We start from the raw sequence: 142,502 nt of genomic DNA on the forward strand, positions 1-142,502 counted from the left end.
GAACTGAATGAGGAACAAACTCAATTGAATTGGACACCATTCGATAACATAGAGAAGACTCCAGGTGGAGGAAAGACAGAAGAATCAGAGGATACCCGACGAGGGGCATAATTCAAACACTGAGAAAATGTTGGCTAGAAAGGACTTATACATGAACTATGCTGGACTCAATATATTGGTTGTAGTGCAATAATCTTGCTAGTATTATCCTGTAAAAAGTGTGACTTATAGATATGTATAGATATGTAAAGAGAAAAAGGTTAGTAAAGACAAACATAGGTCCCCTGCAGTCAGAATCAGGGGAAGTCATAACGGGAAACAAAGAAATGGCAGACCAATTGAACAAGTACTTTGATTCGGTATTCACGAAGGAGAAGACAAGCAACCTTCCAGATATAAAAGGGGTCAGAGGGTCTTGTAAGAGGGAGGAACTGAGGGAATCCTTATTATTCGGGAAATTGTGTTGGGGAAATTGATGGGATTGAAGGCCGATAAATCCCCAGGGCCTGATGGACTGCATCCCAGAGTACTTAAGGTGGTGGCCTTGGATATAGCGGATGCATTGACAGTCATTTTCCAACATTCCATAGACTCTGGATCAGTTCCTATGGAGTGGAGGGTAGCCAATGTAACCCCACTTTTTAAAAAAGGAGGGAGAGAGAAAACAGGGAATTATAGACCGGTCAGCCTGACATCGGTAGTGGGTAAAATGATGGAATCAATTATTAAGGATGTCATAGCAGCGCATTTGGAAAGAGGTGACATGATAGGCCCAAGTCAGCATGGATTTGTGAAAGGGAAATCATGCTTGACAAATCTTCTGGAATTTTTTGAGGATGTTTCCAGTAGAGTGGACAAGGGAGAACCAGTTGATGTGGTATATTTGGACTTTCAGAAGGCTTTCGACAAGGTCCCACACAAGAGATTAATGTGCAAAGTTAAAGCACATGGGATTGGGGGTAGTGTGCTGATATGGATTGAGAACTGGTTGGCAGACAGGAAGCAAAGAGTAGGAGTAAATGGGTACTTTTCAAAATGGCAGACAGTGACTAGTGGGGTACCGCAAGGTTCTGTGCTGGGGCCCCAGCTGTTTACATTGTACGTTAATGATTTGGACGAGGGGATTAAATGTAGTATCTCCAAATTTGCAGATGACACTAAGTTGGGTGGCAGTGTGAGCTGCGAGGAGGATGCTATGAGGCTGCAGAGTGACTTGGATAGGTTAAGTGAGTGGGCAAATGCATGGCAGATGAAGTATAATGTGGATAAATGTGAGGTTATCCACTTTGGTGGTAAAAACAGAGAGACAGACTATTATCTGAATGGTGACAGATTAGGAAAAGGCGAGGTGCAATGAGACCTGGATGTCATAGTACATCAGTCATTGAAGGTTGGCATGCAGGTACAGCAGGCGGTTAAGAAAGCAAATGGCATGTTGGCCTTCATAGCGAGGGGATTTGAGTACAGGGGCAGGGAGGTGTTGCTACAGTTGTACAGGGCCTTGGTGAGGCCACACCTGGAGTATTCTGTACAGTTTTGGTCTCCTAACTTGAGGAAGGACATTCTTGCTATTGAGGGAGTGCAGCGAAGGTTCACCAGACTGATTCCCGGGAAAGCGGGACTGACATATCAAGAAAGACTGGATCAACTGGGCTTGTATTCACTGGAGTTCAGAAGAATGAGAGGGGATTTCATGGAAACGTTTAAAATTCTGACGGGTTTAGACAGGTTAGATGCAGGAAGAATGTTCCCAATGTTGGGGAAGTCCAGAACCAGGGGTCACAGTCTAAGGATAAGGGGTAAGCCATTTAGGACCGAGATTGAGGAGAAACTTCTTCACCCAGAGAGTGGTGTACCTGTGGAATTCTCTACCACAGAGAGTTGTTGTGGCGAATTCACTAAATATATTCAAAAAGGAGTTAGATGTAGTCCTTACTACTAGGGGGATCAAGGGGTATGGCGAGAAAGCCAGAATTGGGTTCTGAAATTGCATGTTCAGCCATGAACTCATTGAATGGTGGTGCAGGCTCGAAGGGCCAAATGGCCTACTCCTGCACCTATTTTCTATGTTCCTATGTTTCTATGTTACGTAAGAGGCAGGCCCTAGCCCGTACTATAGTTCAAACATTGAATGAAGGGAAATTAGACAGTCTAGCAGAAAGGACTTATTTAATATAACCTTGATGGGAAAGCCAACAGGTGCATCCTGCAGCTCAGGAAGTAGCGCTACCCAAGCGAAAGGACAACCCTGGAGGCTCACCCATGAGGAATTAATGAAATAGCCTATCTTGGGTATGTAGCTAAGGGCTATTAGGGGGAATTGTAAGGGGTATAGAGTTGTCGCAGGCAAAGAGCAGACAGATTAAAAGGGCTTATCAGTATTAGGAGGGTCTGAGGAATCGGTGCAGTTCCTCTACCTTACGATATGGATTATTGCCTATTGTATGTAACACTTGCTTATGTCGGTAAAGAACACTTATAACGAATTAAGCCTGATGGTTAATTCATCTTTAACCTTCGTAACACACAACAAAGACAGTAGAGGTCAGCAGTTACAATACATAACATTTTGGCTGGACGTCTCTGAGGAAGAGGTAAGAAAGCTACTATTTTGGGAACAGAAATACTAAGGGACTGAGGCAAAGATCACATCACTGAACAACATGATTGATATTGCATGCACCACTCAGAGCCAGTCTGATAAGAGACGACAAATCAATGTAATTTCGCTGATAGCAGAAGACCTATTGATGATTTTGTAGGAGGGTAGACCCCGAAAAACTGTATCAATTTTACTTGAAACCTCTTACTTTGAAGCTTGCACGTTTGAACTTTCCCTTGCATTTTCTCAAAATACAGCCGGTTGAACTGAAGGTTTTGTTTGTTTGATTCCGTGGTCGTTATACGGAGGGCGAAGGTGAGGTCTCGAATTCCTATATCAGGTAGTTCACCTCGAGGAAGAGAAGTCTTCCTATTACCCCAACAAAAGCTAAATCAAAAGTGAAGTTAGGGGTTGTCAGCAAACAATGTGATCACGCAATGCTCAGTCCTGAAAGTTTCCGAAATGACAGTGAGTGGACAGCTTTTTTTAAAGCTACAATGTACTCACTGACACCCTCATCAATGAATTGTTCTCGTATTCCAAAACGATAACTTGAGCAATTTCCAGGGGCTCATGACTATAATGCTGTTATAACTTGGTTAGAATCTCCATCAGTGGCATGACCTTTGGCTTGACAGGAACAAGCACATTTTTCAGTATTTCATACATCTCAGGGCCTGCTTCAGTCAAGAAAATAGCTAATTTCCTTTCTAAAACCACCCAATTATGGTATTCATCATCGGGGACTATTCGCAGTGAAAAACCTGTCCAGCCACTCCACATAAGGACCAAAATTCTCTCAGTTATGATGGAACTCACCCAAGCACCCTATTATTCCCATAGGCGTGGTCATCTGGACTCTGACAATGTTGACAGTTCAGCCAAGTGTGCTTGTAATTTATTTGGATTTTTAGCTATTCTGCAAAACAAAGCACCTCTCAAAGTCTCTCTGTTGGTTGGCTGGATTATCCACCAACAAAGCTTTCAGCTCGGGAATCCGATTATCCTATCTTCGTTCGCCAATGAACCTATCATGTCACCTCTTTCCAAATGCGCTGCTATGACATCCTTAATAATTGATTCCATCATTTTACCCACTACTGATGTCAGGCTGACCAGTCTATAATTCCCTGTTTTCTCTCTCCCTCCTTTTTTAAAAAGTGGGGTTACATTGGCTACCCTCCACTCCACAGGAACTGATCCAGAGTCTATGGAATGTTGGAAAATGACTGTCAATGCATCCGCTATTTCCAAGGCCACTTCCTTAAGTACTCTGGGATGCAGTCCATCAGTCCTGGGGATTTATCGGCCTTCAATCCCACCAATTTCCCCAACACAATTTCCCGACTAATAAGGATTTCACTCAGTTCCTCCTTCTTACTAGACCCTCTGACCCCTTTTATATCCGGAAGGTTGTTTGTGTCCTCCTTAGTGAATACCGAACCAAAGTACTTGTTCAATTGGTCTGCCATTTCTTTGTTCCCAGTTATGACTTCCCCTGATTCTGACTGCAGGGGACCTACGTTTGTCTTTACTAACCTTTTTCTCTTTACATATCTTTAGAAGCTTTTGCAGTCCGTCTTAATGTTCCCTGCAAGCTTCTTCTCGTACTCTATTTTCCTTGCGCTAATCAAACCCTTTGTCCTCCTCTGCTGAGTTCTAAATCTCTCCCAGTCCCCGGGTTCGCTGCTATTTCTGACCAATTTGTATGCCACTTCCTTGGCTTTAATACTATCCCTGATTTCCCTTGATAGCCATGGTTGAGCCACCTTCCATTTTTTATTTTTACACTAGACATGGATGTACAATTGCTGTAGTTCATCCATGCGGTCTCTAAATGTCTGTCATTGCCCATCCACTGTCAACCACTTAAGTATCATTCGCCAATCTATCCTAGCCAATTCACGCTGCATTGCCGTACACGAGACTCTAAGTCAGAGTCGATACCAGGCCACCACACGTGGGATCTGGCTATTGCTTTCATCATTACTATACCCGGGTGTGTGCTGTGGAGATCCGAGATGAACGTCTCCCTGCCCTTTTTTGGTAACACTACGCGGTTACCCCACAACAGGCAGTCTGCCTGAATGGACAGCTCGTCCTTTCATCACTGGAACGGCTTGATTGGCTCTTGCATTTCAACGGGGATGCTGGCCCAGCTCCCATGCAGTACACAGCTTTTTTACTAGGAACAGCAGAGGATCTTGGCTGGTCCAAGTCCCAATCTGGCGAGCCATGACAGGTGATTTATAATTTTCAAACACTTCCATGAACATCAACAAGTCTGTGGGCTGTGCCACCATCAACAAGTTTGCAGGCTGTGCCATTTCCACCCCCGTGTTGGGCAATGGTAGCCGACTGAGAGCATCCGCACAGTTCTCAGTGCCTGGCCTGTGGCAGATTGTATAGTTATACGCTGATAGAGCGAGTGCCCACCTTTGTATGTGGGCTGCGGCATTAGTATTTATCCTCTTGTTCTCAGTGAACAGGGATATGAGGGGGTTGTGATCGGTTTACAGCTCAAATTTGAGGCCAAACAGGTACTGATGCATTTTCTTTACCCCGAACACACACGCTAATGCCTCTTTCTCAATCATGCTGTAGGCCCACTTGGCCTTAGATAAGCTCCTGGAAGCATAGGCGACAGGTTGCAACTTCCCCGCAACGTTAGCTTGTCGCCATACACACCCGACTCCGTACGACGACGCATCACATGCTAGCACAAGTCTTTTACATGGGTTATACAATACAAGCAGCTTGTTGGAGCATAAAATATTTCTTGCTTTCTCAAAAGCAATTACTTGGTTTGTTCCCCATACCCAGTTCTCACCTTTACGCAATAACACATGTAGGGGCTCTAAAAGGGTGCTTAACCCCGGTAGGAAGTTACCAAAATAGTTGAGGAGTACCAGGAACGACCGCAGCTCCGTGACGTTCTGTGGCCTGGGCGCATTCCTGATAGTCTCTGTCTTGGTGTCTGTGGGCTGAATGCCATCCGCCACGATCTTTCTCCCCAAAAACTCCACTTCTGTTGCCATGAAGACGCATTTCAACCTCTTCAGCCGCAGCCCTACGCGATCCAGTCGCTGGAGGACCTCCTCCAGGTTTTGTAGGTGCTCGGCGGTGTCCCGACCCGTGACCAATATGTCGTCCTGAAAAACCACCGTGTGTGGTACAGACTTGAGTAGGCTCTCCATGTTTCTCTGGAAGATCGCTGCAGCCGACCGAATTCCAAACGGGCATCTGTTATAGATGAACAGTCCCTTGTGCGTGTTGATGCAGGTGAGGCCCTTCAAAGACTCCTCCAGTTCCTGCGTCATGTAGGCCGAAGTCAGGTCGAGCTTGGTGAAAGTCTTTCCTCCTGCCAGCATCGCAAATAGGTCGTCTGTCTTAGGTAGTGGGTATTGGTCCTGTAGCGAGAAACGATTAATAGTTACTTTATAATCGCCGCAAATCCTGACTGTGCCATCACTTTTGAGTACTGGAACAATCGGGCTGGCGCACTTGCTGAATTCCACTGGGGAGATGATGCCCTCGCGTTGCAGCCTGTCCAGCTCGATTTCCACCCTCTCCCTCATCATGTGAGGTACCGCTCGCGCCTTGTGGTGAATGGATCGTGCCTCTGGGACCAAGTGGATCCTCACCCTCGCCCCGGAAAAGTTTCCAATGCCTGGCTCAAAAAGGAAGGAAATTTGTTAAGAACCTGGGTACATGAGGCCTGATCGACATGTGATAGCGCTTGGATGTCAGCCCAGTTCCAGCGGGTTTTGCCCAGCCAGCTCCTTCCAAGCAGTGTGGGGTCATTGCCCGGGACAATCCAGAGTGGCAGTTCATGCACTGGGCCCTCGTAGGTGACCTTGACCATGGCGCTGCCCAGGACAGTGATAAGCTCTTTGGTGTACGTTCTGAGTTTCGTGTGGAAGGGGCTCAGGGTTGGTCTGAGTGCCTTGTTGCACCACAGTCGCTCAAACATCTTTTTACTCATGATGAATTGGCTAGCACCAGTGCCCAGTTTCATGGCTACGGGTAAGCCATTCAATTTTACGTTTAGCATTATAGGTGGACATTTCAGCGAAAATGTGTGCATCCCGTGAACTTCAGCATCTGCCTCCTCTCTCTGAGGCTCAAAATTGCTTTTGTCCACCATGGACCGATCTTCCTCTGCCACGTGGTGGTTAGCAGGTTTTGCAGAGCTTGCAGCTCGTCTGCAAGCTCATTGGAGGTGCCTCATTGTTCCACAGCTCTTGCAAACATACCCTTTGAAGCGGCATGAATAGGCTGAATGGAAGCCTCCACAACACCAACAAGGTGTGAATTGCCTTGCATGCATCCTTTGTTGCGGACTCTCAGTCATCTGGGTCACCTGAGGCCTGCTGGCAGTTGCAGACTCGTGGTTTCTGCCCTGTATATTTCTGCTCGCAAACACAGTTCCAGTTAATTTATGAACATTGCTAGCACTTGTGTGTTGAGAGATTTGTTTGGTGTTATCACTGGTGGACATAAACGCCTGTGCTATCGCAATGGCCTTACTGAGGGTCGGTGTCTCTACAGTCAAAAGCTTTCGTAGGATGGTCTCGTGGCCAATGCCCAGCATAAAAAAAGTCTCTGAGCATTTGCTCCAGATAGCCATCAAACTCACATTGTCCTGCAAGCCGCCTTAGCTCGGCGACGTAGCTCACCACTTCCTGACCTTCAGATCGCTGGTACGAATAGAACCGATACCTTGCTATCAGCACGCTCTCCCTCGGGTTAGGATGCTCCAGAACCAGTGTGCACAGCTCCTCATACGACTTATCTGTGGGTTTCACCAGAGCCAGAAGATTCTTCATGAGGCTGTAGGTCGGTGCCCCACAAACTGTGAGGAGGAACGCTCTCCTTTTTGCAGTGCTTCCTTCTCCGTCCAGCTCGTTGACTACAAAGTACTGGTCTAACCTTTCTACATAGGCTTCCCAGTCCTCACCCTCTGAGAACTTCTCCGGAATGCCCACAGTTTGCTGCATCTTTGCGTTGGATTCGTGTACTCGTCGCCAATTGTTGTGTTCCTAACACAGATGAGACGGCACACAGGGAGGTTAAAGTAACAGTGACCTCAGTCTTTATTAAAAGGAGTTAGATATAGTCCTTACTATTGGGGAGGATCAAGGGGTATGGCAAGAAAGCAGGAATGGGGTACTGAAGTTGCATGTTCAGCCATGAACTCATTGAATGGTGGTGCAGGCTCGAAGGGCCAAATGGCCTACTCCTGCACCTATTTTCTATGTTTCTATGTTTCTATGTATGTGCTCAGTTGAGCAACGTGCCCAGAGAGGCACCACTAAGTTTGTGGTCCTGGCCCTCCAGACCATGGTCAAGGGTCCATGTTGACCATGCGGGCCCATTTCTTGGTAAAATGTTCCTGGTGGTGGAAGATGCTTTTCCAAAATGGATTGAATGTGAAATAATGTCGGGAAGCACCGCCACCGCCACCATTGAAAGCCTGAGGGCCATGTTTGCCACCCACGGCCTGCCTGACATACTGGTCAGTGACAACGGGCTATGTTTCACCAGTGCTGAATTTAAAGAATTCATGACCCGCAATGGGATCAAACATGTCACCTCGGCCCAGTTTAAACCAGCCTCCAATGGGCAGGCAGAGCGGGCAGTCCAAACCATCAAACAGAGCCTTAAACGAGTCACAGAAGGCTCACTCCGAACCTGCCTGTCCCGAGTACTGCTCAGCTACCGCACGAGATCCCACTCGCTCACAGGGGTGCCCCCGGCTGAGCTACTCAAGAAAAGGACACTTAAAACCAGACTCTCGCTGGTTCACCCCAACCTGCATGATCAGGTAGAGAGCAGGTGGCAGCAACAAAATGTAAACCATGGTCGCGCCACTGTGTCATGGGAAATGGATCTGAATGACACTGTGTATGTGCTAAATTATGGACATGGTCACAAGTGGATCGCGGGCACGGTGATAGCTAAAGAAGGGAATAGGGTGTTTGTAGTCAAACTAGACAATGGACAAATTTTCAAAAAGCACCTGGACCAAACGAGGCTGCGGTTCACAGACTGCCCTGAACAACCCACAGCAGACACCACCTTTTTCGAGCCCACAACACACACCCAAAGGATCAACGACACCACGCCAGACCAGGAAACCGAACCCATCACGCCCAACAGCCCAGCATGGCCAGGCTCACCCAGCAGCCCTGCAGGCCCAACAACACCCCAGCCCAGCGAGGGCACAGCCAACACACCAGAACAGACATTTGTACCGAGTCTGTCCACCAGGGAAAGAAAGGCTCCCGACCGCCTCACCTTGTAAATAGTTTTCATTTTGACTTTGGGGGGCAGTGATGTTGTGTACCTGTAAAGCATGCACTCCCATGTTCCGCCACCAGGGAGCGCATCCCCTTAAGTTCCAAGGGATCCCAGCATCCCTTGGGAGCACTGTATATAAGCCGGCCCCTAAGGCCTGTTACTCACTCTGGAGTGTCTTATTAAAGACTGAGGTCACTGTTACTTTAACCTCCCTGTGTGTAGTCTGATCTGTGTTCGGAACACAACAGGTATCACCTCACAGTTCTGGTATAATTCTTACAAATCTTTTTTGCGACGTCTTCAGTGGCTCTCTATCCTTTTTATAATCTGGCGACCAGAACTGTACACAGTACTCCAAGCATGGTCCAACCAAGGTTCGATACAAGTTTATCATAATGTCTCCACTTTTCAATTCTATCCCTCCAGAAATATAACTTCACGCTTGCATAGCTTTTCTGTAAGGCCTTATTAACCTGCATCACTACTTGAAGTGATTTGTGTGTTTGTACACGCAAATTACTTTGCTCCTCTACCCCATTTTGATTCTCATTTTCCAAGTAAAATCGCACTCCCCACGGGGGCATTCGAGGTGAGCACACACCCGTAGGGCCCCACAAGTTCTGGGTTGAGGTATGTGAAGCGTATGTGCCTAAACCCGGCACTTGCCATCTGTCAAAAATTCTCCTGAGAGATCGCACACATCACAAACTAACGGGAATCCGCCCAACTGCTACCCAGCGAATGTCCTTCAAATTCTTAAGTCAAACTTTGAAAGTGCAGAAAAATACATTTTAAAAAATAAGTTATGGATTTAAAATCGTAATAAATAAGGTAAGTTAGTTTGCAGTTGCAGCAGGTAATCAGGAAGGCGAATGGAATGTTGGCCTTCATTGCGAGAGGGATGGAGTACAAAAGCAGGGAGGTCCTGCTGCAACTGTACAGCGTATTGGTGAGGCCGCACCTGGAGTACTGCGTGCAGTTTTGGTCACCTAACTTAAGGAAGGATATACCAGCTTTGGAGGGGGTACAGAGACGATTCACTAGGCTGATTCCGGAGATGAGGGGGTTACCTTATGATGATAGATTGAGTAGACTGGGTCTTTACTCGTTGGAGTTCAGAAGGATGAGGGGTGATCTTATAGAAACATTTAAAATAAAGAAAGGGATAGAACAAGATAGAGGCAGAGAGGTTGTTTCCACTGGTCGGGGAGACGAGAACTAGGGGGCACAGCCTCAAAATACGGGGTAGCCAATTTAAAACCGAGTTGAGAAGGAATTTCTTCTTCCATAGGGTTGTGAATCTGTGGACTTCTCTGCCCAAGGAAGCAGTTGAGGCTAGCTCATTGAATGTATTCAAGTCACAGATCGATAGATTTTTAACCAATAAGGGAATTAAGGGTTATGGGGAGCGGGCGGGTAAGTGGAGCTGAGTTCACGGCCAGATCAGCCATGATCTTGTTGAATGGCGGAGCAGGCTCGAGGGGCTAGATGGCCTACTCCTGTTCCTAATTCTTATGTTCTTATGTTTATTTTTAGACCCTTTAAAATATGTAAATTAATTTTTCAAAACATTAAATTGTTGTTTTAAGTAATGAATTGAATTCAATTTTTACTCATTTGCAGTGTGATTTTTTTTGTTATTTTAAGTGTTTCTGTGTTTTTGGGGGTATTCCCGTTCATACTTATGGTGGTTCCATATATACGGAATCACTTTAAGTATGAATGGGGATCCCCCTACTCTGATAGGTTGGGCCGGCCCACATGCTCCCATTGATACATACGAAACCCATACCCTCCAGGGATACGTGCGCTCCTACGAAGACCTTCGCGTAGAGGCCCAGGACCGCAAGTCTCCGAACCTCCAGAACCACCAGCTAGTTCCGTAGAAATCTATGTGGTTGGAGGCCTCCGACTGTAATTTCTGGGCCACTGACAGATCGGAAAAGCAGGTTTTCAGCGCATGCACATTGTGTGCTGAAAACCGGCTTTTGCGATGCCTTCCTGGGTCCGTACACACTCAGTGCGGTCCTGGGGAGGCCGCGATTTCTAGACCAATATTGCAATTTCCAACCATGACGTCTTTCTATACTTATGTTGTTCAACGTTGGCACTCAAGCTTTGGTTATACACCACCACAATGTAACAGGTTTTTATTATGACATAAATTCTTGCATTATTTTCAGCATCATCAGCATGAAGCAGCTATTAAAGATAAGCTCTGATCCTTCCTACTTTCTGTTGTTGGGGAATTGACAGCAGTTGTTGAGGTTGTTGTTGTGGATGTGTTTGCAGCTGCTCCAGTGCTGCTCTCTGGAGTTGTTGGTACTGTTGTGCTTGTTGGTCCTGAAGTGGATGGAAAGACTGGTGTTGTGGTTGTTGAATGTAGAGGTGTAGATGATGTCTCAGCAGAAGTACTTGTAGTTGTGGAAGGAACAGTTGATGTAGCTGTGTAAACACAATGGAAATTCAGCCTTAGATTGTCCAACGAGACTCAATTTGTTTTATTTGTTCTATTTACATTACATTACGTGACAAATAATTGAATAGAATGTAGAGCACAGAAACCCAGCCTGTTCATCCTTTCCTGATCAGCATCAGCTCACAGCTCTCGTACCATCCTGTAGAGATAGGTCTTGATCCAGTGGCAAGGATTACCTAAGACGACTGGAAACCTGCTCTGCTGCATGGACCCAGTGCGCACACATATCGCAGTGTGGGCTGGCCCGTGCTGTCCCCAGGCCCCTGGCCCCAAACTCATGCCTCTCCTGGGCCCCGATCACATCCCTCTACAGTCTCTTACCACTCCTTCACCCGACCTCGCTAACCCTGCTGTACCTGCCCACGCACCAAGCATCGACCGGGACCTTGATGACGTCACTCTTCGCTGCCGATGCAGCTTGTGCAGCTCCCTGAGGTAGTATGCCTCCACGCTGCTCCCAGGCCGCTGCTCACCATAGTGTACACAGCAGTGTAATAATTATGTTGCTATACAAGTAATCTACAGGCCTGGATCAATAATCCACAAGAACACGACTTCAAATCCCCCCAAGGCAGTTTGAGAAGGTTAGTCAGGCAGATAGGGAATGGGTGACCATCAGGAAGAGCAGTGGAAGGAAGGTAGTGCAGGGGTCCCCTGTGGTCATCTCCCTCCAAAACAGATACGCCGTTTTGGATACTGTTTTGGGAGATGACTCAGCAGGGGACGGCAGCAGCAGCCAAGTTCATGGCACCATGGGTGGCTCTGCTGCATAGGAGGGCAGGAAAAAGAGTGGGAGAGCTATAGTGTAAGGGGATTCTATTGTAAGGCGAATAGATGGATGTTTCTGCAGCTGCAATCGAGACTCCAGGATGATATGTTGCCTCCCTGGTGCAAAGGTCAAAGATAACTCAGAGCGGATCTCAAAGGTATTAATCTCAGGATTGCTACCACTGCCACGTGCTAGTCAGAGTAGGAATCGCAGTATAGTTAAGATGAAGATATGGCCTGAGGAATGGTGTGTGAGGGAGAGATTCAAATTCCTGGGACATTGGAACCGGTTCTGGGGGAGGTGGGACCAATACAAACCGGACAGTCTGCACCTGGGCAGGACCGGAACCAATGTCCTAGGGTGAGTGTTTGCTAGTGCTGTTGGGGAGAGTTTGAACTGATATGGCAAGGGGATGGGAATCTATGCAGGGAGACAGATAGAAGTAAAATGGGGGCAAAGCAAAAGGTAGAAAGGAGATGAGGAAACGTGGAGGACAGAGAAATCAAAGGCAAAAATCAAAAAGGACCACATTACAACATAATTCTAAAAGGACAAAGAGTGTTAAAAAAACAAGCCTAAAGGCTCCGTGTCTCAATGCGTGGAGCATTCTGAATAAGGTGGATGAATTAACTGCGCAGATAGCTGTTAACGGATATGATGTATTGGGATTACGGAGACATGACTCCAGGGTGAGCAAGGCTGGGAACTCAACATCCAGGGGTATTCAATATTCAGGAAGGATGGACAGAAAGGAAAAGGAGGTGAGGCAGCGTTGTTGGTTAAAGAGGAGGTTAACGCAATAGTAAGGAAGGACATTAGCTTGGATGATGTGGAATCTGTATGGGGAGAGCTGCGGAAAACCAAAGGGCAGAAAACGCTAGTGGGAATTGTGTACAGACTACCCAACAGTGGTAGTGAGGTTGGGGATAGCATCAAACAGGAAATTAGGGATGTGTGCAATAAAGGTACAGCAGTTATCATAGGTGACTTTAATCTGCTTATAGAATGGACTAACCAAACTGGTAGCAATACGGTGAAGGAGGATTTCCTGGAGTGTATAAGGGATGGTTTTCTCGACCAATATGTCAAGGAACCAACTAGAAAGCAGGCCAACCAAGACTGGGTCTTGTGTAATAAGAGAGGATTAATTAGAAATCGTGTTGTGCGAGGCCCCTTGGGGAAGAGTGACGATAATACGGTAAAATTCTTCATTAAGATGGAGAGTGCCACAGTTAATTCAGAGACTAGGGTCCTGAACGTAAAGAAAGGTAACTTCGACGGTATGAGATGTGCATTGGCTCGGATATACTGCCGAATGATACTTAAAGGGTTGACGGTGGATAGGCAATGGCAGACATTAAAAGATCACATGGATGAACTTCAACAATTGTACATCCCTGTCTGGCATAAAAATAATACGGGGAAGGTGGCTCAACCGTGGCTAACAAGGGAAATTAGGGACAGTGTTAAATCCAAGGAAGGGTATTATAAATTGGCCAGAAAAAGCAGCAAACCTGAGGACTGGGAGAAATTTAGAATTCAGCAGAGGAGGACAAAGGGTTGAATTAGGAGGGGGAAAATAGAGTATGAGAGTAAGCTTGCTGCGAACATAAAAACTCACTGCAAAAGCTTCTATAGATATGTGAAGAGAAAACGATTAGTGAAGACAAATGTAGGTCCCTTTCAGTCACAATCAGGTGAACTTATAATGGGGAACAAGGAAATGGCAGATGAATTGAACGAATACTTTGGTTCTGTCTTCACTAAGAAAGACACAAATAACTTTCCGGAAATACTAGGGGACCGAGGGTCTAGCGAGAAGGAGGAACTGAAGGGAATCCTTATTTGTCAGGTAATTGTGTTGGGGAAATTGACGTGTTTGAAGGCCGATAAATCCCCAGAGGCTGATAGTCTGCATCCCAGAGTACTTAAGGAAGTGGCCCTACAAATAGTGGACGCATTGGTGATCATTTTCCCACATTCTATAGACTCTGGATCAGTTCCTATGGAGTGGAGGGTAGCTAATGTAACACCACTTTTTAAAAAAGGAGGGAGAGAGAAAACGGGTAATTATAGACCGGTTAGCCTGACATCGGTAGTGGGGAAAATGTTGGAATCAATTATTAAAGATGTAATAGCAACGCATTTGGAAAGCAGTGACAGGATCGGTCCAAGTCAGCATGGATTTATGAAAGGGAAAGGGAAATCATGCTTGACAAATCTTTTAGAATTTTTTGAGGATGTAATTAGTATAGTGGACAAGGGAGAATCAGTGGATGTGGTGTATTTGGACTTTCAAAAGGCTTTTGACAAGGTCCCACACAAGAGATTGATGTGCAAAATTAAAGAACATGGTTTTGGGAGTAATCTATTGACGTGGATAGAGAACTGGTTGTCAGACAGAAAGCAAAGAGTAGGAATAAATGGGTCCTTTTCAAAATGGCAGGCAGTGACTGGTGGTGTACCGGAAGGTTCAGTGCTGGGTCCCCAGCTTTTTACAATATACATTAATGATTTGGACAAAGGAATTGAATGTAATATCTCCATGTTTGTAGATGACACTAAGCTGGGTGGCGGTGTGAGCTGTGAGGAGGACGCTAAGAGGCTGCCGGGTGACTTGGACAGGTTAGGTGAGTAGGCAAATGCATGGCAGACGCAGTATAATGTGAGGTTATCCATTTTGGTGGCAAAAACAGGAAGACAGAATATTATCTGAATGGAGACAGATTAGGAAAAGGGGAGGTGCAATGAGACCTGGGTGTCATGGTACATCAGTCATTGAAAGTTGGCATGCAGGTACATCAGGCACTGAAAAAGGCAAATGGCATGTTAGCCTTCATAGCGAGAGGATTTGAATATAGGAGCAGGGAAGTCTGACTGCAATTGGACAGGGCCTTGGTGAGGCCACACCTTAAATATTGTGCACAGTTTTGGTCTAATCTGAGGAAGGACATTCTTGCTGTTGAGGGAGTACAGCGAAGGTTCACCAGACTGAAGATATGAAGAAAGACTGGATCGACTAGGCTTATATTCACTGGAATTTAGAAGAATGAGAGGGGATCTCATAGAAACCTATAAAATTCTGACGGGATTGGACAGGTTAAATGCAGGAAGAATGTTCCCAATTTTGGGGAAGTCCAGAACCAGGGGTCACAGTCTAAGGATAAGGAGTAAACCATTTAGGACCGAGAAGAGGAGAAACTTCTTCACCCAGAGAGTGGTGAACCTGTGGAATTCTTTACCACAGAAAGTTGTTGAGGCCAATTCGCTAAATATATTCAAAAAGGAGTTAGATGTAGTCCTTACTACTAGGGGGATCAAGGGGTATGGCGAGAAAGCAGGAATGGGGTACTGAAGTTGCATGTTCAGCCATGAACTCATTGAATGGCGGTGCAGGCTCGAAGGGCCGAATGGCCTACTCCTGCACCTATTTTCTATGTTTCTATGTATGTGCTCAGTTGAGCAACGTGCCCAGAGAGGCACCACTAAGTTTGTGGTCCTGGCCCTCAGACCATGGTCGAGGATCCATGTCGACTATGCGGGCCCATTTCTCGGTAAAATGATCCTGGTGGTGGTGGATGCTTTTTCAAAATGGATTGAATGTGAAATAAGGTCGGGAAGCACCGCCACCGCCACCATTGAAAGCCAGAGGGCCATGTTTGCCACCCACGGCATGTCTGACATACTGGTCAGTGACAATGGGCTATGTTTCACCATGCCGAATTTAAAGAATTCATGACCCGCAATGGGATCAAACATGTCACCTCGGCCCCATTTAAACCAGCCTCCCATGGGCAGGCAGACATTTGTACCAAGGCGGTCCACCAGGGAAAGAAAGGCTCCCGACCGCCTCACCTTGTAAATAGTTTTCACTTTGACTTTGAGGGGGAGTGATGTTGTGTATCTGTAAATCATGTACTCCCATGTTCTGCCACCAGGGAGCGCATCCCCAGAAGTCCCAAGGGATCCCAGCATCCCTTGGGAGCACTGTATATAAGCCGGCCCCTAACGCCTGTTACTCACTCTGGAGTGTTTTATTAAAGACTGAGGTCACTGTTACTTTAATCTCCCTGTGTGCAGTCTTATCTGTGTTAGGAACACAACAGGTATCACCTCACAGTTCCGGTATAAAGCTTACAAATCTTTTTTGCAATGTCTTCAGTGGCTCTCTATCCTGTTTATAATCTGGCGACCAGAACTGTACACAGCACTCCAAGCATGGTCCAACCAAGGTTCGATACAAGTTTACCATAATGTCTCCACTTTTCAATTCTATCCCTCTAGAAATATAACTTCACGCTTGCTTAGCTTTTCTTTAAGGCCTTATTAACCTGCATCACTACTTGAAGTGATTTGTGTATTTGTACACGCAAATTTCTTTGCTCCTCTACCCCATTTTAATTCTCATTTTCCAAGTAATGGGCCTAAAATCGCACTCCCCACGGGGGCATTCGAGGTGAGCACACACCCGTAGGGCCCCACAAGTTCTGGGTTGAGGTATGTGAAGCGTATGTGCCTAAACCCGGAACTTGCCATCTGTCAAAACTTCTCCTGAGAGATCGCACACATCACAAACTAACGGGAATCCGCCCAACTGCTACCCAGCGAATGTCCTTCAAATTCTTAAGTCAAACTTTGAAAGTGCAGAAAAATACATTTTAAAAAATAATTTATAGATTTAAAATCCTAATAAATAAGGTAAGTTTATTTTTAGACCCTTTAAAATGTGTAAATTAATTTTTCAAAACATTAAATTGTTTTAAGTAATGAATTGAATTCAATTTTTACTCATTTGCAGTATGTGATTTTTTTTGTTATTTTAAGTGTTTCTGTGTTTTTGGGGGTATTCCCATTCATACTTATGGTGGTTCCATATATACGGAATCACTTTAAGTATGAATGGGGATCCCCCTACTCTGATAGGTTGGGCCGGCCCACATGCTCCCATTGATACATACGAAACCCATACCCTCCAGGGATACGTGCGCTCCTACGAAGACCTTCGCGTAGAGACCCAGGACCGCAAGTCTCCGAACCTCCAGAACCACCAGCTAATTCCATAGAAATCTATGTGGTTGGAGGCAGTTGGGAAGAGGCGGGAGCAGTGTCGGAGCGGCCTATAAAGTCCCAGCGGGAGCTCGAGAAACAGCGGCAGTTAGGAAGAGGCGGGAGCAGTGTCAGAGCGGCCTATAAAGGCCCAGCAGGAGCTCTAGAAACAGCGGCATTTGGTGAGAGGCGGGAGCAGTGTCGGAGCGGCCTATAAAGGCCCAGCGGGAGCTCTAGAAACAGCGGCATTTGGTGAGAGGCGGGAGCAGTGTCGGAGCGGCCTATAAAGGCCCAGCAGGAGCTCGAGAAACAGCGGCAGTTGGGAAGAGGCGGGAGCAGTGTCGGAGCGGCCTATAAAGGTGGGGCTTGTACAGCTACAGCTGGAGAGAAGGCAAAAAAGAAGTAGAAAGGAATCAAAAGGTGACGTCACAGCCAATGGGGTAAGTGATTGGCTGGTGATTGGTGAGTAGCTTTTCTTTTTCTTTTTTATATCAGTAAGTAAACTGCAACATTGTTGTTACCAATTTAAGTGTATCTAAGGGATAAAGCATGGCAGGAGAGCTCGGTTACGTGTTATGCTCCTCCTGTACCATGTGGGAACTCAGGGACGACTCCAGTGTCCCTGACGACTACGTGTGTGAGAAGTGTATCGACCTCCAGCTCCTGACGGTCCGCGTTGCGGAGTTGGAGCTGAGGGTGGATTCACTCTGGAGCATCCACGATGCTGAGAATGACATAAGTGGCATGTGTAGCGAGTTGGTCTTACCACATGAGAAGGATCCACAGCCAGCTAGGGAATGGAAGACCAGCAGGAAGAGCAGTGCAAGGAAGGTAGTGCAGGGGTCCCCTGCGGTCATCCCCCTGCAAAACAGATACACTGCTTTGAGTACTATTGAGGGGGATGACTCATCAGGGGAGGGCAGCAGCAGCCAAGTTCATGGCACCGTGGCTGGCTCCGTTGTACAGAAGGGCAGGAAAAAGAGTGGGAGAGCGATAGTGATAGGGGATTCAATGATGAGGGGAATAGATAGGCGTTTCTGCGGCCGCAACCGAGACTCCAGGATGGTATGTTGCCTCCCTGGTGCAAGGGTCAAGGATGTCTCCGAGCGAGTGCAGAACATTCTGAAAAGGGAGGGTGAACAGCCAGTTGTCGTGGTGCACATTGGTACCAACGACATAGGTAAAAAAAGGGATGAGGTCCTACGAGATGAATTTAAGGAGCTAGGAGCTAAATTAAAAAGTAGGACCTCAAAAGACCTCGGGATTGCTACCAGTGCCACGTGCTAGTCAGAGTAGGAATCGCAGGATAGCACAGATGAATATGTGGCTTGAGCAGTGGTGCAGCAGGGAGGGATTCAAATTCGTGGGGCATTGGAACAGGTTCTGGGGAAGGTGGCACCAGTACAAACTGGATGGTCTGCACTTGGGCAGGACCGGAATCAATGTCCAAGGGGGAATGTTTGCTAGTGCTATTGGTGAGGAATTAAACTGGTATGGCAGGGGGATGGGAACCAATACAGGGAGATAGAGGGAAACAAAAAGGAGACAAAAACAAAAGACAGAAAAGAGATGAGTATAAGTGGAGGGCAGAGAAAACAAAGGCAAGAAACAAAAAGGGCCACTGAATATAAAAGGCTGCAGTAGGGGTCAAAACTAAAAATCATGGTTTAAAAACTAGGATGAAAACACTCTACCTAAACACACGCAGCATTCGAATAAATGTAGATGAGTTGACGGCACAAATCATTACAAATGGGTATGATTTGGTGGCCATTACAGAAACATGGTTGCAAGGTGGCCAAGACTGGGAATTAAACATACAGGGGTATCTGACGATTCAGAAAGATAGGCAAGAAGGGAAAGGAGGTGGGGTAGTTCTGTTAATAAAAGATGATATCAGGGCAGTTGTGATAGATGATATTGGCTCCAATGAACAAAATGTTGAATCATTATGGGTGGAGATTAGAGATAGTAAGTGGAAAAAGTCACTGGTCGGCGTAGTTTATAGGCCCCCAAATAATAACTTCACGGTGGGGCTGGAAATAATCAAGGGAATAATGGAGGCATGTGAAAAAGGAACAGCAGCAGTCATGGGGGATTTTAACCTACATATCGATTGGTCAAATCAAATCGCACGAGGTAGCCTGGAGGAGGAATTCATAGAATGCATACGGGATTGTTTCTTAGAACAGTATGTAACAGAACCTACAAGGGAGCAAGCCATCTTCGATCTGGTCCTGTGTAATGAGACAGGAATAATAAATGATTTCCTCGTAAAAGATCCTCTCGGAATGAGTGATTACAATATGGTTGAATTTGCAATACAGATTGAGGATGAGGAAGTTGTGTCAGAAACGAGCATACTATGCTTAAACAAAGGGGACTAAAGTGGGATGAGGGCAGAGTTGGCTGAAGTAGACTGGAAACAAGGACTAAACGGTGGGACAATTGAGGAACAGTGGAGGACTTTTAAGGAGCTCATTCAGAGTGCACAACAAAAATATATTCCAGTGAAAAAGAAGGGCGGTAAGAGAAGGGATAACCAGCCGTGGATAACCAAGGAAATAAAGGAAAGTATCAAATCAAAGACCAATGCATATAAGGTGGCCAAGGTTAGTGGGAAACGAGAGGATTGGGAAAATTTTAAGCAACATCAAAGAATGACTAAAAAAGCAATAAAGAAAGGGAAGATAGATTACGAAGGTAAACTTGCGCAAAACATAAAAACAGATAGTAAAAGCTTTAACCGATATATAAAACGGAAAAGAGTGACGAAAGTAAATGTTGGTCCCTTAGAAGATGAGAAGGGGGATTTAATAATGGGAAATGTGGAAATGGCTGAGACCTTAAACAATTATTTTGCTTCTGTCTTCACAGTGGAAGACACAAAAACCATGCCAAAATTTGCAGGCCACATGAATGTGGGAAGTTACAATCACTATCACTAGGGGGGGTAGTGCTGGACAGGCTAATGAGACTGAAGGTAGACAAGTCCCCTGGTCCTGATGAAATGCATCCCAGGGTAATAAAAGAGATGGCGGAAGTTATAGCAGATGCATTCGTTATAATCTACCAAAATTCTCTGGACTCTGGGGAGGTACCAGCGGATTGGAAAGCAGCTAATGTAACGCCTCTGTTTAAAAAAGGGGGCAGACAAAAGGCAGGTAACTAAAGGACGGTTAATTTAACATCTGTAGTGGGGAAAATGCTAGAAACTATCATTCAGGAAGAAATAGCGGGACATCTAGACAGGAATAGTGCAATCAAGCAGATGCAGCATGGATTCATGAAGGGGAAAGCATGTTTAACTAATTTACTGGAATTCTTTGAGGATATAACGAGGATGGTGGATAGAGGTGTACCGATGGATGTGGTGTATTTAGATTTCCAAAAGGCATTCGATAAGGTGCCAAACAAAAGGTTACTGCAGAAGATAAAGGTATGCGGAGTCAGAGGAAATGTATCAGCATGGATCGAGAATTGGCTGGCTAACAGAAAGCAGAGAGTCGGGATAAATGGGTCCTTTTCCGGTTGGAAATTAGTGGTGAGTGGTGTGCCACAGGGATCAGTGCTGCGACCACAACTGTTTACAATATACATAGATGACCTGGAAGAGGGGACAGAGTGTAGTGCAACAAAATTTGCAGATGATACAAAGATTAGTGGGAAAGCAGGTTGTGTAGAGGACACAGAGAGGCTGCAAGGAGATTTGGATAGGTTAAGCGAATGGGCTAAGGTTTGGCAGATGGAATACAATGTCGGAAAGTGTGAGGTCATCCACCTTGGGAAAAAAAAGAGTAAAAGGGAATATTATTTGAATGGGGAGAAATTACAACATGCTGTGGTGCAGAGGGACCTGGGGGTCCTTGTGCATGAAACTCTTTTGAGTTTACCTGCGAAAACATAAAACATGTATCCGTGCCACCCGACCTGGATGACACACACAAGACATTTACAAGGCCCTTTTTTTTTTTTGTGTTTTTTTTTTTTTGGGCACTAAAATCAAATTTTTCCTTGTGCATGAAACTCTTTTAGAGTCTACCTGCAAAACATAAACATTAAACTGTGCCACCCGACCTGGGTGACACACCAGACATTTACAAGGCCCTTTTTTCCTTTTTTTTTTGTTTTTTTTTTGTGTTTTTTGTTTTTTTTTTTTGTTTTTTTTTGGGCACTAAAATCACAATTTCTCCGGTGCCCCCTATAAAAGGGAAGGGGACACTAAAAGCACCGGCAATTAAAACAAATTAACTTTAAAACGTAAAATCAAATTAAAATTTGGTTGCCGGGCGTGATGATGCACTCCAGTCCCTCCGGTGCCCACCTCTCGCGGAAGGCCGCGAGCGTACCGGTGGACACCGCGTGCTCCATCTCCAAGGACACCCTGGACCGGATGTAAGAGCGGAAGAGTTCCTTGTGCATGAATCCCAAAATGTTAGTTTGCAGGTGCAGCAGGTAATCAGGAAGGCGAATGGAATGTTGGCCTTTGTTGCGAGAGGGATGGAGTATAAAAGCAGGGAGGTCCTGCTGCAACTGTATAGGGTATTGGTGAGGCCGCACCTGGAGTACTGCATGCAGTTTTGGTCACCTTACTTAAGGAAGGATATACTAGCTTTGGAAGGGGTACAGAGACAATTCACTAGGCTGATTCTGGAGATGAGGGGGTTATCTTATGACGATAGATTGAGTAGACTGGGTCTTTACTCGTTGGAGTTCAGAAGGATGAGGGGTGATCTTATAGAAATATTTAAAATCATGAAAGGGATAGACAAGATAGAGGCAGAGAGGTTGTTTCCACTGGTCGGGGAGACGAGAACTAGGGGGCATAGCCTCAAAATACGGGGGAGCCAATTTAAAACCGAGTTGAGAAGGAATTTCTTCTCCCAGAGGGTTGTGAATCTGTGGAATTCTCTGCCCAAGGAAGCAGTTGAGGCTAGCTCATTGAATGTATTCAAATCACAGATAGATAGATTTTTAATCAATAAGGGAATTAAGGGTTACGGGGAGCGGGCGGGTAAGTGGAGCTGAGTCCACGGCCAGATCAGCCATGATCTTGTTGAATGGCGGAGCAGGCTCGAGGGGCTAGATGGCCTACTCCTGTTCCTAATTCTTATGTTCTTATGTTTATTTTTAGACCCTTTAAAATATGTAAATTAATTTTTCCACACATTAAATTGTTGTTTTAAGTAATGAATTGAATTCAATTTTTACTCATTTGAAATATGTGATTTTTTTTGTTATTTTAAGTGTTTCTGTGTTTTTGGGGGTATTCCCGTTCATACTTATGGTGGTTCCATATATGCGGAATCACTTTAAGTATGAATGGGGATCCCCCTACTCTGATAGGTTGGGCCGGCCCACATGCTCCCATTGATACATACGAAACCCATACCCTCCAGGGATACGTGCGCTCCTACGAAGACCTTCGCGTAGAGACCCAGGACCGCAAGTCTCCGAACCTCCAGAACCACCAGCTAGTTCTGTAGAAATCTATGTGGTTGGAGGCCTCCGACTGTAATTTCTGGGCCACTGACAGATCGGAAAAACTGGTTTTCAGCACATGCACATTGTGTGCAGAAAACCGGCTTTTGTGATGCCTTCCTGGGTCCGTACACACTCAGTATGGACCTGGGGAGGCTGCGATTTCTAGACCAATATTGCAATTTCCAACCATGACGTCTTTCTATACTTATGTTGTTCAACGTTGGCACTCAAGCTGTGGTTATACACCACCACAATGTAACAGGTTTTTATTCTGACATAAATTCTTGCATTACTTTCAGCATCATCAGCATGAAGCAGCTATTAAAGATAAACTCTGATCCTTCCTACTTTCTGTTGTTGGGGAATTGACAGCAGTTGTTGAGGTTGTTGTTGTGGATGTGTTTGCAGCTGCTCCAGTGCTGCTCTCTGGAGTTGTTGGTACTGTTGTGCTTGTTGGTCCTGAAGTGGATGGAAAGACTGGTGTTGTGGTTGTTGATTGTAGAGGTGTAGATGATGTCTCAGCAGAAGTACTTGTAGTTGTGGAAGGAACAGTTGATGTAGCTGTGTAAACACAATGGAAATTCAGCCTTCGATTGTCCAACGAGACTCAATTTGTTTTATTTGTTCTATTTACATTACATTACGTGACAAATAATTGAATAGAATGTAGAGCACAGAAACCCAGCCTGTTCATCCTTTCCTGATCAGCATCAGCTCGCAGCTCTGGTACCATCCTGTAGATATTTTTTGCGACGTTTTTCCCCAGAGAGTGGTGAGAATGTGGAACTCGCTACCACAGGGAATGGTTGAAGCGAATAGTATGGATACATTTAAGGGACGGTTAGAGAAGCATATTAGGGAGAAGGGAACAGAGGGTTATGCTTATAAGGTTAGAAAGAAAGTCTTGCAATTATATTATTAAAGAAGCAGTAGCAGGTCATTTGGAAAAGCAAAATTCGGTCAGGCAGAGTCAGCATGGATTTATGAAGGGGAAGTCAAAGGAGCCAGCATCGGGAGAGCGGAGCGGACCAGGAGGATAAAGGGATGGTCAGTGACTGGGAGAGGTGGCACAGAGGAGACAGCATCGAGAGAGCGGAGCGGAACAGGAGGATAAAGGAACGGGCAGTGACTGGGAGAGGTGGCACAGAGAAGACAGCATCGAGAGAGCGGAGCGGAACAGGAGGATAAAGGGACGGGCAGTGACTGGGAGAGGTGGCACAGAGAAGACAGCATCGAGAGAGTGGAGCGGAACAGCAGGATAAAGGGACGGGCAGTGACTGGGAGAGGTGGCACAGAGGAGACAGCTGGTGCAGAGGCAGAAAGTAAACAAAGAAGTAAAAAGAAATCAAAGTGTGACGTCACAGCCAAACGGGTCAGTGATTGGCTGGTGGATTGGTGAGTATTTAATCTTTTTCTTTTTCTTTTTATTTCCTTATCAGTAGGTAACCTTTGACATTGTTGCCAAATTAAATTAATTTAAGAGTTAAGTCATGGCAGGAGAGCCCAGACCCGTTTCATGCTGCTCCTGTGCTATGAGGGAAGTCAGGGACGCTTTCAGTGTCCCTGACGACTATGTGTGCAGGAAGTGTGTCTGGCTGCAGCTCCTGACAGACCGCATTGCGACACTGGAACTGCGCATGGATTCACTCTGGAGCATCCGTGATGCTGGGTATGTTGTGAATAGCACGTTTATTGAGTTGGACACACCGCAGATAAAGATTATTCATCACATTCATCATCATCGGCGGTCCCTCAAAACGAGGATGACATGTCCACACCAAAAGGATAAGTTCCCAGGTGTTCCGATGATGAACCTAAAATTCCAGATCCTGAACTACATCTTGAAGGGTGGAAGATGCCAGTGCGTGGATTTTTTTTAATGTGTGGTGGCCGTTGCACTCCAGCCCCCACACGGGCTAGACAGAACTAGGTCTTGATCCAGTGGCAAGGATTACCCAAGACGACTGGAAACCTGCTCTGCTGCATGGACCCAGTGCGCACACATATCGCAGTGTGGGCTGGCCCGTGCTGTCCCCATGGCCCCTGGCCCCGAACTCATGCCTCTCCTGGGCCCCGATCACATCCCTCTACAGTCTCTTACCACTCCTTCACCCGACCTCGCTAACCCTGCTGTACCTGCCCACGCACCAAGCATCGACCGGGACCTTGATGACGTCACTCTTCGCTGCCGATGCAGCTTGTGCAGCTCCCTGAGGTAGTATGCCTCCACGCTGCTCCCAGGCCGCTGCTCACCATAGTGTACACAGCAGTGTAATGATTATGTTGCTATACAAGTAATCTACAGGCCTGGATCAATAATCCATAAGAACACGACTTCAAATCCCCCCAAGGCAGTTTGAGAAGGTTAGTCAGGCAGATAGGGAATGGGTGACCATCAGGAAGAGCAGTGGAAGGAAGGTAGTGCAGGGGTCCCCTGCGGTCATCTCCCTCCAAAACAGGTACAACGTTTTGGATACTGTTTTGGGAGATGACTCAGCAGGGGAGAGCAGCAGCAGCCAAGTTCATGGCACCCTCTGCTGCATAGGAGGGCAGGAAAAAGAGTGGGAGAGCTATAGTGGTAGGAGACTCTATTGTAAGGGGAATAGATAGGCGTTTCTGCAGCTGCAATCGAGACTCCAGGATGGTACGTTGCCTCCCTGGTGCAAGGGTCAAAGGTATCTCGGAGCGGCTGTAGGATCCCAAAGGTATTAATCTCAGGATTGCTACCAGTGCCACGTGCTAATCAGAGTAGAAAAAGCAGTATTGTTAAGATGAAGATGTGATCTGAGGAATGATGCAGAAGGGAGGGATTATAATTCCTGGGACATTGGAACCGGTTCTGCGGGAGGTGGGACCAGTACAAACTGGACAGTCTGCACCTGGGCAGGACCGGAACCAATGTCCTCGGGCGAGTGTTTGCTAGTGCTGTTGGGGAGAGTTTAAACTAATATGGCAGAGGGATGGGAATCTATGCAGGGAGACAGATGGAAGTAAAATGGGGGCAGAAGCAAAAGGTAGAAAGAAGATGAGGAAAGGTGGAGGGCAGAGAAATCAAAGGCAAAAATCAAAAAGGGCCACATTACAACATAATTCTAAAAGGACAAAGAGTGTTAAAAAAGCAAGCCTGAAGGCTCTGTGTCTCAATGCGTGGAGCATTCGTAAGAAGGTGGATGAATTAACTGCGCAGATAGCTGTTAATGGATATGATGTAATTGGGATTACGGAGACATGACTCCAGGGTGAGCAAGGCTGGGAACTCAACATCCAGGGGTATTCAATATTCAGGAAGGATGGACAGAAAGGAAAAGGAGGTGGGGCAGCGTTGTTGGTTAAAGAGGAGGTTAACGCAATAGTAAGGAAGGACATTAGCTTGGATGATGTGGAATCTGTATGGGTAGAGCTGCGGAACACCAAAGGGCAGAAAACGCTAGTGGGAGTTGTGTACAGACTACCCAACAGTGGTAGTGAGGTTGGGGATAGCATCAAACAGGAAATTAGGGATGTGTGCAATAAAGGTACAGCAGTTATCATGGGTGACTTTAATCTGCTTATAGAATGGGCTAACCAAACTGGGAGCAATACGGTGAAGGAGGATTTCCTGGAGTGTATAAGGGATGGTTTTCTAGACCTATATGTCAAGGAACCAACTAGAGAGCAGGCCAACCTAGACTGGGTCTTGTGTAATAAGAGAGGATTAATTAGAAATCGTGTTGTGCGAGGCCCCTTGGGGAAGAGTGACGATAATACGGTAAAATTCTTCATTAAGATGGAGAGTGACACAGTTAATTCAGAGACTAGGGTCCTGAACATAAAGAAAGGTAACTTCGATGGTATGAGATGTGAATTGGCTAGGATATACTGCTGAATGATACTTAAAGGGTTGATGGTGGATAGGCAATGCAGACATTAAAAGATCACATGGATGAACTTCAACAATTGTACATCCCTGTCTGGCATAAAAATAATACGGGGAAGGTGGCTCAACCGTGGCTAACAAGGGAAATTAGGGACAGTGTTAAATCCAAGGAAGGGTATTATAAACTGGCCAGAAAAAGCAGCAAACCTGAGGACTGGGAGAAATTTAGAGTTCAGCAGAGGAGGACAAAAGGTTTAATTAGTCGGGGGAAAATAGAGTATGAGAGTAAGCTTGCCGGGAACATAAAAGCTGACTGCAAAAGCTTCTATAGATATGTGAAGAGAAAACGATTAGTGAAGACAAATGTCGGTCCCTTTCAGTCAGAATCTGGTGAATTTATAATGGGGGAACAAGGAAACGGCAGATGAATTGAACAAATGCTTTGGTTCTGTCTTCACTAAGGAAGACACAAATAACCTTCCGGAAATACTAGGGGACCGAGGGTCCAGCGAGAAGGAGAAACTGAAAGAAATCCTTATTCGTCGGGGAATTGTGTCAGGGAAATTGATGGGATTTAAGGCCGATAAATCCCCAGGGCCTGATAGTCTGCATCCCAGAGTATTTGAGGGAGTGGCCCCTGAAATAGTGGATGCATTGGTGGTCATTTTCCAACAGTCTATAGACTCTGGATCAGTCCCTATGGATTGGAGGGTATCTAATGTGAACCCACTTTTTAAAAAAGGAGGGAGAGAGAAAACAGGGTATTATAGACCGGTTAGCCTGACATCAGTGGTTGGGAAAATGTTGGAATCAATAATTAAAGATGTATTAGCAACGCATTTGGAAAGCAGTGACAAGATCGGTCCAAGTCAGCATGGATTTATGAAAGGGAAAGGGAAATCATGCTTGATAAATCTTTTAGAATTTTTTGAGGATGTAATTAGAATAGTGGACAAGGGAGAACCAGTGGATGTGGTGTAGTTGGACTTTCAAAAGGTTTTTGACAACGTCCCACACAAGAGATTAGTGTGCAAAATTAAGGAACATGGCTTTGGGGGTAATGTATTGATGTGGATTGAGAACTGGTTGGCAGACAGGAAGCAAAGAGTAGGAATAAACGGGTCCTTTTCAAAATGGCAGGCAGTGACTAGTGGTGTACCGCAAGGTACAGTGCTGGGACCCCAGCTATTTACAATACACATTAATGATTTTGACGAAGGAATTGAATGTAATATCTCCACGTTTACAGATGACACTAAGCTGGGTGGCAGTGGGAGCTGTGAGGAGGATGCTGAGAGGCTGCAGGGTGACTTGGACAGGTTAGGTGAGTTGGCAAATGCATGGCTGATGCAGTATAATGTGGATAAATGTAAGGTTATCCACTTTGGTGGCAAAAACAGAAAGACAGAATATTATCTGAATGGTGACAGGTTAGGAAAAGGGAGGTGCAACGAGACCTGGGTGTCATGGTACATTAGTCATTGAAAGTTGGCATGCAAGTACATCAGGCGATGAAGAAGGCAAATGGCATGATAGCCTTCATAGCGAGAAGATTTGAGTATCGGAGTAGGGAAGTCTTTCTGCAGTTGTACAGGACCTTGTTGAGGCCACACCTTAAATATTGTGCACAGTTTTGGTCTAATCTGAGGAAGGACATTCTTGCTGTTGAGGGAGTGCAGCGAAGGTTCACCAGACTGAAGATATGAAGAGAGACTGGATCGACTAGGCTTATATTCACTGGAATTTAGAAGAATGAGAGGGGATCTCATAGAAACATATAAAATTCTGACGGGATTGGACAGGTTAAATGCAGGAAGAATATTCCCAATGTTGGGGAAGTCCAGAACCAGGGGTCACAGTCTAAGGATAAGGAGTAAACCATTTAGGACCGAGATGAGGAGAAACTTCTTCACCCAGAGAGTGGTGAACGTGTGAAATTCTTTACCACAGAAAGTTGTTGAGGCCAATTAGCTAAATATATTCAAAAGGGAGTTAGATGAAGTCCTTACTACTAGGAGGATCAAGGGGTATGGTGAGAAAGCAGGAATGGGGTACTGAAGTTGCATGTTCAGCCATGAACTCATTGAATGGCGGTGCAGGCTCGAAGGGCCGAATGGCCTATTCCTGCACCTATTTTCTATGTTTCTATGTATGTGCTCAGTTGAGCAACGTGCCCAGAGAGGCACCACTAAGTTTGTGGTCTTGGCCCTCCAGACCATGGTCGGGGATCCATGTCGACTATGCGGGCCCATTTCTCGGTAAAATGTTCCTGGTGAAGGTGGATGCTTTTTCAAAATGGATTGAATGTGAAATAATGTCGGGAAGCACCGCCACCACTGAAAGCCTGAGGGCCATGTTTGCCACCCACGGCCTGCCTGACATACTGGTCAGTGACAATGGGCTATGTTTCCCCAGTGCCGAATTTAAAGAATTCATGACCCGCAATGGGATCAAACATGTCACCTCGGCCCCATTTAAACCAGCCTCCAATGGGCAGGCAGAGCGGGCAGTACTAACAATCAAACAGAGCCTCAAATGAGTCACAGGAGGCTCACTCCAAACCCGCCTGTCCCGAGTACTGCTCAGCTACCGCACGTGACCCCACTCGCTCACAGGTGTGCCCCCGGCTGAGCTACTCATGAAAAGGATACTTAATACCAGACTCTCGCTGGTTCACCACAACCTGCATGATCAGGTAGAGAGCAGGTGGCAGCAACAAAATGTAAACGATGGTCGCGCCACTGTGTCATGGGAAATTGATCTGAATGACCCTGTGTATGTGCTAAACTATGGACATGGTGCCAAGTGGATCGCGGGCACGATGATAGCTAAAGAAGGGAATATGGTGTTTGTAGTCAAACTAGACAATGGACAAATTTGCAGAAAGCACCTGGACCAAACGAGGCTGCGGTTCACAGACTGCCCTGAACAACCCACAGCAGACACCATCTTTTTCGAACACACACCCAAAGGATCAACGACACCACCCCGGACCAGGAAATCGAACCCATCACGCCCAACAGCCCAGCAAGGCGAGGCTCACCCAGCAGCCCTGCAGAGCCAGCAACACCCCAGCCCAGCGAGGGCACAGCCAACACACCAGAACAGACATTTGTACCGAGGCTGTCCACCAGGGAAAGAAAGGCTCCCGACCGCCTCACCTTGTAAATAGTTTTCACTTTGACTTTGGCGGGGAGTGATGTTGTGTATCTGTAAAGCATGCACCCCATGTTCCGCCACCAGGGAGCGCATCCCCTGAAGTCCCAAGGGATCCCAGCATCCCTTGGGAGCACTGTATATAAGCCGGCCCCTAATGCCTGTTACTCACTCTGGAGTGTCTTATTAAAGACTGAGGTTACTGTTACTTTAATCTCCCTGTGTGCAGTCTGATCTGTGTTAGGAACACAACAGGTATCACCTCACAGTTCTGGTATCATTCTTACAAATCTTTATTGCGACGTCTTCAGTGGTTCTCTATCCTGTTTATAATCTGGCGACCAGAACTGTACACAGTACTCCAAGCATGGTCCAACCAAGGTTCGATACAAGTTTACCATAATGTCTCCACTTTTCAATTCTATCCCTCTAGAAATATAACTTCACGCTTGCTTAGCTTTTCTTTAAGGCCTTATTAACCTGCATCACTACTTGAAGTGATTTGTGTATTTGTACACGCAAATTACTTTGCTCCTCTACCCCATTTTAATTCTCATTTTCCAAGTAATGGGCCTAAAATCGCACTCCCCATGGGGGCATTCGAGGTGAGCACACACCCGTAGGGCCCCACAAGTTCTGGGTTTAGGTATGTGAAGCGTATGTGCCTAAACCCGGAACTTGCCATCTGTCAAAAATTTTGAGAGATTCGCACACATCACAAACTAACGGTAATCCGCCCAACTGCTACCCAGCGAGTGTCCTTCAAATTCTTAAGTCAAACTTTGAACGTGCAGAAAAATACATTTTAAAAATAATTTATAGATTTAAAATCGTAATAAATAAGGTAAGTTAGTTTGCAAGTGCAGCAGGTAATCAGGAAGGCGAATGGAATGTTGGCCTTCATTGCGAGAGGGATGGAGTGCAAAAGCAGGGAGGTCCTGCTGCAACTGTATAGGGTATTGGTAAGGCCGCACCTGGAGTACTGCGTGCAGTTTTGGTCACCTTACTTAAGGAAGGATACACTGGCTTTGGAGGGGATATAGAGACGATTCACTAGGCTGATTCCGGAGATGAGGGGGTTACCTTATGATGATAGATTGAGTAGACTGGGTCTTTACTCGTTGGAGTTCAGAAGGATGAGGGGTGATCTTATAGAAACATTTAAAATAAAGAAAGGGATAGACAAGATAGAGGCAGAGAGGTTGTTTCCACTGGTCGGGGAAACTAGAACTAGGGGGCACAGCCTCAAAATACGGGGGAGCCAATTTAAAACCGAGTTGAGAAGGAATTTCTTCTCCCAGAGGGTTGTGAATATTTGGAATTCTCTGCCCAAGGAAGCAGTTGAGGCTAGCTCATTGAATGTATTCAAGTCACAGATAGATAGATTTTTAACCAATAAGGGAATTAAGGGTTATGGGGAGCGGGCGGGTAAGTGGAGCTGAGTCCACGGCCAGATCAGCCATGATCTTGTTGAATGGCGGAGCAGGCTCGAGGGGCTAGATGGCCTACTCCTGTTCCTAATTCTTATGTTCTTATGTTTATTTGTGGACCCTTTAAAATATGTAAATTAATTTTTCAAAACATTAAATTGTTGTTTTAAGTAATGAATTGAATTCAATTTTTACTCATTTGAAATATGTGATTTTTTTTGTTATTTTAAGTGTTTCTGTGTTTTGATGAGTATTCCCATTCATACTTATGGTGGTTCCATATATACAGAATCACCTTAAGTATGAATGGGGATCCCCCTACTCTGATAGGTTTGGCCGGCCCACATGTTCCCATTGATACATACGAAACCCATACCCTCCAGGGATACGTGCGCTCCTACGAAGACCTTCGCGTAGAGACCCAGGACCGCAAGTCTCCGAACCTCCAGAACCACCAGCTAGTTCCGTAGAAATCTATGTGGTTGGAGGCCTCCGACTGTAATTTCTGGGCCACTGACAGATCGGAAAAGCAGGTTTTCAGCGCATGCACATTATGTGCTGAAAACCGGCTTTTGCGATGCCTTCCTGGGTCCGTGCACACTCAGTGCGGTCCTGGGGAGGCCACGATTTCTAGACCAATATTGCAATTTCCAACCATGACGTCTTTCTATACTTATGTTGTTCAACGTTGGCACTCAAGCTGTGGTTATACAGCACCACAATGTAACAGGTTTTTATTATGACATAAATTCTTGCATTACTTTCAGCATCATCAGCATGAAGCAGCTATTAAAGATAAGCTCTGATCCTTCCTACTTTCTGTTGTTGGGGAATTGACGGCAGTTGTTGAGGTTGTTGTTGTGGATGTGTTTGCAGCTGCTCCAGTGCTGCTCTCTGGAGTTGTTGGTACTGTTGTGCTTGTTGGTCCTGAAGTGGATGGAAAGACTGGTGTTGTGGTTGTTGATTGTAGAGGTGTAGATGATGTCTCAGCAGAAGTACTTGTAGTTGTGGAAGGAACAGTTGATGTAGCTGTGTAAACACAATGGAAATTCAGCCTTCGATTGTCCAACGAGACTCAATTTGTTTTATTTGTTCTATTTACATTACATAACGTGACAAATAATTGAATAGAATGTAGAGCACAGAAACCCAGCTTGTTCATCCTTTCCTGATCAGCATCAGCTCACAGCTCTGGTACCATCCTGTAGATATTTTTTATGACGTTTTTCCCCAGAGAGTGGTGAGAATGTGGAACTCGCTACCACAGGGAGTGGTTGAAGCGAATAGTATGGATACTTTTAAGGGATGGTTAGAGAAGCATATAAGGGAGAAGGGAACAGAAGGTTATGCTTATAAGGTTAGAAAGAAAGTCTTGCAATTATATTATTAAAGAAGCAGTAGCAGGACATTTGGAAAAGCAAAATTCGGTCAGGCAGAGTCAGCATGGATTTATGAAGGGGAAGTCAAAGGAGCCAGCATCGGAAGAGCGGAGCGGAACAGGAGGATAAAGGGATGGGCAGTGACTGGGAGAGGTGGTACAGAGGAGACAGCATCGAGAGAGCGGAGCGGAACAGGAGGATAAAGGAACGGGCAGTGACTGGGAGAGGTGGTACAGAGAAGACAGCATCGAGAGAGCGGAGCGGAACAGCAAGATAAAGGGACACGGCAGTGACTGGGAGAGGTGGCACAGAGGAGACAGCATCGAGAGAGCGGAGCGGAACAGGAGGATAAAGGAACGGGCAGTGACTGGGAGAGGTGGTACAGAGGAGACAGCATCGAGAGAGCGGAGCGGAACAGCAGGATAAAGGGACACGGCAGTGACTGGGAGAGGTGGCACAGAGGAGACAGCTGGTGCAGAGGCAGAAAGTAAACAAAGAAATAAAACGAAATCAAAGTGTGACATCACAGCCAAACGGGTCAGTGATTGGCTGGTGGATTGGTGAGTATTTAATCTTTTTCTTTTTCTTTTTATTTCCTTATCAGTAGGTAACCTTTGACATTGTTGCCAAATTAAATTAATTTAAGAGTTAAGTCATGGCAGGAGAGCCCAGACCCGTTTCATGCTGCTCCTGTGCTATGAGGGAAGTCAGGGACGCTTTCAGTGTGTGCAGGAAGTGTGTCCGGCTGCAGCTCCTGACAGACCGCATTGCGACACTGGAACTGCGCATGGATTCACTCTGGAGCATCCGTGATGCTGGGTATGTTGTGAATAGCACGTTTATTGAGTTGGACACACCGCAGATAAAGGTTATTCATCACATTCATCATCATCGGCGGTCCCTCAAAACGAGGATGACATGTCCACACCAAAAGGATAAGTTCCCAGGTGTTCCGATGATGAACCTAAAATTTCAGATCCTGAACTACATCTTGAAGGGTGGAAGATGCCAGTGCGTGGATTTTTTTTAATGTGTGGTGGCCGTTGCACTCCAGCCCCCACACGGGCTAGACAGAACTAGGTCTTGATCCAGTGGCAAGGATTACCCAAGACGACTGGAAACCTGCTCTGCTGCATGGACCCAGTGCGCACACATATCGCAGTGTGGGCTGGCCCGTGCTGCCCCATGACCCCTGGCCCCGAACTCATGCCTCTCCTGGGCCCCGATCACACCCCTCTACAGTCTCTTACCACTCCTTCACCCGATCTCGCTAACCCTGCTGTACCTGCCCACGCACCAAGCATCGACCGGGACCTTGATGACGTCACTCTTCGCTGCCGATGCAGCTTGTGCAGCTCCCTGAGGTAGTATGCCTCCACGCTGCTCCCAGGCCGCTGCTCGCCATAGTGTACACAGCAGTGTAATGATTATGTTGCTATACAAGTAATCTACAGGCCTGGATCAATAATCCACAAGAACACGACTTCAAATCCCGCCAAGGCAGTTTGAGAAGGTTAGTCAGGCAGATAGGGAATGGGTGACCATCAAGAAGAGCAGTGGAAGGAAGGTAGTGCAGGGGTCCCCTGCGGTCATCTCCCTCCAAAACAGGTACAACGTTTTGGATACTGTTTTGGGAGATGACTCAGCAGGGGAGAGCAGCAGCAGCCAAGTTCATGGCACCCTCTGCTGCATAGGAGGGCAGGAAAAAGAGTGGGAGAGCTATAGTGGTAGGAGACTCTATTGTAAGGGGAATAGATAGGTGTTTCTGCAGCTGCAATCGAGACTCCAGGATGGTACGTTGCCTCCCTGGTGCAAGGGTCAAAGGTATCTCGGAGCGGCTGTAGGATCCCAAAGGTATTAATCTCAGGATTGCTACCAGTGCCACGTGCTAGTCAGAGTAGAAAAAGCAGTATTGTTAAGATGAAGATGTGATCTGAGGAATGATGCAGAAGGGAGGGATTATAATTCCTGGGACATTGGAACCGGTTCTGCGGGAGGTGGGACCAGTACAAACTGGACAGTCTGCACCTGGGCAGGACCGGAACCAATGTCCTAGGGTGAGTGTTTGCTAGTGCTGTTGGGGAGAGTTTAAACTAATATGGCAAAGGGATGGGAATCTATGCAGGGAGACAGATGGAAGTAAAATGGGGGCAGAAGCAAAAGGTAGAAAGAAGATGAGGAAAGGTGGAGGGCAGAGAAATCAAAGGCAAAAATCAAAAAGGGCCACATTACAACATAATTCTAAAAGGACAAAGAGTGTTAAAAAAAGCAAGCCTGAAGGCTCTGTGTCTCAATGCGTGGAGCATTCTTAAGAAGGTGGATGAATTAACTGCGCAGATAGCTGTTAACGGATATGATGTAATTGGGATTACGGAGACATGACTCCAGGGTGAGCAAGGCTGGGAACTCAACATCCAGGGGTATTCAATATTCAGGAAGGATGGACAGAAAGGAAAAGGAGGTGGGGCAGCGTTGTTGGTTAAAGAGGAGGCTAACGCAATAGTAAGGAAGGACATTAGCTTGGATGATGTGGAATCTGTATGGGTAGAGCTGCAGAACACCAACGGGCAAAAAACGCTAGTGGGTGTTGTGTACAGACTACCCAACAGTGGTAGTGAGGTTGGGGATAGCATCAAACAGGAAATTAGGGATGTGTGCAATAAAGGTCCAGCAGTTATTATGGGTGACTTTAATCTGCTTATAGAATGGGCGAACCAAACTGGTAGCAATACGGTGAAGGAGGATTTCCTGGAGTGCATAAGGGATTGTTTTCGAGACCAATATGTCAAGGAAATGGCTGAGACCTTAAACAATTATTTTGCTTCGGTCTTCACAGTGGAAGACACAAAAACCATGCCAAAAATTGCTGGTCACGGGAATGTGGGAAGGGTGGACCTTGAAACAATCACTATCACAAGGGGGGTAGTGCTGGACAGGCTTATGGATCTCAAGATAGAGGAGTTCCCTGGTCCTGATGAAATGCATCCCAGGGTATTAAAAGAGATGGCGTAAGTTAGAGCAGATGCATTCGTTATAATCTACCAAAATTCTCTGGACTCTGGGGAGGTTCCAGCGGATTGGAAAGCAGCTAATGTAACGTCTCTGTTTAAAAAATGGGGCAGACAAAAGGCAGGTAACTATAGGCCGGCTAGATTAACATCTGTAGTGGGTAAAATGCTTGAAGCTATCATTAAGGAAGAAATAGCGGGACATCGGGATAAGAATAGTGCAATCAAGCAGACGCAGCATGGATTCATGAAGGGAAAATCATGTTTAACTAATTTACTGGAATTCTTTGAGGATATAACGAGCATGGTGGATACAGATATGCCGATGGAGTGGTCTATTTAGATTTCCAAAAGGCATTCGATAAGGTGCCACACAAAAGGTTGCTGCAGAAGATAAAAGTACGCGGAGTCAGAGGAAATGTATTAGCATGGATCGACAATTGGCTGGCTCACAGAAAGCAGAGAGTCGGGATAAATGGGTCCTTTTCGGATTGGAAATCGGTGGTTAGTGGTGTGCCACAGGGATCGGTGCTGGGACCACAACTGTTTACAATATACATAGATGACCTGGAAGAGGGGACAGAGTGTAGTGTAACAAAATTTGCAGCTGACACAAAGATTAGTGGGAAAGCGGGTTGTGTAGAGGGCACAGAGAGGCTGCAAAGAGATTTTGATAGGTTAAGCGAAAGGGCTAATGTTTGGCAGATGGAATAGAATGTCGGAAAATGTGAGATCATCCACCTTGGAAAAAAAAACAGTAAAAGGGAATATTATTTGAATGGGGAGAAATTACAACATGCTGAGATGCAGCGGGACCTGGGGGTCCTTGTGCACGAATCCCAAAAAGTTAGTTTGCAGGTGCAGCAGGTAATCAGGAAGGCGAATGGAATGTTGGCCTTCATTGCGAGAGGGATGGAGTACAAAAGCAGGGAGGTCCTGCTGCAACTGTACAGCGTATTGGTGAGGCCGCACCTGGAGTACTGCGTGCAGTTTTGGTCACCTTACTTAAGGAAGGATATACTAGCTTTGGAGGGGGTACAGAGACGATTCACTCGGCTGATTCTGGAGATGAGGGGGTTACCTTATGATGATAGATTGAGTAGACTAGGTCTTTACTCGTTGGAGTTCAGAAGAATGAGGGGTGATCTTACAGAAATATTTAAAATGATGAAAGGGATAGACAAGATAGAGGCAGAGAGGTTGTTTCCACTGGTCGGAGCGACTAGAACTAGGGGGCACAGCCTCAAAATACAGGGGAGCCAATTTAAAACCAAGTTGAGAAGGAATTTCTTCTCCCAGAGGATTGTGAATCTGTGGTATTCTCTGCCCAGGGAAGCAGTTGAGGCTAGCTCATTGATTGTATTCAAATCACTGATAGATAGATTTTTAACCAATAAGGGAATTAAGAGTTATGGGGAGCGGGCGGGTAAGTGGAGCAGAGTCCACGGCCAGATCAGCCATGATCTTGTTGAATGGCGGAGCAGGCTCGAGGGGCTAGATGGCCTACTCCTGTTCCTAATTCTTAAGTTCTTATGTTCTTATGGAACCAACTAGAGAGCAGGCCAACCTAGACTGGGTCTTGTGTAATAAGAGAGGATTAATTAGAAATCGTGTTGTGCGAAGCCCCTTGGGGAAGAGTGACCATAATATGGTAAAATTCTTCATTAAGATGGAGAGTGACATAATTAATTCAGAGACTAAGGTCCTGAATGGAAAGAAAGGTAACTCCGATGGTATGAGATGTGAATTGGCTCGGAAAGACTGGTGAATGATACTTAAAGGGTTGACGGTGGATAGGCAATGGCAGACATTAAAAGATCACATTCCTGTCTGGCATAATAATAAAACGGGGAAGGTGGCTCAACCGTGGCTAACAAAGGAAATTAGGGACAGTGTTAAATGCAAGGAAGGGTATTATAAATTGGCCAGAAAAAGCAGCAAACCTGAGGACTGGGAGAAATTTCGAATTCAGCAGAGGAGGACAAAGGGTTTAATTAGTAGGGGGAAAATAGAGTATGAAAGTAAGCTTGCCAGGAACATAAAAACTGGCTGCAAAAGCTTCCACAGATAGGTGATGAGAAAACAATTCGTGAAGACAAATGTAGGTCCCTTTCTGTCAGAATCAGGTGAATTTATAATGGGGATCAATTGAACAAAAACTTTGGTTCTGTCTTTACTAAGGAAGACACAAATAACCTTCCGGAAATACTAGGGGACCGAGGGTCTAGCGAGAAGGAGGAACTGAAGGAAATCCTTATTCATCAGGAAATTGTGTTAGGGAAATTGATGGGATTGAAGGCCGATAAATCCCCAGGGCCTGATAGTCTGCATCCCAGAGTACTTAAGGAAGTGGCCCCAGAAATAGTGGATGCATTGGTGGTCATTTTCCAACATTCTATAGACTCTGGATCAGTCCCTATAGATTAGAGGGTAGCTAATATAAACCCACTTTTTAAAAAAGGAGGGAGAGAGAAAACAGGGTATTATAGACCAGTTAGCCTGACATCGATAGTGGGGAAAATGTTGGAATCAATTATTGAAGGCGTAATCGCAACTCATTTGGAAAGCAGTGACAGGGTCGATCCAAGTCAGCATGGATTCATGCTTGACAAATCTTCTAGAATTTTTTGAGGATATAATTAGTGTCGTGGATGTGGTGTAGTTGGACTTTCAAAAGGCTTTTGACAAGGTCCCACACAAGAGATTGGTGTGCAAAATTAAATAACATGGTTTTGGGGGTAATGTATTGACGTGGATAGAGAACTGGTTGGCAGACAGGAAGCAAAGAGTAGGAATAAATGGGTCCTTTTCAAAATGGCAGGCAGTGACTAGTGGTGTACCGCAAGGTTCAGTGCTGGGACCCCAGCTATTTACAATATACATTCATGATTTGGGCAAAGGAATTGAATGTAATATCTCCAAGTTTGCAGATGACACTAAACTGGGTGGCAGTGGGAGCTGTGAGGAGGATGCTAAGAGGCTGCAGGGTGACTTGGACAGGTTAGGTGAGTGGGCAAATGCATGGCAGATGCAGTATAATGTGGATAAGTAGGAGGTTATCCACTTTGGTGGCAAAAACAGAAAGACAGAATATTATCTGAATGGTGACCGATTAGGAAAAGGGGAGGTGCAATGAGGCCTGGGTGTCATGGTACATCAATCATTGAAAGTTGGCATGCAAGTACATCAGGCGATGAAGAAGGCAAATGGCATGATAGCCTTCATAACGAGAGGATTTGAGTATAGGAGCAGGGAAGTCTTACTGCAGTTGTACAGGGTCTTGGTGAGGCCACACCTTAAATATTGTGTCCAGTTTTGGTCTAATCTGAGGAAGGACAGTCTTGCTGTTGAGGGAGTGCAGCGAAGGTTCACCAGACTGAAGATATGAAGAAAGACTGGATCGACTAGGCTTATATTCACTGGAATTTAGAAGAATGAGAGGGGATCTCATAGAAACATATAAAATGTTGACGGAATTGGACAGGTTCAATGCAGGAAGAATATTCCCAATGTTGGGGAAGTCCAGAACCAAGTGTCACAGTTTAAGGATAAGGAGTAAACCATTTACAACTGAGATGAGGAGAAACTTCTTCACTCAGAGAGTTCGGAACCTGTGGAATTCTGTTCCACAGAATGTTGTTAAGGCCAGTTCATTAGAGATATTCAAAAGGGAGTTAGATGTGGCCCTTACAGCTAAAGGGATCAAGGGGAATTGAGAGAAAGCGGGAATGGAGTTCTGAAGTTGCATGATCAGCCATGATCATATTGAATAGTGGTGCAGGCTCAAAGGGCCAAATGACCCACTCCTGCACCTACTTTCTATGTTTCTATGTAAGTCATGTTTGACAAATTTGCTAGTATTCTTTGAGGATGTAACGGACAGGGTGGATAAAGGGGAACCAGTGGATGTGGTGTATTTGGACTTCCAGAAGGCATTTGACAAGGTGCCACGTAAAAGGTTACTGCACGAGATAAAAGTTCACGAGGTTGGGGATAATACACTGGTTCATTCTCAGGTCGGCAATCAGAAACCAGTGGGGTGCCACAGGGTTCAGTGCTGGGACCCCAACTATTTACAATCTATATTAACGAATTGGAAAAAGGGACCGAGTGTAATGTAGCCAAGTTTGCCGACGATACAAAGATTAAAAAACTTACCGCTGTGGGGAGGATTTTTAAAGATAAAATATGTTTTCAAAACTTTATTTTTCTATGTTTTGTGTTTTTTAAAACATTTGCACCTGTAAAAGTAGGCTATGCGCCTGCTTTTTCAGGCACAAGATTTTGGAGGACATTTGTGTTATGTATGAATAAAAAGTCTGACTGGATACTGTGAGCTCAAAGTAAAGTGTGACCTTCATCTTTTATTGCAGATCTCCAGAGTGCCTCTCCAGCCTGTGATCCCTTTGGACTCCAGGGGCTGAGCCCTCTGGTGGCTACACAAGGTATATACAGGTTTACATCGATAACAACACTCTTCCCCCAAAGTCAACAGTGTAACAGTGTAATCTTTCCCTGATTGATCGTCTCGGTGCAAATGCTGGTTTTGGTAAGTCGCTTGTTGGGCCCTCGCTGGGCTGCTGTGCAGCTGGCCTTGCTGGGCTGCCTGGTGTGGTGAGTCCTGCTGGGCTGCTGCGGGTGATGGGTTTGTGGTCAACCGTGGTGTCGGTCACCACTGGTGTGTATGTTGGGGGGTCAAAGAAGGTAGGGTCCAAAGTGGGTTGCTCAGGATAGTCCGTGAATCTGAGTTTGATTTGGTCCAAGTGTTTCCGGTGGATAAGTCCATTTGAAAGTTTGACCCGAAACACACTGCTCCCCTCTTTGGCCACAATAGTGTCGGGAAGTCACTTGGGACCTTTGTCATAGTTCAAACACAAATACAGGATCATTGATTTCAATTTCACGTGACACATTTGTGCTATCATGATATGTACTTTGTTGAAGCCACCTGCTCTCTACCTGTTCATGTCGATCAGGGTGAACTAACGAGAGCCTTGTCTTACGTGTCCTTTTCATGAGTAGTTCAGCAGGTGGGATCCCATTGAATGAGTGGGGTCTCGTGCGGTAGCTGAGCAGGACTCGGGATAGGCGAGTCTGCAGTGAGCCTTCAGTTCCCCTTTTCAAGCCCTGCTTGATTACTTGAACTGCTCATTCTGCCTGACCATTAAGCCATGCTGGCTTAAACGGGGCAGATGTAACACGTTTGATCCCATTTCGGGTCATGAACTCTTTGAACTCGGCACTGGTGATACATGGCCCATTGTCGCTCACAAGGACATCAGGCAGTCCATGCATGGTAAACATGGCCCGCAGGCTTTCAGTGGTGGCAGCGGATGTGCTAGCTGACATTATCTCACATTCAATCTATTTGGAGTACGCACCGACAACCACAAGGAACATTTTACTGAAAAATGGGCCTGCATCGTCAACATGAACCCTGGACCACGGTTTGGAGGGCCACGACCATAAACTTAGTGGCGCCTCCCTGGATGCATTGCTTAACTGCGAGCATGTCTTACATTTGTGCACGCAGGACTCTAAGTCCGCATCGATACCGGGCCACCAGACGTGAGATCTGGCTATTGCTTTCATCATTACGATGCCTGGTTGAGTACTGTGGAGTTCACTGATGAAGGTGTCTCTGCCCTTCTTGGGGACCATCACCCGATTACCCCACAGAAGGCAGTCTGCCTGTATAGACATTTCAGCTTTGCGCCGCTGGAACGGCTTTATCTCTCCCTGCATTCCACTGGGACACTGAACCAGCTCCTGTGAAGGACACAGCTTTTTACTAGGGACAGTAAGGGGTCCTGGCTCATCCAGGTTCTAAGCTGTCAGGCTGTGACGGGTGATTGCTCACTCTCGAATGGTTCCATAACCATGACTAAATCTGCGGGCTGCGCCATTTCCACCCCCGATGTGGGCAATGGCAGCCTACTGAGAGCATCAGCACAGTTTTCTGTGCCTGGCCTATGGCGGATGGCGTAGTTGTATGCAGACAACGTGAGTGCCCATCTCTGGATGCGGGCCGATGCATTTGTATTTATTCCCTTACTTTTGGAGAAAAGGGATATCAGTGGCTTATGGTCAGTTTCCAATTCAAATTTGAGCCCAAACAGATATTGATGCATTTTCTTTACCCCACATGCTAACACTTCTTTTTCAACCATGCTGTAGACTCTCTCAGCCTTAGACAGACTTCTGGATGCATAAGCAACCGATTGCAATTTTCCAGATTCATTGGCTTGTTGCAATACACACCCGACACCATATGACGACACATCACATGCTAGTACCAAACGCTTACATGGATCATACAACACAAGCAATTTGTTTGAGCATAACAATTTTCTAGCTTTTACAAAGGCATTTTCTTGGCTTTTGCCCCAAACCCATTCGTCTCCTTTATGCAGTAAGGCATGCAGTGGTTCTAACAGTGTGCTGAGACCCGGTAAGAAGTTACCAGAGTAGTTCAGGAGTCCTAGAAACAACCGCAGCTCTGTCACGTTCTGTGGCCTTGGTGCGTTCTCGATTGCCTCCATCTTCGAATCGGTGGGTCTGATGCCGTCCGTCACGATTCTTCTCCCCAGGAACTCCACTTCAGGCGCCAGGAAAATGCACTTCGAGCGGTTTAACCTGAGCCCCACGCAGTTGAGTCAACTAAGAACCTCCTCAAGGTTCTGCAGATGCTCGACTGTGTTCCGACCTGTAACCAAGATGTCGTCCTGGTAGACCACTGTGCGCGGGACAGACTTTAGTAAGCTTTCTATGTTTCTCTGGAGTATCGCCGCAGCTGATCGAATTCCAAACGGCATTTGCTGTAGATGAAGAGACCTTTGTGCATGTTGATGCAGGTGAGGCCCTTCGATGATTCATCCAACTCCTGCGTCATGTAGGCCGAGGTCAAATCCAGCTTCGTGAACGTCTTCCCTCCCGCCAGCATAGCAAAAAGGTCGTCAGCCTTTGGTAGTGGGTATTTATCCTGCAAGGAGAAACGATTGATAGTTACTTTGTAATCACCACAGATTCTGACGGTGCCGTCTCCCTTGAGGACTGGGACAATCAGTCTGGCCCACTCGTTGAATTCGATCGGCGAAATTATGCCTTCTCGTTGCAGCCGGTCTAGCTCGATCTCTACGCTTTCTCTCATCATGTACAGTACTGCTCTCGCCTTGTGATGGATGGGTTGCACCCCGGAAGCTCCTTGGAACTTCCCGATGCCTGGTTCGAACAGCGAAGAGAACTTGTTTAAGACCTGGGCACACGAAGTGTCGTCAGCGGACAAGAGCACTCGGTCGTTGTCCCAGTTCCGTATCTTTCCCAGCCAGCTCCTGCCGAGCAGCGTGGGATCATCGCCCGGTACCACCCAGAGTGGTAGCTTGTGCACCGCTCCATTGTAGCAGATCTTTACAGTAGCACTGCCGATTTTGGGAATCAGGTCCTTTGTGTAAGTTCTCAGTTTCGTGTGAATGGGAGTCAAGACTGGCCTTGAGGCCTTGCTGCACCACAAGTTATCGAAAATCATCTTGCTCATAATGGACTGGCTCGCGCCCGTGTCCAGCTCCATTGACACTGGGAGTCCATTCAATTCAACCTTCAGCATTATCGGGGGACACTTTGTGGTAAATGTGTGCCCCCCATATGCTTCTGCCTCCTTGGTCTGAAGCTCTGGTTCGTCGTGATCCACCGTGGATCTGTCCTCCTCTGCAACATGGTGGTTTGCAGGTTTAACAGGGTTTGCAGCTCGGCAAACACATTGGAGGTGTCCCATTGTTCCTCAGCCCTTGAAAACATACCCTTTGAGGCAGCATGAATGGAAACAATGATCACCCCTGCAGCGCCAACAAGGTATTAATGGCCATGCATTCATCACCCTTGATGGTGGACTCTGAGACATCTGTGGACGTGTAGCTGCAGGTGTGTGGGGCTTGCCCTGTATGTTGCGATTCGAAAACAACATCACTTTGTTCATAGTGCTTGTAGCAGCACTCGTGTGCTGAGAGATTTGCTTAGTATTGTCACTGGTGGCAATGAACACCTGGGCTGTTGCTATGGCTTTACTCAAAGTTGGGGTCTCTACAGTCAAAAGTTTGCGAAATATCACTTCATGGCCAATGCCAAGTATGAAAAAGTCTCTGAGCATGTGCTCCAAATGTCCTTCAAATTCGCAATGTCCTGCAAGGCGTCTTAGCTCGGTGACATAACTCGCCACTTCCTGGCCTTCAGACCTTTTGTAGGTGTAGAACCGGTACCTCGCCATCAGAACACTTTCCTTCGGGTTCAAATACTCCCGGACCAGTGTGCACAAATCATCGTACGATTTCTCTGTGGGTTTTGCTGGAGCAAGCAAATTTTTCATGAGGCCATACGTTGGTGCCTGCAGGCAATGAGGAGAATCGCCCTTCGTTTGGCAGCGTTCACTTCTCCTTCCAGCTCGTTGGCCACAAAGTATTGGTCGAGTCGCTCCACGAAGGTTTCTCAATCATCTCCCTCCGAAAAGTTCTCCAGGATGCCCACTGTTCTCTGTATCATTGGGTGCGTCATCTGTATCTCGTCGCCAGTTGTTATGTATGAATAAAGAGTCTGACTGGATACTGTGAGCTCAAAGTAAAGTGTGACCTTAGTCTTTTATTGCAGGTCTCCAGAGTGCCTCTCCAGCCTGTGAGGCCTCCTTAAGTACCTGTGCTCCCACGGGATTGTGGGATTCCTTGGGACTCCAGGGGCTGAGCCCTCTGGTGGCTGCACAAGGTATATACAGGTTTACATATATAATAACTTGTATGTGTAAATATCGGAAATTTGCACTTACAAATGTTCTTGCTCCCGATCTTCGGATGATGTGTCAAGCCAGAAACTTGACAGATTGGAAAAGCCGGTTTTGAGCACATGCACATTGCGCGCCGAAAACTGGCTTTTCTGATGCTTTCCTGGATCCGTAGAGACTTCGTATGGGCTCGGGAACGTCGGAATTTCAGGGCCAACATGTTCTTTCCATGCAAAAGGAAAAGGTCATGCATAACCAATAATTGAAAACTGCAACTGGGAGAGGAACATCAATTCTGAAGAGCCTGTGCCCACACAAAAAGGAAGCTTTGCAGATAATAGACAGAGAGACAAGAGAGGTTATGGGATGGTTAGTTTGTAGGTAAATTTGCAAGAGAAGCTTGGTAAAGGGAGGGCAAGGCTCATGATACTGTCAGCTTCATGTGCTTTCTCAAAGTATTACAAATGCCCTTAAGTTCATTTGTTATTTCTTCAAGAGGTAATAGGGTGCTTAACTCAACGAGCTCTTCTGTGTTTTACATCATAAGGGCTCCCTGGGAGAAATAGGCCAGCCCACTCCATTGACTACCTGGGCAATTCTAAATATACAACTGCTGACACTTCCAGATCTACACCTGCTGACACATCTTCACCAATTCATTGTATCACACCAACCAGCTCAGAGACACAGACTCAGAAGGAAGTAGTTAGTGAGTCGGAAAGGTTTTTATTGCGTGACACACTGAGCACTTGCAAGCATGGGGACCTGGAAGTGCAAGAGTTGGACCCGGTGCCGAAATTCACCGTCTCCGAAGGGACGGCTACTGCGGGATTGGGCGACCGCAGTCAGGTGTTTTTCCCTCCCTGAGCCATATTCAGCTCGGGGGGATTTGATCGGTGCACATTTCTGCTAGAAACGGCCGGGTGAAACCGCAGTAAAGGAAGGTTTCCCGCGGTGACCTCAGCAGCATGCGGGCCGCTGAAAAGCAGCAAAGACAGCAAAATTCAGCGATGAAATGGTAGGATTTTCCTGGCAGTGCCCCCACTGGGTTTTCCAGTTGGTGCAGGAATGTGACACACCTGGAGTTTTGCCGCAATCGGGTCAGTTTGGTCGGGAAATATTTTACTATAAGTCTTTTTATTTCAGATTCCAGGATCCACAGTATTTTGCTTTTGAAATAGTTTTATTAATTATTTTTGCTCCATTAATCATCATCAACATCATAGGCACTCCCTCGAAACGAGGATGACTTGCTTCCACGCCAAGGGATGAGTTCACAGGTGTTTCAATGAAGGACCTAATATTGCAGGTTCTGAACCACATCCCGAAGGGTGGAAGATGCCTGTGGGTGGATATTTTTAACGTGTGGTGGCCGTTGCACACCAGCCATCACACGGGCTTGACAGAGCGAGGTCTTGGTCCAGTGGCAAGGATTACCCAGGACGACTGGAGACCTGCTCTGCTACACGAATGAGCCTACTGCGCGCACATATTGCAGTGTGGGCTGGGCCCGTGCTGCCCCTGGGCCCACCCCTCCCCTGGGTCCCAATCACATCCCTCTACAATCTCTCTCTGCTCCTTCACCCCGACCTCACCGCTCCTGCTGCACCTGCTCCAATCACTGACCTGGACCTTGATGACGTCACTCTTCGCTGCGTTGCCCTCCTGCACCAGCTCGCGCTGTACCTTGCCGTGGTACGCCCCCACGCTGTACCTGGCCGTCGATCGCCGCTCCTTTTATGGCCCCGACCTGCCGCTGATGGTCTCTCGCAGGTCGGGGCCTCCACGCTGCTCCATTAAACCTGCTGAGTGCTGCTCAGAGGTTTTCACAGACTTTTGTACAACTTTCAGGTCGGACTCTTTAGTGGAGTCCTGTGGGCTGCAGAGACTTGCTTGACAGGGTTCACCCTGAGGATGGGAGGAGTGTTGGGAGGGCGACACCTGGTACACTTGCTCAGAAGCAGGGCAGCACGCAGGAGAAAGTGTTGTCAGCATCATGCAGAGGGGCAGCGGGCAAGGGAGGCAGCAGCCATGATTCCTTCATTCTGCGCCAGACCAGTGCGCCCACCGTCTTCACCGGCCTGAATCAGGATTGTGGTTGGTTGCTTGGGGACAAGGGATAGCTCCTGTCCACTTGGCTGCTCACTCCACTGCGGAACCCCAGGACAGCGCCAGAGCATGCATACAGTGACCCTCATAGTGTCACCAGGTGCATCATCGAGCAGTACATAGGCATCCTTAAACAGAGGTTCCGGTGCCTGGAACTCTGTGGTGGCACCTTACAGTACTCTCCTCAACGGGTCTCCATAATCATCATGGTCTGCTGCATGCTGCACAACCTGGTCACCATGAGGAGACAGCCGCTGGTGGTCGAGCCAGCAGTGCCACCTGAGGAGGAGGAGGAGGAGGAGGAGGTGCAGGAGGAGAATCCCTGTCGCCCCAGAGCTAGGAAGCGTTGTCCCCATCGGAACCCTGGAAGTGAGGTGCAGCTGTGTCTCATAGCTGCTCGCTTCAGATAATCCCATCCACACATGACCCTTCAGGTCCCACTTTCAATGGCCATCGTAATGTGCCTTAACGCAGAATTGCCCACTCCCAGATGAAACACCTGGCCAGATATATGTAATACTATATCTAACTCTAGTCCCTGTGGCTGCATCATGGGTCCGGGAGGGCTGTTGTGGTTGTTGTCTGGGACCTACAGCTGTCCTTCTAAGATGCCCTGGAGCACCTCTGGGCCTGGAAGGGCTGGGTTAGACTGGTCAGCACCCTCCTGGCTCTCCTTGCACCTCTTACATCAGCCATCCTTCCGAACTCCTTCCAAACAATGGGCCTTGCTGCAAACCATGCAAACCCTGGCCTTGGCAACTGGCTCGTTAGAAACTCTTTCCTGCATGCTGAATTTCTCAGTGGTGATAACGTTCAAATTAAGAGAGCCACACCACTGAAAAATCCACTTTGGAAGGTTCATTAGCGCTGGAACCCATTTTTTCACTTTTGGAGCTGAATATGGGGTGGCCCAGCCAGGGAAAAACTTTGGCGCTAATGGCCACAAAAAGGTGGGAGGAGCACCAGCTTTCCAGCGGTACTGAATTTCGGGCCCGGAGAGCCAATTCCTCCATGGTGGGTGGAGAATGGTTGCCTTCAACTCAGGAAACTGGGAACCCAGTTTTCAAAAGCACCGATTAACAAGCAACATTTTCATGTGCAGCGAGTGTAAACAGTTTCCATGCGTGTGGTTAAAATGATGAAGAAGTGGCAAGAGTCCAATACACACATCTCCAACACCTTACACAAAGTTTCACCCCGGAGAGAATGGCAATCCAGGAGATTTCTGCAGCAACAAGGCACCAGGACGGTGTAGTAAGGACAGTGAGGGCTTCTGGGGCAGCAGCTACCACTAGATGGCTGGAGAGTCGTTCTCAACACTACACTTGTACAGGGTTGTCATGACCTGGTTGCGACTATTCATTCTGTAATGATACCAGCCAGTATTACCGATGAGCAGATACTCTGCACCAATCAGCCTTTGAAGCCATTGTGGATTTCCCGCCAGGTGAAAACAGCAGGAAAAGGATCCGGGCCAGAAGAGGCCCAAAGAGGTTATTTTATTCCCATTTTTACTTTACCTGTGGGGCCAGGAGGAGCCGGAGTGACTGGGAACATCCAGATGAGGCCCTGAATTAAAATCATCCAGGCAATTATGCAGCCGAGGTCAGGAGGGTTTCGTACTCGACTTTCCCCCTCTCTATCTGCCCAATTTCTGCTCCCCCTAAATTCCGGGCTATGCTGCTTTGAATTAAGTAAAATATATATCAGAGATGGAATGGAATGAGTAAAAGAAGCTTTCTGAGGAGAAATTACTTTCGACCCATTTTCGAGCCTGAAATGGGAGGCGTGCAGAACCAGGAAACCCGAAGCTAACCTAAAATTAGGTCTTTTGAATATTTATTTTTTTTATTTATTGATTCACGGGATTTGGGCATGGTGGCAAGGCCAGCATTTATTGCCAATGAGAGGGTGATGGTGAGCCTGCTTCTTGAACCGCTGCAGTCCGTGTGGTGAAGGTGCTCCCACAGTGCTGTTAGGGAGGGGGTTCTAAGATTTTGACCCAGAGACAATGAAGGAAAGGTGACATGGTTCCAAGTCAGGATGGTGTATGACCAATGTCAGGTGAGACATCTTTGAGGAAGACTTTGGGTGCAGGGCATTAGTCCCCGAAATTGACCACCATTGTACCCATTTTACACCAATCCTATTTCTACATTTCTGTCTCATAACAAAGTGAATTATTATACATAAAACTTACAGCAGGATAACATTGTCCCCTGACACCATCCCTCCCCTGAGGTGCCCTACACTGTTGTTTATACATCAGGGAAATTATTAACTGGCAACACACACCCAATGTTTCAAATGTGACCTTGCCAGTAAACTATACAGAGTGGGTGTTTTGATTTATTGGTAAATGCTTTTGAAGCATTCCAGAACTTAACTGATCTCTTGGATAACAATTTTGTACAGTAGATCATTGATAACCCTCCACAAATATTTCCCTTCTCCACCTCTAATGGCCCATTTCCCATTCCAAAGTGCACCATCTTACATTGGAGAAATAGTCACTGCCAGGAGTTTAAATGTCAATGCTGAATTGCATTTAAATATTCTGTGAACTCATGACAGCAATATTAGGGTTAAAGACAAAACAATTTGCAACAACATTCCTGCTCTAGGAGCAACTATGAAGGAATCCGTGACTGACTGACTAACTGATAGAGGTTGTTCAAAACTGAAACTTGTTATAAAATATGCCTCTGGAACAACTATTAAAAACAATTGCAGTCAAACATATAATCCTTCCTGTTTCATATACCATTTTAGTTCATCAGATTGTCAGTCCAAGGGACAAGTGTCAATCCTGTAGAAATTAGAATAGTGAAAAAGAGAATGGGGAAAGAGAATTGAGGACAAGATTTATTGGCTGTGCCCCCTCTAACCCTAACCCTAACCCTTGAAGAAGGGGGCACCTGTTATCTCCTAATTGGTGATGGCACCAGCCATTAATTAAGTTTTAAACCAAAAAAAGGGGTTTGCACCACAGCCCGCAGCTACCATCAATCAGCCAGAGGCTGCATGAAGGAAAGAGATTTATTTCCTTAACAGGTTATTTCGCAGCATGAGTTTAATGATAATTGATGGAACAACATCAGTTTTCGGAATTCAGGCTGTTAGCTCACCGTAAAAACATCTTTACGAATATTTTTAATAAAAGCTCAATTGCTGGAAGCAGTCCCATTTCCAAAATGGACAGTGAAGCCCCGATACCTTGGAGACGGGTTGGGAGCAGGGGGCAATATTGCGCGGGAAACTCAGCGCGTCTTATAAACAAAACTGGTCGAGGTTGCTCAAAGCTGAAACATGTTATACAATATGCCTCTGGTACAACCATTGAAAACAAATATAGTTGAGTATATAATCCTTCCTGTTTTATATACCATTTTATTTCATCCAGGTATGATCCAAGGGACAAGCGTCAATCCTGTAGAAATGAGAATAGTGAAAAGAATTTTTAACTCCGCCAGGTCATCAGCACCAGTTCTGACGAAGGATCGTGCACCCGAAACACTAACTGTTTCTCTCTCCACAGATGCTGCCTGACCTGCTGAGATATTCAGCATTTTCTGTTTTTATTTCAGATTCCAGCATCCGCAGTATTTTGCTTTTGTATTAGTATTTTACTTCTGGGTTTGGCATCCAATGTGCATCAACAGGTGTGCTGGGGTCCCACATGACATGCTCTCAATTCCAAGAGTTAAAAGGCCAACGTGAAGGTGGAATTTGGAGGAGTTTGGAGTTAGCAAGAAGCAAATAGAAACTGAGAGAATGGAATCCCGATGGTCAAAGGTAGGTAAGAGAGAAACGGAGTACTGTGCAATGTTCCCTTTAAGCTGCACTACTGTGCAACGCTCTGCAGCTCCCGCACAGCCAACTACCCACACCCTGGCTTTGAAATAGGAAAAACATAGCTAAGCAGAAAACATTAAAAACAGAATCAGTCCTACAAGAGGGCTCAGGAAAAAAGTAAAAGCCAAAAAGATGCAAAATTATGGCTCGAATTTGAGGATGAGCACAAAAGAGTAAATATTCTAAACGACTCCTTCCTCCAAATGTTCACAAGAGAAGACATAAGTAATATGCTCTCTTCAAAGTTATCCCAAGTAAAACCAATGACTTTGTTATAAACACGATGAAAATCCTCGATAGGCTATAAAAAAACCCTTCAGGTTCAATGGTTGTTTTGCCAGTACATTGAGAGAGATTTATGAATCACTGACAGTTACTGTGAGGGAGTTATTTGACACTGGGGAGGTTCCGGTAGATTGTAAACGGGGTATTGTGATGCTCGTGTTCAAAAAGGGTAACAAAACAGACACGGACAACTACAACCCTATTAGACCTACTGCAAATTTAAAATAAAAAAATCAATTATTAAGAGTAAGTTTAAGGATCACCTAAACAATAACAATCTAGTAAACAGCAGTCAACATGGATTCTGTCTCACCAACCTTCTCGACTTCTTTGAGGAAGTGACAACCCAAGTGGACTGTGGAAAGCCCTATGACATGGTGTTCCTTGACTTCCAAAAGGTCTTGATAAAGTTTCACACAAAAGACTATTAATTAAATTCACAGAGATTTAAGATAGACAGCTGGAAGGGAATGCTCATTAAAGGAGTAATATTAGAGTGGTTTTTAATTTACATAAATGACCTGGATTCCAAAACTTAATCCAAAGTGGTCAAATTTGCAGATGGTACCAAACTAGGAGAGGCTCAGTGACAACAGAATAAGGTGAACAAAGTATGTGCGTGAGCAGAACAATAGCAAATGAAATTGAATGCAGGCAAGTGTAAAGTCTTTACAATAGAAAACATAGATGAGATCTGTATTTCATGAATGGTGCTAAAATATTTAAGAATAAAGTTAAAAAAAAGCCTAGGAGTCTCAGCAGACTTGACGCTAAACTTAACAAACAATGGAGAGTAGCAATTAACAAAGTCAATAGAATGTTGAGCTACATAACCAAAATCGTAGAATATAACTTGGAGGAGGTAGTGATCAAATTTTATAGCGGTCTGCTCAGAATGCACCTTGAATATTGGATCCAGATCTGGTCGCCAAGCAACAGGTGAGACATTGAAGTTGTGTGAGGAAGAGGGGTCTGAGTTCTGAGGAAACAGTGGAGAAACTCGGGCTATGTCCCCTAGAAAGGAACCCTCTGCGAGATGAACTTTAAAAAGTATTTAGGATTGTCAAGGGTATAAAATAATGAACGCAGAATATCACTTTAAATTCAACTGTGGATGTAGAACTAGGAGACGGGTTCAAACTAAGTAATTTTAAGACAGATATTTGAAAATTCATCTTCACTCAAAGAGTTATCTAAATCTGAAATAGACTTCCAGAGTAATGGAAGTAAAACCCTTGGAATAATTGAAGAGAGAATTGGATGCAACAATCGGGTCTATTAGAATTTCTCTGGCTAGATAAATTAAAATGGGTCAAGTGGCCTTCATCATCTGTAATTACCTTGTGATCTTGTGAAAAGCAAACTCAGTAAGGTGAAGCAGAATTCACCAAAAGATTAGAAATAGGATGGATTGATTGATTTTCACTGCAAGAATGGTTGGATTTCTACTGAATTGCTTTACACGATGCATCCTGTAAGGAGGTTAAAGAGGTTACGGTTTGAATTATTTACCTGATGATAAATTCTCTATCCAGACACAAATGTAAGATTTGGGCAGAAGTTTAGATTTTTGTCAACTTTTTCCATTTTATGTCATCCCGTAGAAATCTTTTACACAGACACAATTTGCTGACTATGCATATCAGAAATCACGGGCACACTGCCCAAGCAGCATGCTGATCATTTCCCAATATGAACAGCTGGCAGATGAGAGTCCTTGCCAGTTTTGTACATTCGTAACATCAGTTGAGATAATTTACAGAAGATCCATATTACTTTAGTTGCAACACAATGATCCATCACAATTTCAGCACATCCATGCATATTTAATTACAGGATGCATGCTTTAAATATCACACTGTATGCAAAGTTGAAATATACCTTTGCTCCAAAGTATGCCATAATATTTAGAAATCAGCTATCCTGACAGGTCAACGTGTGGTGACCGTTGCACACCAGCCACCACACGGTCTTTACAGAGCGAGGTCTTGGTCCAGTGGCAAGGATTACCCAGGACGACTGGAGACCTGCTCTGCGACACGAATGAGCCTAGTGCGCGCACATATTGCAGTGTGGGCTGGCCCGTGCTGCCCCTGGGCCCACCCCTCCCCTGGGTCCCAATCACATCCCTCTACAATCTCTCTCTGCTCCTTCACCCCGACCTCACCGCTCCTGCTGCACCTGCCCGCGCTCCAATCACTGACCTGGACCTTGATGACGTCACTCTTCGCTGCGTTGCCCTCCTGCACCAGCTCGCGCTGTACCTTGCCGTGGTACGCCCCCACGCTGTACCTGGCCGTCGATCGCCGCTCCTTTTATGGCCCCGACCTGCCGCTGATGGTCTCTCACAGGTCGGGGCCTCCACGCTGCTCCATTAAACCTGCTGAGTGCTGCTCAGAGGTTTTCACAGACTTTTGTACAACTTTCAGGTCGGACTCTTTAGTGGAGTCCTGTGGGCTGCAGAGGCTTGCTTGACAGGGTTCACCCTGAGGATGGGAGGAGTGTTGGGAGGGCGACACCTGGTACACCTGCTCAGAAGCAGGGCAGCACGCAGGAGAAAGTGTTGTCAGCATCATGCAGAGGGGCAGCGGGCAAGGGAGGCAGCAGCCATGATTCCTTCATTCTGCGCCAGACCAGTGCGCCCACCGTCTTCACCGGCCTGAATCAGGATTGTGGTTGGTTGCTTGGGGACAAGGGATAGCTCCTGTCCACTTGGCTGCTCATTCCACTGCGGAACCCCAGGACAGCGCCAGAGCATGCATACAGTGACCCTCATTATGTCACCAGGTGCATCATCGAGCAGTACATAGGCATCCTTAAACAGAGGTTCCGGTGCCTGGAACTCTGTGGTGGCACCTTACAGTACTCTCCTCAACGGGTCTCCATAATCATCATGGTCTGCTGCATGCTGCACAACCTGGTCACCATGAGGAGACAGCCGCTGGTGGTCGAGCCAGCAGTGCCACCTGAGGAGGAGGAGGAGGAGGAGGAGGTGCAGGAGGAGAATCCCTGTCGCCCCAGAGCTAGGAAGCGTTGTCCCCATCGGAACCCTGGAAGTGAGGTGCAGCTGTGTCTCATAGCTGCTCGCTTCAGATAATCCCATCCACACATGACCCTTCAGGTCCCACTTTCAATGGATATCATAATGTGCCTTAACGCAGAATTGCCCACTCCCAGATGAAACACCTGGCCAGATATATGTAACACTATATCTAACTCTAGTCCCTGTGGCTGCATCATGGGTCCGGGAGGGCTGCTGTGGTTGTTGTCTGGGACCTACAGCTGTCCTTCTAAGATGCCCTGGAGCACCTCTGGGCCTGGAAGGGCTGGGTTAGACTGGTCAGCACCCTCCTGGCTCTCCTTGCACCTCTTACATTAGCCATCCTTCCGAACTCCTTCCAAACTACGGGCCTTGCTGCAAACCATGCAAACCCTGGCCTTGGCAACTGACTCGTTAGAAACTCTTTCCTGCATGCTGAATTTCTCAGTGGTGATAATGTTCAAATTAAGAGAGCCACACCACTGAAAAATCCACTTTGGAAGGTTCATTAGCACTGGAACCCATTTTTTCACTTTTGGAGCTGAATATGGGGTGGCCCAGCCAGGGAAAAACTTTGGCGCTAATGGCCACAAAAAGGTGGGAGGAGCACCAGCTTTCCAGCGGTACTGAATTTCGGGCCCGGAGAGCCAATTCCTCCATGGTGGGTGGAGAATGGTTGCCTTCAACTCAGGAAACTGGGAACCCAGTTTTCAAAAGCACCGATTAACAAGCAACATTTTCATGTGCAGCGAGTGTAAACAGTTTCCATGCGTGTGGTTAAAATGATGAAGAAGTGGCAAGAGTCCAATACACACATCTCCAACACCTTACACAAAGTTTCACCCCGGAGAGAATGGCAATCCAGGAGATTTCTGCAGCAACAAGGCACCAGGACGGTGTAGTAAGGACAGTGAGGGCTTCTGGGGCAGCAGCTACCACTAGATGGCTGGAGAGTCGTTCTCAACACTACACTTGTACAGGGTTGTCATGACCTGGTTGCGACTATTCATTCTGTAATGATACCAGCCAGTATTACCGATGAGCAGATACTCTGCACCAATCAGCCTTTGAAGCCATTGTGGATTTCCCGCCAGGTGAAAACAGCAGGAAAAGGATCCGGGCCAGAAGAGGCCCAAAGAGGTTATTTTATTCCCATTTTTACTTTACCTGTGGGGCCAGGAGGAGCCGGAGTGACTGGGAACATCCAGATGAGGCCCTGAATTAAAATCATCCAGGCAATTATGCAGCCGAGGTCAGGAGGGTTTCGTACTCGACTTTCCCCCTCTCTATCTGCCCAATTTCTGCTCCCCCTAAATTCCGGGCTATGCTGCTTTGAATTAAGTAAAATATATATCAGAGATGGAATGGAATGAGTAAAAGAAGCTTTCTGAGGAGAAATTACTTTCGACCCATTTTCGAGCCTGAAATGGGAGGCGTGCAGAACCAGGAAACCCGAAGCTAACCTAAAATTAGGTCTTTTGAATATTTATTTTTTTTATTTATTGATTCACGGGATTTGGGCATGGTGGCAAGGCCAGCATTTATTGCCAATGAGAGGGTGATGGTGAGCCTGCTTCTTGAACCGCTGCAGTCCGTGTGGTGAAGGTGCTCCCACAGTGCTGTTAGGGAGGGGGTTCTAAGATTTTGACCCAGAGACAATGAAGGAAAGGTGACATGGTTCCAAGTCAGGATGGTGTATGACCAATGTCAGGTGAGACATCTTTGAGGAAGACTTTGGGTGCAGGGCATTAGTCCCCGAAATTGACCACCATTGTACCCATTTTACACCAATCCTATTTCTACATTTCTGTCTCATAACAAAGTGAATTATTATACATAAAACTTACAGCAGGATAACATTGTCCCCTGACACCATCCCTCCCCTGAGGTGCCCTACACTGTTGTTTATACATCAGGGAAATTATTAACTGGCAACACACACCCAATGTTTCAAATGTGACCTTGCCAGTAAACTATACAGAGTGGGTGTTTTGATTTATTGGTAAATGCTTTTGAAGCATTCCAGAACTTAACTGATCTCTTGGATAACAATTTTGTACAGTAGATCATTGATAACCCTCCACAAATATTTCCCTTCTCCACCTCTAATGGCCCATTTCCCATTCCAAAGTGCACCATCTTACATTGGAGAAATAGTCACTGCCAGGAGTTTAAATGTCAATGCTGAATTGCATTTAAATATTCTGTGAACTCATGACAGCAATATTAGGGTTAAAGACAAAACAATTTGCAACAACATTCCTGCTCTAGGAGCAACTATGAAGGAATCCGTGACTGACTGACTAACTGATAGAGGTTGTTCAAAACTGAAACTTGTTATAAAATATGCCTCTGGAACAACTATTAAAAACAATTGCAGTCAAACATATAATCCTTCCTGTTTCATATACCATTTTAGTTCATCAGATTGTCAGTCCAAGGGACAAGTGTCAATCCTGTAGAAATTAGAATAGTGAAAAAGAGAATGGGGAAAGAGAATTGAGGACAAGATTTATTGGCTGTGCCCCCTCTAACCCTAACCCTAACCCTTGAAGAAGGGGGCACCTGTTATCTCCTAATTGGTGATGGCACCAGCCATTAATTAAGTTTTAAACCAAAAAAAGGGGTTTGCACCACAGCCCGCAGCTACCATCAATCAGCCAGAGGCTGCATGAAGGAAAGAGATTTATTTCCTTAACAGGTTATTTCGCAGCATGAGTTTAATGATAATTGATGGAACAACATCAGTTTTCGGAATTCAGGCTGTTAGCTCACCGTAAAAACATCTTTACGAATATTTTTAATAAAAGCTCAATTGCTGGAAGCAGTCCCATTTCCAAAATGGACAGTGAAGCCCCGATACCTTGGAGACGGGTTGGGAGCAGGGGGCAATATTGCGCGGGAAACTCAGCGCGTCTTATAAACAAAACTGGTCGAGGTTGCTCAAAGCTGAAACATGTTATACAATATGCCTCTGGTACAACCATTGAAAACAAATATAGTTGAGTATATAATCCTTCCTGTTTTATATACCATTTTATTTCATCCAGGTATGATCCAAGGGACAAGCGTCAATCCTGTAGAAATGAGAATAGTGAAAAGAATTTTTAACTCCGCCAGGTCATCAGCACCAGTTCTGACGAAGGATCGTGCACCCGAAACACTAACTGTTTCTCTCTCCACAGATGCTGCCTGACCTGCTGAGATATTCAGCATTTTCTGTTTTTATTTCAGATTCCAGCATCCGCAGTATTTTGCTTTTGTATTAGTATTTTACTTCTGGGTTTGGCATCCAATGTGCATCAACAGGTGTGCTGGGGTCCCACATGACATGCTCTCAATTCCAAGAGTTAAAAGGCCAACGTGAAGGTGGAATTTGGAGGAGTTTGGAGTTAGCAAGAAGCAAATAGAAACTGAGAGAATGGAATCCCGATGGTCAAAGGTAGGTAAGAGAGAAACGGAGTACTGTGCAATGTTCCCTTTAAGCTGCACTACTGTGCAACGCTCTGCAGCTCCCGCACAGCCAACTACCCACACCCTGGCTTTGAAATAGGAAAAACATAGCTAAGCAGAAAACATTAAAAACAGAATCAGTCCTACAAGAGGGCTCAGGAAAAAAGTAAAAGCCAAAAAGATGCAAAATTATGGCTCGAATTTGAGGATGAGCACAAAAGAGTAAATATTCTAAACGACTCCTTCCTCCAAATGTTCACAAGAGAAGACATAAGTAATATGCTCTCTTCAAAGTTATCCCAAGTAAAACCAATGACTTTGTTATAAACACGATGAAAATCCTCGATAGGCTATAAAAAAACCCTTCAGGTTCAATGGTTGTTTTGCCAGTACATTGAGAGAGATTTATGAATCACTGACAGTTACTGTGAGGGAGTTATTTGACACTGGGGAGGTTCCGGTAGATTGTAAACGGGGTATTGTGATGCTCGTGTTCAAAAAGGGTAACAAAACAGACACGGACAACTACAACCCTATTAGACCTACTGCAAATTTAAAATAAAAAAATCAATTATTAAGAGTAAGTTTAAGGATCACCTAAACAATAACAATCTAGTAAACAGCAGTCAACATGGATTCTGTCTCACCAACCTTCTCGACTTCTTTGAGGAAGTGACAACCCAAGTGGACTGTGGAAAGCCCTATGACATGGTGTTCCTTGACTTCCAAAAGGTCTTGATAAAGTTTCACACAAAAGACTATTAATTAAATTCACAGAGATTTAAGATAGACAGCTGGAAGGGAATGCTCATTAAAGGAGTAATATTAGAGTGGTTTTTAATTTACATAAATGACCTGGATTCCAAAACTTAATCCAAAGTGGTCAAATTTGCAGATGGTACCAAACTAGGAGAGGCTCAGTGACAACAGAATAAGGTGAACAAAGTATGTGCGTGAGCAGAACAATAGCAAATGAAATTGAATGCAGGCAAGTGTAAAGTCTTTACAATAGAAAACATAGATGAGATCTGTATTTCATGAATGGTGCTAAAATATTTAAGAATAAAGTTAAAAAAAAGCCTAGGAGTCTCAGCAGACTTGACGCTAAACTTAACAAACAATGGAGAGTAGCAATTAACAAAGTCAATAGAATGTTGAGCTACATAACCAAAATCGTAGAATATAACTTGGAGGAGGTAGTGATCAAATTTTATAGCGGTCTGCTCAGAATGCACCTTGAATATTGGATCCAGATCTGGTCGCCAAGCAACAGGTGAGACATTGAAGTTGTGTGAGGAAGAGGGGTCTGAGTTCTGAGGAAACAGTGGAGAAACTCGGGCTATGTCCCCTAGAAAGGAACCCTCTGCGAGATGAACTTTAAAAAGTATTTAGGATTGTCAAGGGTATAAAATAATGAACGCAGAATATCACTTTAAATTCAACTGTGGATGTAGAACTAGGAGACGGGTTCAAACTAAGTAATTTTAAGACAGATATTTGAAAATTCATCTTCACTCAAAGAGTTATCTAAATCTGAAATAGACTTCCAGAGTAATGGAAGTAAAACCCTTGGAATAATTGAAGAGAGAATTGGATGCAACAATCGGGTCTATTAGAATTTCTCTGGCTAGATAAATTAAAATGGGTCAAGTGGCCTTCATCATCTGTAATTACCTTGTGATCTTGTGAAAAGCAAACTCAGTAAGGTGAAGCAGAATTCACCAAAAGATTAGAAATAGGATGGATTGATTGATTTTCACTGCAAGAATGGTTGGATTTCTACTGAATTGCTTTACACGATGCATCCTGTAAGGAGGTTAAAGAGGTTACGGTTTGAATTATTTACCTGATGATAAATTCTCTATCCAGACACAAATGTAAGATTTGGGCAGAAGTTTAGATTTTTGTCAACTTTTTCCATTTTATGTCATCCCGTAGAAATCTTTTACACAGACACAATTTGCTGACTATGCATATCAGAAATCACGGGCACACTGCCCAAGCAGCATGCTGATCATTTCCCAATATGAACAGCTGGCAGATGAGAGTCCTTGCCAGTTTTGTACATTCGTAACATCAGTTGAGATAATTTACAGAAGATCCATATTACTTTAGTTGCAACACAATGATCCATCACAATTTCAGCACATCCATGCATATTTAATTACAGGATGCATGCTTTAAATATCACACTGTATGCAAAGTTGAAATATACCTTTGCTCCAAAGTATGCCATAATATTTAGAAATCAGCTATCCTGACAGGTCAACGTGTGGTGACCGTTGCACACCAGCCACCACACGGTCTTTACAGAGCGAGGTCTTGGTCCAGTGGCAAGGATTACCCAGGACGACTGGAGACCTGCTCTGCGACACGAATGAGCCTAGTGCGCGCACATATTGCAGTGTGGGCTGGCCCGTGCTGCCCCTGGGCCCACCCCTCCCCTGGGTCCCAATCACATCCCTCTACAATCTCTCTCTGCTCCTTCACCCCGACCTCACCGCTCCTGCTGCACCTGCCCGCGCTCCAATCACTGACCTGGACCTTGATGACGTCACTCTTCGCTGCGTTGCCCTCCTGCACCAGCTCGCGCTGTACCTTGCCGTGGTACGCCCCCACGCTGTACCTGGCCGTCGATCGCCGCTCCTTTTATGGCCCCGACCTGCCGCTGATGGTCTCTCACAGGTCGGGGCCTCCACGCTGCTCCATTAAACCTGCTGAGTGCTGCTCAGAGGTTTTCACAGACTTTTGTACAACTTTCAGGTCGGACTCTTTAGTGGAGTCCTGTGGGCTGCAGAGGCTTGCTTGACAGGGTTCACCCTGAGGATGGGAGGAGTGTTGGGAGGGCGACACCTGGTACACCTGCTCAGAAGCAGGGCAGCACGCAGGAGAAAGTGTTGTCAGCATCATGCAGAGGGGCAGCGGGCAAGGGAGGCAGCAGCCATGATTCCTTCATTCTGCGCCAGACCAGTGCGCCCACCGTCTTCACCGGCCTGAATCAGGATTGTGGTTGGTTGCTTGGGGACAAGGGATAGCTCCTGTCCACTTGGCTGCTCATTCCACTGCGGAACCCCAGGACAGCGCCAGAGCATGCATACAGTGACCCTCATTATGTCACCAGGTGCATCATCGAGCAGTACATAGGCATCCTTAAACAGAGGTTCCGGTGCCTGGAACTCTGTGGTGGCACCTTACAGTACTCTCCTCAACGGGTCTCCATAATCATCATGGTCTGCTGCATGCTGCACAACCTGGTCACCATGAGGAGACAGCCGCTGGTGGTCGAGCCAGCAGTGCCACCTGAGGAGGAGGAGGAGGAGGAGGAGGTGCAGGAGGAGAATCCCTGTCGCCCCAGAGCTAGGAAGCGTTGTCCCCATCGGAACCCTGGAAGTGAGGTGCAGCTGTGTCTCATAGCTGCTCGCTTCAGATAATCCCATCCACACATGACCCTTCAGGTCCCACTTTCAATGGATATCATAATGTGCCTTAACGCAGAATTGCCCACTCCCAGATGAAACACCTGGCCAGATATATGTAACACTATATCTAACTCTAGTCCCTGTGGCTGCATCATGGGTCCGGGAGGGCTGCTGTGGTTGTTGTCTGGGACCTACAGCTGTCCTTCTAAGATGCCCTGGAGCACCTCTGGGCCTGGAAGGGCTGGGTTAGACTGGTCAGCACCCTCCTGGCTCTCCTTGCACCTCTTACATTAGCCATCCTTCCGAACTCCTTCCAAACTACGGGCCTTGCTGCAAACCATGCAAACCCTGGCCTTGGCAACTGACTCGTTAGAAACTCTTTCCTGCATGCTGAATTTCTCAGTGGTGATAATGTTCAAATTAAGAGAGCCACACCACTGAAAAATCCACTTTGGAAGGTTCATTAGCACTGGAACCCATTTTTTCACTTTTGGAGCTGAATATGGGGTGGCCCAGCCAGGGAAAAACTTTGGCGCTAATGGCCACAAAAAGGTGGGAGGAGCACCAGCTTTCCAGCGGTACTGAATTTCGGGCCCGGAGAGCCAATTCCTCCATGGTGGGTGGAGAATGGTTGCCTTCAACTCAGGAAACTGGGAACCCAGTTTTCAAAAGCACCGATTAACAAGCAACATTTTCATGTGCAGCGAGTGTAAACAGTTTCCATGCGTGTGGTTAAAATGATGAAGAAGTGGCAAGAGTCCAATACACACATCTCCAACACCTTACACAAAGTTTCACCCCGGAGAGAATGGCAATCCAGGAGATTTCTGCAGCAACAAGGCACCAGGACGGTGTAGTAAGGACAGTGAGGGCTTCTGGGGCAGCAGCTACCACTAGATGGCTGGAGAGTCGTTCTCAACACTACACTTGTACAGGGTTTTCATGACCTGGTTGCGACTATTCATTCTGTAATGATACCAGCCAGTATTACCGATGAGCAGATACTCTGCACCAATCAGCCTTTGAAGCCATTGTGGATTTCCCGCCAGGTGAAAACAGCAGGAAAAGGATCCGGGCCAGAAGAGGCCCAAAGAGGTTATTTTATTCCCATTTTTACTTTACCTGTGGGGCCAGGAGGAGCCGGAGTGACTGGGAACATCCAGATGAGGTCCTGAATTAAAATCATCCAGGCAATTATGCAGCCGAGGTCAGGAGGGTTTCGTACTCGACTTTCCCCCTCTCTATCTGCCCAATTTCTGCTCCCCCTAAATTCCGGGCTATGCTGCTTTGAATTAAGTAAAATATATATCAGAGATGGAATGGAATGAGTAAAAGAAGCTTTCTGAGGAGAAATTACTTTCGACCCATTTTCGAGCCTGAAATGGGAGGCGTGCAGAACCAGGAAACCCGAAGCTAACCTAAAATTAGGTCTTTTGAATATTTATTTTTTTTATTTATTGATTCACGGGATTTGGGCATGGTGGCAAGGCCAGCATTTATTGCCAATGAGAGGGTGATGGTGAGCCTGCTTCTTGAACCGCTGCAGTCCGTGTGGTGAAGGTGCTCCCACAGTGCTGTTAGGGAGGGGGTTCTAAGATTTTGACCCAGAGACAATGAAGGAAAGGTGACATGGTTCCAAGTCAGGATGGTGTATGACCAATGTCAGGTGAGACATCTTTGAGGAAGACTTTGGGTGCAGGGCATTAGTCCCCGAAATTGACCACCATTGTACCCATTTTACACCAATCCTATTTCTACATTTCTGTCTCATAACAAAGTGAAATTATTATCCATAAAACTTACAGCAGGATAACATTGTCCCCTGACACCATCCCTCCCCTGAGGTGTCCTACACTTTTGTTTATACATCAGGGAAATTATTAACTGGCAACACACACCCAATGTTTCAAATGTGACCTTGCCAGTAAACTATACAGAGTGGGTGTTTTGATTTATTGGTAAATGCTTTTGAAGCATTCCAGAACTTAATTGATCTGTTGGATAACAATTTTGTACAGTAGATCATTGATAACCCTCCACAAATATTTCCCTTCTCCACCTCTAATGGCCCATTTCCCATTCCAAAGTGCACCATCTTACATTGGAGAAATAGTCACTGCCAGGAGTTTAAATGTCAATGCTGAATTGCATTTAAATATTCTGTGAACTCATGACAGCAATATTAGGGTTAAAGACAAAACAATTTGCAACAACATTCCTGCTCTAGGAGCAACTATGAAGGAATCCGTGACTGACTGACTAACTGATAGAGGTTGTTCAAAACTGAAACTTGTTATAAAATATGCCTCTGGAACAACTATTAAAAACAATTGCAGTCAAACATATAATCCTTCCTGTTTCATATACCATTTTAGTTCATCAGATTGTCAGTCCAAGGGACAAGTGTCAATCCTGTAGAAATTAGAATAGTGAAAAAGAGAATGGGGAAAGAGAATTGAGGACAAGATTTATTGGCTGTGCCCCCTCTAACCCTAACCCTAACCCTTGAAGAAGGGGGCACCTGTTATCTCCTAATTGGTGATGGCACCAGCCATTAATTAAGTTTTAAACCAAAAAAAGGGGTTTGCACCACAGCCCGCAGCTACCATCAATCAGCCAGAGGCTGCATGAAGGAAAGAGATTTATTTCCTTAACAGGTTATTTCGCAGCATGAGTTTAATGATAATTGATGGAACAACATCAGTTTTCGGAATTCAGGCTGTTAGCTCACCGTAAAAACATCTTTACGAATATTTTTAATAAAAGCTCAATTGCTGGAAGCAGTCCCATTTCCAAAATGGACAGTGAAGCCCCGATACCTTGGAGACGGGTTGGGAGCAGGGGGTAATATTGCGCGGGAAACTCAGCGCGTCTTATAAACAAAACTGGTCGAGGTTGCTCAAAGCTGAAACATGTTATACAATATGCCTCTGGTACAACCATTGAAAACAAATATAGTTGAGTATATAATCCTTCCTGTTTTATATACCATTTTATTTCATCCAGGTATGATCCAAGGGACAAGCGTCAATCCTGTAGAAATGAGAATAGTGAAAAGAATTTTTAACTCCGCCAGGTCATCAGCACCAGTTCTGACGAAGGATCGTGCACCCGAAACACTAACTGTTTCTCTCTCCACAGATGCTGCCTGACCTGCTGAGATATTCAGCATTTTCTGTTTTTATTTCAGATTCCAGCATCCGCAGTATTTTGCTTTTGTATTAGTATTTTACTTCTGGGTTTGGCATCCAATGTGCATCAACAGGTGTGCTGGGGTCCCACATGACATGCTCTCAATTCCAGGAGTTAAAAGGCCAACGTGAAGGTGGAATTTGGAGGAGTTTGGAGTTAGCAAGAAGCAAATAGAAACTGAGAGAATGGAATCCCGATGGTCAAAGGTAGGTAAGAGAGAAACGGAGTACTGTGCAATGTTCCCTTTAAGCTGCACTACTGTGCAACGCTCTGCAGCTCCCGCACAGCCAACTACCCGCACCCTGGCTTTGAAATAGGAAAAACATAGCTAAGCAGAAAACATTAAAAACAGAATCAGTCCTACAAGAGGGCTCAGGAAAAAAGTAAAAGCCAAAAAGATGCAAAATTATGGCTCGAATTTGAGGATGAGCACAAAAGAGTAAATATTCTAAACGACTCCTTCCTCCAAATGTTCACAAGAGAAGACATAAGTAATATGCTCTCTTCAAAGTTATCCCAAGTAAAACCAATGACTTTGTTATAAACACGATGAAAATCCTCGATAGGCTATAAAAAAACCCTTCAGGTTCAATGGTTGTTATGCCAGTATGTTGAGAGAGATAAAGGAGGAGATTTATGAATCACTGACAGTTACTGTGAGGGAGTTATTTGACACTGGGGAGGTTCCGGTAGATTGTAAACGGGGTATTGTGATGCTCGTGTTCAAAAAGGGTAACAAAACAGACACGGACAACTACAACCCTATTAGACCTACTGCAAATTTAAAATAAAAAAATCAATTATTAAGAGTAAGTTTAAGGATCACCTAAACAATAACAATCTAGTAAACAGCAGTCAACATGGATTCTGTCTCACCAACCTTCTCGACTTCTTTGAGGAAGTGACAACCCAAGTGGACTGTGGAAAGCCCTATGACATGGTGTTCCTTGACTTCCAAAAGGTCTTGATAAAGTTTCACACAAAAGACTATTAATTAAATTCACAGAGATTTAAGATAGACAGCTGGAAGGGAATGCTCATTAAAGGAGTAATATTAGAGTGGTTTTTAATTTACATAAATGACCTGGATTCCAAAACTTAATCCAAAGTGGTCAAATTTGAAGATGGTACCAAACTAGGAGAGGCTCAGTGACAACAGAATAAGGTGAACAAAGTATGTGCGTGAGCAGAACAATAGCAAATGAAATTGAATGCAGACAAGTGTAAAGCCTTTACAATAGAAAACATAGATGAGATCTGTATTTCATGAATGGTGCTAAAATATTTAAGAATAAAGTTAAAAAAAGCCTAGGAGTCTCAGCAGACTTGACGCTAAACTTAACAAACAATGGAGAGTAGCAATTAACAAAGTCAATAGAATGTTGAGCTACATAACCAAAATCGTAGAATATAACTTGGAGGTAGTGATCAAATTTTATAGCGATCTGCTCAGAATGCACCTTGAATATTGGATCCAGATCTGGTCGCCAAGCAACAGGTGAGACATTGAAGTTGTGTGAGGAAGAGGGGTCTGAGTTCTGAGGAAACACTGGAGAAACTCGGGCTATGTCCCCTAGAAAGGAACCTTCTGCGAGATGAACTTTAAAAAGTATTTAGGATTGTCAAGGGTATAAAATAATGAACGCAGAATATCACTTTAAATTCAACTGTGGATGTAGAACTAGGAGACGGGTTCAAACTAAGTAATTTTAAGACAGATATTTGAAAATTCATCTTCACTCAAAGAGTTATCTAAATCTGAAATAGACTTCCAGAGTAATGGAAGTAAAACCCTTGGAATAATTGAAGAGAGAATTGGATGCAACAGTCGGGTCTATTAGAATTTCTCTGGCTAGATAAATTAAAATGGGTCAAGTGGCCTTCATCATCTGTAATTACCTTGTGATCTTGTGAAAAGCAAACTCAGTAAGGTGAAGCAGAATTCACCAAAAGATTAGAAATAGGATGGATTGATTGATTTTCACTGCAAGAATGGTTGGATTTCTACTGAATTGCTTTACACGATGCATCCTGTAAGGAGGTTAAAGAGGTTACGGTTTGAATTATTTACCTGATGATAAATTCTCTGTCCAGACACAAAAGTAAGATTTGGGCAGAAGTTTAGATTTTTGTCAACTTTTTCCATTTTATGTCATCCCGTAGAAATCTTTTACACAGACACAATTTGCTGACTATGCATATCAGAAATCACGGGCACACTGCCCAAGCAGCATGCTGATCATTTCCCAATATGAACAGCCGGCAGATGAGAGTCCTTGCCAGTTTTGTACATTCATAACATCAGTTGAGATAATTTACAGAAGATCCATATTACTTTAGTTGCAACACAATGATCCATCACAATTTCAGCACATCCATGCATATTTAATTACAGGATGCATGCTTTAAATATCACACTGTATGCAAAGTTGAAATATACCTTTGCTCCAAAGTATGCCATAATATTTAGAAATCAGCTATCCTGGCAGGTCAACGTGTGGTTACCGTTGCACACCAGCCACCACACGGGCTTGACAGAGCGAGGTCTTGGTCCAGTGGCAAGGATTACCCAGGACGACTGGAGACCTGCTCTGCGACACGAATGAGCCTACTGCGCACACATATTGCAGTGTGGGCTGGCCCGTGCTGCCCCTGGGCCCACCCCTCCCCTGGGTCCCAATCACATCCCTCTACAATCTCTCTCTGCTCCTTCACCCCGACCTCACCGCTCCTGCTGCACCTGCCCGCGCTCCAATCACTGACCTGGACCTTGATGATGTCACTCTTCGCTGCGTTGCCCTCCTGCACCAGCTCGCGCTGTACCTTGCCGTGGTACGCCCCCACGCTGTACCTGGCCGTCGATCGCCGCTCCTTTTATGGCCCCGACCTGCCGCTGATGGTCTCTCGCAGGTCGGGGCCTCCACGCTGCTCCATTAAACCTGCTGAGTGCTGCTCAGAGGTTTTCACAGACTTTTGTACAACTTTCAGGTCGGACTCTTTAGTGGAGTCCTGTGGGCTGCAGAGGCTTGCTTGACAGGGTTCACCCTGAGGATGGGAGGAGTGTTGGGAGGGCGACACCTGGTACACCTGCTCAGAAGCAGGGCAGCACGCAGGAGAAAGTGTTGTCAGCATCATGCAGAGGGGCAGCGGGCAAGGGAGGCAGCAGCCATGATTCCTTCATTCTGCGCCAGACCAGTGCGCCCACCGTCTTCACCGGCCTGAATCAGGATTGTGGTTGGTTGCTTGGGGACAAGGGATAGCTCCTGTCCACTTGGCTGCTCATTCCACTGCGGAACCCCAGGACAGCGCCAGAGCATGCATACAGTGACCCTCATTGTGTCACCAGGTGCATCATCGAGCAGTACATAGGCATCCTTAAACAGAGGTTCCGGTGCCTGGAACTCTGTGGTGGCACCTTACAGTACTCTCCTCAACGGGTCTCCATAATCATCATGGTCTGCTGCATGCTGCACAACCTGGTCACCATGAGGAGACAGCCGCTGGTGGTCGAGCCAGCAGTGCCACCTGAGGAGGAGGAGGAGGAGGCGGAGGTGCAGGAGGAGGAGGATCCTCATCGCCCCAGAGTTAGGAGGCATCAGCCCCATCGGAACCCTGGAAGTGAGGTGCAGCTGTGTCTCATAGCTGCTCGCTTCAGATAATCCCATCCACACATGACCCTTCAGGTCCCACTTTCAATGGATATCGTAATGTGCCTTAACGCAGAATTGCCCACTCCCAGATGAAACACCTGGCCAGATATATGTAACACTATATCTAACTCTAGTCCCTGTGGCTGCATCATGGGTCCGGGAGGGCTGCTGTCGTTGTTGTCTGGGACCTACAGCTGTCCTTCTAAGATGCCCTGGAGCACCTCTGGGCCTGGAAGGGCTGGGTTAGACTGGTCAGCACCCTCCTGGCTCTCCTTGCACCTCTTACATTAGCCATCCTTCCGAACTCCTTCCAAACAATGGGCCTTGCTGCAAACCATGCAAACCCTGGCCTTGGCAACTGGCTCGTTAGAAACCCTTTCCTGCATGCTGAATTTCTCAGTGGTGATAACGTTCAAATTAAGAGAGCCACACCACTGAAAAATCCACTTTGGAAGGTTCATTAGCGCTGGAACCCATTTTTTCACTTTTGGAGCTGAATATGGGTGGCCCAGCCAAGGAAAAATTTTGGCGCTAATGGCCACAAAAAGGTGGGAGGAGCACCAGCTTTCCAGCGGTACTGAATTTCGGGCCCGGAGAGCCAATTCCTCCATGGTGGGTGGAGAATGGTTGCCTTCAACTCAGGAAACTGGGAACCCAGTTTTCAAAAGCACCGATTAACAAGCAACATTTTCATGTGCAGCGAGTGTAAACAGTTTCCATGCGTGTGGTTAAAATGATGAAGAAGTGGCAAGAGTCCAATACACACATCTCCAACACCTTACACAAAGTTTCACCCCGGAGAGAATGGCAATCCAGGAGATTTCTGCAGCAACAAGGCACCAGGACGGTGTAGTAAGGACAGTGAGGGCTTCTGGGGCAGCAGCTACCACTAGATGGCTGGAGAGTCGTTCTCAACACTACACTTGTACAGGGTTGTCATGACCTGGTTGCGACTATTCATTCTGTAATGATACCAGCCAGTATTACCGATGAGCAGATACTCTGCACCAATCAGCCTTTGAAGCCATTGTGGATTTCCCGCCAGGTGAAAACAGCAGGAAAAGGATCCGGGCCAGAAGAGGCCCAAAGAGGTTATTTTATTCCCATTTTTACTTTACCTGTGGGGCCAGGAGGAGCCGGAGTGACTGGGAACATCCAGATGAGGCCCTGAATTAAAATCATCCAGGCAATTATGCAGCCGAGGTCAGGAGGGTTTCGTACTCGACTTTCCCTCTCTCTATCTGCCCAATTTCTGCTCCCCCTAAATTCCGGGCTATGCTGCTTTGAATTAAGTAAAATATATATCAGAGATGGAATGGAATGAGTAAAAGAAGCTTTCCGAGGAGAAATTACTTTCGACCCATTTTCGAGCCTGAAATGGGAGGCGTGCAGAACCAGGAAACCCGAAGCTAACCTAAAATTAGGTCTTTTGAATATTTATTTTTTTTATTTATTGATTCACGGGATTTGGGCATGGTGGCAAGGCCAGCATTTATTGCCAATGAGAGGGTGATGGTGAGCCTGCTTCTTGAACCGCTGCAGTCCGTGTGGTGAAGGTGCTCCCACAGTGCTGTTAGGAAGGGGGTTCTAAGATTTTGACCCAGAGACAATGAAGGAAAGGTGACATGGTTCCAAATCAGGATGGTGTATGACCAATGTCAGGCGAGACATCTTTGAGGAAGACTTTGGGTGCAGGGCATTAGTCCCCGAAATTGACCACCATTGTACCCATTTTACACCAATCCTATTTCTACATTTCTGTCTCATAACAAAGTGAAATTATTATCCATAAAACTTACAGCAGGATAACATTGTCCCCTGACACCATCCCTCCCCTGAGGTGTCCTACACTTTTGTTTATACATCAGGGAAATTATTAACTGGCAACACACACCCAATGTTTCAAATGTGACCTTGCCAGTAAACTATACAGAGTGGGTGTTTTGATTTATTGGTAAATGCTTTTGAAGCATTCCAGAACTTAATTGATCTGTTGGATAACAATTTTGTACAGTAGATCATTGATAACCCTCCACAAATATTTCCCTTCTCCACCTCTAATGGCCTGATTCACCATATACCCAATTCCCATTTCCCATTCCAAAGTGCACCATCTTACATTGGAGAAATAGTCACTGCCAGGAGTTTAAATGTCAATGCTGAATTGCATTTAAATATTCTGTGAACTCATGACAGCAATATTAGGGTTAAAGACAAAACAATTTGCAACAACATTCCTGCTCTAGGAGCAACTATGAAGGAATCCGTGACTGACTGACTAACTGATAGAGGTGGTTCAAAACTGAAACTTGTTATAAAATATGCCTCTGGCACAACTATTAAAAACAATTGCAGTCAAACATATAATCCTTCCTGTTTCATATACCATTTTAGTTCATCAGATTGTCAGTCCAAGGGACAAGTGTCAATCCTGTAGAAATTAGAATAGTGAAAAAGAGAATGGGGAAAGAGAATTGAGGACAAGATTTATTGGCTGTGCCCCCTCTAACCCTAACCCTAACCCTTGAAGAAGGGGGCACCTGTTATCTCCTAATTGGTGATGGCACCAGCCATTAATTAAGTTTTAAACCAAAAAAAGGGGTTTGCACCACAGCCCGCAGCTACCATCAATCAGCCAGAGGCTGCATGAAGGAAAGAGATTTATTTCCTTAACAGGTTATTTCGCAGCATGAGTTTAATGATAATTGATGGAACAACATCAGTTTTCGGAATTCAGGCTGTTAGCTCACCGTAAAAACATCTTTACGAATATTTTTAATAAAAGCTCAATTGCTGGAAGCAGTCCCATTTCCAAAATGGACAGTGAAGCCCCGATACCTTGGAGACGGGTTGGGAGCAGGGGGTAATATTGCGCGGGAAACTCAGCGCGTCTTGTAAACAAAACTGGTCGAGGTTGCTCAAAGCTGAAACATGTTATACAATATGCCTCTGGTACAACCATTGAAAACAAATATAGTTCAGTATATAATCCTTCCTGTTTTATATACCATTTTATTTCATCCAGGTATGATCCAAGGGACAAGTGTCAATCCTGTAGAAATGAGAATAGTGAAAAGAATTTTTAACTCCGCCAGGTCATCAGCACCAGTTCTGACGAAGGATCGTGCACCCGAAACACTAACTGTTTCTCTCTCCACAGATGCTGCCTGACCTGCTGAGATATTCAGCATTTTCTGTTTTTATTTCAGATTCCAGCATCCGCAGTATTTTGCTTTTGTATTAGTATTTTACTTCTGGGTTTGGCATCCAATGTGCATCAACAGGTGTGCTGGGGTCCCACATGACATGCTCTCAATTCCAGGAGTTAAAAGGCCAACGTGAAGGTGGAATTTGGAGGAGTTTGGAGTTAGCAAGAAGCAAATAGAAACTGAGAGAATGGAATCCCGATGGTCAAAGGTAGGTAAGAGAGAAATGGAGTACTGTGCAATGTTCCCTTTAAGCTGCACTACTGTGCAACGCTCTACAGCTCCCGCACAGCCAACTACCCGCACCCTGGCTTTGAAATAGGAAAAACATAGCTAAGCAGAAAACATTAAAAAAAGAATCAGTCCTACAAGAGGGCTCAGGAAAAAAGTAAAAGCCAAAAAGATGCAAAATTATGGCTCGAATTTGAGGATGAGCACAAAAGAGTAAATATTCTAAACGACTCCTTCCTCCAAATGTTCACAAGAGAAGACATAAGTAATATGCTCTCTTCAAAGTTATCCCAAGTAAAACCAATGACTTTGTTATAAACACGATGAAAATCCTCGATAGGCTATAAAAAAACCCATCAGGTTCAATGGTTGTTATGCTAGTATGTTGAGAGAGATAAAGGAGGAGATTTATGAATCACTGACAGTTACTGTGAGGGAGTTATTTGACACTGGGGAGGTTCCGGTAGATTATAAACGGGGTATTGTGATGCTCGTGTTCAAAAAGGGTAACAAAACAGACACGGACAACTACAACCCTATTAGACCTACTGCAAATTTAAAATAAAAAAATCAATTATTAAGAGTAAGTTTAAGGATCACCTAAACAATAACAATCTAGTAAACAGCAGTCAACATGGATTCTGTCTCACCAACCTTCTCGACTTCTTTGAGGAAGTGACAACCCAAGTGGACTGTGGAAAGCCCTATGACATGGTGTTCCTTGACTTCCAAAAGGTCTTGATAAAGTTTCACACAAAAGACTATTAATTAAATTCACAGAGATTTAAGATAGACAGCTGGAAGGGAATGCTCATTAAAGGAGTAATATTAGAGTGGTTTTTAATTTACATAAATGACCTGGATTCCAAAACTTAATCCAAAGTGGTCAAATTTGCAGATGGTACCAAACTAGGAGAGGCTCAGTGACAACAGAATAAGGTGAACAAAGTATGTGCGTGAGCAGAACAATAGCAAATGAAATTGAATGCAGACAAGTGTAAAGCCTTTACAATAGAAAACATAGATGAGATCTGTATTTCATGAATGGTGCTAAAATATTTAAGAATAAAGTTAAAAAAAGCCTAGGAGTCTCAGCAGACTTGACGCTAAACTTAACAAACAATGGAGAGTAGCAATTAACAAAGTCAATAGAATGTTGAGCTACATAACCAAAATCGTAGAATATAACTTGGAGGAGGTAGTGATCAAATTTTATAGCGGTCTGCTCAGAATGCACCTTGAATATTGGATCCAGATCTGGTCGCCAAGCAACAGGTGAGACATTGAAGTTGTGTGAGGAAGAGGGGTCTGAGTTCTGAGGAAACAGTGGAGAAACTCGGGCTATGTCCCCTAGAAAGGAACCCTCTGCGAGATGAACTTTAAAAAGTATTTAGGATTGTCAAGGGTATAAAATAATGAACGCAGAATATCACTTTAAATTCAACTGTGGATGTAGAACTAGGAGACGGGTTCAAACTAAGTAATTTTAAGACAGATATTTGAAAATTCATCTTCACTCAAAGAGTTATCTAAATCTGAAATAGACTTCCAGAGTAATGGAAGTAAAACCCTTGGAATAATTGAAGAGAGAATTGGATGCAACAGTCGGGTCTATTAGAATTTCTCTGGCTAGATAAATTAAAATGGGTCAAGTGGCCTTCATCATCTGTAATTACCTTGTGATCTTGTGAAAAGCAAACTCAGTAAGGTGAAGCAGAATTCACCAAAAGATTAGAAATAGGATGGATTGATTGATTTTCACTGCAAGAATGGTTGGATTTCTACTGAATTGCTTTACACGATGCATCCTGTAAGGAGGTTAAAGAGGTTACGGTTTGAATTATTTACCTGATGATAAATTCTCTGTAAGATTTGGGCAGAAGTTTAGATTTTTGTCAACTTTTTCCATTTTATGTCATCCCGTAGAAATCTTTTACACAGACACAATTTGCTGACTATGCATATCAGAAATCATGGGCACACTGCCCAAGCAGCATGCTGATCATTTCCCAATATGAACAGCCGGCAGATGAGAGTCCTTGCCAGTTTTGTACATTCGTAACATCAGTTGAGATAATTTACAGAAGATCCATATTACTTTAGTTGCAACACAATGATCCATCACAATTTCAGCACATCCATGCATATTTAATTACAGGATGCATGCTTTAAAGATCACACTTTATGCAAAGTTGAAATATACCTTTGCTCCAAAGTATGCCATAATATTTAGAAATCATCTATCCTGACAGGTCAATGGGAAAAGACAACGTGTAGACCAAAAGGTTTGAGGTTTGCTGCCCAATTTGTGCTGAGTTTGAATGCCACAAAAAGTACCCCTTTCTATGATTCTATATGGTCGAGATCTTATTATAGATTTTGCTGTTCCACTTATTGTCTATTCTGTGGTAAAATATGTCTTCTAATCTTTAGTCTATAATAAGATTTGTTCATTTTCAACCCATGTTCTCCAACCTGTACTCACAGTCTATTAAATAGCATGTGATTCACTGCTACATTTAAAAAAAATCATTTCTAGGTATGAGTGATACTGGCAAGGTCAAATTTATTGTCCATCCCTAGTTGCTCTGAGAAGGTCTTGGGCCTTTTGGCTGGGTCAAACCACGTAATGTGCGACTTGAGTTCTTTTTTTGTGAGGGTGGTAGGTTCCCTTCCTTGGAAAACATCCCTAAACCATTTGGTGTGTTATGACAATCCAGCAGTTTTATCAGCCTGTAAATTCTCAGATTTATTGAAATCAGTTTTATAATTTGCTTTGGTGGGATTATGAATTCATAACTTCTGGACTGGTAGTCCAGTACCTTAACCACTTCACTACCATATCTAACACAAAAGCCTGGATCATGTCGTCAATCGTGTGTTTATGCAACAAAAGCAAATTAAGCTCTAATATCTCGCCTTGTAATTTGGAGTTTCAATTCCTAGAATCATCCTAGTCACTCTTCTCTGAATAACCTACAATGCATCAATGTCTCTTTTGAAGATAAATGCCTAATTTGCATGGAATAGGGTCAATTTTCTGTGTCCATTCTACCAGTAGGGAGGATTAGCCACTGGCCACGTACAATGGGAAACCATAGGCATGTTTCCCTCAATTTTCCATCCATTAAGATTAACGGAAAAGTATGGGCAGCACACCCACAATTTACTGATATACACAGCCAGCAGGCAAGGCTTCCCATCAGCACTGCAAAATCAATCCGAACATCAGTTTAGTACCTAAAGTGGCCTAGACAAAGTTAGAATAAATTCTTTTAACTTGCTGCGAAATGTCATTATCCTAGTATCCGACTAACTTTGTTAATAACAGCTTCACATTGACAGGATAATTTCAATGAATAGCCAATAATTATATCCAAACCCTTTTTCGACCTTTGAGGGTGCCAGGTTGCCTGTTGGCAGCGCGGCCAAACCCGGGGGGCATAATTGTCACCCGACATGGCAGCCGACTACAAAAAAACACATGGCAGCAGTGGCAGTGCGTCTTCCCCTTTAATGGGAGCCGCACCGCCGTTTCAGAAGCCACAGCCTCACTGCACCGTCTGAGAAAAGCAGCTTTTGGTACCACCCGGCGGGAAGATTTTCTCGATGGAATGTTGCCGTCAGAGGGGGAGGGGAACATCGGTGGTGCGTACTCCGATGACGCACTTAGGACGGATCGGCAGCAGGGGAGCGGGTCACTGACGGGATACCGCAGGAGCAGAATTTTGATAATGGCGGCATTACACGAATAGTCAGCGGCCATTGCGCTCCGCAGTGTGGCCGCCAATTTCCGGTGGTAACAGGCCTTAAGGAAATTGGCAACTTCGGTCCCCTGGTGTTAAATTAATGTCAATATCTGGACAAAGCAATTAACAATAAACAAAATCAGTGCTGTTTATCAACAAAACAAAACCCTGTTTCACGGCCTGAGCGCCATTCCGTAGCACTATTAAATTGCACTAAAACGGCAGCTGGCGAAACTGGCAAATCTCACAGCGGCTGATGTTTTCATCCTTACCATTGTGCTGCCGGGAACTGGGAGCACCATGCTGGACAAAATGGTGGCGTGTGACTTTAATCGGCGTGTAATGCTTCGACCCTGGCGGTGAATTCAGTGCTGGGTCCTGAGCATGCCAGGTTAACCAGGTGCAAGCAGGCTGATAGTGGTGATCTCTGCACCTCTTAAAGGGACACACACATCATTCAGGTAAGTTTGAATTTAACTGCCTGGACTGGGTTTTTTTTTTATTTTATTGAAGCGATGGCTTGCTGCAATAGATGTGAAACGTTTTTTAAATGTGCAGGGAGTACTGCTGGATGCTTGCAAGGGATCGGATGGTAAATGAAGGCCTTTGAGAAGCCACAACTTGCTGCAATTACTCAGCAGGTCATTCCTCATCCGTGGAGAGAAAAACAGAATTCACATCTCAGGTCAACATGCTGCCTGACCAACTGAGTTTTTCCAACATTTTATGCTGTTATTTCACATTTACAGCATCCGCTTGAAGAGGAAGAGGCCGAAGAGGCCGAAGCCACAGAGGAGGAAGCTGAAGAAAAGGAATCAGAAGATGAGGGATCAGACAAAAGGATGCAACCCAGACAGCTCCTTTCTGGCTGGGATATTCAGGATGGACCACAATCCCAATTCCCTTTCAACATTAGTCCCACACTGTACCTTTCATCTGTTATTGACCAGCACATTGTCCTCTTGGCCATGATGCTGAAATAAAAGCCACCACAAATTAAACTCTTCAATGCTCCTATATACGTCTATCCATCCAATGTGATATCAAGGAATCAACTCATCACTCGTATGCATTCTCTTAGTGAGTATCCTGTCTGTGTATTTGCCTGTCCTACTGATGTCACGCAGTGCTACTCCAGTGGCCACAGCATGGCAGGTGGACTTTCAGTGGGGGACTTTTAGGGGACACTGCAAATGTCCTTGCTGGTTGAACTTGAGGAGCTGGAGGCTGGGAATGTCAAATCAATCAACTTCTCTTCTTGTTCTTCTACATCTCCTCTCCCTCTTCTTGTTGACTCACTGGCTGGGCAGGCTGCATTTTTTGGGTGTATGAAATGAGGAAGGCACAAAGGTGGAGTTGTGCTGACAGGAAGGCGGAAAAGTAATAGGTGCCAGAAGGATGATAATGTGCGAAGACACCTGCATCTTGTATCCTTTCTGTTATGTATTTAACCCCTTGTAACCTGCATCACACCTGACCACCAGAGGGCCTACCTGTTAAAGTCCCAAGGATCCCAGCATCCCTTGGGAGCACAGTATATAAGCAGGCCACCCACGAGGTACTTGCACTCTGAAATCTTAATAAAGGAGCTAAGGTCACACTTGCTCATTACACACAATACTCAGACTGACCATTTATTCTGAGGGTAACACTTTCAGCCCTGCCACTGGACAAGGGCTCAACCATTCCCCTGCCAAGAATGGCCTGCACTATCTCCTGCCAGGGGGTGAGATGAGGCTAAGAATAGGAGATGTGCCTCGTCATTGGTGCAGATTGTTGGTAGGTGAGTGATTGAGGGTCATGCATTGAGCAGTGTGTGACGCTAGTGGGGCAGTTGGTAGGAGTTGGCTTTTGAAGATACATTCACTGACCTTGACCAGTGGTCTGAGACCATGAAGCTTCTTTGGGCATTGGAGCCAGATGGTGGGGGTAAAACTGCTGGCAGTGACGGCCACAGCTTTCTTTCTGGAGGGCCTCCTGGCCCTTGTGGGTAGAGGGCCTGAGTTGCAGTGTTGACCCCTGCACAAAGCTGGAGTGCTGCATGCGAGACCCTCAGTGTCCCTTCCCTGACTTGTTGAGCCATTTGTATTATTGCTGAGGCAGTTTTCCAATTTAAGAATTAGGAGCAGGAGTTGGCCATTGGCACCTCGAGCCTGCACCGCCATTCAATAAGATCATGGCTGATCTTCTACCTCAACTCCACTTTCCTACACTGTCCCCATATCCTTTTGAAGAAGGATTTTAGAATCCCTCTATAGTATGGCCTTCTGGGTTAGCAAATATAGTCAAGCTCTGTCTGCCTAGTAACAATAAGCAAGAACCAATCAAAGACATAGCACGTAGCTAAGCTTTGCACACAGCTAAGCGCAGTTGCTAGAAACCGCATCCCAGACTGTCTGGGTATAATTAGGCTAACAGTTCATTGTAGCAACCGTGGTTAAGAAATGTGATGCCAGGTGTGAAATAACAGGATAACAGCCTTTGCTTGCCTCGTAGCTAAAGTGGAAAGCCCCAATATCACAAGAAATGTTGTAACTGTCAAAAGGATATTGTGGTCAGTTGACAGAACAAGTGATGCACGTGGATTGTGGTGTTTAGCTTTAAGTTCTGTTTACTGGCAAGCAGGAAGTTGAGTTGGTAACAGCTAGCGGCGGGCGCTGTACCTTCTCCCTTGGCCCAAGTTTTATGTAATAAACGGTGTACTTTTTACTCTCAGCAGACTGTGTGCGTGAGTCAGATTATTCGATCTCAAATTCGCCCACAACAATTTGGCGTATTCGGCAGGATGTTTCGGACAATGGTCAGTCGGCAATCAGATGGAAGCCATGGGTGAGTAATTTAGGTGCCATCCACAAATCAGGCTAACCGTGAAGAGGACCCGGCTGGCTGTTGGCGGAACATTCGAATCTAAGGAACAGTCTGTGCGAGAGTCAAAAGCAACACATTGTATTGTGAGTAACGAATTACCATAGATAGGGATAGGGACATTGTCGTAGCGATAAAAGACAGTCAGATTAATAATAAGCTGCACAGATTTGATACTGTGTCTTTTACTATTTATAATTTGGACCATTATATGAGTATATCTGGGTTTAAGTCCCATGGATAAAACACTTTGGGAGAGGATTTGAGTCGTGTCGAAAGACCAACGGGTAAAACGGCATAAGTCAGACCACAGAATGGCATCGGGGAAAGGATTAGACTGGAGAGTAGAAGATTCCCTTACTAGATTCTATGCAAACGACCGGAAGGGCTTAATCGACAAAATGTTAAAAGGCGGATGGGATCCCTCACAGGAACCAGCCGAAGAAAAGAAATGGTGGCAAAAAGAAAAGACTAAACGAGCACAAAAGGCCGGCATAATTATAGCACGACAATTTCTGAAATACGTAGAATTGAACAAGGCAAAAAAAAATAAAGAAACTAAAAGAATTGAAGTGGGACATTGCGTCCTTCAGGAATTAAGGGGTTAACAATGCAACCTGCAAACTAGCTGCAATGGCTGAGATGACACGTACACATAAACCGCAGACAAGCTTCAGCTAAAAAAAAATTTCCGTTCGTAGTCGACAAAATCTCAAGCGGGCGGTGGACACCTGCAGATAAAAGCCATGTCAAAGGCGTGAGTACATTTTAATTACAGCTAGGACAGAGGGCAGAAATGTGTCTGGTGCCAGCTGTCTGAGAGATCTGTATCTGCAGGTCTGGCAAAGACTTGAAGTAGTCAGCGAAAGATCCCAGATGAACAATTGCGATCGGTTATATAGAAGTGTGTCTGTGTAACGTTGCGATTGATAATCGATATATGTTGCAAGTATCGGGGCAAGTAATTAAGGGACGTACCGCTGACAATATATAGCCATAGGAAGTGAGAAACTCGAGTTGGGACCAGAGGTGTCTCTGACACGGTACGGAAAAAAAATCAAAAACTAATTGAAATAATGATTAAACAAAATTGGAAACGAGACAACCCATTCACGGCACAAAGGAAGTGGTGGAAGTCAGAAAAGAAACAAAAAGAGGAGAAAGCCCTCGTTTTAGTGACACGTGCGTATTGTGAATTAAATAGATGGACTAGACTATTGACTGAGAAAGGACAAAATAAACCGACAGTAGGTGTGATGGTGAAAGCACCTGTCAGGACAACAATATAGAAGCGGGGGGAGGGGGGAGGTTTAAAGAAGGTCTCTTCACCCAGTGGGTGGTGGGAGGGTCTGGAACGCACTGCCTGAAAGGGAAGATTATGTTTTTTTAAACTGAAAAGACTGTAAGCTGTGGGCGAAAGTTGAGATTGATTGATGGTGTCTGTGCCTGTCGGCTGGCTTTCGATAGAAAGGAAGTTAACTGTTTCACAGCCAGCTGTGAACTCGGTTTTAATTCGGTGATACCTTTTAATATTGGAGATTTTCTTAATTTGAAGAGAATATTTGTTCCTGGTGTAGAAGGAATTTTAGGATCAGTTTCTCTAGGCCCTGAGGGACCTGGCAAGGGACTGAAAGTCAGCGGCCCCCACTCAGAGCGAAGGCGATCCTCGGATCCACATTACAGCATTGTTAGGGGTCCGGCAATGTGACATGTTGCTGGATACAGGTGCCTCTGTTTCAATGACTGATACTCTCCTACCCACAACCAAACGGACAGTTCTAATCACAGGGGTTGGAGGATGTGCCACAAGAGCACACCTAAGCGACGTAGTATTATTGGACGTAGTGGGAATTCTATTTTATGTTTGTCCCAATAATGAGGGTACAATATTAGGAATCGGTCTCCTAGAACAATTAGGAGCGTTAATTGATCCACAGGGGAAGAAAATAGTTTGGAGAAGCCCAAATGGGCGCAAAACTACTACCTTCGGGGAACAAAATAAATTGGACAACTAAGCAAAGGTGGGGAACGTACAACTCCTCACCAGGGATCGGAATACATTAAAAGGGTATGGCCCCATGTGTCTGCAGATTGACGGAGTGTGGGCACGGTCCAAACAAGATTGTGGACTGGTCGAAACCGACCCAATCATTGTTCCGGGACCCGAGCACACCCCTCATAAGCAATATCACAAGACAAGTTTTCCTTTACTGAAGGGGACCGCCAGTATACCTGGACATGGGTGCCACAGTGATTCCACAATAGCCCGGCAATATTTCACCGGACTATGAGTCGAGCCCGAGAAAGGTAGACCTAAACCCCTTACAGAAGCACAGTCCTCCAGTATGTGTATCATCTGCTAATTGCCTCGGAGGATGAACGGGGACACACGGGCAATCTTATAGAAATCTTAGAAACCCTACAAAGCAAATCCCAAGAAATCCCAAATCGGACAAACAGTGGTACAATGCTTAGGGCATAACATATTACAAGGGACCACTGCCAAGCTGTAGAGGAAAGAAATACTGTCCAGTAATAATTGATTTGTTTACCCGGTGGGTGGAAGTTTTCGTTACCCGAAACTGCACCACAACCACAGTCGCTCATATCTTAGCCGAGGAGGTGATTCCCCGCTGGGACATCCCCACTCAAATAGACTCCGATCAGGGAACCCACTTCACAGGACAGATGGTAAAATTACTACTGGGCATCAAACAAAAATTTCATATCCCCTACCACCCGCAGAGTTCGAGAATGGCAGAACGGATGAATCGGACAATAAAGACAGCCCTGTCAAAAGCCATCCAAGAAACCGGACAGGCTTGGGCTGAGCTGCTGCCTGCTGAGACAAAGGGCAACCCCTAACCGGACAACAGGATTAACTCCATATGGACTCATGACTGGTTGGGCAATGCGATTAACCGAAGGTATAATTACAGGAGGGCCCGATGTGGGCCCACTACGGAATCAAATAAGAAGATATGTCATAGAGTTAAGTAAGCAACTTAAGGATATGAGACAGGAAGTAAGAGAACAACAGGCAGGCCAGGACGAACAAAAAGAGGTAGAATTTCCAGCAAATCTTCCCCAAGTGGGGGAGAAAGTAATGGTTAAGGGGCTACCGGAATGAACTGGGTTCGCGCTGCAGTGGTCGGGACCATCCGAGATATTGATCAGTGGCGATACGTGTGCATGTGTGAATATGAATGGAGTAGGACTGTGGAAACATTGGTCCCAGTTGAAAAGCTGCACTGACATGTAGTGGGCAGCCCAAGGGCGACCATCCCTTTTACAGGATGCCCTGGCGAATGATGATACTGTTATGGATGATCCAGACAACGGATCAACACCACGAGGAAGACCCAAGGGATCCCGAATTCAGACAAATAATTGTGGGGGATGGAATCCACATATTGGGGTTCTTTCCGTCAGAAGGAGGTCTGGTGGACTTTGGTCTGCCACCGAATGGCACCATCCAAAGATACAAGGGGGTCCAACCGAAAATGTTTATCTCTGTGATACCTCACAGAACGGCATGTATATCCTTTAACCGTTAGAATGTCCCACACATACCATGGGACCCCCGAGCGGGGTGGTCCTGAGAACGCAGGGAATCCAATTGTATGAAAATGTACACCATGAGATATTACCTGGAATAGTAAACCTGACGGACATTAGGCTATCAGAAAAATGTGACCTTAAGGTACAGGCATTGTACACTCGAATGCTTAAAATAGTGTTGAAAGAATCCTGCAACGCCTCAGGGGCATCCAGATACCGGAGCCCTCTGAAAGCGGTGCAGACCTACAGACAGAAACGGGGTCTGATCAATGACGTCTTAACAGGGGTCAACACGGGAACCTCATTTATAAATACCCTAGACATACAAGCTATACAGGAACAATCGGAAAGCCTTAAAGACACGGTCAGAAAGTTGCTTCAGAGGCAGACAGACGCAGCCAAAGAGGCTGCTCGAGAAAGCGATGGGGCAGCAGAGAGCTTAGTCAAAGGGATTACAGTCCTGGAGGGCCATGCTGCCACCATTAACCGCCTGATTGAACGAGAATTCAATGCGGAAAAGGCAGAGGTTCAGCGAGACCTCTGTCATGCTTACGGGGGATGGATGATTGGACAGGTCAGGGAGCATCTGGACCAAATACACAGGGGCGAAGTCCCGGACTGGATTAACAGCACCCACCTGTTCCGTCTAGCACAGCACCCAGGGTCACTGGACGTGTGCACCATCAAAGGAATGACAAGAGTCTTTCTGGTGACAGGCGTATGCACAGATTCACATTCTGCCCTGGTGGGGATGGTCCTAATGATTCCGGTAATGGCGAAAGGGGAGTCTGGACCACACCCCCAGTTTGAGGTAGAAAACTTGTGGCTAATCCGGGGTGAGAATTACATGCAGTACTACCCAATGGATCAATATGGGATCAAACGGAACGGAATCATGAGACGGGTCTCATTATCAGGGTGCAGCAGGGTAAGAAGCCTAACTATAGGTCCACATCCAGCAGGCTGGGGAAGTGATGATGGGTGCGGATTTAATCAAACCATTGAGTGTGTCTTCGAAATAAGCCCATCAGAATCCGAACACACTCACTCTGCCTACCGCGGAAAGGGGGAATACTCTGTGGTAATCAACCAACCAACTTATAACTATGGTATCTATCAATGTAATATCACTAACCCCAACTTCTGCTTCACCCCGAGGCTACCGATAACAATCGGACGAGCACGAACGACGTATATCCATGCTCGAGAAACCATTGCCCTGAATTTGACTGATGAGATTAAACAAGATTTGGATCAATAAGAAAGTGAACTGGCCACACCAGTACCCCACCTGCCCGAGGACCTGAGAGACATAAAGGATCCTCTGCTGGCAAGCATAAAATGATACCACATGCTCAAACAGAAGTTGCGCAAACTGGGCAAGGACATTGCAAAAGACCTTCAACGTACCCCTTGGCATGAGAAGGCATGGAACTGGGGACTGAATGTTAATATCCATCCATGGATATGTATCATATCACACATATTGGTGGCAGTACAACTAATCTTGGCTCTTGGATACACTTTTATGTTCTGCTTATCATGCAGAAGATGCAGGGCTAGGTGCCACGCCCAGCGGATATTGAAGGTACTTGACTAAAGGAAGAAGCTGATGAACAGTGGGATTTAACCACTGGCATCACGCACCTATTCCTCCCGAACCCATCGGCTGATCACCAAACAAGGGGGTGAGATGAATGGACTTAACTTAGTAGTGGTCGCATAGGCTGGGGTAGCCAAGAACCAAAAGGGGCATTGAGGAAGGATTTTAGAATCCCTCTATAATATGGCCTTCTGGGTTAGCAAATATAGTCAAGCTCTGTCTGCCCAGTAACAATAAGCTAGAACCAATCAAAGACATAGCACGTAGCTAAGCTTTGCACACAGCTAAGCGCAGTTGCTAGAAACCGCAACCCAGACTGTCTGGGTATAATTAGGCTAACAGACCATTGTAGCAACCGTGGTCAAGAAATGTGATGCCAGATGTGAAATAACAGGATAACAGCCTTTGTTGCCTCTTAGCTAAAGTGGAAAGCCCCAATATCATTAGAGACGTTGTAAATGTCAAAAGGATATTGTGATCAGTTGCTGGAACAAGTGATGCATGTGGATTGTGGTGTATAGCTTTAAGTTCTGTTTACTGGCAAGCAGGAAGTTGAGTTGGTAACAGCTAGCGGTGGGCGCTGTACCTTCTCCCTTGGCCCAAGTATTAGGTAATAAACGGTGTACTTTTTACTCTCAACAAACCGTGTGTGTGAGTTAGATTATTCAATCTCAAATTCGCCCACAACACTTTGATTCCCTTAATATTCAAAAATCTATTGATCTATGTCTTGAATATACTCAACGACTGAGCCTCCACAGCCCACTGGGGTAGAGAATTGCAAAGATTCACAACCTTTTAATGAAGAAGTTTCTCCTCATCTCAGTCTTAAATGGCCAATCTCTAATTCTGAGACTGTGACTCCTGGTTCTTGACTCCCAAGCCAGAGGAAACATCCTCCCTGCATTTACCCTGTCAAGCCCTATAAGAATTTTGTATGTTTCAATGAGATCACCTCTCATTCTTCTAAACTCTAGAAAATATAGGCCTAGTCTACTCAATCTCTCCTCATCCCCCCCATCCCAAGAATCAGTCTGGTGAACCATCCTTGCACTCCCTCTAAGGCAAGTATATCCTTCCTTAGGTAAGGAAATCACAACTGTACACAATACGCCAGGTGCATTCTCACTAGCGCCCTATATAATTACAGTAAGATGTCTTTACATTTATACTCAAATTTTCTTATAATAAAGGCCAACATACCATTTGCTTTCTTAATTGCTTGCTGTACCTGCATGTTAACTTTCAGTGAATCGTGGAGTAGGACACCCAGGTCCCTTTGAACACCAACATTTCAAAATCTCTTACCATTTAAAAAATTCTCTGATTTTCTATTTTGTTTGACCAAAGTGGATAATTTCTCCATTATATTCCATTTGCCATGTTCCTACCCACTCACTTAGCCTGTCTATATTCCCTTGAAGCCTCTTTGCATCCTCCTCACAACTTACATTCCCACCTAGCTTTGTATCATCAGCAAACTTGGGATATATTACATTTGGTTCCCTCATCCCAATCATTGATATAGATTGTGAATAGCTGGGGCCCAAGCCCTGATCCTTGGGGTACCCCACTAGTTACAGCCTGCCAACCCGAAAATGACCCGTTTATTCCTATTCTCTGCTTTCTGTCAGTTAACCAATCCTCAATACATTCTGGTATATTACCCCCAATCTACATGAGCCCGAATTTTGTTTAATAACCTCTTGTGTGGCACCTTATCGAATGCCTTCTGACAATCCAAATACACCACAGGTTGCGGTTCGGAAGGTAATTCAGCTTTAAGAGCTGAATATTCACATTTGGAACTTATCTTAGTTGTTGAATATTTTCTAAAAGACAGAAAGGGCTGAAAAATGTATTGATTCACTGCATTTTATTTTGTATTGCTTCAGTGTGCATGGCCCCTTTAATTCTCAGACCTCTTCATTCCCCAAAATTCCCTGCAACCTCTACATCTTCACTCCCAGAGGAATGCAACTTCGTCCCGGATCCCTCCAGCAATGCCTCCAGGATGGCGTTGCACAGAAGGTGAGTGCTGCACCACCTATCTCCATGCCTGCCACCCCCAGACCAATTTTACATGCTTGGCGTTGGTGCCATTTCCAGCGGCAATTAACTGTAGTTGCTGATGACACCGGCAACTTTGCTGGCGAACTCAAATTTTCCCCCCAGTATCTGGTTTAGTTGCTAGCTTATTACAATTCATTAAGCTATGTAAATGGCTTAATAGTATTGTCCCTGCACCTTAAAACAAAATAATGTTATAACTACAATGGTCCACCGTAACAGACATGTATGAAAATAAGAGGCAGGAAAAGAACAGTTGGTCCCTCAAGCCTTCCCCACACTCATGGGGCTGGATTTTCCACTTTGTGGCTAAGGCCGAAAAAAATGGGCCTTGTTCCAGCGATGCGGGACGTATCGCCCATGCTGATTGCCGGCGATTTAACACTTGGCCTTACCCCGACGATGTCAAATGGGCGATGTGATTTCTCGTCCATCTCACGATCGCCCAAAGAAAATGGAAGTGAATGAACAAAAAAGCTTCCCTAGCAACGCTATACTGCGCATGTGTAGCTTGACTTTTTTTTTCAGGTTGATGCTCCTTCCCGCGTTTTGGGAGGTCAGGGGTCATCACACATGCTCAGAAGCTCTGTGAGGGTCAGGGAGAGAGAGAGAGGAGAAAGCATTTTGTGGTCTGACTTATCCGATACTAATCGACATGGAGGGATCAGTTGAGAGGCGCAGGGCGAAGCAGTTCAGCGAGGAGGCAATGAGGCCCTCGTGAATGCTGTCAGCTCCAGGTGGGAGGATCTGACACGGGGTGAGCATGGGAATCCTCCACCCCCTGCATATCGCAGGATTTGGTCCGACATTGGCGACGTGGTCATGTCGGCCTCTAATGAAACGCACACACCGGACCAGTGCCGCAAACAGTGGAACAGTCTACTGGCAGCTGCGAGAGTAAGTTGAAATGTATATTTATGTATTATTTAATGATCTAAATAGTAACGAGAATCTGCAATGTTATTTGGTTACATTTAAACATAACTAAATTATGAATAAATTTATGCAACCCAGCATAAAGTTAAATGTTGTAGTGTGAAATATGCAACGTAATGCTAATTTGTAATAGAATATTTAAATCTGTCAGTCTTAAATGTCTTCAATGTCTTAAATTGCCTGATCCATTTGCTTATGCCGTGTAATGTTATCGTATCACTTACAGAAGAAGATTTCAGGAGCAACACAGGACGGGCGGAGGCTCTGTCATGATACACACATTAAGTGTTTACAAGGAGCTTGCGGTGGCCTTGGTGGGGCCAGAAAGCCGTTCGGTCACATCCCGTGGTGTGGCCGAACCCACCCTTGAGACATGTGAGTAATGAGAAATGTGCATTGTGCAATGTGTGAATCATTAGTAAATACTGAAAATGTCGTAGTTACGCATGTAATGTTATGCAATTATAATATAATCTGATATATAATGGTGATGTACTCTAGATCTTCGAATGAGGTCATGTTAGGTCATGTTAAACCTTGTGATCACCTGTGCATATGGGGTAATGGAAAGCATTGCAATGTTTTGAGTTCGAGAAAAATTATAATGCAATGATTTGAATTGTTAACCGTTGTTTATCAAATTAAAGTTCAGGTGGTTCTCGAGTCAGTGGAGCCCACTACCACTGAACCATCTCCAGCATCATAGGAGGATGAAGAAGAGGAGCCACTGCAGACCCCTGCTGCTGTATATCAGCAGGAGGAGGAGGAGGAGGAGATTGAGGAGGAGACAGAAGAGAAGAGATTTGTTTTACGGGGGTGGGGAACAACCTGCGGCCACCTCGGTTGAGATGGATGAGGCACCGGGACCAAGCGGTGTGCAGGTGGCGATGACAAGGTGCGTCATATTGCAAACGCCGACCCCACGGAGGTCCGGTCAGCGTGACGAGCAATGGCCTGCCTTGGAGAGCCAGACAGAGAGCTTGATTTCCCTGTGCAGGGAGACAGTCGCGATTGGTCATCACCTTATCCAGGGGTTCGCGGGATTCTCTGCGAACTGGAGCCAGTTTCCAGCATCCTGGAGCGAGTTCTGCCAGAACTTCTCCAACTGGTCTTCTGAGCAGTCACTGACTGCAAGGGAGACCTTGGAGGCTATTCGGCAGCAGACAGCCGCAATCAATGTCCTACGGCATGCGTTGCTGGCTGGACAGGGCGCTGCACCCCAAGGTGTCGTGTCTGCTCGCAGCGACACCACGAGCACGCAAGTGAATACGGAGGGAACAGTACCTCCGGACTCAGAAGTAGAGCCTCAGGTTTCTGCTTCCTCTCCGTCACCTCCACCACGGCAGGAAGTCTTGACATCCTACTCTGCACGACGTCTTGGTGTCGGTCTGCGTAGACCAAAATGGGCGGGTGGGGTGCGAACACGGAGTGGGACAGGATCTGGAGGGAAACGTGGCCTCAGGTAGGGAGGGGGGAGTCCTCGGTTCGCTATTCACTAAGGAGGACAGAAACAACCTTCCGGATATAAATGGGGTCGGAGGGTCTAGTAAGAAGGAGGAACTGAGGGAAATCCTTATTAGTCGGGAAATTGTGTTGGGGAAATTGATGGGATTGAAGGCCGATAAATCCCCAGGGCCTGATGGACTGCATCCCAGAGTACTTAAGGAGGTGGCCTTGGAAACAGCGGATGCATTGACAGTCATTTTCCAACATTCCATAGACTCTGGATCAGTTCCTATGGAGGGGAGGGTAGCCAATGTAACCCCACTTTTTAAAAAAGGAGGGACAGAGAAAACAGGGAATTATAGACTGGTCAGCCTGACATCAGAAGTGGGTAAAATGATGGAATCAATTATTAAGGATGTCATAGCAGCGCAGTTGGAAAGAGGTGACATGATAGGTCCAAGTCAGCATGGATTTGTGAAAGGGAAATCATGCTTGACAAATCTTCTGGAATTTTTTGAGGATGTTTCCAGTAGAGTGACAAGGGAGAACCAGTTGATGTGGTGTATTTGGACTTTCAGAAGGCTCTCGACAAGGTACCACACAAGAGATTAATGTGCAAAGTTAAAGCACATGGGATTGGGGGTAGTGTGCTGATGTGGATTGAGAACTGGTTGTCAGACAGGAAGCAAAGAGTAGGAGTAAATGGGTACTTTTCAGAATGGCAGGCAGTGACTAGTGGGGTACCGCAATGTTCTGTGCTGGGGCCCCAGCTGTTTACATTGTACATTAATGATTTAGACGAGGGGATTAAATGTAGTATCTCCAAATTTGCAGATGGCACTAAGTTGGGTGGCAGTGTGAGTTGCGAGGAGGATGATATGAGGCTGCAGAGTGACTTGGATAGGTTAGGTGAGTGGGCAAATGCATGGCAGATGAAGTATAATGTGGATAACTGTGAGGTTATCCACTTTGGTGGTAAAAACAAAGAGACAGACTATTATCTGAATGGTGACAGATTGGGAAAAGGGGAGGTGCAACGAGACCTGGGTGTCATGGTACATCAGTCATTGAAGGTCGGCATGCAGGTAAATCAGGCGGTTAAGAAAGCAAATGGCATGTTGGCTGTTGGCCTTCATAGCGAGGGGATTTGAGTACAGGGGCAGGGAGGTGTTACTACAGTTGTACAGTGCCTTGGTGAGGCCACACCTGGAGTATTGTGTACATTTTTGGTCTCCTAACTTGAGGAAGGACATTCTTGCTATTGAGGGAGTGCAGCGAAGGTTCACCAGACTGATTCCCGGGATGGCGGGACTGACATATCAAGAAAGACTGGATCAACTGGGCTTGTATTCACTGGAGTTCAGAAGAATGAGAGGGGATCTCATAGAAACGTTTAAGGTTCTGATGGGTGTCGACAGGTTCGATGCAGGAAGAATGTTCCCAATGTTGGGGAAGTCCAGAACCAGGGGTCACTGTCTAAGGATAAGGGGTAAGCCATTTAGGACCGAGATGAGGAGAAACTTCTTCACCCAGAGAGTGGTGAACCTGTGGAATTCTCTACCACAGAAAGTTGTTGAGGCCAATTCACTAAATATATTCAAAAAGGAGTTAGATGTAGTCCTTACTACTAGGGGGTCATGGGGTATGGCAAGAAAGCAGGAATGTGGTACTGAAGTTGCATGTTCAACCATGAATTCATTGAATGGCGGTGCAGGCTCGAAGGGCCGAATGGCCTACTCCTGCACCTATTTTCTATGTTTCTATGTTTCTCGATAGTTCATTTGTTTTAAAATGTTCACTTGTTATTATCAATTTATTATACTCTTGTTATTGTTATTGTTATTGTTACTAAATTGGCCAATTGTATTCAATAGTTGAATGTTCATTGTTCTCATTACTTAACTGTTCACTTTTCATTCTTTCTGAAATGGTCACTTGTTATTGTTTCTGAAATGGTCACTTGTTCTTTCAACTGTTCAATTTCTTCTTCTTCTAACATTTTGGGGATTTTGAGGGAAGGGTGGGTCGGTGCGGAGGGTGGGGGGTTGGAGAGAGGGGGTTGTTCATTAGTTCTTAAAAAAAATGTTGTTTGTTAATAAAAAAAAATTTTGTACCTTCTCTCTTATTTACCTAAGTTTTACAACATATAGTTCTTCATGCAGATTTGTTTGTTTATTCTTTTTCCCCAAGGAATATCATTAAATAACTTCACTATGTAAAAGTTATTTACTAAATAATTCCAATATATGAGATCTATTTAGCATAAATAAGATGATAATACCTATTTATATTCCCTGTCCCAAATTTCTGAGTACAATTTGCTTCAATTTTACTCTCTAAATAACTCAGAACAATTCTCCACCCTTCCTCAGAGGCTAAAAATGGTGTCCGTAGTGTCCATTTCCCTCTCTAAGGCCCTGAAAAAGCAACTATTTTTGAGCACTCTTTTGGGCCTTGCATCGGCCCAGCGAAGTGCATGCTAAGTGCTGAAACTTGGGATGGGCCTTGTGTGGGCCATCCTTTGGGCGATCATCTCAGCCATCAAAGTGGAAACTTGGGGACCTATTTTTCCGGCGATACTTTGGGCCTAGTTTCCACTTTATGCTCAAAATGTGCGATCGAGGTCCGTTTTGGGCCATAGATGGACCTTAGATGGACGATGTGAAGTGGAAAGTCTAGCCCATGATGCCTGGAGCATCTTAACTAGACACTCCCTATCCCCACCCCAGGCAGCCAAGTAAACCCATTATTACACATGTAACTTATATTTGAGTACAACTATGAGGACATTCCTGAGATCGCGTGCTATTGGTGGGGTGTCACACTGGCCAGGCAGCCAATCAGAAAATCATGGAGGAGAAATTCAACTCTCGGTCTATCGCTTTGCACCTTAAAAATGGGAGACTCGGAGCTGCAAGTGTGGGATGGAAGGCACCTGGCCTGCCCCACTGATACTCAAGGCCCGTCTAATGCCATTTTCAGGCTGGCCTGTAAATGGGCAAGCAAGTCGCTGGCCTGAAACAGGTATACAGCTGCTTTACTATGCAAACCGGTCTCCTACGCCAGTTGTCGGAGCACAGTGCTAAAGTCAGGTACCATTGGGACTGCTGGAGGTTGCTCAAAAATCAACGACAACACTTTGTCAAAGGTATAGTTTTGTTGTGCTCCTTCCAAAAAATACTGTTCACTGCCGCCAGGCCGGCTCACAACCAATGTCCCCTGTAAGCTGCACTTTGTTCTGTGCAGCCTGTTTCTTTTAATGTACGGTCCCTTTAAATTACTGCGCATGCGCAGTATTTACAATGGAAAAGGCAGAGAGCGGCCTGCGCGGGACCTTACAGATTGGACATGTTAGAGGGAACATTTGCTCACAGCCCTCAGCCTCATCTCCCACCACCCTCCCCGGGAGCCCCACCCAGGACCGACCGGTGGGTCGGCTCAATGTTGAAGCCCAGCAGAATTTGTCAGGCCCTGACCAGCAAGCTGCTTCAGGGTGGCCTGTTGGTTGCCCACAGCCCGTGGCTTCCATTTAAGTGAAGCTTGAGGCCGAATTTGGCTCGAGCCTCAGGCTGGCACCGACTGGAACATAGAGGAATCGCCTGTTTTAGCCACATGCCCAATTTCTCCCCCTTAAATCCATTGTGGATGAAATATCGGGGCAACACATCTTCTGCCGTGAGACCCGACGGTCGGGTGGGATCTTAAAACTATCACCCGTAATCTAATAAATACAGAGAACATTCTCTCTGCGATATGTGCAGCAAAGTTGTTTTTTTCTGGTCGGCAAAGTGTCTGACATGCTTGCGAGTTTCCAAATCAAGTTATTATAAAATCCACACTGTTTGCTCCCATTGAGGCACAATGCATTAATATAAGTCTCGGGGGTTTAGGCACAGGTTAGTAACAGAAAAGCTTAGAGACCCCTAAACATGCATTGAGGTCTAACCAGCTCAACTCACAAAGCTTACCAGAAAAGTGTGCTAAAATATAAAGAACACATCTCTGATTTATCTACAACTAATGCCCAGGGAAAAACTTCCCTTGATGTTTACTGTTCCATAAGGAATTCCATTTCTTGCATCTTACAGCCGTAATGGTCACAGACAATAAAGACACCAGATTTGCTTACCTGCTGTACTCGCTCCATGAATTAAGTCACGAATAACCAGTAAAAGAATGGGATATATCCATACTGCTGCTCTCCCCATGTTGCGATATTCTTCCTTGTACAAGACGTTACTGTGATCTGCAATAAGTTTCTTGAAGCAAGTGACTCAGTTGCAGTCAGCTATCAGCCCACAGTGTCTGCTGACACTCCTCCCTCCTTTGGCATTTTCCCAGCTGTGATTTTTCTGACACATTTTCCGGGTTAAGTTCACTTCTCACATTTCAAAGGCGAGTTCATCGATTGTATGAGATTCTTGTAACCTCAGGTTTTCTACCACATACATTTCTGAAGTTAATGCTCAGGTACTTACACTGAAAGCCTACAGGGATTATAGGATAGTACTCATATGGTAATAGAAACCATTAAATAGTTCATTTTTCTGTTTCAATTGAATACAATTGCTAGAAAACTTTATAAAATATGTAAATAAATCTGAAGAATGATGAACAAGCTGAATTCCATAAATTAACTGACTTGGGAGAGCTTGGGTCATTTTATTAACTATCTGACTTAATAAATACTTTTCAAATTGAAATCTGAAATCTAAAAATGGCATCACTATAGAATTTTGAAATTATCACAGGATTTAAGAGTATATAGACTAAACAAAATTAGATATCTATTTAATAATCTCTTGAACACTCTTCGATCAACTTAACTATTTATTTGGGAGAACTCAGACAGCCATGTGGAGCTTAAGATGGAGGCCCCGATATTCACGGTCCCGGGAAGGACCGTTGCTGCCCGTTTGCGGCGGCCATTCATCAAAAGTGAACGGTCGCCGCCTTGGGCTCAACCCAGGAGGTCTTGCAGTGGTGTGGGCCACTGCCAACTCTCATGGCGTTGTGGGGCTCACGGCAGTCGTGATGCGCTAAAAGTGCTCATAGCTGCCGCTCTGCACCTGGACCCATTTTCAGCGTGAAAAAGCCGGCCCTTTGACGGTGCCCCCGCCAGCTTTTAGGGCTGGTGCAGAGTGGCAGAGATCTCGGAGCTGAGGGAACGGAGACAGACAAGAAGGTAAGATCAAACCTGAGGATGTTCAGCACAGAATCTGCATTCAAGGGGAGAGAGGGAAAGTGAGAGGGAAGAAGAGAGAGAGAGGGAAAGAAAGAGGGTGAGAGAGGGAGTGAGAGAGATGGAAAGAGAGAGGGAGAGAGAGACAGAGAGGGAAGGGAGCAAAAGACAAAGGAGAAAGAGATAGAAGTGAGGAAAGGGAATGAGAAACAGAATGACAAAATTTGATTGGGAGAGAGAGAAATAGGAATAGAGAAAAGGGGAAAAAAACTAGAGAGAGAGAGAAGGAGAGATCCTGAGATTCACAGAGAGAAAACTGAAATCTCAATCCAGGGGCTCAGACTGCAAACATCGCCCCAGCTCCACATTCTGCCCAGTAACAAATGGGAATCTGTTCCACCTTTGCCACCTCCAGGCTAGATCCAAGGTCGTCCCATCCTCTGTCATCAAACTACAGTACGCAGACAACACTTGCTTCTGCGCACATTCAGAGGCCAAACTCCAAGCCATCGTCAACACCTTCACCGAGACCTACAAAAGGATGGGCCTTACACTAAACATCTGTAAGACAAAGGTCCTCCACCAACCTGACCCCTGCTAAAGGTTGTCTGGCCCCTTGTCACATTGGAGACAAGGGCTGGAATTTTGCAGGGTGGTAGTGGGCGCGATCGGTGTCGGGTAGGGTGGGAAAGTTGTTATTTTTGACAGCAGGTTCCCGACCGGTTGTCATCCCACCCCCACACAACATTTCCCCAGGCCCGTCTGTCATCGCGGAGCTGACCCGACCAAGCGCCGGGCGACCCAATTGAGATGATTAACAGCGAGTTGTCAGGCCCTTAACAGGCTTTTTTAAACTTCATTTTTAAATTTAACTGCATAGCCACGGGAACCACGCTGCTCGGGAAGCACGTCTGTCAACCTGAGGCGGGAGTCCCATGGCCATTGCTCCAGCTGATTAGTTGACAGCTTCAAATGTACAGTAAAAGCTCCCACCTGACAGATGATCACTTTCCTCAGGCAGCAGCTGTTGCTCAGTCCATTTCCAGAACAGATTCTGCAAACTGCAAGTCTTTCCAACAGAGTCTCCATCCAGCCTCACCTCATTGGAAGAATGTTCTCACCATTGACAGAATGTTTCTGTCATCTGTTCCAACACCTGCCATCTGTTGAACGATTAAAATCAAGAATGCTCAAGAATGCAACATTTGAGGAGCGCAGATATCTCGTGGGGCTGTGAGGCTGATGGAGATTACAGAGATAGGGAGGGGCGAGGCCATGGAGGGATTTGTAAACAAGTATTGGAATTTTGAAATCAAAGCATTGCTTAACCGGGAGTCAATGTAGGTCAGCGAGCACAGGGATGATGAGTGAACAGGACTTGGTGCGAGTTAGGACACGGGCTGCTGAGTTTTGGATGATCTCAAATTTATGTAGGGTAGAATGTGGGAGGCCAGCCAAGTGTGTTGGAGTAGTCAAGTCTAGAGATAACAAAGGCATGGATGAGGGTTTCAGCAGTGGATGAACTGAGGCAGGGGCAGAGACAGGTAATGCTATGGAGGGGTTTTAGTTATGCTGCGGATATGTGGTTGGAAGCTCACTTCAGGATCAAATATGACACCAAGGTTGCAAACAGTCTGGTTTAGCCTCAGACAGATGCTAGGGAGAGGGATGGAGTCAGTTGCTAAGGAACGGAGTTTATGGCGGGGACTAAAGACAATTACTTCGGTCTTCCCAATATTTAATTGGAGAAAATTTCTACTCATTCAGTAGTAGATGTCGGACAAGAAGTCTGATAATTTACAGACCGTAGAAGGGTCGAGAGAAGTGGTGGTGAGGTAGAGCTGGGTGTCGTCAGCGTACATGTGGAAACTGACACCGTGTTTTTGGACGATGTCGCCAAGGGGCAGTTGAGAAATAAGAAGGGGCTAAGGATAGATCCTTGGGGGACACCAGAGGTAACGATGTGGGAGTGGGAAGAGAAGCCATTGCAGGTGATTTTCTGGCTACGATTGGATGGATAAGAATGGAACCAGGCGAGTGCAGACCCACCCAGCTGGACGATGGTGGAGAGGTGTTGGAGGAGGATGCAGTGGTCAACCGTGTCAAAGGCTGCAGACAGGTCCAGGAGGACGAGGAGGGATAGTTTATCTTTGTCACAGTCACAAAGGATGTCATTTGTGTTTTTGATGAGAGCCGTTTCGGTAATGTGGCAGGGGCAAAAACCAGATTGAAGGGATTCCAGGTGTTCCAGGAAAGATGGGCACGGATTTGAGAGGTGACAACACGGTCAAGGACTTTGGAGAGAAAAGGGAGGTTGGAGATCGGGCGGTACATTGCAAGCACAGTGGGGTCAAGGGCTGGTTTTTTGAGGAGGGGGGACAGAACCGTTAAAAATGTCAGCTAACATGGGAGCCAGAAAAGAAAGTGGTTTGGTCAGCAGTTTAGTGGGAATAGGATCATGGAAGCAGGAAGTGGGTCTCATGGACAAGATGAGTATGGAGAGGTTAAGAGGGGAAATGAGAGAGAAGCTGGAGAAAGATGTGAGTTCCGAGCTGGTGTACTGGGAAACCTGAGAGGAAGTTTGGCTCGGTGGGCGAGAGGAAGGAAGGGAAGTGGCAGAGGCAGCTGATCGGATGGTCTAAATCTTTGAGACAAAGAAAGCCATGAGATCCTCGCATTTGTTGTTGGAGGGGAGTGTGGTGGAGACAGGGGAGAGGGGTTTAAGGAGATGGTTAGCAGTAGATAATAATAGTCAGGGGGTGATCTTTGCATTCCAGAATGATCCTGGAATAATGAGCTATTATGGCAGACAAGAGTAGGACCCGATAATGTTTGGTGGTCCAGCCAGATCTGGTGGTGAATGGCTAAACCAATAGTCCACCATATCCGATCATAACAAAGATATGGATGGGAGTTTCAGCAGCAGATGCTCTGAGGCAAGTGGAGCTTTTATGGAGGTGAAGCAGCTGATCATTGTGATGGAGAGGACATGGTGTTGGAAGCTCAGCTCACAGTTAAATAGGATCTGGAGCAATGTTTCCTCTAATTCAGTTCCCTGCGCGGGCCCTTAACATTAGTTGTGGGGTATCTCTTCCAACGGCAGTGCAGGTGAGCGGCCTGTGCAGTAATTGGTGATTGTGGGCACACACCTTCGGGGGAATATTGATGCTGAGGCTGCGAACAGTCTGTTTCAACCTGAGACAGTGACTAGGGAGGGCGATGGAATCAGCGATAAAGGGAGGGAGTTTGTTGTGGATGGTTTCAGTGTTCCCAATGTTTAAACGGGACAAATTGGGGCTCATCCAAGTCTGCATGTCGGACAAGAAGTCTGACAGCTCAAAGGCAGTGGTGGGGTCGAGAGAGATGATGGTGAAATAGAGCTGGTTATTATTTTTAAGGAAATATGGGTTTAAAAGGTATTTGGGAAAACTGGTCTGAAAAGATTTTTTAAATGTAGCTTGCACATAACAGTGGATTAATCTTAAACTGCTACAATTAATAATAGGTTTGCCCAGTCTAAAGAATAAGCTGTTTATTCCTTTATCCAATCTAGAAACCACTTTGTTTAGTTTATAATATTGGGCCTTGGTAGACTACTTTTCTTAGCTTAGGCAGGCCAAGATTACATTCTGTAGAGTATGGAGTCTTTTATTGCAGATTTTCAGAGTGCCTCTCCAACCTGTGAAGCCTCCTTAAATACCTTTGCTCCCAAGGGATAATGAGGTCCCTTGGGACTCCAGGGATGAACCCCCTGGTGGCTGTACAGAGTAAATACAAATTCACATATATAACAACACTCCCACCCCACCCCCGCAAAGTTAATAGTGTAACTATTTACAATGTGAGTCGATCTGGGGCCCTTCTTGCTCTGGTTGACCGTCTCGGTGTGAAAGCTGGTGTTGTTGAATCATTTGTTGGGCCCTGCTGGGCTGCTGTGGATGATGGGTTCTGCTTCGTGGTCAACCGTGGTGCCGGTTGTCACTGGTGTGTATGTTGGGGGAGCAAAAAAGGTAGGGTCCAAGGTGGGTTGCCCAGGATAGTCCATGAATCTGAGTTTGATTTGGTCCAAGTGTTTCCGATGAATGAGTCCTGAACACACTGGACAGGGTGAGAATAGCCGAAGCATCAGGCTGGAGCACGCAGAGCTGTGCAGACCTGGACACCTGGTTCAATAACCTGGATTCACAGCTGTAGTCTGACGATAACCGAGAGGCAGATAGAAGAAACCGACACAACTTCGAAGAGGAAAACCGAACAACATAAAACCCACCCCAGAGAGACCCTGAGCTGAAATAAGTGCTACAGAACCCTGGAGTGGATAGGATTGTGAGTATAGTCCAAACCCCCTCACAGGCTCAATTTAGGATAGGAATTGGTAGGAAGGGTGGGAGTGGGAGTTGTGGTTGTGTGTGAGTGGGATGTTTTAACCTCTTGTTTTCCCCTTCCCTGTTGCGAGATTTTTCGGGTTGTTGATTGAGATTTTGCCATTATTGCTATTTTGTGACCTCTTCCTATGCCCTCTATCTTTGTGTTTGCTTTTCTAAATAAACAACATTAGCCATTTTGTACTCTTACCCACTGTGTCTGATGCCTCATCACTCACCCACCCTCATAAATCGCACGTACAGAACCCAAGGGGAGTGTGGATTCGAACCCACACCCCAAGCTCCCCTTACAATGGCGACCACGAAGAAGGGAGGTGCGTTGAGTGAGGGTGAAGAGAGTGGAGAGGAGTATAAAATGGAGGGTAGGATTGCTTGGTATGTAACAGCAAGGATAAACTGCTCCAGGAAGTGGGTGCAGGCACTGCTGAGGGCTGAACGGCCTGAGAACACAGCCGCCAGGTGGACCCAGAGTAAAGAGCAGAAAAGATCAGTGGAAAAGGCAGTGTGGCTGATGTGCTTTCAGAAGTAAATACAGGTCTTGGACAGGCAGGTAGACGTCCTGCAGACAGAGTTAGCTGAGCAGAGAGAGGAGCTAGTAAAGAACATCAAAGAAAGGGAAAAGCTGGATCAGGATTTAAAGTGGGAGAGGCAGGTAAGAGAGAGAGATGGAGAAAGCTATTGCAACCACAGGGAGTACCTTCAGTCCCAGGTAACTGAGGGAAAAGGTCACATCAGGGGACTACAGGAGGAACTTGCCCAGGCTCAGAACCAGGGAAGGTTGGGGGAGGGTAAGAGTCTCCAGCTACAGACTGCGCTTCAGGCGACCCACAGCAGGGCAGAGGTGGATCATCGTTCCTTTCAGGAGATGGGGACCCCATGTCTGAGCCCCAGCAGCAGTATAATTTTCCCAGGGAGGCTGAGGCAGACCTAGAGGTCGCATTGGGATGTTGAGACCAATAGCCACACATGTGAACTCTTCTCTTTCTTCAGTTAGGAAACCGGACAATTCTTGAAGGGCCACAGTGGACTACCCAGTCCGCAATAAAAATATCCCTGCCTGTGTGCCCACAGTGGCAGCCGTAGCCCACCTAGTCTCAGCCATCCCCGCGTCCGCAGCCGTCTTTACGGTGTTGGCCATCTCGAATGGGTTCCAGTCCATCCCACTGCGGTCGGAGGACCAGTACAAATTCACCTTTACATTCAAAGGACAGCAGTATACCTGGGACTGTCTTCCCCAGGGCTTCCACAACAGTCCGAGCATTTTTCATCAGTGTATGGCCAACTAACTGAAAGAGTTGAGCAGACCCAGACAGCTAGTCCAATATGTGGACGGCCTGCTGCTATTCTCCGATTCGGAGGCAGAGCACGGTCCCCTGCTGGCAGAGCTGTTGGGACTGCTGCACGAGGAGGGTTTTAAAGTAAACCCTAAGAAGGCACAGATCGGCCAGACAGAGGTAAAATTCGTGGGGCTGACTGTGTGGGCAGGGGAGAGAGCCATTGATGAGGCTAAGAGGAGGGCAGTTCAGGAGTTACTGGCCCCGACTACAGTTACAGGGGTGAGATCGTTCCTGGGTCTGACCGGTTACTGCAGGGACTTCATTGAGGATTCCGCAGCCATTGCAGCCCCCCTACTCCGGCTCCTGCGCAAAGGCGTGAAGTGGGAGTGGGATGAGGACTGTGATGCAGCGTTTACCCGTCTCAAGGGAGACCTGCAGAAAGCTCCAGCCCTGGGAGCGGTAGATGAGGGCGAGGAATTTTTCCTGGAGGTAGCAGCCAGGGGGAATAGCTTAAGTACTGTGCTGATGCAACAGGGGCACGACCAGCTGAGTCCGGTGGTCTACTCCTCCAGGGCCCTCACTGAGGTGGAGAGGGGTTACTCAAACTGTGAAAGTCATCTGCTGGCCACCCACTGGGCTGTGAAGCGGTGGCAGGTGTTTACAGGAGTGTCCCCAATCACCCTCCTCACTCATCACACCCCCACTCAGATGCTGCTGGATGGGAGAATTAAGGATGGGACAGTGAGCAGCGCATGCATTGCTCGCTGGACCCTCCTGCTCTCACAGATGGATTTGAGAGTAAAAGGGATGCATGAGCCCCGACTGGCAGCCAACATGCTGTGCCCCCGGAAAGCCCACCGTTGCTCCGTTGAGGGGGTCTGGGACGTGGACATAGGGCTCCAGGCGGGGATCCATCCCCATGGCCGGGAGATCTATGTTGATGGGTCCAGCACGGTGGTGGCGGGGGAAAGTTTCACAGGGTGCGGGATTTATGATCCCCAGGCAGGCATTGCCAGGGCCATAAAGCTCCCAACCACCATGAGCGCCCAGGATACTGAACTGTCAGCAGTCACGTATGTAGTCACCCACCCCGACGAATTCCCACGGCCCGATACCATCTGTTCAGATAGTATGTTCACCTGCAATGCCTGCACGGAGTACCTAGCCATCTGGTCCCGTCGCGGGTATACATCTGCAGACGGTAAGCCCCTGGCCATAAAACCCCTACTGCAGCACACCATGCAGGCAGCAGGGACCGAGGCACACACCATGCAGGCAGTAGGGACCGGGGCACACATCATGCAGGCAGTCGGGACCGGGGCAGACATTTGCATTCACAAAGTAAAGGCCCATTACAAACATGAGCCCAGGGCCGCAGGGAACCAAAAGGCAGATCAACTTGCCAACGAGGAAGCCCGAACGGGAACCAAGTGGAACCTGCTCGAGGCAGGCCCCATAGCAGCTATCTGGGGCGGACAGGGGGCACAAGGGAGCACAGGAGTGGCTTTGGCCCAGGACCCCCAGCAGGTACAGGCGCCAGATCCCGTCCTCAAGTCCGTCATGAACAAGCTGACTGTGGGAGAAAAGGTCGAAGGACCGTTCGGAGGCACAGGCATCCATGTTAGGGAGAAGATGTTGCTTAAAGGAGAGCAGTGGAGAGTGCCCCAGCAGCACCAGAGGGAGTTCCTTCAGCTGGCCCACGCAGGCCCTGGAGCTGGACACCCCGGACCGGAGGTCACCTGGCAACAGGTGGAACAGGTCAGGTGGTGGCCCCAGCTCCGGGAAGACACTCGTGAATTTTGCGCGAACTGTCTTGTCTGTGCAACCGATAATCCAGATCCCCAGAAAAGAAAGGTGTCTCTCGGACACGCAAGGAGGGTCGAGGGACCATGGCAATCGATACAAATCGATTACATAGGGCCCCTACCTGTGGCTAAGGGAGGGTACCGGTACTGCCTGGTTTTGGTGGACACTTTCACAAAGTGGGTTGAAGCCTTCCCTTGCCGAACAGCCACAGCAGCGGGGACTGCCAGTATATTGGTTAGAGAGATGTTCTCCAGGTGGGGACTTATACATTACGTGGAGTCTGACCGGGGGAACTACTTCACGGGACAGGTCATGCAGGCAACCCTCAGGGTGCTGGGGATTGAGGGGGAGTGACACGTCACCTACAACTCCCAGTCCTCGGGGCTAGTGGAGCGTATGAATAAGACCTTGAAAGAAAAACTCAGGAAGGAGACTGGGGATTCCCCGCAGAGCTGGGTGGAGAGGTGGCCTGGTTTTGATGGGGATCCGGGCCAGCCAGTCGAAAAGCACGGGGTATTCCCCATACGAGCTCATGACTGGAAGAGCCATGCGAACCCCCACCCATGGACTTGCCCCGGTCCTGACGGAGGCTCAGGTAATCGAGGTGAATAGGGACCACTTTACCAAGAGTCTGTAGGAGCACCTCAAGCAGATTCACTGGCAGGCGGCCACTAACATGGGGAAGCAGCATCAGACCAACCGATTGCTGCTGGAACCGAGCAAACACCACAAGTGGCAGGTGGGGAACCAGGTCATGGTCCGTAACTTTGCCAGGGTGGGAGTCTTTGAGCCACTGTACATGGGGCCTAACAGCATTGTCGACAAGGCAAGCCCCGTGGTATACGCGGTCAAGGTGCCCCGCCGGGTTCAATGGTTTCACATTAACCAATGTAAACAGTTTAACCCCAACAAGGCAGAACCTCGTGGGAAAGGGCAGCCCGGAGGGATAATCCCAACGGGAAGCCCAGGCCCCCAGCCCACCATTGCAGCCCCACCGATCCCACCACAAGGAGCAGTGAGTTGCTTCACAGGTACAAACTACCCACAGATTTGGGACCCACAGGAAGGGGGATTCCCACCTTACATATGGGACGAGGACTCACCTCCATCCGTTAGGAGATCCGCTCGGACTCTGCAGCCAAGGGTGCCACCGTCCCGAGCAGCCTGTTTTACTTTCCCGAGAAGTACGAGGGGAAAAGGGCCGCGCAGGGCAGGCAGCCAGTCACTGGACGTGACCCCACAGCCAAGGTCTCCTGACGGGAGGGGGTTGTACGCGAGGAAGGGACCACCGACAGTGAGGAGCCTGTCGGGGATAGCCTAGCCTTCAGTGCAGACAGCCCAGAGCCTGCAGGAGAGAGTGTGACAGCGGGTCCCAGTAGTGAGTGGTCCCTGGAGGAACGAGAGTCTCCTGACGGGGAAGGGGTTGTACCGGAGGAAGGGACCACCGACAGTGAGGAGCCTGTCGGGGATAGCCTAGCCTTTGGTGCAGACAGCCCAGAGCCTGCAGGAGAGAGTGTGACAGTGGGTCCCAGTAGTGAGTGGTCCCTGGAAGAACTGAGGAAACGCTGTGAGAGTATCACTGCGAGTGGTTTCGGGTGGAACCCTTGTACAACCCAAAGCCCCCAGAGGATACGGGAGTCCCCGGCAGTGAGGAGCCTGCCGGGAGAATTTCCGTTGCTCCCGAGGGCAGTGAGCCATCCCTGGAGGGGGTGAGGGGCTGTACCAGCCCAGTAAGCACCACCCGAAGCTCGGGGGACACCTTGGCAGGGGAGACAGAGGGGCCGCGGAGATCGGTCCGGCCCAAGAGGCCAAAGGAGAGGTGGTCTCCCCCCTACATTCCCCCGCATAAAAGGAAAACCAAGGAGTGTCCCAGGGATTAGCACAACCACCCGGGAAGGGTGGCAAGCAGGTTATAAAGGAGAGCAGTCGGTGTGTACAGATAGATATACAGTTTTCTCTAGTGTAGTGGGGCTCAGGTGGGCTCTGCAATATCGGGAGTATAACAGTGAGACTTTTGATCCAATAGGATGGAGAGCCTGGAACCTCTTGACTCTCTCACTTCCTCTTTTTGTGTCAGGTTGTTTGTTTTTTTAAGGGTTTGTTGCGGTTTGCGGTTAGACCAATTAGTTGAAATGCCTTGACTTCCACAGCAAAAATAAGCACACACAGTTTAAACCGTGCAGGGAACTGTGGGGTGTAGGCAGAGTGGAAAATGGGGGAGGGATGAGCCAGGGGGCTCTGGGTCTTTGAACCAAATGAGATTTTGTCTTCCAGAAGAGGAACCGTAGATGAGGAAAATCCTGGTCCTGTGCACCTACACCAGATTGTACATCGGCTACCCAGGGGAGACAGAAGACCCATTATTTTTGGATGCTCGGGGGGGCAGGCACTGACTGTCATCACAGGAGAAGGGACACCAGGGGTAGAGGGGACCACAATATATACCCACAGGGGAAGGTGGCCAGGGTGGCTGGGGTCCAGTTCCACTCGATACTCCACACCCCGGGGTCACATATGGGGAAACATCAGTCTCCTGCCCCAGCATTGAGGTGACCACATCCCGGGTTAGGGTAGTGGTTGGGAAGAGGGTTCGCCTGACCTGTAAGGGGCACATCCCGGTGGGAAGGTGTTGATGGCTCAGGAAGCTGAGCAAGGACATGGGAAACCCGACAGCAGATTGGGAGAGACTGGACAACAGCACCTACTGGACCATCACGGGCACCCGGGGGTGGGGGAGTGTGTGTGTGTTGGGATAAATGGTGGGAGGCGGAGTTAGGAGTGTGTGTGTGCATGTGGGATCAGAGAAGATATGCCCGGCAGGCATCTCCATAGCGTTCTCCCGACAGTGGCGGGATGAAGGGGAGGGAATGGGATGGGACCGGAGCATGGTCACATGCATAGTAAGCCACCCCAGCTCCATCCCCACCACTGAGTTAAGCGCACACCCCAGACAGCCCCTGCCCACAGCCCAGACCGAACCAACTGACACGGACAGATGCTCTATCACCACCCAGGGACCACAGAACGGTTTGGTTTTGGTTCCCACGGACAAGCTGCTATGCCAGGGGGTCCACTAGGCCGTGGCCTCTGTCGTCCTAAACCTTACCGAGGTGCACCTACCTGAGTGGTCCCAAAAGAGACAGAACGCCTCTACCAGGCTCTCCTTCGAGAAATGTTCAGGACATTCTACGAGCTCGATTTTGGCTATTTGAATAATACTTTGCTGTACAGTCGACAACCCAAAGACAACATTAAACTGAAAAGACATAGAAGAGGGATCTGGAATGATGTTTTTACCGGGTTCAACACCGGGGCATCAATGATTAATAGCATGGACAATTATGTAGCACATTTCGGAGACCACATTCCATTTTTACCCGAGCACCTGACATAGAAACATAGAAACATAGAAAATAGGTGCAGGAGTAGGCCATTCAGCCCTTCTAGTCTGCACCGCCATTCAATGAGTTCATGGCTGAACATGCAACTTCAGTACCCCATTCCTGCTTTCTCACCATACCCCTTGATCCCCCGAGTAGTAAGGACTTCATCTAACTCCTTTTTGAATATATTTAGTGAATTGACCTCAACAACTTTCTGTGGTAGAGAATTCCACAGGTTCACCACTCTCTGGGTGAAGAAATTCCTCCTCATCTCGGTCCTAAATGGCTTCCCCCTTATCCTTAGACTGTGTCCCCTGGTTCTGGACTTCCCCAACATTGGGAACATTCTTCCTGCATCTAACCTGTCTAACCCCGTCAGAATTTTAAACGTTTCTATGAGGTCCCCTCTCATTCTTCTGAACTCCAGTGAATACAAGCCCAGTTGATCCAGTCTTTCTTGATAGGTCAGTCCCGCCATCCCGGGAATCAGTCTGGTGAACCTTCGCTGCACTCCCTCAATAGCAAGAATGTCCTTCCTCAGGTTAGGAGACCAAAACTGTACACAATACTCCAGGTGTGGCCTCACCAAGGCCCTGTACAATTATAGCAACACCTCCCTGCCCTTGTACTCAAATCCCCTCGCTATGAAGGCCAACATGCCATTTGCTTTCTTAACCGCCTGCTGTACCTGCATGCCAACCTTCAATGACTGATGTACCATGACACCCAGGTCTCGTTGCACCTCCCCTTTTCCTAATCTGTCACCATTCAGATAATAGTCTGTCTCTCTGTTTTTACCACCAAAGTGGATAACCTCACATTTATCCACATTATACTTCATCTGCCATGCATTTGCCCACTCACCTAACCTATCCAAGTCGCTCTGCAGCCTCATAGAATCCTCCTTGCAGCTCACACTGCCACCCAACTTAGTGTCATCCGCAAATTTGGAGATACTACATTTAATCCCCTCATCTAAATCATTAATGTACAGTGTAAACAGCTGGGGCCCCAGCACAGAACCTTGCGGTACCCCACTAGTCACTGCCTGCCATTCTGAAAAGTCCCCATTTACTCCTACACTTTGCTTCCTGTCTGACAACCAGTTCTCAATCCATGTCAGCACACTACCCCCAATCCCATGTGCTTTAACTTTGCACATTAATCTCTTGTGTGGGACCTTGTCGAAAGCCTTCTGAAAGTCCAAATATACCACATCAACTGGTTCTCCCTTGTCCACTCTACTGGAAACATCCTCAAAAAATTCCAGAAGATTTGTCAAGCATGATTTCCCTTTCACAAATCCATGCTGACTTGGACCTATCATATTACCTCTTTCCAAATGCACTGCTATGACATCCTTAATAATTGATTCCATCATTTTACCCACTACCGATGTCAGGCTGACCGGTCTGTAATTCCCTGTTTTCTCTCTCCCTCCTTTTTTAAAAAGTGGGGTTACATTGGCTACCCTCCACTCCATAGGAACTGATCCAGAGTCAATGGAATGTTGGAAAATGACTGTCAATGCATCCACTATTTCCAAGGCCACCTCCTTAAGTACTCTGGGATGCAGTCCATCAGGCCCTGGGGATTTATCGGCCTTCAATCCCATCAATTTCCCCAACACAATTTCCCGACTAATAAGGATTTCCCTCAGTTCCTCCTCCTTACTAGACCCTCCGACCCCTTTTATATCCGGAAGGTTGTTTGTGTCCTCCTCAGTGAATACCGAACCAAAGTACTTGTTCAATTGGTCCGCCATTTCTTTGTTCCCCGTTATGACTTCCCCTGATTCTGACTGCAGGGGACCTACGTTTGTCTTTACTAACCTTTTTCTCTTTACATATCTATAGAAACTTTTGCAATCCGTCTTAATGTTCCCTGCAAGTTTCTTCTCATACTCCATTTTCCCTGCCCTAATCAAACCCTTTGTCCTCCTCTGCTGACAGATCTGTTCAAAGCAGCACAAAATCCCAGAAACATTACTTCACCCAACAACAAAAAAACAGTGTAATACTATGATGTGTGATATTATGTGCTATTATGATTTTGGTGAAGGGTATTGGTTGAGATTTTACATTTTCAGTATTGTATTGATTCCAAATGTATGAATTCCATTGGTGTATTTTAATGTTTATCGTGGGTTTAGGTAAGATTTGGGGAAGATTGGCTCTGTGAGAGGGAAAAGGTTTTGCTCCACATTCTGAAAACACCCTGAGACAGAATGTTTTAATGGGGCAGTGTAAGGTTCGAAAATCCACGGCCGCATTTGAAACACCGTAAGGACAAGAAAAATAACATGGGATCGTTCCATACACTAAATGAACATTTTGGCCAAGTAACAGCAGGCTGGGAAAACGTGTGGGCGGATACAGACAGTGTGGAGTCTGGCTCACAAGCGAGACCGAGGCACTGGCCAATGGGGGAAAAGTGCATTCCGGCTGGCCAATCAGGGGTCGAATCGGGCCTGAAGTGGGGAAATCTTCAACCAATAAGGACTCCCCGGCTAGTTTGAAAATGATTTCCCCCCCCCAAATCAAGAATGTCCTTCCTCAAGTTAGGAGACCAAAACTGCACACAATATTCCAGGTGTGGCCTCACCAAGGCCCTGTACAACTGTAGTAACACCTCCCTGCCCCTGTACTCAAATCCCCTCGCTATGAAGGCCAACATGCCATTTGCTTTCTTAACCGCCTGCTGTACCTGCATGCCAACCTTCAATGACTGATGTACCATGACACCCAGGTCTCGTTGCACCTCCCCTTTTCCTAATCTGTCACCATTCAGATAATAGTCTGTCTCTCTGTTTTTACCACCAAAGTGGATAACCTCACATTTATCCACATTATACTTCATCTGCCATGCATTTGCCCACTCACCTAACCTATCCAAGTCACTTCGCCGCCTCATAGCATCCTCCTCACAGCTCACACTGCCACCAAACTTAGTGTCATCCGCAAATTTGGAGATACTACATTTAATCCCCTCGTCTAAATCATTAATGTACAGTGCAAACAGCTGGGGCCCCAGCACAGAACCTTGCGGTACCCCACTAGTCACTGCCTGCCATTCTGTAAAGTACCCATTTACTCCTACTCTTTGCTTCCTGTCTGCCAACCAGTTCTCAATCCACGTCAGCACACTACTTGTCGAAAGTCTTCTGAAAGTCCAAATACACCACATCAACTGGTTCTCCCTTGTCCACTCTACTGGAAACATCGTCCAAAAATTCCAGAAGATTTGTCAAGCATGATTTCCCTTTCACAAATCCATGCTGACTTGGACCTATCATATCACCTCTTTCCAAATGCACTGCTATGACATCCTTAATAATTGATTCCATCATTTTACCCAATACTGATATCAGGCTGACCAGTCTATAATTCCCTGTTTTCTCTCTCCCTCCTTTTTTAAAAAGTGGGGTTACATTGGCTACCCTCCACTCCATAGGAACTGATCCAGAGTCTATGGAATGTTGGAAAATGACTGTCAATGCATCCGCTATTTCCAAGGCCACCTCCTTAAGTACTCTGGGATGCAGACCATCAGGCCCTGGGGATTTATCGGCCTTCAGTCCCATCAATTTCCCCAACACAATTTCCCGATGAATAAGGATTTCCCTCAGTTCCTCCTTCTTACTAGACCCTCTGACCCCTTTTATATCCGGAAGGTTTTTTGTGTCCTCCTTAGTGAATACCGAACCAAAGTACTTGTTCAATTGGTCTGCCATTTATTTGTTCCCAGTTATGACTTCCCCTGATTCTGACTACACTTTACTACCCTTTTTCTCTTTACATACCTATCGAAGCTTTTGCAGTCCATTTAATGTTTCCTGCAATCTTCCTCTTGTACTCTATTTTCTCTGCCCTAATCAAAACCTTTGTCCTTCTTTGCTGAGTTCTAAATTTCTCCCAGTCCCCAGGTTCGCTGTTATTTCTGGCCAATTTGTATGCCACTTCCTTGGCTTTAATACTGTTGGAGTGGATTTCTGGACATATACTTGACTAGTATACGGGACCAAACATTTGTTTTTATTTTCCCCTTTAATGAATTTTGTAAGGGACAATACTGATGCATTATGCTTTATATAAAAAAACACAGTTAGACTTCAAGGTATGCTGGTCTTGAGTTATGGAGATAGGAAAGTGAGATAATGAACAATTGGAGAGATAAGTAGGATGTTTGTCTATACCGGTGCCAAAAGGCCTGCACTTGTTTATAATGCCCTGTCACAATGCAGGCTGGTTTATATCAAGAGCTCAGCCTTGGATAGTAAAAGCTTTGCAAACCTTGTAATGCGATGATTAGACTTAAGGACTAGTGCTAAAGCATGTGATGTAAAGTGACGTAATTTGTAAGATAAAAGAACCTCACTGGAGATATCAAATTGAGAAGTGGTTCAGAGACAGGGGTCTCTAACACTTCTCCCAAAGCTTTGTCTCCGATTTAATAAACCACTCTTTATATATTATACAGTCTCGGAAATATTTTTCCACAACAATACTATCCCTGATTTCCCTTGATAGCCATGGTTGAGCCACCTTCCCTTTTTTATTTTTATGCCAGACAGGGATGTACAATTGTTGTAGTTCATCCATGTGGTCTCTAAATGTCTGCCATTGCCCATCCACTGTCAACCCCTTAAGTATCATTCGCCAATCTATCCTAGCCAATTCATGCCTCATACCTTCAAAGTTACCCTTCTTTAAGTTCTGGACCATGGTCTCTGAATTAACTGTTTCATTCTCCATCCTAATGTAGAATTCCACCATATTATGGTCACTCTTCCCCAAGGGGCCTCGCACAACGAGATTGCTAATTAATCCTCACTCATTACACAACACCCAGTCTAAGCTGGCCTCCCACCTAGTTCCGCCTGGCCATTTGAGGCCAGCTTGAACAGTGCTGTTCAGACATGGTTGATTCCATTGCCTGCCATGAAGTCCTGGAATTCAGTGCTTGTGAAGCACGGGCCATTGTCACTGACCAAGACATCCAGTAGACCATGGGCGGCGAACATTGCCCGTAGACTTTCTACTGTGGCAGAGGATGTGCTTGAATTTAAATTGGCACACTCAATCCATTTGGAGTAGGCATCTACTACAACCAAAAACATTTTTCCCATGAAAGGACCTGCGTAGTCCACATGGATGCATGACCATGGCTTGGCGGACCAGGACCAGGGGCTAAGGGGGGCTTCCCTGGATGCGTTGCCAGCTGGGCACACGTGTTGCACCTGCGAACACAAAGTTCCAGGTCTGCTTCTATCCCTGGCCACCAAACGTGTGACCTGGCAATTGCCTTCATCATGACAATGCCCAGGTGCTAATTGTGACGTTCTCTGATAAACACTTCTCTGCCCATCTGGGGCATGACTATTCGGTTTCCCCACAGTAGGCAATCGGCTTGAATCGAGAGTTCATCCTTGCGCCTATGAAATGGTTTAAATTCCTCAGGGCATGCCCCGTACGTGGCTGCCCAGTCCCTATTCAGGACACATTTCTTAACTAAAGACAATAGCGGGTCTCTATTTGTCCAGACTTTAATCCGATGGGCTGCCACAGGTGAGCCTTCGCTTTCGAAAGCTTCAACAGCCATGACCATCTCAGCATCATGCTCAGCTGCCCTCTCAGTGGTGGCTAGTGGGAGCCTGCTGAGTGCATCGGTGCAGTTTTCAGTGCCCGGTCTGTGCTGAATTGTGTAGTCATAGGCAGCTAACGTAAGTGCCCACCTCTGTATGCGGGCCAATGTATTCGCATTTATGGCCTTGTTGTCAGCCAAAAGGGACATTAGGGGTTTGTGATCTGTCTCCAGCTCAAATTTCCTGACAAACAGGTACTGGTGCATTTTTTTTACTGCATATACACATGCTAGTGCTTCCTTTTCTACCATCCCGTAGCCCCTTTCTGCCTGGGACAGACTTCTGGAGGCATAAGCTACCGGCTGTAACTGACCATTGGCATTCACATGGTGCAACACACACCCGACCCCATAGGACGACGCATCGCACGTTAGAACAAGTTTCTTACACGGGTCATACAACGTTAACAGTTTGTTGGAGCATAACAAGTTGAGTGCTTTATCAAAAGCCCTTTCCTGGCTGTCCCCCAGACCCAATCGCGACGTTTGCATAGGAGCACGTGTAGCGGCTCTAACAGCGTGCTCAATTTGGGAAGAAAGTTACCAAAATAGTTCAGGAGCCCCAGGAACGAACGCAGCTCCATCGTGTTACGGGTTCTGGGTGCTCTCTAGATCACTTCCGTCTTGGACGCAGTAGGGCTGATCCCGTCTGCTGCTACCCTCATCCCCAGGAATTCTACCTCTGGAGCTAGGAAGTCGCACTTCGCCTTTTTCAGTCGCAGACCTACCCGGACCAGTCTGCTTAGCACCTCCTCCAGGTTGTAGAGGTGTTCTTCAGTATCGCGACCCGTGATGAGGATGTCGTCCTGAAAAATCATCGTCCTTGGAATCGACTTGAGGAGGCTTTCCATATTTCGCTGAAAGATCGCGGCGGCCGAACGAATCTCAAACGGACATCTGTTGTACTCAAACAACCCCTTGTGTGTCGTGATGGTGGTCAGCTTCTTCGACTCACTCACCAGCTCCTGAGTCATGTAAGCTCAGGTCAGGTCCAATTTTGAAAAAAGTTTGCCACCTGATAGCATCGCAAAGAGGTCCTCCGCTCTCGGTAGCGGGTACTGGTCTTGGAGTGACAACTGATTGATGGTGGCCTTGTAATCCCACATATCCTGACCGACCCATCCGCCTTGAGCACCGGCACAATCGGGCTCGCCCAGTCACTGAATTCGACTGGCGAGATGATGCCTTCCCTCAGCAGGCGGTCCAATTCGCATTCTATCTTTTCCCGCATCACGTACGGCACCGCTCTGGCCTTGTGGTGTACTGGCCTGGCGTCCGGGTTTATGTGAATCACTACCTTGGTCCCCATGAAAGTGCTGATGCCGGGTTGAAATAATGAGTCAAATTTGTCCAGGACCTGTGAGCATGATATTCGCTCCACAGAAGAAATTGCATTAACATCGCCCTATTTTTAGTTCATGACAGCAAGCCAACTCCTCCCAGTAGTGCGGGACCGTCCCCTGGGACAATCCAGAGTGGCAATCTGTTCTCCGAATCTTTGTGGGTCACGACTACCGTGGCGCTGCCTAGCATCGGAATGATCTCCTTTGTATATGTCCGTAGCAGTGCGGCAATCGGCAATAATTTTGGCCTCCTGGCCTTGGACACCCACAACCTTTCGAACTGTTTGATACTCATCAGAGACTGGCTGGTCCCTGTGCCTAGATGCCATTGAGGAGCACTTCCATCATTATCGGTAGCGTCCTGGTATATGAACTGTATATGTGCTCCACATGAACTCGCTGAACTTCAGCTTCCAGCGATTTCCCCCAGTATTCACTTGGCCTCGTAGGGCTTACATCGGGTCTGTCCTCCTCGTACATCAACGTGGCTGCAGGCTTCCTGCACATAAGCGCCAAGTGACCGTTGACGTTGCAGTTTCTGCAGGTGTATTGCTGATACAGGTGTTGATGGCCCCATTACTGGCTGCATTGTCATGGCATGAATCGCCGTTCAGCTAGCCATTGTCTCTGTTGAATTCCCCCTTTGGGTTCAACTACATGCTGCGTCATGGCCGATTGCCCTTGTCTGCCTAGAGAACTTTGTGCCGCGCTAACAATGTTGACTCCCTGGTGGTTTGCCACATTTGAGCCAAGATTTTTGTCATACTGGTCTCTTCCTCCCCTGAGATAAATGTCTGGGCTATCAAAGCCGCCGCTTCCAAGGTGAAGTCTTTGGTCTCAATCAGTTTCCTGAAAACCCCAGCGTGCCCGATGCCCTCAATAAAAAAGTCTCGCAGCATCTCCGCTCTGCATGCATCTGTGAATTTACATAGGCTCGCTGGTTGCTGGAGATCGGCCATGAAGTCTGGAACGCTTTGCCCTTCTCGCCACCAGTGCATGTAAAACCGGTGTCTCGCCATGTGCATGCTGCTCGCCGGTTTAAGGTGTTCCCCGATCAACTTACTGAGCTCTTCGAACTTCTTGTCCGCCGGCTTCTCTGGCGCCAAAAGATCCTTCATCAGGGAATACTTTCTGGATCCACAAACCATCAGGAGATGAGCCCTGCGTTTGTCGGCCAAATCCTGTCCCAACCATTCCTTAGTGACAAAACTTTGCTGTAGTCTCTCAATAAAGTCGTCCCAATCATCACCAACACAGTACCTCTCTTCTGTGCTGCTAGTGGCCATGCTCGCTCGATTTAAATCCCAGTTTCTCATCACCAATGATATGTCCTTACTATACAGTATAAATGCACACGAGGCCCATACTTGAGAGAAGGTCACTCTGTGACCAGTTACCTTTATTATCAAGACCTCAAGTGATGAAGGTGGGTGGAGCTTCCCCTTTTATACCTGAAAGTCCAGGTTAGGAGTGTCTCCCAAAAGTTCACCCCCTTGTGGTCAATGTTCTCAAGGTGTACAACTTAGGTCAGCTCATACATGGGTTACAATGATAGTTGAATACATGACACCACCCATATAACGACCACGGAATCCATCAAACGAAACCTTCGGTACAACGAGTTTATTTCGAGCACATGCCAGGGAAAGTTCAAACGTGGAACCTTCAAAGTACAAGAGGTTTCAATTACAATTATACAGTTTTTCGAGGGGTGCTACCTTCCTACAAAAGCATTGATTGGTCTACTGCTATTAGCGAAGTTACATTGATTTGTTGGCTCTTATCAGACTAGCTCTGAGTGGTTCGTTCCCACCTGTCCATCTCTCATCACATGTCAATCATGCTGTTCAGTGATGTGAACTTTGCCATAGTCCCTATGACGTGTGAAGTAACTCTTGTTCCAAAATACTGGCTTCCTTATCTCTTCCTGAGATTTCCGAACTAGTCTAATACAGTTTTTCATGAGAGTTACTTATTGATTACAGTCTATGTTCCAGACTGTTGCCCTTGGTAGATTTGCTTATGTAAATCTATACTAAAGTTCACACCATGGATGGTTCATTACCCATCAGGCTTTGCTATTCCCTTCTTACTAGCCCAATGTAAGCGAGTGTATAAGCGTGCTTTACATATATGAGCGGGTTATACATAACCGGTCAATATTACATCCATACCGTAAGGCAGAAGAACTACTGATTCCGCAGAACCTCCTAATTCCCTTTAACCTTCTTACTCAAGTGTACTTTTTCCCCCTTACAATCCCCCCTCATGGCCCTTGGCTATGTGCCCAAGATAGGCCATTTCCCAATTATTTCATCATGGGTGAGCCTCCAGGGTTGTCCTTTCGCTTGGCTAGCGCTACTTCCCGAACTGCAGGACCCACCTGTTGGCTTTCCCATCAAGGTTATACTAGATAAGTCCTTTCTGCGAGACTGTCTATATTCCCTTTTATTCAGAGTTTTAACTATTGTTTGTGCTATAGCCTGCCTCTTACATCGGTTACACTTTTTACAGGCTAATACTAGCAAGATGACCAGGGTGTTCCCTTGCACTACAACCAGATGATGTGACACTATCCATATCCACGGATGCACTTGCATATTGAGTCCAACATTCCATTGTTCGTGTGTTCGAATTCTGCTCCAGCTGGGGTATCCTCTGTTTCCTCTATCTTTCCTCCACCTGGGGTCTTCTCTATGTTGTCGAATTCTGCCCTGCCTGGGCTATCCTCTGTGACTTCTAATCAGTCGAGTTTGTTCCTCTTTCAGTTCGAGTACCAGTTTTCCTTACGGCCCGATGGCCTGCTCATACCCTTCTCAGATAGTGTCTATCATTGTCCCATTGATGGTTTCTTCTTTCAGTTCAGAGTTTATAACGTATCCATTTATGTCTGTCTCGTCAAGCGTGGTAAAGCAGAAGTCAATATTCATGATGGCGCATGAGGTATTTGCGAGGTCGCCGTGGTTCTCACACACCATTCCCCATTTCCTCGTGGAGCAGCAGTTGTTTCGTAGTCCCATACTAGGGGGGTGATATTCAAGGTACACCCGTCCACTTGGTCATCTCTATCGTCATCTTTGTTCATTCGTAGTGGATCTCCACATAAAACAACTTGGTTATTTTTATAACAATAATTTATGCTGAGACTCTTAGTACTGTTCTTCTTCAATTACATATCTGGATTGTCATGGTACCGCACGCGAGTTTGATTTCTTATATCCTCTATATTATTTGTTTGGTATAGGGGATCTCATTTTGTCACATCATACTGTAGTCATCATCATACAGTGGTATAGATAATACAAAACCTATTATATTCAAATGTCCGGTTACACATCTGACCTTTGGAACCCAAGCATAACTCTTTCTCTGCACCTTACAGGCATGAGTCATGTTTTTGTCCAAGGTCCAGTTGGTAAATACATCGAGTGTTATCCAATCCCGCACCTTTCCATTCTGAAGTTGCTCTAGATTATGTTGTATAGCAAAGAGTAACCAAGCTCCGTATCCTGCGCACACTATTTTTGTCTGTATGATTCTACTCAAGTTTCTTTCAGCTCTATTTATCGAATTTATGGTTCTGGCATGGTCTTGCAATAAGAACATAAGAACTTAAGAATTAGGAACAGGAGTAGACCATCTAGCCCCTCGAGCCTGCTCCGCCATTCAACAAGATCATGGCTGATCTGGCCGTGGACTCAGCTCCACTTACCCGTCCGCTCCCCGTAACCCTTAATTCCCTTATTGGTTAAAAATCTATCTATCTGTGACTTGATTACATTCAATGAGCTAGCCTCAACTGCTTCCTTGGGCAGAGAATTCCACAGATTCACAACCCTCTGGGAGAAGAAATTCCTTCTCAACTCAGTTTTAAATTGGCTCCCCCTTATTTTAAGGCTGTGTCCCCTAGTCCTAGTCTCTCCGACCAGTGAAAACAACCTCTCTGCCTTTATCTTGTCTATCCCTTTCATGATTTTAAATGTTTCTATAAGATCACCCCTCATCCTTCTGAACTCCAACGAGTAAAGACCCAGTCTACTCAATCTATCATCATAAGGTAACCCCCTCATCTCCGGAATCAGCCTAGTGAATCGTCTCTGTACCCCCTCCAAAGCCAGTATATCCTTCCTTAAGTAAGGTGACCAAAACTGCATGCAGTACTCCAGGTGCGGCCTCATCAATAACCTATACAGTTGCAGCAGGACCTCCCTGCTTTTGTTCTCCATCCCTCTCGCAATGAAGGCCAACATTCCATTCGCCTTCCTGATTACCTGCTGCACCTGCAAACTAACCTTTTGGGATTCATGCACAAAGACCCCCAGGTCCCTCTGCACCTCAGCATTTTGTAATTTCTCCCCATTCAAATAATATTCCCTTTTACTCTTTTTTTCCCAAGGTGGATGACCTCACAATTTCCGACATTGTATACCATCTGTCAAACCTTAGCGCATTCGTTTAACCTATCCAAATCTCTTTGCAGCCTCTCTGTGTCCTCTACACAACCCACTTTCCCACTAATCTTTGTGTCATCTGCAAATTTTGTTACACTACACTCTGTCCCCTCTTCCAGATCATCTATGTATATTGTAAACAGTTGTGGTCCCAGCACCGATCCCTGTGGCACACCATTAACCACTGATTTCCAACCCGAAAAGGACCCATTTATCCTGACTCTCTGCTTTCTGTTCGCCAGCCAATTCTCGATCCATGCTAATACATTTCCTCTGACTCTGCATGCCTCTATCTTCTGCAGTAACCTTTTGTGTGGCACCTTATTGAATGCCTTTTGGAAATCTAAATACACCACATCCATCGGTACACCTCTATCCACCATCCTCGTTATATCCTCAAAGAATTCCAGTAAATTAGTTAAACATGATTTCCCCTTCATGAATCCATGCAGCGTCTGCTTGATTGCACTATTCCTATCTAGATGTCCTGCTATTTCTTCCTTAATGATAGTTTCAAGCATTTTCCCCACTACAGATGTTAAACTAACCGGCCTATAGTTACCTGCCTTTTGTCTGCCCCCTTTTTTAAACAGAGGCGTTACATTAGCTGCTTTCCAATCCACTGATACCTCCCCAGAGTCCAGAGAATTTGGGTAGATTATAACGAATGCATCTGCTATAACTTCCGCCATCTCTTTTAATACCCTGGGATGCATTTCATCAGGACCAGGGGACTTGTCTACCATGAGTCCCATTAGCCTGTCCAGCATTACCTCCCTAGTGATAGTGATTGTCTCAAGGTCCTCCCTTCCCACATTCCCGTGACCAGCAATTTTTGGCATGGTTTTTGTGTCTTCCACTGTGAAGACCGAAGCAAAATAATTGTTTAAGGTCTCAGCCATTTCCACATTTCCCATTATTAAATCCCCCTTCTCATCTTCTAAGGGACCAACATTTATTTTAGTCACTCTTTTCAGTTTTATATATCTGTAAAAGCTTTTACTGTCTGTTTTTATGTTTTGCGCAAGTTTACCTTCGTAATCTATCTTTCCTTTCTTTATTGCTTTTTTAGTCATTCTTTGCTGTTGTTTAAAATGTTCCCAATCTTCTAGTTTCCCACTAACCTTGGCCACCTTATACGCATTGGTCTTTAATTTGATACTCTCCTTTATTTCCTTGTGTGGGCCACTTGTAATAATTCCCTTTCCGCGCCATTCCCCAGTTGTGCCTGTATCTGCTCATTATCCTCATCCCTCTCCAATAATCCCTGTAAGGTTCGTGTTAGGGCGTCGACTCGATCATCCATCGTGTGCAGGTCTATAGTTTTTACCCTTGCAACTCCTGCGTGTATCCCATCGCGTATCCCACATCGAGCATTTCTAGTATCCCGCCTTTTCCCCGATTCCGCCTTTTACTTGACACTCTTCTCATATTAAACTTTATGGTTTTTGATTCGGGGCCTTCAAGTGTCCACACGGTCAGGTTTCAATACTGGCTCATGGTGTTTGACCCACAGAAGTTGGGGATGGTTAAGTCTGTTAAATTTAGGATTATAGTAATTATTCACTGACGTACCTGAAGTGTATCTTATCCTTGGTCTGCCTTACCAATCCCCCTTTTGCCTCAGCGTTTATAGTTGGACACGTTGGTGGCACTGGGGGTGTGGTGGTCGGGACCCTGGTACTGCTCACTGTTGCTAAAGTTGTGAGTGGGGCCGTGTTGGTGGGTCTATCTCGGGCGATAACCCTCCACCACCATTCATAGATGTGTGAAATCTGTACCCCCTTCTCCCGGGGGCAGTATCTCTGTCCCTCCTGATTATAAAACACACCGCGGTCTTATTCCCACTAATTATTGGTCCCGTATTACTGGCCCATCCCCAATGTTGTTTTGTCCCCTCATTACATTTTTTTATGCCCGTTATTTAAGTCTACTGTTGTTCCGTCCGTCACCATCAGTGTTTTTGATTCTTTATTACAACTAATGTCGCCCGAGTCCCTGTAATACAGGCCTTGCTGTCCCTCAGCCTGTTGTCCTTGATGTGAGGCTGCGTTATTCCACATTGTTCCCACGAGCACCAGAATCCTGCAAAAAAACAATATTTCCCGGTCATCACTGGTTAGTTAGTGACCGTGCTTTTTTTAACTGGGTCCAGTGTTTCCACTTGTCGATACCCCTTATAACTACAAGGTGCACATGTCCCTTACCATCCTCACCATCACCTGATTGGTCCCTTTGCGGTATTTGGACCTTCTGTTCCTTAGTGTCATTCTCGAAGTCCTTGATTACTTGCTGATCTCTAGCCTGTGCCTTTAAATCATGTAACTGCTTACAGAGTTCCATCACAAACCTCCGTATCCTGTCTTTATATGGTCCTACGTCCTCGCTCCCTGTTGATGTTGATCGGTAATTTTTATGTGTGCTTTGACCTTTATTATCGCACACTCCTGGGGTAGGAGGGAGGCTTCCACTAATTCTTTAACAATCTCCTCGTGTTTAATTGGTCCTCCTCCTGAGGTCATGTATCCCCGTCTGCTCCAGGCTATCATATAATCATGTACTCCTCCGACTATCTGTATAGATGTTTACTCCTTTTCCCTTAGCCAGCCTCAGAGCCTCGGTGAGAGCCACCAATTCAGCCACTGGAGCTGATAAGCCCCCTTCTAACCGGCCTTCCCTTCTAACCTGCCCGCTGTTATCTACCACGGCCTATCCCGTCCATGGTGTCCCATTGATATAGCGCCAAGACCCATCTACTTATAGATCCATGTCTGCCTCCTCAAGTCTGACTACTTCCCTCGCCCTCTCCTGTCGGGCTACACTGACGCTCCTCTCCCTGCGCAATGATCCACCCTGCAGGATTGTTACAGTTGTCTTTTATTGTTATCGTCGCGTTGAGGCGGGGGTGGGGGGGGCGTAATAACATTGTTTCCCACCTAGCCCTTCGTACCTCGGATACTGGTTTTAGCCTTCCTGTATAAGCAATTCTACTGAGCTTTGCTGGGTACGTGACCCGACATTACTCTGCCACTGGTCTATGCCTGTCCCCATGTAATGATCTTTACTGTGGTGGGTATAGATGTGGAAGGGCCTATTCTGGTCGGGTAATCCCAGGGCTGGAGCACTTGTGAGAGCTTGTTTTAACCTTACAACCACAATTTCCTGATCAGGGCCCAGTTTACAGGCTCTTGGGAGGGTCTCCCCCTTTGACCAGGTCCTGTATCGGTTGGGCCATCTCAGCACGTTTGTGCAGTAGTGACTGGCCCGAGTACCTGCCTGACCCTTTTCACGGTCCCTGGCCTGGGCATTGAGAGGATCGCTTCCTTTCTGTCCTCAGACATCTGTCTCTTTCCTTGTGATATTATATATCCTCGATATGTTACTTCTCTCCTTCTCACCTGCACTTTCCTAGGATTTATTTTTAATCCCACACTCTGTAGAGCTCCTAGTACTGTAGTTAAAGTTAGTACGTGTTGTTGTTCTGTACTGGAGGCAATACGGATATCATCCACATACTGCAAAAGGGTGCCCCCTTCTTTGCCTGTTGGGAGCCTCGCCTTCCTGCGCCTCCTCCCTTATTGCAGCAATCTTTGGACAAGTGTCCAGGTTTACCACAATTGTAACATTTCCCTCTAGAATTTCCAGAACCTTTCCTCTTCTGCGGGCAATCCCTACTGAAGTGGCCTTCCTGACTGCAGTTAAAACATATCGGGAGCTGCACAGGGGTGTGCCTCCTCCCCCTTCGTCTCTGCTGCTACCGTCGCTGCTGCTATTTTTGCCATCTTCTCCCTTTACTTTAACTCTTCGACATGTTCTGTCCATTCCAAAGTTTAATCGTAGTCATCCCCCATCTTAAATCTTAACTTCATTATCTTTTGATGGGCTTTTCCTAGCCCGTTTTTAAACATTTTCAAGAATGCTGCATCATTTTTGTCGGTGTTATTCACCCTGGAGTGGTCTTTTATTCAATCCACTTTCCTTCCCCGTATTCCCCTACCCTTTCACCTGCCTTTTGAGTCACATCTTTCTCCAATTGGTTCTAATCGGTCCCCAGCACCCATCCATCCCGTGCTTGAGGAATTCCAATTTTTGTATTTTTTGCTACGGTGTGCACTGCACTATCCGTCCGGTCCCATCTTTTATCTCTTCCAGCTTATTTATCTTAACTTCTAACTCTTGAATTTGTTTTGTTTGAGTATCTATTTCTTTTATCTGTCCTCTGTCGCAGGTGAGTATTGATACATGGGCTTGCTCCGTTTTATTCTTATTCTGACTATCCCACCATTCCCTCTGTCTGTCAGCTGAGTCTTCTGGCTGCCATCCTTGCTTTTTCATTTCTTTTATTAAGAAACCCAAATTAATAATGTCCAGTATTCATACAGGCATTTTTAAAGTGACACGACAGAAGACGGTGCTTTTTAAACATTCAAATTGATTTAAAACGAGACCACACATTTTTAATAGCTATTTTGTTTACTGAAATCCAATTTAAAATAAAGTACTGGCAACTGTGACTTCAAGGCCAAAGCTTATTTTTTCTTAGCTCTGTAAATCATAGTCAAAACAATCAGGGAAACTGACACACTTTAATACATTTTCACACAAGCTACATACATTCCAGCATTTGGTTTTTTAAGGTCCTGTTCACTGAGCAAATCTTGTGTTTAATTTCTCTCGGCACAAAAGCTAAAACTTTTATGCCGGCTCCACCTTTTTAAAAAATTGTCCTCTTAGCAAAATATTTTCTAATTCCCATGTTTTTTCCTTCCTTTGCTGAGTTCGCAGTTGGGCGAACACATAGCTCTGATCATTTCGCCTGATTATCTCCAAAATCCTCTCCTGCTTGTTGAGACTGTTCGGGACTTTTTCTCGATAAGCACTGTCCATTTTGAAAAGGTTATCAAACCCAAAATTTAAATCTCCTTACTGCAGTGAAACTTTCTCGTAATTTAAACTCATTATCAACATAGAGTATCTTTTATCTCTTTTCCAATACTTTGATAACAACCTGTCCTTTGTGAATTCAATACAGCTTATACTATCTTTTTCCAGCAACTTATTCAACAGTCAAGAAGGCTTCCACGTGAACACTTTCACTTAAAGACAGACATTCACAACAAATTTTCATTCAATACAGCTTATCCTATGTTTTTTTAGCAACTTAATGCATGCCATTTCTCGTCTAGGTATGTTTATCCCTCTACCAGATTCCGTGTACTGTTTCCAAGCATTTGGACCCTCTAACGTCCGGCCGAACTAACAATACTGCTTGCCTCCCTAATCTGGTTCCTCCGCAGCTCAAACATCGGTTTTATTTTTCGTCTTTCCTGTAGCATTTATACCCAGGACCCTCTTGGTCCATATCTCAGAGACCCCCCTTGGTCTTCATTTTATCCCACTGGCCAGTTTTTCCTAAACATACTGGGGTCCCACTCCCCTTCAGGTTGTATTCCTTCTTGTTCAGGCAATACACCTATCTCTTTCACTAGGTTGTATTCCTTCTTTGTTTGTGCCGCTGTGCATGACCACTTACCGTGTCACCCGTCATACTTCGGGATATACACCTATCTCCTACCTTGGCTTTCGTCCTTCCGTGGTTCGCTATAACTTGTTCTTTATACAGGATACTTCTCTTTCCCCTTCAATGCTACAGCTCTAACTTGTAGGTGGTACAAAAGGCAGAGTCACCCCAATAGCTGTTACATCGTCTGGGTAGGAGAGTCTGTACCCTGCTCGCAATGCCAATTGTTGGGGTAGAAAGAAGACTTCTTTCTTGAAAGCTGGACTCCATGATATAAGGAATCGACTCCCCACCCATATAATGACCACGGAATCCATCAAACGAAACCTTCGGTACAACGAGTTTATTTCGAGCACATGCCAGGGAAAGTTCAAACGTGGAACCTTCAAAGTACAAATGTACTTTTTTCCCCCTTACACTGCAGCTCAACTTCCCTTTCCTCAAATAGAGTGACTTGCTGAACTGCAGCAGGTCCTTCTGTTAAATGTCACCTTCTCCTGCAGAGAGATACGAGTGTTCCATCACTTTCAGCAGCACCTTTTCCTTGTATTAAGAAGTAGTTGCAATGACGGGGAGGTGGTGTTACTTTACTGATCTTTCAGACATTCGATCCTTGTACTTGATTGTATCGAGTGAGTGTGACTTGTGATTACTGAAGCAATCCTTACTGTGCATCAGATTGTCCCATCCTCACCTGATGCTATTCTAACTGGCCCGTTACATTGAGTGATAGGAAAACATTAGGGGCTGGATTTTCGAGGGGTTTGTGACTGGGTTTTTGCTGCATTTTGACCCTCCACGGTGAAAACCCGATCGCAAAGCCCGGGCGGGATCCTCGGCTCCTTGTTTGCGGCAGTGATGGGAAGTACCACCGGGGACAGCTACACCGGACGGGTAACGATGCGGATTGCGTTACCGGCTGAGTTTTGGCACTCTCCCGACCCGTACGCCGTGCCCAGAACAGCGACAGATAAAACCTGACGGTGCAGACCTGCCAGCAACGGTAAGTTAGAAAACTTGCAAAAAAGGTCAATTAAAGTTTTTATTAATTCTTTTGTCATTATTTGTTACTAAGAGTCTTGGTAATGTTGTTTGAATGTATTTTTGAATGTTTCTTTCCCCTGCTCCCAAAGCCTCTCTCGCCGTTCAGCCTAAAATCGATAACGCAGCGAAAACGGTAATTTTCATGTATCGCTATCGTTTTCGCCCAAAAACCCCAAACCTGAAAATCTAGCACCTAGCTTGACTTTTAACTTGTGTGTGGGAATGTAGCAAGGTAAGCAGTATGTCCGCAGCAAGCAGTACTATTAGTATTAGGCAGTCCCTCGTATCGAGGATGACCTGCTTCCACACAATAAAGGGATGAGTTCACAGGTGTTTCAATGAGGGACCTGACAATCTAGGTCCCGAACTACATCCTGAAGGGTGGAAGATGCCTGTGTGTGGATTTTTTAACGTGGGGAGGCTGTTGCACACCAGCCACCACACGGGCTGGACAGAGCGAGTCCTTGATCCAGTGGCAAAGGTTAACGATTGGACACCAGCTCTGCTGCACGGACCCAGCGTGCACACATGCTTCTACTATCCATAGATCGCAGTGTGGGTTGGCCAGTGCTGCCCCTGGGCCCTCGCCTCTCCTGGGCTCCGAACTCTTGCTCCTGGGCCCTGATCTCTCACTGCTCCAGTATGTCCTCAGGAAGCAGAATGTCCGCAGCAAGGAGCATGTCCGCAGTAAGCAGTATGCCCGCAGTAAGCAGTATGTCCACAGTAAGCAGTATGTCCGTCCAGGAGCACAAAGAGCCAGTCCTGACTCATTTCAACGGTCGGGTCTGATTAGCATGCTGCTTTCAGATTTCCTGACCAAAATGGCCCAGATATACGGCCTCCGGCTTAAGGTAAATGCTCCGAATGGGGATTCCTGACATGTATATTCTAAGAGGACCAATGTTCCCTCTCATTTTGTTTCCATGCGCGGCAACAGCTTGTGAGCATCCTACGCGGGCCTCCCGATTGATCCACAGCCGCCTCCCCCCGAACCTTCGGGGGATCATTGACGAGGACCCTGCCAGCTTGGAGTGGGTCCTTGCTGCCCCCACCAGCTTGGAGTGGGTCCTTGCTGCCCCCACCAGATTGGAGTGGGTCCTTGCTGCTTGCAGTTTAAAATTAGAGTCGACCAGATCAGGGTGGGAAAGGAGTGGGTAGGTCCCCTGTTCTATTTTAGCTGCCCCTCCCACCTGGTTTCTGTCAGGCGTTGGGGAGTTAAAATTGAGCCTCCGATAGTTACCCTATGACTCTCTCACATTTATAAAATTGTATTAATGTTGACACTTTTACTTTCTTAGTGTGCTCAATGAACGTGCTTTCGGCATTGCTCCCATTTCTATAGCATGTTCCTGCTGCAGTTATTGACCTCAGCCAACCCTTGCCATGCCCTGTCTTCATCAACTTCCTTCAATGGCAGGGAAATAGGGAATCTCTCCTTTAACCCACTTCCTGCAACAGCTGTTTAATGACATCATCATTAAAACAGGGAGCACTTCTGTGACCAGTCTTGTTCAGCAGCATGATGGATTGCAAACTGTTTTCCCACTGCTGTCATGAAATCTTGGGCTAGACTTTGCATCAGTGTCCAAAAGTGGGCGATATTTCCAGTGTTAGCGTTTATATTGTTTTTTGTGATCGCCGGAATATCATCCATTTTCAAACCCGTTAGCTTCCACTTTATAATCTGGGTGTTAGCGGGAGCGATGTGAAATGAGCGTTGGCGTTTTTTTCAGTCGTAAAAGGCTGGTGTCCATAGCAACGGTCTCTTCCCGCGTTTCAGGAGGTTAGGGGTCATCTGCACATGCGCAGAAGTGAGTGAAAGTGAAATAGGAGAGAAAGAGAGAGATAGTGGAGAAAGCAGGTGAGGGATTATGGTGGTGTAGTGCTGTGGATTGGTGGTTTTTGAGATTTTTGAGTTTTTTTGAGAGTTGTGGATAGATATGGATGCAAGTGACGTCAGTGATGTAAGGATGAGCGAGGAGGAGGAGGAAGTGGTGGAGGCAGGAGAGATGGGGGGACGTAGGCGCACAAAGCGCTTCAGTGAGGAGACCAATGCTGCCTTGGTGGCAGAGGTTGAACAAAGGTGGCCACAATTGATCCGAGGTGGGCGTGGGAAACCACTGCCCAAGGTTTATCAATGGATTTGGGCAGAGATTGCCGAGGTGATTTCTCCAGCATGCACAAAGTCAAAGAGCCCAACCAGTGCCGCAAGCGCTGGAATGATCTGGTTGGTTCCGGCAGAGTAAAATTTATTGATATTTATTTATGTAATTGTAACTGTAATTAATTTAAATGCACATTGTAGTTAGATCAGTAATCATTTAATCCAAACCTCGATCTGAAACAATTTATTTGCAGACGGTAGATAAAACCATGCATGCGATGTGTGTAACATTTAGGGTGGACTAGCATGTGTGTTGTGTTGTGTAATATTATTATTAATAATAATAAAAAAATATCTGTCAGTAATCTACTATCTGTTGTATCTGTATCTGTAAAAGTACCTGGCTATATCCTATGCCATGCCATGCTGTTGTCACCTTTTGCAGAAAAAGCTTTCGAAGAATAAGGCCCAGCAGCGGGACACGGTGGCGGCCCAGTGAACATATGCACCTCACAGATCGAGGAGCAGGCGCTGGCACTTGTGGGGATTCACAACTGATCAGGAAACTGTCCTCATGCCACATGAGTAAAGTATAAACCACTGGGTGATGTAAAGTAAAGTAATGCCACTCATATCCGTATAATATATGACTGATGATTTACTGATGCAATGTTATGTTATGTTATGTTATGTAACGTTATGTTATGTTATGTAATTAATCATGGAATCATGAAATTCATTGTAATGCAGGTTTTGTACTATCATGACGTTCATCAAATATGATGTCTGTCATCATTCTTGTAGCAGTAGTGTTGTTCTCGTGCATATGCCTGTGTAGTGTTTGGATTCCCATGTGACCCGAGCACCCCCTCTTTTTTATGTTTTCTAACTCAGCCAACAGCGCAGGCCGTCCAAGTGGAACCACCACGTCAACCAACGGATCCGGCTGCAGTTGTATTTATTTCTGGGGGCGAAGAGCCCTGTGTGTCGCCCATTCTGCTGCAGGTCCTTGTCTCCACTGAGGACAGTGAAAAGGTGGAGGAGGAGCCCACAGCAGTAGCATTCAGTGTTCCTGCAGCCACATTCTCCTCGACCAAGGAGCTAGCAGGGCCAAGCGCTTTGCCACAGGGTACCTCCAGTGAATCCATGCCAGCGACAACTCTGCAGAGATTGGTTCAGCGCAGTAGGACTGTGCCATGATCGGTAGATCTGAACGTGGACATGGTTAATTTGTCCAGGTGAAGCGTTGAAATAGGTCAGAAGCTCCTCCAGGCAATGGGCAGTATATCTCAACAGATGGCCACCCTATCCGCGAACATGAATAAAAAAATGACGTGGATAGTGGTGGTCCTGGAGATATAGCCAGGAACACTGGTGTCAGAGGGCTATCAGTGTTCCCAGAATCCAGCACTGCACCCCAAGGTGCCACACCCCCCCTTGCCCGAGACTCATGCGAGCCAGGAGGAAGCTCTTGCTTCTGGCTCGGAGGACGATTCCTCGGAAATGTCCTCTCCATTATCAGCCCAAACACAAGATCTGCTGTCACCCCCGGCCACCCCCCACCACGGCAAAGCGGCTTGGAGTTGGTAGGGGAAAGGGAAGAGGTGGTGTTCAGATCCGGCCAGGGGCGGCGGGGGAGGAAAGGAGAGGCATGGCCGCAGGTAGGAATGGAGGGAGGGAGTGTTTATTTTTATTCATTAAACTTTAAAATTGTTGCCTGTAGGTTGGGTGCATGTTTGGGTTATTGGGTTAGTTGTTTAAATTGTTTCTTGTTGTTTAATTTTTCACTGTTGGGATGGTTTGGGAGAGGGAGAGGAGGCGCATGCGTTTTTATTAAAATCCTTGTTGCTATTGTATTGTTAAAGAGATAAAATGTTCAAAGTTTGTGTTGGGGGTGGGGAGGGGGCTACTTTTGTGTTGTGTTATGTTATTTTCTGATTTAAAAAAAATTATCTTTATTAACATGAAATGTTTTTTATTTAACGTAACATTGTTGTGCATTGTCTCCAGATAGTTGTAACGTTAAACTCTGGCGAGTCCATGCCATGAAAGGCAAACATTAAACATAACGTAAATCAACCTTAACTGTAATTGTCACTAACATAATGCTCCCTGTACCTTTGGAAGTTTGCTATTCTCGAGAAACCTAGAGCCCTCTCACTCTGTACCTCCCTAGTCATTGGGAAGCTTATAAAGTCCATCCTCCGAGCGTAAAGGGCTTCAGTCACTTGGCAAATGCAGCAATGTGTGGCATGCTGGGAGATAGCACAAATGTTGCCAGCTGAGGCCTGAAAGGAGCCCAATGCATAGAAGGAAAGTGCCGCAGTAACCTTCACTTCAATGGATAGTGCAGTCCTGATGGTGCTGTTAGGCTGCAGATCTCCGCTAATGAGCTGGCATATCTCACTGATGACCTCCTTTCGGAAGTGCAGTCTCCTAAGGCACGTGATGTCGGACTAGTTCAGGTAAGACCCCTTCACCCTGTAAGTGCGTCGGGTGTAAGTTCTCCTCCTCCTCAGTCTTCAACCTCCTTGATTGGGACATAATGCTCTTCAATCTACCTTCTCCCATCTCTAGTCTGCAGCATGTGAGTAGTCAGCAATATTGGCTCAGAAATTACAGGCCCCATTACAATTACTATTATACGAATTCTTCAGAAATAACAAATTTTCGACCAAAAACTCATAAAAGAATATCAATTCATCGCACTATGATAAGATATTTCTTCAGATTTTATATTCACCTTAAAATAACGCAGTTTAAACCAAAGCTCCCCAGAACTTGAAGCAGCCTTTTATATGAGAAGTCCTTTGATTTATAAACTGGATTCCATAACGCTGGGTTAAGGTCAGGTGATTGCAGCTTTTTTTCAGCTTTTTTTGAGCGAGCGATCTTTTCGGCAATATATGGGCGAGTTGCCGAAAGTAATGCTCGCCAATTTTCTGGGCATTAGTTTCCTTTAAAAACTGTATTCTGGGCGTTGATGTCATAAAAATATGGGCAGGCGGTTTAATTAATTCTTGGCGTTAACTTGATGCCAAGACTAACGCTGGTGATAAATGTCCGTTATAACTCATCTCAGTGTTTAACTGGGTGATAAATGGCCGTTATAACTCATCTCAGTGTTTAAATGGGTGATAAATGGACGGTAGTGAGGGAAAACTAATGGAAAGTCTAGCCCCTTGATCCTTTGCACTGCCACTTTAAAATACATCTTCTGGAAAAACCCACTTCACAGAAGCAGTCCATGATATTTAGAAACATAGAAACAAAGAAAATAGGTGCAGGAGTAGGCCATTTGGCCCTTCGAGCCTGTACCACCATTCAATAAGATCATGGCTGATCATTCCCTCAGTACCCCTTTCCTGCTTTCTCCCCATACCCCTTGATCCCCTTAGCCGTAAGGGCCACATCTAACTCCCTCTTGAATATATCTAACGAACTGGCATCAACAACAGGTTCACAATTCTCTGAGTGAAGCAGTTTCGCCTCATCTCGGTCCTAACTGGCTTACCCCTTATCCTTAAACTGTGACTTCCCCAACATTGGGAGCATTCTTCCTGCATCTAACCTGTCCAGTCCCGTCAGAATTTTATATGTTTCTATGAGATCCCCTCTCATTCATCTAAACTCCAGTGAATAAAGGCCCAGTCGATCCAGTCTCTCCTCATATGTCAGTCCTGCCATCCCAGGAATCAGTCTGGTGAACCTTTGCTGCATTCCCTCAATAGTAAGAACGTCCTTTCTCAGATTAGGAGACCAAAACTGAACACAATATTCCAGGTGAGGCCTCACCAAGGCCCTGTACAACTGCAGTAAGACCTCCCTGCTCCTATACTCAAATCCCCTAGCTATGAAGGCCAACATACCATTTGCCTTCTTCACCGCCTACTGTACCTGCATGTCAACTTTCAATGACTGATGTACCATGAACCCAGATCTCGTTGCACCTCCCCTTTTCCTAATCTGCCACCATTCAGATAATATTCTGCCTTCATATTTTTGCCACCAAAGTGGATAACTTCACATTTATCCACATTATACTGCATCTGCCATGCATTTGCCCACTCACCTAACCTGTCCAAGTCACCCTGCAGCGTCTTAGCATCCTCCTCACAGCTCACACTGCCACCCAGCTTAGTGTCATCTGCAAACTTGGAGATACACATCCAAATCATTGATGTATATTGTAAATAGCTGAGGTCCCAGCACTGAGCCCTGCGGCACTCCACTAGTCACTGCCTGCCATTCTGAAAAGGACCCGTTTATCCCGACTCTCTGCTTCCTGTCTGCCAACCAGTTCTCTATCCACGTCAGTACATTACCCCCAATACCATGTGCTTTAATTTTGCACACCAATCTCTTGTGTGGGACCTTGTCAAAAGCCTTTTGAAAGTCCAAATACAGCACATCCACTGGTTCTCCCTTGTCCACTCTATTAGTTACATCCTCAAAAAATTCTAGAAGATTTGTCAAGCATGATTTCCCTTTCATAAATCCATGCTGACTTGGACCGATCCTGTCACTGCTTTCCAAATGCGCTGCTATTTCATCTTTAATAATTGATTCCAACATTTTCCCCACTACTGATGTCAGGCTAACCGGTCTATAATTTCCCCGTTTTCTCTCTCCCTCCTTTTTTCAAAAGTGGTGGTACATTAGCTACCCTCCAGTCCATTGGAACTGATCCAGAGTCGATAGACTGTTGGAAAATGATCACCAATATGTCCACTATTTCTAGGGCCTCTTCCTTAAGTACTCTGGGATGCAGACTATCAGGCCCTGGGGATTTATCGACCTTCAATCCCATCAATTTCCCGAACACAATTTCCTGACGAATAAGGATTTCCTTCAGTTCCTCCTTCTCGGTAGATCCTGGGTTCCCAAAAATCCGGAATGTTATTTGTGTCTTCCTTTGTGAAGACAGAACCAAAGTATTTGTTCAATTGGTCTGCCATGTCTTTGTTCCCCATTATAAATTCACCTGAATCTGACTGCAAGGGACCTACATTTGTCTTCACTAATCTTTTTCTCTTCACATATCTATAGAAGCTTTTGCAGTCAGTTTTTATGTTCCCAGCAAGCTTCCTCATGTACTCTAATTTCCCTCTCCTAATTAAACCCTTTGTCCTCCTCTGCTGTATTATAAAATTCTCCCAGTCCTCAGGTTTATTGCTTTTTCTGGCCAATTTATATGCCTCTTCCTTGGATTTAACACTATTTTGATTTCCCTTGTTAGCCACGGTTGAGCCACCTTCCCCGTTTTATTGCAACTTATAGGCTTCCATAATGTTCATCTAGGTTCAGGCTTCCTTGTTACCTCTACAGGCTCTCCCAAGATCCAAAATGTTCCAACCCCCTTAAGCAACCACATACCTTTAAGGCCTGCAGCAGTGCCTCATTTGTCTGTGCTTCACAACTGCACCCAATAAGTAGGCCTTAGTGTCCACTGTGGCTCAGTGTGGAGCACACTTGCTTTTGGGTCAGAAGGTTGTGGGTTCAAGTCCCACTCCAGGGATTTGAATATAAAAAATCTAGGCTGACACTCTCGTGCAGTACTGAGGGAGCACTGCACTGTCAGAGGTGCTGTCTTTCAGGTGAGATGTTAAACTGAGATCTCAACTGCTCTCTCAAGTGGATGTAAAAGATCCCATGGCGCTATTTCAAAGAAAAGCAGGGACATTATCCCTGGTGTCCTGGCCAATATTTATCTCTCAATCAACATAACAAAAACAGATTATCTGGTCATTATCTCATTGCTGTTTGTGAGACCTTGCTGTGTGCAAATTGGCTGTTGCATTTCCCACATTACAACAGTGACTACACTTCAAAAAGTACTTAATTGGCTGAAAAGCGCTTTGACATGACTGATGGTCATGAAAGGCGCGATATAAATCCATTTCTTTCTTTCCACATAATAGTCATGATATGCAAATTAGTTCAAAGAGGAAATTAGGGTGCAATTAAATGACATCAGGCACAGTGTTATTCCCGTGCTCATTTCTGTGGGCCCTCGGATAATCGCCCCATTAACTGATCATACAATGTGCGGAAGAGCCGAGTGCCTGAAATTTGTGGATTGTAACAACAGGCTCTGTGTACCTTTAACATTGTGTGAACAACCTGAAATTTACATTTCAATAAACCCCCAAAAAACAGGTAAAAAAACAAAATGATGTATGGACCTCGATAATTTGCAGCACAGCATCACCTAGTGATTGCAGACTTGCAACTGCAGCACAACAAGAGGTTTAATTATAAAATATCAACACAAAAAGCGGTGACTCAAAAATCATAACAGAAGAAGTAAACTTAGTATGGACAGGCGTATGCCTCATACTAGGAGAACCTGCCAACTTTTTTCTTTTGTGTTCATAAACGAGAATAATTAAAGGATAGATATTCCACAGCTATATCTGTGGACATGCCCATACAGGGGCTTGGGGGATCGGCTAAAAATTTGAAGCTGAATAGTTACTCAGTGTGCCACGGCACACAGCCTGATATTTTCTGAGTCGACTGCACTGGGTACAATGTTACCTCCAGAGTAATGTTCCCTTTGCGCAGTGCTCTGGGGAACTCGCTCAGCTGCTTCCCGGCTTTTCAATGTGAAAAGCGTGCATGGCCGGTATTGTGAATAGTCCGCGCAGCCCCTTAAAGGGGCCGCATGGCGCCAAAAGTGATTACAGGGAACGTTGCCCCAGGGTCCCCAAAGGGTTTAACCTCGACTCCCTCCTTTCCTCATGTACACGTCTCCTGGTGAAATTATTCAAAGACATGGTCTCAGCTTCCACATCTCGCGGACTCGAATAACTCTACTTCACCACCAAAGTATCCTCACACTCCCACTGTGTCTGTGTTATCAGACGCCTTGTCCGACATCCAACCTTCGATAAGCCACAATCTCCTCCCGCTGAGCATTGGTAAGTCATTGTTTTCAGCCGCCCCTCCCCAACCCTCTCTCCTCCCCCTCCCCCCCACCCCTCTCCCCTCCCCCCTCCCCTCCCCCACCCCAACCCCTCCCCCCTCCCCCTCCCCCCTCCCCTCTCCCCCCACCCCTCCCCCACCCCTCCCCTCACCCCCCTCCCATCACCCCTCCCCTCCCCCTCCCCCCACCCCTCCCCCTCCCCTCCCACACCCCAACCCCTCCCCCACCCCCCTCCCCTCCCCTCCCCCCTCCCCCCACCCCTCCCCTCCCCCCTCCCCCCACCCCTCTCCCACCTCCCCTCCCACCCCTCCCCCCACCCCAACCCCTCCCCACCCCTCTCCCCCAACCCCTCCCCCCACCCCACCCCTCCCCCTCCACCCCCCCTCCCCTTCCCCCCACCCCCTCCACCCCCACCCTCCCCCTCCCCCCACCCCTCCCCCCACCCCTCTCCCCCCACCCCTCCCCCCACCCCTCTCCCCCCATCCCCTCCCCACCCCTCCCCTCCCCCTTCACCCCCACCCCTCCCCCTCCCCCACCCCTCCCTCCACCCCTCCCCCTCCCCCACCCCCTTCCCTCACCCCCCCTCCCCTCCCCTCCCCCACCCCTCCCCTCCCCCACCCCTCCCCTCCCCCACTCCTCCCCTCACCCCTCCCCCCACCCCTCTCCCCCCCACCCCTCTCCCCCCCCCACCCCTCTCCCCCCACCCCTCTCCCCCAACCCCTCCCCTTCCCTCCCCCATCCCTCCCCTCGCCCCTCTCCCCACCCCTCTCCCCACCCCTCTCCCCTCCCCCACCCCAACCCCTCCCCCCTCCCCCCACCCCTCCCCACCCCATCCCCTCCCCACTCCTCCCCCTCCCCCAACCCCTCCCCTGACCCCCCCCACCCCTCCACCCCTCCCCCCCTCCCCCACCCCCTCCCCTCCCCCCCACCCCTCCCCCTCCCCTCACCCCTCCCCCCTCCCCTCACCCCTCCCCCATCCCCACCCCTCCCCCTCCCCCCCCCACCCCTCTCCCCTCCCCCCACCTATCCCACCCCCTGCTCGGCCACTGCTTTGATCAGACTGTTCACAACTTCCCTATTTTACTACAAGCTGAGTTTCCCAAGCCATTTCCTTCCCATCATAATGGCTGACTACTTAGAAACATAGAAACATAGAAAATAGGTGCAGGAGTAGGCCATTCGGCCCTTCTAGCCTGCACCGCCATTCAATGAGTTCATGGCTGAACATTCAACTTCAGTACCCCATTCCTGCTTTCTCGCCATACCCCTTGATCCCCCTAGCAGTAAGGACCTCATCTAACTCCTTTTTGAATATATTTAGTGAATTGGCCTCAACAACTTTCTGTGGTAGAGAATTCCACAGGTTCACCACTCTCTGGGTGAAGAAGTTCCTCCGCATCTCGGTCCTAAATGGCTTACCCCTTATCCTTAGACTGTGACCCCTGGTTCTGGACTTCCCCAACATTGGGAACATTCTTCCTGCATCTAACCTGTCTAACCCCGTCAGAATTTTATATGTTTCTATGAGGTCCCCTCTCATTCTTCTGAACTCCAGTGAATACAAGCCCAGTTGATCCAGTCTTTCTTGATAGGTCAGTCCCGCCATCCCGGGAATCAGTCTGGTGAACCTTCGCTGCACTCCCTCAATAGCAAGAATGTCCTTCCTCAGGTTAGGAGACCAAAACTGTACACAATACTCCAGGTGTGGCCTCACCAATGCCCTGTACAACTGTAGCAACACCTCCCTGCCCCTGTACTCAAATCCCCTTGCTATGAAGGCCAACATGCCATTTGCTTTCTTAACCGCCTGCTGCACCTGCATGCCAACCTTCAATGACTGATGTACCATGACACCCAGGTCTCTTTGCACCTCCCCTTTTCCTAATCTGTCACCATTCAGATAATAGTCTGTCTCTCTGTTTTTACCACCAAAGTGGATAACCTCACATTTATCCACATTATACTTCATCTGCCATGCATTTGCCCACTCACCTAACCTATCCAAGTCGCTCTGCAGCCTCACAGCATCCTCCTCGCAGCTCACACTGCCACCCAACTTAGTGTCATCCGCAAATTTGGAGATACTACATTTAATCCCCTCATCTAAATCATTAATGTACAGTGTAAACAGCTGGGGCCCCAGCACAGAACCTTGCGATACCCCACTAGTCACTGCCTGCCATTCTGAAAAGTACCCATTTACTCCTACTCTTTGCTTCCTGTCTGACAACCAGTTCTCAATCCATGTCAGTACACTACCCCCAATCCCATGTGCTCTAACTTTGCACATCAATCTCTTGTGTGGGACCTTGTCGAACGCCTTCTGAAAGTCCAAATATACCACATCAACTGGTTCTCCCTTATCCACTCTACTGGAAACATCCTCAAAAAATTCCAGAAGATTTGTCAAGCATGATTTCCCTTTCACAAATCCATGCTGACTTGGACCTATCATGTCACCTCTTTCCAAATGCACTGCTATGACATCCTTAATAATTGATTCCATCATTTTACCCACTACCGATGTCAGGCTGACCGGTCTATAATTCCCTGTTTTCTCTCTCCCTCCTTTTTTAAAAAGTGGGGTTACATTGGCTACCCTCCACTCCATAGGAACTGATCCAGAGTCAATGGAATGTTGGAAAATGACTGTCAACGCATCCACTATTTCCAAGGCCACCTCCTTAAGTACTCTGGGATGCAGTCCATCAGGCCCTGGGGATTTATCGGCCTTCAATCCCATCAATTTCCCCAACACAATTTCCCGGCTAATAAGGATTTCCCTCAGTTCCTCCTCCTTACTAGACCCCCCGACCCCTTTTATAACCGAAAGGTTGTTCGTGTCCTCCTTCGTGAATACCGAACCAAAGTACTTGTTCAATTGGTCCGCCATTTCTTTGTTCCCCGTTATGACTTCCCCTGATTCTGATTGCAGGGGACCTACGTTTGTCTTTACTAACCTTTTTCTCTTTACATATCTATAGAAACTTTTGCAATCCGTCTTAATGTTCCCTGCAAGCTTCTTCTCATACTCCATTTTCCCTGCCCAAATCAAACCCTTTGTCCTCCTCTGCTGAGTTCTAAATTTCTCCCAGTCCCCAGGTTCGCTGCTATTTCTGGCCAATTTGTATGCCACTTCCTTGGCTTTAATACTATCCCTGATTTCCCTTGATAGCCACGGTTGAGCCACCTTCCCTTTTTTATTTCTATGCCAGACAGGAATGTACAATTGTTGTAGTTCATCCATGCGGTCTCTAAATGTCTGCCATTGCCCATCCACAGTCAACCCCTTAAGTATCATTCGCCAATCCATCTCAGCCAATTCACGCCTCATACCTTCAAAGTTAGCCTTCTTTAAGTTCTGGACCATGGTCTCTGAATTAACTGTTTCATTCTCCATCCTAATGCAGAATTCCACCATATTATGGTCACTCTTCCCCAAGGGGCCTCGCACAACGAGATTGCTAATTAATCCTTTCTCATTACATAACACCCAGTCTAAGATGGCCTCCCCCCTAGTTGGTTCCTCGACATATTGGTCTAAAAAACCATCCCTTATGCACTCCAGAAAATCCTCCTCCACAGTATTGCTTCCAGTTTGGTTAGCCCAATCTATGTGCATATTAAAGTCACCCATTATAACTGCTGCACCTTTATTGCACGCACCCCTAATTTCCTGTTTGATGCCCTCCCCAACATCACTACTACTGTTTGGAGGTCTGTACACAACTCCCACTAACGTTTTTTGCCCTTTGGTGTTCTGCAGCTCTACCCATATAGATTCCACATCATCCAAGCTAATGTCCTTCCTAACTATTGCCTTAATCTCCTCCTTAACCAGCAATGCTACCCCACCTCCTTTTCCTTTTATTCTATCCTTCCTGAATGTTGAATACCCCTGGATGTTGAGTTCCCAGCCCTGCTCATCCTGGAGCCACGTCTCCGTAATCCCAATCACATCATATTTGTTAACATCTATTTGCACAGTTAATTCATCCACCTTATTGTGGATACTCCTTGCATTAAGACACAAAGCCTTTAGGCTTGTTTTTTTAACACCCTCTGTCCTTTTAGAATTTTGCTGTACAATGGCCCTTTTTGTTCTTTGCCTTGGGTTTCTCTGCCCTCCACTTTTCCTCATCTCCTTTCTGTCTTTTGTTTTTGCCTCCTTTTTGTTTCCCTCTATCTCCCTGCATTGGTTCCCATCCCCCTGCCATATTAGTTTAACTCCTCCCCAACAGCACTAGCAAACACTCCCCCGAGGACATTGGTTCCGATTCTGCCCAGGTGCAGACCGTCCGGATTGTACTGGTCCCACCTCCCCCAGAACCGGTTCCAATGCCCCAGGAATTTGAATCCCTCCCTGCTGCACCATTGCTCAAGCCACGTATTCATCTGAGCTATCCTGCGATTCCTACTCTGACTAGCACGTGGCACTGGTAGCAATCCCGAGATTACTACTTTTGAGGTCCTACTTTTTAATTTAGCTCTTAGCTCCTTAAATTCATTTCGTAGGAACTCATCCCTTTTTTTACCTATGTCATTGGTACCAACGTGCACCACGACAACTGGCTGTTCTCCCTCCCTTTTTAGAATGTCCTGCACCCGCTCCGAGACATCCTTGACCCTTGCACCAGGGAGGCAACATACCATCCTGGAGTCTCGGTTGCGGCCGCAGAAACGCCTATCTATTCCCCTTACAATTGAATCCCCTATCACTATCGCTCGCCCACTCTTTTTCCTGCCCTCCTGTGCAACAGAGCCAGCCACGGTGCCATGAACTTGGCTGCTGCTGCCCACTCCTGATGAGTCATCCCCCTCAACAGCACTCAAAGCAGTGTATCTGTTTTGCAGTGGGATGACCACAGGGGACCCCTGCACTACCTTCCTTGCACTACTCTTCCTGCTGGTCTTCCATTCCCTCGCTGGCTGTGGACCCTTCTCCTGCGGTAAGACCAACTCGCTACACGTGATACTCACGTCATTCTCAGCCCCCCTGTAACATCGCCCACCTCCTCTCTGCCTCTGCCACCTGCTGCTGAAACCTCCAGGCCCTTGTCACCTCCAGACGTGATTATTCCAATGCTCTCCCATCCCTCATGCTCCGTAAACTTCAGTTCATCCAAAGCTGTGCTGCCTGTATCCTATCCCGGACCAGGTACCTGGACAAAGCTAGCTGGGACAATAAGCTGTCAGAGAGCTTGCAAAGGGATATAGACAGGTTAAGTGAATGGGCAATAAGGTGGCCGATGGAGTATAATATGGGGATATGTGAGGTTCATCAGCTGCAAGCAATACTTTATATACAAGTTAAGACGTTCTAATCATTCTGAGCCATAGGTTTGGTTTGGAATGAGATTATAAGGATCTGAGATGCAGTGGGTCATTTTAAAGGCAAATTTTGAGTATTTCTCTGAGTGAGCAAGTGGGAATTCTGCAGATAGAGGGGCAGAGCACTGTTCCCTCTAAGCTGCACACATGTATAGTCACGCAGTAATCTCCAAGGAACCACACAGGCTCCTCACAAGCTTTTCCATTGGAAATATCGCACATGCGCAGACGTTTAAAGGGACTGCGCATTGAAATAAACAGGCCGCAAAAAACAAAGTGCAGCTTAAAGGGAACTTTGGGGCAGGGTGTTATGCAAGTGAGCTTCTCAGTGATGTAAGGTTATCCATCACATCAATGCTAGATCTTAGAAAAATCTAGCCATTTAGTTTCATTCCTGTTATCATCCATCACAAGGCGAGAGCGGTACTGTACATGATGAGAGAGAGGGTGGAGATCGAGCTGGACCGGCAACGAGAGGGCATCATTTCGCTGATCGAATTCAATGAGTAGGCCAGCCCAATTGTTCCAGTCCTCAAGGAAGATGGCACCATCATAATCTGTGGTAATTACAAAGTAACTATCAATCATTTCTCCCTGCAGGATCAATACCCGCTACCAAAAGCAGACGACGCTGGCGGGAGGAAAAACGTTCACGAAGCTGGACTTGACCTCGGCCTACATGACGCAGGAGCTGGAGGAATCATCGAAGGGCCTCACCTGCATCAACACGCACAAAGGTCTCTTCATTTACAACAGATGCCCGTTTGGGATTCGATCAGCCGCGGCGATATTCCAGACGAACATGGAAAGCTTGTTGAAGTCGGTCCCGCGCACCATGGTCTTCTAAGACGACATCTTAGTTACAGGTTGGGACACCGTCAAGCACCCTGTTAGAACCACTGCTCTCTTTACTGTGTAAAAGAGATGAATGGGTATGGGGTAAAAACCAAGAAAATGCCTTTGAGAAAGCTAGGAAACTGTTATGCTCAAACAAATTGCTTGTGTTGTACGATCCATGTAAGCGTTTGGTACTAGCATGTGATGCGTCGTCATATGGTGTCGGGTGTGTATTGCAACAAGCTAATGAATTTTAGAAATTGCAACCGGTTGCTTATGCATCCAGAGGTCTGACTAAGGCTGAGAGGGCCTACAGCATGATCGAACAAGAAGCGTCGTGTGTTTATGGGATAAAGAAAATGCATCAATATCTATTTGGGCTCAAATTTGAATTGTAAACTGACCAGAAGCCACTTATATCCCTCTTATCTGAAAGTAAGGGGATAAATACTAATGCATCAGCCCGCATCCAGAGATGGGCGCTCACGTTGTCCGCGTATAACTACGCCATCCAGGCTGTGCCGATGCTCTCAGTAGGGGTGGAGATGGCACAGCCCGCAGATTTGATTATGTTAATGGAAGCATTCGAGAGTGAGCAATCACCTGTTACCGCCCGACAGATTAGAACCTGGATGAGCCAGGACACCTTACTGTCCTTAGTAAAAAACTGTGTGCTCCACGGGAGTTGGTCTAGTGTCCCGTTAGAGATGCAGGAAGAAATAAAGCCGTACCAGCGGTGCAAAGATGAAATGTCCTTACAGGCAGACTGCCTCCCGTGGGGTAATCGGGTAGTGGTGCCAAAAAAGGGCAGGGACACTTTCATTAGTGATCTCCACAGTACCCACCCAGGCATTGTAATGATGAAAGCGATAGTCAGATCCCATGTGTGGTGGCCCAGTATCGATGCAGACTTAGAGTCCTGCGTGCACAAATGTAACACATGTTCACAGTTAAGCAATGTACCCAGGGAGGTGCCACTAAGTTTATGGTCCTGGCCCTCCAAACCGTGGTCTGGGGTCCATGTCGATTATGCAGGCCCATTCTTGGGAAAAATGTTTTTAGTGGTTGTAGATGCGTACTCCAAATGGATTGAATGTGAGATAATGTCAGCAAGCACATCCGCTGCCACCACTGAAAGCCTACGGGACATGTTTGCCACGCACAGCCTGCCTGATGTCCTTGTGAGTGACAATGGTCCATGCTTCACGAATGCCGAGTTCAAAGAGTTCATGACCCGCAATGGGATCAAACATGTCACATCTGCCCTGTTTAAACCAGTGTCCAATGGTCAGGCAGAGCGAGCAGTGCAAACAATCAAGCAGAGTTTGAAGAGGGTAACTGAAGGCTCACTGCAGACTCGCCTATCCCGATTCCTGCTTAGTTACCGCACAAGACAACACTTACTCACTACAGTTTCCCCACTGAACTGCTCATGAAAAGGGCACTTAAGACAAGGCTTTCGTTAGTCCACCTTGATCTACACGAACAGGTAGAGAGCAGGCGGCTTCAACAGAATACACATTATGATCACGCAAATGTGTTACGCGAAATCGAGATTAATGATCCTGCATTTGTGTTGAACTATGGACAAGGTTCCAAGTGGCTTCCCGGCATTGTCGTGGCTAAAGAGGGAAGTCGGGTGTTTCTGGTCAAACTTTCAAATGGACTCATCTGCAGAAAACACTTGGACCAAACCAAACTCAGATTCACGGACTATCCAGAACAACCAACAATTGACTCTACCTTTCTTGACCCCCCCAACACACACACAAGTGGCAACCGACCCAGCGGTTGACCACGAAGCAGAACCCATCACCCGCAGCAGCCCAGCAGGACTCACCACCCCCAGCAGCCCAGCAAGGCCAGCTGCACAGCAGCCCAGCGAGGGCCCAACAAATGACTCACCAAAACCAGCATTTGCACCGATACGATCAACCAGGAAAAGGAAGGCCCCAGATTGACTCACATTGTAAATAGTTACACTATTGACTTTGGGGGAGGAGTGTTGTTATATATGTAAACCTGTAAAAACCTTGTTTAACCACCAGAGGGCTCATCCCCCGGAGTCCCAAGGGATCCCACAATCCCTTGGGAGCACCTGTACATAAGGAGACCTCACAGGCTGGAGAGGCACTCTGGAGACCTGTAATAAAGGACGACGGTCACACCTGACTTTGAGTTTACAGTATCTGGTCAGATTCTTTATTCAAGACATAACAATTCCCTTGACATTTCCCCATACATTCAGGTTTCAGCCTGGGCTCTGAGTCAGAAGGTTATGGGTTCAAGCCCCACTCCAGAAATGTAAGCACGTTATCCAGGCTGATACTTCAGTCACTACTGAGGGAGTGGTGTTCTGTTGGAGGTGCCATCTTTCAGATGAGGTGTTAAATTAAGGACCTGTCTACCTTCTCAGGTGAACATACAAGATCCAATGGCACAATTTGAAGAAGAGCAGGTGATTTTTTCCAGTGTCCTGGCCAATATCCCTCAACCAACATCACTAAAAACAGATTATCTGGTCATTTAGAAAGACACAGATTAATCAAGGACAGTCAGCATGAATTTGTTAAGGGAAGGTTGTGTCTGTCTAACTTGATTGAATTTATTGAGGAGGGAACAAGGAGGTCGATGAGGGTAGTGCATTTGATGTAGTCTATATGGATTTTAGCAAGGCTTTTGATAAGGTCCCAGATGGCAGACTGGTCACAGTTAAAGGCCCATGGGATCAAAGTGGCAAGTTGAATCCAAAATTGGCTCAGAGGCAGGAAGCAAAGGGTAATGGGTGATGGGTGTTTTTATGACTGGAAGGCTATATCTAGTGGGGTTCCTCAGGGCTCAGTGCTGGGTCCCTTGCTTTTTGTGGTATATATCAATGACTTAGACTTGAATGTAGGGGGTATGATTAAGAAGTTTACAGATGATGCAAAAATTGACCGTGTGGTTGATAATAATGAAGAAAGCTGTAGACTGCAGGAAGATATCAATGGACTGGTCAGTTGGGCAGAACAGTGGCAAATGGAATTCAATCCAGAGAAGTGTGAGGTAATGCATTTGCGGGGGGCTAACAAGGCAAGGGAATACACATTAAATGGTAGGACACTGAGAAGTGTAGAGGAACAGAGGGACCTTGGAGTGCATGTAGACAGATTACTGAAGGTAGCAGGGCAGGTAGATAAGGTGGTTAAGCAGGCATACAGGATACTTGCCTTTATTAGCCGAGGCACAGATTATAGGAGCAGGAAGATTATGCTTGAACTGTATAAAATACTAGTTAGGCCATGGCTAGAGTACTGCGTGTAGTTCTGGTCACCACATTACAGGAAAGATGTGATTGCACTAGAGAGGGTACAGAGGAGATTTATGAGAATATTGCCTGGACTGGAGAATTTTAACCATGAGGAAAAATTGGATAGACTGGGATTGTTTGCTCTGGAATAGAGGAGGCTGAGGGGAGACCTAACTGAGGTGTATAAAATTATGAGAGGCCTAAGTAGAATGGATGGGAATGACCTATTTCCCTTAGCAGAGGGGTCAACAACCAGGGGGCATAGATTTAAAGTAATTGGTAGGAGGTTTAGAGAGGATTTGAGAGTATTTGGGGGGTCTGGAACTCACTGCCTGAAAGTTATAATAGGTAGAGGCAGAAACCCTCACCACATTTAAAAGTACTTGGCTGTGCAGTTGAAGTGTTAGAATCTACAAGGCTACAGAACAAGAGCTGGAAAGTGGGATTCGGCTGGATAGCTCTTTGTCAGTCAGCATGGACACGAAGGGCCGAAATGGCCTCCTTCCGTCCTGTAAATTTCTATGATGCTGTGTATCTCATTGCTGTCTGTGGACCTGCACTGTGTGCAAATTAGCTGCTGCATTTCCTACATCACAACAGGAACTACACTTCAACATTGCGTGATTGGGTGTGAAGCCCTTTGGGAAACCCTATGGTTGTGAAAGGCTCTATATAAATGCAAGTTCATACTTTCTCTGAACTTAAATAAGCATAAATTATTGTCTGTTTCTCTTCCATCATGTTTATCATTGAGAAGATCTAGATTTCACTGTTTTTACACAAGACTCTAAACTATTATAACTCTTAGCTCATGCCCCAGCCTTTCTGAAATTGTGTGCAGCTCACTTCTGGACACATTGAGAAGGCTGTCTCGCATTACATAAGCTTGGCACTATGTGCAGTATGATTCCAGTCTGGTGCCAAACCAAGTAAAAAAGTCCTCAGGGACCTATTGCACCCTCTGCATGCTTTATGATCTTCAGCAGATTTTTGTTTATAAAGTGTCTTGATATTTATTAATGTGCAGGCTGGGAGTGAAGTTTCTTCCAATAGCGAACCAGAACAGTTTAAATTTTTCTGAGGATTTAATTGAAATGCTGTACTTTTTTTCTGCTCTTTATGTTTCTGTTTTTTGTGACCTACTGAGTGTCGCCTCTATTGCATGCCAAGCTTCATTTTGTTCCTGGGGCTCTCTCACATCTCCTTTTCTCTCTTTTTTGTGAAGTACTCCAGGTGCCACTAGGTGGTGCTGTGGGCTCTCCTGATCAGACAGACCTGTGGAGTAATGGATAAATTAGAGTGACCATATGTCCCCTGTTTTCCGGGGACAGTCCCCAGTTGAGGTACCCTGCGGTTGGTCAATAAAGTGGGCGGGGCTGTGCAGCAAGGCTGGCTCCGATTGATAAGCGGGATGTCAATCTCCTGTTTTCAACGGTAGAAGGGATGGTCTTGCTGGGGGACTTTAATTTATGCAGAGTTTGTGCTCTGTGGATGCAGTATGCATGCTTCCCTCTCTCTCCCCCACCCCCACACCTCCAACCCAGTCCCTGGATAGTCCTGTGAAATTCGGTTGAAGAGAAATCGACCCAAGAGCCAAAATGTTCAAGTAACAGGGTCGCTGGTGGACTACTGAGTGCCGGCTCGAGCTGGGCCTTGACGATGTCTCGGGAGCTGGGTCAGAACATGCTCCACGGCCTCGGCTGGAGTGGGTGAGTGTCCGGCTGTGAGTAGGGGCAGGAGCCAGTGTTTGTGGCTGGCAGGTGCTGTGAACAGTGGCTGCATTATTCAGGCACAAAGTTCTGCAGATTGGGTTTGCACCAAAATAACACAAAATTATGGGCATGTTCATTTGCAACACCTAAAGCTCTGATTTGGCCCCTTGATGGCAAGTCCTGATTGCTGATTGGTCCCCCTGAAGCACACCCAGCAGTTTCTCTGATAATTAGCTCCTGCCTGCCTATGTAATCAGTGACTTTGCAAAGTATAATTCGAGCTATTCTGACTGCTGACTCCGGACAGAGCAGAGCTCACTTGGAACAGACAGGGCTCACACTCACTGTTCAAGTTCCTAACCCCACCTCCCAATGTCCAAGTTTCTGATCTTCTCCCTACAAGTGCCTGACCTATATCCCACCCCACCCAAGTAACCCCAGGGCCTGATAGTCTGCATCCCAAAGTACTTAAGGAAGTGGCCCTAGAAATAGTGGATGCAGTGATGGTCATTTTCCAACATTATATAGACTCTGGATCAGTTCCTATGGATTGGAGGGTACCTAATGTAACACCACTTTTTAAAAAAGATGGGAGAGCGAAAACACGGAATTATAGACCGGTTAGCCTGACGTCGGTAGTGGAGAAAATGTTGGAATCAATTATTAAAGATGTAATAGCAGCGCATTTGGAAAGCAGTGACAGGATCGGTCCAAGTCAGCATGGATTTATGAAAGGGAAATCATGCTTGACAAATCTTCTAGAATTTTTTGAGGATGTAACTAGTAGAGTGGACAAGGGAGCACCAGTGGATGTGGTGTATTTGGACTTTCAAAAGGCTTTTGACAAGGTCCCAAACAAGAGATTAGTTTGCAAAATATGATATTGGGGGTAATGTATTGATGTGGATAGAGAACTGGTTGGCAGACAGGAAGCAGAGAGTAGGAATAAACAGGTTCTTTTCAGAATGGCAGGCAGTGACTAGTGGAGTACCGCAGGGCTCAGTGCTGGGACCCCAGCTATTTACAATATACATCAATTATTTAGATGAAGGAATTGAGTGGAATATCTTCAAGTTTGCAGATGACACTAAGTTGGGTGGCAGTGTGAGCTGTGAGGAGGATGCTAAGAGGTTGCAGGGTGACTTGGACAGGTTAGGTGAGTGGGCAAATACATGGCAGATGCAGAACAATGTAGATAAATGTGGGGTTATCCACTTTGGTGGCAAAAACAGGAAGGCAGAATATTATCTGAATGGTGACAGATTAGGAAAAGGGGAGGTGCAACAAGACTTGGGTGTCATGGTACATCAGTCATTGAAA

General features: G+C 46.3%; 1 long non-coding RNA gene across 1 annotated transcript; it reads right to left on the bottom strand.

Annotated features, from left to right (window-relative positions):
* Window positions 1–11,167: 11,167 nt before the first annotated feature.
* Window positions 11,168–91,192, bottom strand: LOC139266077 (uncharacterized). The gene is made up of 4 exons (XR_011593683.1): window positions 91,076–91,192; window positions 31,942–32,154; window positions 23,032–23,244; window positions 11,168–11,350 (listed from the first exon to the last, which is right to left on the bottom strand). It is a non-coding gene; the product is annotated as an uncharacterized lncRNA (long non-coding RNA).
* Window positions 91,193–142,502: the final 51,310 nt, after the last annotated feature.

This window comes from Pristiophorus japonicus, chromosome 6 (genome assembly GCF_044704955.1).
Source record: "Pristiophorus japonicus isolate sPriJap1 chromosome 6, sPriJap1.hap1, whole genome shotgun sequence".
Classification (NCBI taxonomy): Eukaryota; Metazoa; Chordata; class Chondrichthyes; family Pristiophoridae; genus Pristiophorus; species Pristiophorus japonicus.